This window comes from Cryptomeria japonica, chromosome 8 (genome assembly GCF_030272615.1).
Source record: "Cryptomeria japonica chromosome 8, Sugi_1.0, whole genome shotgun sequence".
Classification (NCBI taxonomy): domain Eukaryota; kingdom Viridiplantae; phylum Streptophyta; class Pinopsida; order Cupressales; family Cupressaceae; genus Cryptomeria; species Cryptomeria japonica.
Window position 1 is genome coordinate 474,206,090 of NC_081412.1, and position 144,179 is coordinate 474,350,268.

Genomic DNA, 144,179 nt, shown 5'->3' on the forward strand with positions numbered 1-144,179 from the left:
AGAGAGGAAGTTTGAGGAGATAGGGATGATTAGGATGGAGGAGGATAGGAATAGAGACCACCATAGATGCCACCTAGAGTGACAAGAGGTAGAGGAGAATAGGATAGAGTAATAGGTCTATAAGTACTAGTGTAAGCACAAGCAGAGGGGGAGTGATGGGTAGAGGGGTGGGCTGCTAGAAAAGATGTACCCTAGGATGATGATAAGGATATGCAAATAGTTTCCTTACAAGTTTATCTATAGCTGAGTGATGCATAGGTTTCCACTTTCTAGGGAGAGATAGCAACCCTTAGGTATTAGGTACATAATGTTACATGAGAAAGTGATGCAACCATACAAAGATACACCCATGTTGAGGACACAATACATCAGACAATGAGGTCTCAACATGGAGATGTGGTGGGTATCAAGGAGTTTTGGATTAGAGCTAGGTTATAGATTGCCTATTGGAGGTGATTATACAAGGCAATAGAGCTTGAGGGATAAAGAGCAAGTAGCTTCCATCAGACCTCTTTTGGGAGGTCTCGATGGTAGAGGACCAAGAGTGAGGGACTTATGTGGCCACAACAAGCACCATTAGGGATAGTTGGTTTGTTAGGAGGGAGAGAACCTCCACCAGTAGGGACAAGAGGGGTAGGACCATCAAGATCTCATAAATCTTTGAGACCAGTTGGTTTTCAGGGTTGGGGTTCATCATAGATCCTTTAAGTTTTTTTGTATAATCTTTTTATGATGATATGTAGACACTTATGGGTCATGATTTTGGGGTTCCTAGTAGCCATTTTTGAGATATATAGTATCATTATTCTTTGACACATTATTTGATTAAATAGAGATGACCCGATTCCTTGTGGTGACTTTATGCATGTGTTGTATTGTGTGATTCTCTTATATGATGTTCTTTATGATTCTTATATCACTATGATGTATGTGATGGATTATGTATTATGTACTATATGATGCAATTATGACCTATATGTGATGATTTTATGATGAGATGCATTTATGATATGATATGATGATTATGATTTCTATGATGTATGCATTGTCTTGTGATGTATAATGATCCTACAATACTTGTATACATGTTATGAATAGATGATAATGCATTTTATGGTATGAGCATAAGATAATTTACTACGTGTAATACTACATGAGATGATTATAGATGCAATACTAACATGTGGTGATGTAGGATGTATTCTAATGTAATGCATTCCCTAGAGATATTTCTTTGTTGTACCAGTGCACTCAGTTTATTGATTCAAGACAACCAAGTTGATAAAGGGAATGATGATATATTGGCCATAGAAGAAATCAAGTGATGATGCAAACAATGAGGAAAATGAGGGATAAATGAACTCTCATGTGAATTTTAAGTGTTTATATCATCATTGATCTTATTATGGAAAGAAGATGCGACTAATTGGATATGGGTTTGACCTAGATAATCCACATACCATTTTCATGGAGGGAAGACACTCATAGACACGGAATGCCCTTTTTCACACCAAACTCATTATGTCCTTGATGTGCGTAGACCACCATATCCTTAAATGATTCATAATGTTACTAGAGAAAAAACCATAAGCAATAATCAGGTGATCATGACCCATCTTGACCACTCTGGTCTATAGACATCATTGAGAATAATAGTAAGGATGTCACAAAATATTAACTCAAAAAAAATTAAGACCTAAACCATCAGTCAATAAAATGCACATGCCAGAGATATTTCTTGCCACAATTTTTAAATGTTTAATCTAGTAAGATTTTTTATAATATCCTGATAAAGGATGGGTGGTGATTAAGAAAACATGATCATCAATCATGCTATGGTCTTGGTCTCTTGAAAGATTAATTTTGTTAAAGCTCAACACTTCACAAGTCTACCTCATAATATTTCACTTCATCAAATGGATACTTTATATTGTGAAGAAGACAAGAAACTTTATTGCATATTATCAATGTAAGTGAAACTTTATTGTGAATTGCAAGTGTAAGAAGGAAGATACAAAAGTTGAAGTTCCGCATAAATGCAATACCAAATATCCAACTCCATCAAAAGGTAAAAATATGCACCTAGTTGGGGATAAGGACTTGATTATTATGGGTGAATCAAGAGTGACAAAGAGTTTATTATGAAAGGCAAAGACCTTGATGGAAAAATAGCGAGCGATGATGGGCATGAAAAAGGTTTTTATGAAGTGGGGAATGTGAGTGTGTGCAAAGTTAAAAGATAGATGTGAAATCTTGAAGGAGAGAGGAGCAAAGTCTCGACACATAGGAATGGTTGCCTAGTTTTCACCAGGATACTTTCCCAAGGGGCCACTGAAGTGGTTTTCACCATTGGATGAATTTATTTTTTATTTTTTTAAATTTTTAAATTTTTTGATGTCACACAAGATGCCTATTTGTCATGTTTTGACCAAGATGATGATATGTATAGATATAGACATAGACATATAAATAGGCATAGACATAGACAAAGATATATATATAGATATTAAGAGATTATATAGAGGACTAAGTGTATAACTTGGGAAGGTGAATGATATTGATAAGATCTAAAATTATTTCAACTTTGGGAGTAGATAAATGATATGCTCCATAGTCATATGGTACTATAACAATGTAGGTTCCTAGCTAGTTAGGTTCAAATTTGCCCATTTTCTCTCAATCATACTAATTTTGTTGGAAATTTTGCTAGAATAGTATGTTGTCATTGATGTTAATATATTGCTCTTTGTATTCCTACATTTCAATTGGTTTGCATGAGTTGGTTTAGCCTATGTGTTGCAAATTAGTTGATGCAAATTAATGAGTTTTGAGATACTTATCTCTAGTTGATTCAAAAAAAGTTTCAATGGTCCAGATGTTGATTTGAGAAGGTTATGAGGTCCGGTCTTAAGGATATTATTCAATTGTTTGTGTTATTCAGTATCCTGGTATGTTCTCTGTATTGCTCTATAATTGTAATATCTTTAGTTTTGGATGTATGAGATATATTCTAGACATAGATGTGTGTCCTCATTTTGATTATTTTATGATTTTGAAACTCACATGCAAATCTTTTAGGTTGACAGTCGGTTATGTTGGTATTCTTGAGCTTTGATAGAGAGATGGTGATAATTTTAGTAATTTGAGTTGTTGTGATTGTTGTGATGCAATTCAAATTTGGTGTGAATGTCTCTAGATCATCTTGTATGCATATTGATGGTCTGCATTGATTATTGTGTATGTTATTGAATATTTTCCTTATCTGGTGATGTTATTCATGTTATGCAACATTCATGATGTGGTAGCATGTTTTGGATGATCGAGGCATAATTCTTGGAGTTGTTTCATATTTCTAGTGGTTGTTTAGGTCTAGACTATGTCTTAGCTAACATCGTTTTGGTTTGCATGTATTGTTGTAGCGTGTGAGGTTTTTATTTTGTTATTTGTGTTGAGGGTTTAGCCAACCTTGAAATATAAGTTGATGAATTTTATAAATGAATGTAATAATCATTGTGAGGTATCATTCTATGTGTGAATACTATATCAATGATTCAATAGAAGGGAAGTTGTGCAAAGTTATGTGAAGAAGTGTGTTGTAGAGAAGATTTTACAATGAGCTTAACTAGAACTATCCCTAGGCCTATCAAGATACTATTTTCACAGTTCATCCGGATTGTTGTCTGAATGATTTTGTAAATCAGTGAGACTTCCTATAAAGTAGTGAGACTTCCCTAAGGGTTGTAGCCCTTCTAGGATTTTTTTTGTGCAATGAGCTCTAGGCAATGTGCCTGAATGAATGTGTATTCCCCATTGTAATATTTCAGTTACTCCTAAAAAGGTATTATCTCATTGTGGGTAGGTTACCACCATGGTTTTTCACTTAACCAGGTTTTCCACATCACAAATATTGTTGTTATGTGAGTTACTGATGTGGTGTTATTTCTTGTTTTAACTATTAACTAACAAATCTAATTTATGGTTTAAGTGGTAGTAAGTTTTTTGAGAAAACTAATTCACCCCCTCCCTCTTAGTTTTCTATATTGTTGCCAAAAAATGGTATTAGAGATAGATCCTCTAGAAGAAGCTTCACCACTTGAGGAGATGCAGGATGCCAACCTTTGCTTTCAATAAGGATAGTCCAAGATTTTATGGAACAAACCACACTCTTTGGAAACATCGAACATAATATCATTTGAGATACATTGGAGAAGAAAACTGTAAGATTACTAAGAATGTATATAATATTCATCAGAATTTTCCTATTACTCTAGATGAGATAAAGGAAAAAGAATTCAATATTAGGGCTAAGGAAGCACTACTGAGTGCCTTGACATATTCTGAAATGACTAATGTGATCGACTTAGAGACTACTCATAAAATATGGATAAAATAGGAGACCTTGCATGACAATGATAGTCATGTGAAGATTGCTAAGTTATAGAGCTTGAAAGGCGAATATGAGAACTTTAAGATGAGTGAAGATGAGAACATTACTTGTTTTATGCAACAAGTGAATGCTTGTGTGTGGAATCGGATGTGTTAGTGGAGTATTAGAAGAATCTAAGATTGTTGCTAAAGTGTTGAGATCCTTGTCTCCTTCTTATAAATATAAAGTTGTTACTATTGATGAGAACCGAACTGTGACAAATGTGACAAGAAACATGTTGATTGGTAAACTTGTTGCTTTTGAGCTGAGTGAGTTTGGAGACTCTCTTCCTAACAATGAATCTACATTCAAAGCTATTATTTCTAGGAAGAAGAGATATGATCCACAAGAAATCTCTATAAGAATATCCTGATATGTGAAAGAGATGAAAGAGATGGAAGATAAAGCAAGAGATCTTGATGAGCTTGAAGCATTTATTTCCAAAAGATTGCCTAAAGGTACCGATAAGTATGAAGGAAAGTTACCTCTTAAATTTTTTTCATGTAATAAGATAGGACATTTTGCATCAAGGTGTCTAGAGAGAGATAGAAATCCTAAGAAGCCATTTAAGCCATTTAAACCTAAATATCAGAAGAAGTATCATTATGTTGTTGATGAAGGTGTGACAAATGATGAGTTGAAGAAAAGAAATTCATGACATGAATTTATAGTCATTGCTATCAAGGAAGATGATCATGTAGCTACATATTCTACAAGCTGCATTAATGAGGAGAAAGCTTTCACTGCTAAAGTTGAGGAGAAAGATGAATTGGTAATTGATAGTGGTTGCTCTCATCATATGATAGATAATAATAGTAAATTTGTAAATTTGGAAAAGTATGATGGTGGTATAGTAAGATTTGGTAATAATTAAGCTTGTGTAGTCAGTGGTAGAGGTTCTATTTCTCTTGATGGTAAGCACAATACTGATGATGTGTTGTATGTCGAAGGTTTAAAGAATAATATTTTGACTGTTGGTTAGATGGTTGATAAGGGATCTAACTTCCAATTTAAGAATGGAAAATGTGAGACCTTGAGTAGCTTCAGAACTAAGATTGCATCTAGTACAAAGACTAAACGTAATATCTCACTTAAATGTTGGCAGTAAAAGATATTTGATTGCTTAGATTTATGAAAGTTTTTTATGACATAGAAGAATGTGTCATGTAAATTTTGATTGCATGGCTAAGATAAGTTCTACTCAAGCAGTGAGAGATCTACCAAAGTTAATAAATCCTTCTAATCTGGTATGTAAGTAATGTCAGTTAAGGGATACAAGACTTATAAGAGAAAAAAATATAACTCTAATGGGTTGTTGGATCTTGTGCATACTGATATGTCTGGTCCTTATATATTGAGAAGCTTGTAGGGTAACAACTATTTCATGTTTCTGATTGATGACTATTCAAGAATGACGTGGGTTACCTGCTTAAGGGAGAAGTCTAAAGCATTAGAGAAGCTCAATATTTTCAAATCCATGGCTGCAACTGAGACTAGACTAAAGTTGAAGTGTTCGAGATCTAACAGAGGTGGAGGATTCACTTCAAGTAAGTTTAATGCATATTGTGAAGAGCATAAAGTTAGGAGACAATTATCTGCTCCTAGGACACCACAATATAATGGTGTTGTAGAAAGAAAGAATAGAGAAGTTCAAGAAGATGCTAGAACCATGATGATTGAAGTAAATGTTCCCCATGTGTATTGGATAAAATTTGTTAGTACTATAGTATACACTCTTATCTGAGTAAATGTCAAAGGTGATAGTGGTAAGACCCCTTATCATTTATGGTTTAGTCATGCCCCTGCTGTTAGGTATTTCAAAAAATTTGGAAGTAGATGCTATATCAATAGAGACGAAGATCTTGGAAATTTTGATGCTAGATGTGATGAAGGAATTTTTCTTAGTTATTCTACTCGAAGTAAGGCCTACCGATGTTATAATAAAAAGATTGAGAAAGATAGTTTAAAGTACTAATGTGAAGGTTGATGAATGCAATGTAAGACAGATTAGATCTTGTGGATATGATTTTGATGATTAGGATGCCAGTTCAGAGAAAGGAAATTAAGTGAAGACCCAAAGTCAAGTTTAGATTGATTCAAAAAATTCAAAGAATGAAGAGAAAGGTGTAAATGCTTGTACTGAAGAAAGAGTTCAAGAGCTTGAAATTCAATAAAATCCTAAAACTCCCAGGTATGTGAGGTTGAATCATTCTATAAAATCGGATTATTAGTAACAAGAATAAAGGTGTGATGACTAGGAGAAGACTTGCTAAAGAAATTTCTTTGGTTTATTAGATTGAACCTAAGAAAAAACTGATTAAGGGAAAATAGGTTTTGAGTAAACCAGAAACCCCGTACACCAGGTTTTTAAAGGGACCCAAAACCCCCCATCTTTTGCCAGGATCTGGAACCTACAAAGAAACTTCTGCCCAAAGATAGGCAAATAAAATTAGTAAACTAAAACTAGAAAACTGGTTAGAACGAACCAAAAGCCAACACTAAACTTGTCAGCCTCATAGATTATAACAAAAGATGAAGTCGATAGACTCCCACATGCAAACATCAGGGATTTTTTGGGATCCCCTACCCATATTCAGAAAAAAAAAAAAAAAAAAAAGGCAATAAAAGAGTATCTTGGCCCTTAACCAAAAACAAACACAAGCTAGGTTGGGCCCTTCAAAATTGTCATCATCTAGCCAAAGATAAACAAGAGTGTTTTGAAAGGCTGCCCTAACCTTTGAATTGGGTTTTACAATGGCTCCCAAAACCATAAAAAACTGAACCATAGCGTTGGGGTTTTGAAAGGCACCCTGATGCAGGAGCACCTAAGGGTGAGCAAATACCCTTTTCAATTTTGGAAATTTTTGTATAAGGACTGGTTCTAGTCCATTAGGTTGTCTGTTTGGAGCTTGGAGTGCATTTTGACTTATTTTGCAAATTTCATGTATTAGCTATACTTATCCCGATAACCCAATGAGATGTCATCGGCTATCGACGGGAGTGTTTTCCACCTACCCCGATAGCTCGATGAAGTCTCCAACAGTTGGAGCGAGTCAAAGTGAAACCATCAGCTATTGGCGGAAGTGTTTTTCACCTACCTCGATGAGCCGATGAGGTCGTCAGCGGAGTGGAGCGAGCGGAGCGAGTCAAAGTAGAACCATTGGGTATCGAGATAACTAGTTTTTGTGCCACTCGATAACCCGATGGGAAAGCATATGGTTTGGAGCACACCATCGGCCATCAGTAGGAGGTGTTTTAGGCTATGCCAATAACCAGATGGGAAATCATTATGTTGGGAGCGTACCATTGGCCATCGGTAAGAGTGTTTTAATGCTACTCCTATGACCCGATGGAAACTAATGAGGAAATGTGCAATTGGTAAAATATCATCATACATCAGAGTAACTATTTTGAGGCTAACCCGATGACCCAATGGAAAGGGAAGTGAGTTTTAAACTGCCAATGGACGTCAGTGTAAGTGTTTCGGTGCTAACCCGATGACCCGATGAAGAAAGAAAAGTTAGTTATAGTCAAAACCCGAATTGTGTCGAGTTGAATCTTATCTGTTAGGGATGATTCAAGGCATATCTAGGAGGCTATAAAAGACCCAATGGGCATTCTATAAGGGTTGGTTGGATTGGGATTGTTAGATGTGTTAGTTCCACAAAAACAAACTTCTTTGTAGTAAAAATTGGAAGATCATTTTTTGGTTATTTTCTCAGAGTTTTGTTTTCTGTTGTAAACATGGCTTAAATCCTTAAGTAATAATGTAGATAAGGTAAATATTATTTTTCCTTGTTTTCTAAATTTCAAGTTACATTCGTGCCAAGCTTAGCTCTGTAAATAAAATCGGCTTTTGTGCTCTTGTTTTCTGTTTATATTTTATATTTGTGAACATGGATTTGTCTTGACTCTCCATCATGGGATCCGCATGACTTTTGGAGGTTGTTAGGAAGATCCAACCATGTAAAATAGAGTTCTATATGTAGCGGACCAGGGAATGGTGTCGACTATTTCTGTAGACTGGCCCTAGGAGAGCTTGATGATAGCTCAGCTAGGTATCAGTGACTGAGAGGAATCACTTGTAGGGTAGACTAGAGTCTAGGCTATTAGCCTCAGACCAGGGGAAGATAGGATCAAAGGGAGAGAAGATCCAAGCATGAGGAGGAAAACAACTTAGCAAAAGTTGTAGATATAATCCATGGTAGAGAAAACCTTGTAAGGTGTCTGGTGAGACCCAATGAATTAGTGAGTTGGTAGATTTATGTAAGTGAATTCACAAAGAGCAGAGTATCAAACCAAGGTAGTGAGGACCCAGAGTGGATTAGGGGAATAGAGAGAGGAGCATTCTCGGGTTAGGCTAGGAAGAAAGCCTTAGAGTGAGTCAAGATGACTCAAGCAACCTAGTGTCCTCCCTGTTAGATTGGTATCAAAGCAAGTTAAAGATTTGGGGTGAAGAGTGTAAGATTGATCTAGTATCAAAAGGAGGAGTAAAGATGGTGACCAATGTAAAATTGGCTAAGCAGGTCACTGACCAAGAAGATGAAAACTGATTGCTCAAGGATGGAGCAGTTGGAGCAAAAACTAGGTGTAATGGAAGTCATGAAAGTAGAAGTGAGTAGGAAGATAGAAGAGAAGGGTAAAATGGTGGAAATAGAGGATGAAGTCCCTGCCCTAGACCCTGTTATTGATCAAGAACCATTCTTGAAGGCTTTGAAGGCAATGAGTGGAAAGTCTTTGGAAGGAGTACCACTTTTAGTGGCAAGATGGAAGCAGAGTCAGTAATGGAATGGATAGAGGGTATGGAAAATCATTTTGAGTGTGAAGGTGTGACAGAGGCCCAAAAGGTTAAGGTGGCTAAGTCAAGAATGAGAGGTGCTTCCGTTACTTGGTGGAAGTTTATACAAAATGAGAGAGAAAGAGAAGGTAAGATCCCCATCTCTACTTGGAAAGGGATGGTAAGCAAAATCAGAGAGACTTATCTTCCTAAGGATTATGAAGTGCATTTTCATAGGAAAATACAAAACCTAAGGAAAAAGGAGCTAGATGTAAGTACCTAAACCAAAGAGTTCTAGAAGTTGTGTTTAAGGTCAAAAGTGACTGAGGATGAAAGAATTAGAGTAGCAAGATATCTTAATGGTCTGAGATGGAATATACAAGAGGAATAAAGTTTGTTGAGTCCAAATACCGTTCACAAATGTTATCAGTTGGCCCTAAAAGTATAAGACAATAATAAAAAGAAACATGAAGGTACTAATAGAGGCAGAGGTAGAGGTCGAGATTCAAAAGGTTATAGAGGAAGCTAAAGTGGCAGAGGAAGTGAAGTAAGATCACAAGGAGAGTCAAAATTGACTGAGCAGACTAATGAATCCAGTGGAAGAGGAAATTATGGTAGAGGAAGAGTTCATAACAACAACAACAGAGGTAGATCAGGAAGTTCTAGCGGAGGTTCATACTTCACAAACATGAAGTGTTACCACTACAGTAATTTTGGTCATCCTACCTATAGGTGTCTGGAGAAGGCAACCTCATCACATGTTGAGAAAAGAATTAATAATTTGCAAGAGGATTCTAGTAGTGTGAAGTCTCCTGAAGTAAACCTTGACATAGAGAATGGTGAGAATCTGATGGTTAGAAGGGTGCTAATCAGGGAACCGGTTAAGGAAGACCCTAAACAGAGGAGGTCTCTTTTCAAAGTAAAGTGCAAGATACTTGGTAAGGTCTGTAAAGTGATCATTAACTCAGGATCAATAGACAATATCATCTCCGAAGAAGCATTAAGTAAACTTGGGTTGAGTAGCATGCCACATAGTCATCCTTACAAGGTCACATGGTTGAATAAAGGACAACATGTGTTAGTAAATGAACAAGTATGGGTTGAATTTGCAATTGGGAAATATTCTGACATAATTTTATGTGATGTTCTACCCATGGTTGTGTTGGTATTTTGGTATGGTTTTTTCATTGATGTCAACACCTACTAATACACCTACTTTGAAGATCCAGCAACATTCACCAGCAAGCAGTAAACTGTGCAATAGTTACTGGTATATGGTTCACCGGCAGGATATATTGTTCACCGGTACCTGGAATGATATGGAAGACACTTGGTAATGTCAAAGACATCATGTCGACACTTTATTTTGAAGAAATAATCATTGGTATATTCATATTTGCATATTTACTTTTATTGGCAAATAGGTCTAGGTTATCTAGGGTTACACTAGTAGGTTTATCTTTTCCAGATCAGCATGGCATGCTATGGAGATGATTTATTATTGTTGTAAATGCATTAAGCTGACATGTTCAATTGGTTATTGCATCGGATATTGTATTGTATGTAAAATGTTTTATTGTAATATCTTGTAGAGTCGACCTACTAAAATTGGTCTTAGGGTATGGTATAAATGTAAGATCTTATTTGTAAGATCAAGTGTTGAATGCGAAAATAATTAAGTGAAGGTATATGTGAGATCAAGCAGGGATATACACGAAGACATCATTTGAAGGTGAAGTTATGTTTTTGTAGAAGCATATCAGCATTACACCGGTACTGAATCTAGCATATGAAGATGCTATTTTGTGCAGTACATTCTTATTGGATTTAACCATCCAACTATAGTCAGTGTGACTCCCATTTTGTGATTGAGCAGTGAGCTCTAGGCTGTTGGCCTTTCTTCATGTGTAGACCCCATTTATGTACACTTACTATCTGCAGTAGTATTATCTGATTGTGGGTAAGGTTTCCCATCATGGTTTTTCCCCTTACAAGGTTTCCACGTACAAATATTGGTGTCATGTGTTGTGGATGACTTTATGTTTATGTTTCATGCATTAATCCTTATCGGTATAGCAATTTACTGTTAAAACTATCTACCAGCATACTTAACTGGCTTACCGGTATTAAGCATTAAGTTGGTTGATAAGTTTTTGGTTTGAATTTATTTGACAACTGATTCACCCCCCCTCTCAGTTGTCTCTAGGACCTAACAGGCTGCCTATAATTTGTTGCTAGGTAGACCATGGCAATTTGACAGAAAACCTATCCATGACAGAGAAAAGAAATCTTATGCATTCAGAAAGGAAGAGGTGACATATCGGATTCAATATTTGGTAGAGGATGAAGGAACCAAGACTAGTGGTCCTAATGTGTTGTTGGCTGGAGGAAAATAATTTTTGAGAGATCTCAGGAAAGGAGATAGAGAACATTATGCTCTCTTAGTGAAACCTAGTCAAGAAAAGAAGACTGAAAATGAAAGTTTACCTAAAGAGATTCAACAGTTGTTAGAATAGTTCAAGGACATTATGAGTGATGGAACATCCACAATTTTACCTCCTCCTAGAATAGTGAGTCACCAGATAGACTTTATACCTGGAGCATCACTTGCTAAAAAGGTTGCATATAAGATCGATTGGATTGATCATTTAGTGTATCAAAGATGACGTGAAAGTCTATATAAGCGATTGTGTGTAGTTTCATGTGTGCTGTTGAAGGGTTTGTTCTCCAGAATACAATAGAATATTAGAACAGAGCAGTGTTGCAGAGTTGGGTAAGACATAGTATTTTATGATTAACCAGAACTATTTAAGGCATTTGTAGATGTTGTTTATCAGCTCAGACATTTCAATTATTATCTGTAATTCTTTTATAAGGCAGTAAGCCTTCTGCTATTGTAGCCCTTACTGTAACTTGAGCAGTGAGCTCTAGGAAATGTGCCTGAATGCATGTGCATTTTCCTTATGTAATATTTTTATACTTATAATAAAGTATATTAATATTGTGGGTTTGAATTCTGCCATAGTTTTTCGCTTAACTGGGTTTGCACCTAAAAAATCTTGGTGTTATGGTGTTGCTGATGTTTTCTTTGTGTTTCTGCACTTTACTTTTCTTCATTTCCATTAAGTGGTTGAAAGAATAGGTTAATAATGTTAAAAATTGCATAACACTGATTCACCCCCCTCCCTAACAGTGTTCCTTGATTCCATAAATTGGTATCACATCTTAGTTCCTCAAAGGAAGCTTAACAAATTGCGGTGGATCTAAGAAATTGAATCAAATGATTCTTGTAGTCTTAGATAGCAGCTATTTGTTTCTCTTGAAGAGCTTGATCATGAACAAGTTTCACTCTAGCAAGTGAAAGTAAAATTTAAGGATGCTAAGAAATTCATTGAATCATTGAAGGATAAATTGAACAAGTCAAGGGAGAAGAGAAAGGAGCTTGTTGATCAGCTTAAAAAGAAAGAAAGTCAAAGCATTGATGAAGATGCATTGAAGGAAAAGACTAAATAATGTGAGAGACTTGCTAGAGCTAATATAGTCCAGAACAATGAGATGGAATCCATTGTAATGAGATTGACAAAAGAGATTGAGGAACTTAGGAAGAAGAATGAGGAGAAGCTTTCTTAGTCCCTAAAAGACAAATTTGAAGAATGTTGCAAACTTGAGAGTGAGAATGGATAACTAAAGCTTGACCTGCAAGACTCTAGAAAAGAAGAGGATGATCTTAAAAGGAAAATCATTCTTATTAGATATGATCTTTATGTTACAAATGAGTATAGGGAGAAGTTTCAAGTTAGTTCAACCAAGCTTGATGAGATGCTTTCTAGTTAGAATAATCCTAATGACACACAAGGTCTTGGATTTGAGAAAGTTGAAAGCTCCAAATCAACACAATAGAAAAACAACTCAAGAAAGCCTCTGATAAGGCAACCTAATTCTCATACGTTCAATGTTAACTATCTTGTTTGCAATAAATTTGGTCATATGGCTAGTGAATACAGAAATAGGATGATCAATAATCAGTCCATCTTTTACCTATCAATGTTTCAAATGCAATATGTATGGTCATAAGGAAAATGTATCAAGAAGTATGATAAATAACTTACAAAATCGGAGAAATGTCAAATGTTATGCATGCAATATATTTCAACATGTTGCTAATCAATGCAGATCAAGAAGAAATAAGATTAATTTTAGACCTAAGCAAGAAAATGTTGTTTGTTATGCTTGCAACAAATCGGATCACATTGCTAAGTATTGTAGAAGCATAAATGTGAATAGGAGAGGTCCAGAAGACAAAAATAAGAATGTGAAAGTAGATGAGAAGGGAAAATTGAAAGTTGATGAGACTAGAGATTAGATGAAGAAGATTTGGGTGAAGAAGAGTGGCGATAATGCAGTAAATGGGTCCACACTTGATTCTGGTACTGGAACCATATCCGATAACTAAGGTAAGGCATCTAGCCTTAGGGGAGGTTTTCATGAAAAACTTACAAACCCCCTATTTGAGATATGTGCCTAATTCTAGTAGGTTGCAGAGATATGTGTAATGGTTAGAGACGGATTTCCAGAAGTCTTTTATCAGACTTGATGATCCAGAGATGATCTTTTGGGAGAACTATATGAATGTAGGGTATATGTAAGAATTAGGGAAAAGTGAATTTATTGCAATGAAAAGTTAGGTTTGCAGTGAATAAAATGTGACTTAATCACTTCATTTGTCACTTTGAATTTGAAGAAAGAGAAAAAAAGAGTGCAATAAAGGAGAATTTGTTGAGATTCCAAACAATATCTAGATTTGGTGTGCGATCTTGAATTTGGTTGAAAGGTATTTAATAGTGACACTCTTTTCAGTTGTAGTTTGAAATTTGAGTTTGATAAGATGGTTGCATCCAGTACTACAACTCCTCTAGTTGTTGAAATCACGAAGCATGAACAACCTAATTTCAAGAATCATCCATTCATTTCGACAGAAGATGATCCTAAGAGTGTGTTTTCATCGGTGCCCTATGGAGTACTCCATATTGAAGATAATGTATATATGCATTGTCCCATTGAAGAATTAGAAAGCTCACAAATGTTGAATCTATATAATAATAATCTATCAGATAAGAGTTTGGTGTTGAAACCAGAATTTCAAGAATTGGAAAATAACAGTTTTGTGTAGTTCATTAGGTTTTTGATGTTCTATGAACTAGAATGGATCTCGTTCATATTGAGCCGAGTACACAATAAATTCATGTGGTTAGAAAATCCCCACAAGATCAAAAAGAGTTATTAAAGTTGTGACAGGATTATGTGCAACTACATAACTGTGATCCCTAAAGGCTATGAAGAATGACATTGTGATTAATATAATAGGGTCAAAGTTTGATAAACATGCAATGAAAATCAACGACATCCTAGAGAATGATATTAGGTTTGCAGAAATGGTCATTGGATACAATATCTATTATTCTAGCAAAGAAAATTCTTTTTCCGGTACTGCTATTTACGTTGCATATGAAATGATGAGAGGGAATAAGAAATATGATCTTTGTGAGTTTCTTCAGAGTGAGCTTATTAAGAATATTAAGAAGATCAAAGGAAAATAAGAAACATCCTTTCAAGTTTAGAACATTGCTTCTATGTATGTTTTTCTACTTTATAAAAGAGGTTTCAGGTGTTGGTCCAGTGCAGTGGGCATTTGATAGACCTGTAGGAATTCAAATTTGGGAATACTTATACAATTTTGATGATTCCAAGGTTTGGAATAAGAATCTATGGGGATACTTCAAGAACCTCCAAGAGGAAATGCATGAAAGGGAGAGGATCCCTAATTCCATTGTAGAGAAATACCAAGATACTATCTATTCTATGGCTGACATCAATCAATATTTGATGGAAGTTGCAGTGCCCCGAATGCTATGGATTATTCCAATGGGTTATGAAGTAGATGAAAAAAAAATGGAACTATATGCACAACATATGTTGAGTAAACTGGTGGATCCCAATGAGGAAAGGTTTAAAACATATAAGGAGAAGAGTTTAAAACTTCATAAGTAGTTCAAGGAACGGGTGATTCAGAAGAAGGTTCCAAAAGAGGTTGAGGCTCTTGCAGAGAGCATGGGAATATTAAAGGAGGTTGTCCAGAAAACTAGAGAGGAGAACATTACCTCTAAGGAGCAGACTATGAAAAATGAATCAAAACTAGAAGTGTCTAAGCCTAAGTCAAAGAAATCCATAGGCATAGATCCCTCCTCTAGACCTCCAAAGCCAGCAAAAAAGCCAAAATATTCATTCAAACCATCTGTTGAAAGGAAGAGGAAGAGAGGACAAGCTAGAGTATTTATTCATGTTGATGATGAAGAGAATGAATCTGATGAGGTGGTGAAAGAGGTGAAGGCTAAAGCTGCTAAAGCCACCAAAGTTGTAGAAGAAAAACAATCTGGTGGAGCCAAGCATGGTAAGAAGTCCAAGTCATCTAAGTTTGATGCGATACTAAAACAAAGAAAATTTAGTATTGTTCCTCCTATAACATTAGATGAGATTGTTAATGAAGTTGTTAAGAATGGCAATCTAAAGCTATTAGAAGAATGGTAATATAATTTTTTTGATGAATCTGATAAAAGAACTTTAAAAGAATCTACTATAGAATACTTAAGTATATATAGTAAAGATCTGATTGAGCTAATGATAGTCATACCCAAGAGCTTGTATGACATTTTGGATGTTACGGGACAAAAAACAAATAAAGAAGATGAGAGACTAAAGAAATATGTATTGGTCAACTTATGTTCAATTATCACTAAGGAGGAGATAGATATATTACTCTAGTTAGAAAAGAATGTGTTTCAGAAGTAAGCACGAAGTAAATACAATCTTGTCAGGGAAAATTGATGAAGTTGGAAAGGAAACTAAGAATATTTAGAGAAAATTTTTGCTAGATAACAAGTATGAAGTCAATCAAGAGTCACATCTAGAAGAGAAAAATAAGCTAACTCAAGCTGAGTAGGAAATAGATGATACTTCTATCCCAGAAGTCCAGACAGTTGAGCATGCAGAGGTTAAATGCAAAAAGAAGATAGAACTGAAGATATAGTTGAAAAGGGTCATGCAGGTGCAGGAAAAGAAGATAATGGAAAGGGCAAGGTTGAGAATCCTCTAGTTGTTGCAGTTGACCCTTTGGTTCTTGAGAAAAATAAAGAAAAGAAAAAGGTGGAGGTTAAAGTTGAAGTCAACACTGAGGCAAAAGACACTGTAGAGATAGTAAAGGGAAAGAAAGTCATTGAAGATCTAGAATTTATTCAAGCTCTGATTAATATTGCTTCTTTGTCTCCAATTCAGAAGCTTCAACCTACATCATTTTCTCAAGCAAAGGCCAGTGAGGATCTTTTGAAATCTCATATAGAGGATAGTATGTTGCTAACCTTGGCAACTATTATTTTTCAAAAGTTGATGCCTAGTTTAAAAAGGATACTACAAACACTCCATCTAGGAAATTAAAGAGTTTGATTAATTATGTAAATACCCATTTTGATTCCTTTGAGAAGTTTGCTGAGGAGAAAGTTAAAAATGAATTCAATGTAAAGAGGCTTCGAAACTTGAAAAGAATAATTGCAAAGGACAAAGTCACTTTAGATGAATCCATGAAGAGCATGAAAGATGCATTGTTGATAGGTGGGAACCTATATAATTCATTCTTATCTCTGAAAAAGTTCACTGTAGACATTGAGAAGAAGTCTAAGGCACATGAGGATGAGATGGAACATATATCTCAGATAGTTGATCCCATGTCGGTATCATTCAGTAGTCATGAAATTTAGGTCATATCATTACTTGAGAAAATCAAAAGCCTGGGCCATGACCGGGAGAGGATAATTAGCTGATTTGGAGAAGTTAGGAGGCTCATTACTCTGAAGCTAGACATTATGCTAAGTGCTCTTAAGATTGCTCAAGATGCTTTGGCCAGAATTGATCTAGTAGATCTAAAGATAGCAGAAGCCCAAGCTTATACTTTTAGTCGATTCATAACATTATCAGAGAATCTACAGAAGCATTGCGATAGCCACTTGGACACATTGAATAATTCCTATGCAGACATCTTCAAATTTTTGTGAGCATGTAAGGAGTGTGTGTACATATGTATATAGAAAATTTTTGGTTTCCAAAACTCTACCTTTGCAATTAATGTCAAAGGCGGAGAGAAAAGGAGTGAAAAATATTGATCTTAGGGGGAGTCAAATGTTGATCTTAGGGGAGTTATTGATTTTTGGAGTCCAATAGTCATATTTTTGGTTGCAGTGTATATATTTTGGTTTTGGTCCAACACTTAGTCATTTTTCACTAAGTGTTGCCATCAATTCCAAAGGGGGAGATCGTTAGCAAGAGACACTATATTGATGATTAGATGTTATCATTGATGGCAAATTGAGTCAAATATTGAATCCATAGTTCATGATTCATTCATAGTGGAAGCTTGATTGAGGTCCAGTGAGGTCCGGTGAGAAGAACAGGTCATCTGATAGAGTGTACAATGTTGTGATTGGTGATTCAATTATATTCAGTATTTTATGTTGCAGACCCCAAAGATGCATTGTGGATGTGTAATATCCATTATTCCTATTTTATAGCCTCCCGTGTTGAGTTAATTAAAAGATCTAGTAGATAGTTTTTTGGTAGTATAATGTTCATCAGTAGTGATGTGTGAAGATTCATTGTGCGGATCATGTAGAGTGATTTAGCCGACTTGGGTAACACATTTCATTTGTGTGTTATGTGTTTTGGCATGACATGAAATAGGCATAAATTGTTGATGCAGATATATAAGACTGATTGGTATGATCATTTGTATCGATGATGGTGTGAAAGTGTGTATGAGTGATTGTGTGTAGTTTTATGTGTGGTAGAAGGATGTGTGCTCAGAAATACATTAGAATGTCAGAATAGGTAGTGTTGTAGAGTTGACTAAGATACAATATTTTGTGCTTAACCAGAACTATTTCAAGCATTTGTAGATATTGTTTATTAGTTCAGACATTCCAATTATTAACTGTAATTCTTTTGTAAGGCAGTGAGCCTTTCGGGGTTGTATCCCTTAATGTAATTTGAGCAGTGAGATCTAGATAGTGTGCCTGAATGCATGTGCATTCCCCTTATGTAATATTTTTATACTTCTAAATAGAGTATATTAATATTGTGGGTTTGAATCCCACCATGGTTTTTCCCTTAACTAGGTTTCCACATTAAAAATCTTGTTGTTATGGTGTTGTCGATCTTTGCTTTGTGTTTTTGCACTTTACTTTTCTTCATTTGCATTAACTGGTTGAAAGAATAGGATAATTAAGTTGAAAATTGTAGAAAACTGATTCACCCCTCCCTCTCATTGTTCCTTGATTCCAGCAATATCTATTTACGCTTGTGTAATATGTTCATTTTTTAATGTTAATTGTTTAGATGTTTATTTTCTAGATGGTTGGTTATTTTCTTAATGAAAAAATGTGATGTACATGTTGCATTAGTAGATCGCTTTTTGAAAAAAAATCTTTATTTGTTAGTTAGATTAGTTATTTTCTCTAGGATATTTTGGTGGGCCTTGCAGTTAATGTGCCACTTTATGGTGTAAATTAACCACTTTATGTTGTAAATGTGCCATGTTATGTTGCATACATGCTATTTCACTTTTTTGCCATCCAAATCAATTTTTTTAGGTCCATGTCAGTCTAGGTTTGACCAGAGGCTTGGGTTTGGAAGATTTTTTTTTCTTGATTTTTCGCCTCTGTATTGATGTGTTGGGAAGGAATTATGTGTGTTAATCTAGTTGCATGTGCTCATTTATTGATTTTTATTTCATGATGATGCTTTGTGAGCTATTGGTTAAAGGGAAGATTTGTGGGTGAGAAGTGATGCTATGGTTCAGTTTATGTGATGAAACCAATGCTTTTGATTCTATGATGTTCATGTTATCATGTATGTATTTTTGAATTTGGATTGGTGCATATAGGACCAATCCCATGCTTGATGACAATGGATTAGTGACTATGCTTATGATGTTGATTTAGGAATTAACCCCTCTGTTGATTGGGTTTTAATGGAAGTCCTATTTTAGTTTATGATATCTCTATTTCATGAGATGGTTTTGCAATAATTCTTTATGTATTGTTGTGGTCTTCTTGTTGCACTCTAGGTTTTAGGAGCATATTAGGGGGAGTGGCTCTCAAGTGGATGTCGAGGCTATCAAGTGGCTATGAGGGAATCTAATTGAGAGTTGGTTAATCAAGTGATAACATTAAATTAAATAGCTGGGTTAAGTTGAATACACATTAATAAGATAATTGTTGTTGCCCCAGTCATGAATCATGTGCTCTTATAGATAGATGATGAGATTTCATGGCCTGGAGTTCTCATTTACTTGGGATGAGATTGTGAAGACCTATATGGTAGATCAAACATCCATGCCTCCATGGAAGGATTGTTTGATTATGCACCTGCATTAAATGAGAACCTATGTCTAGAGTTTGGATAAGGTTAGACTATCAAGGAAACCTTTTTTATGGCATGTGATGACACTCTTTCCTATATGTATCCTAGGACCTCAACCTATATATTGCGCAAAAGCCTCTGGTGAATTTATGTTTTGTAGTTGACCCTATGTCTTGTGGTATTTCATTTCTTGTATATATCCATTCCTTGTGTAAATTTATGTTCCCTTGGATGTATAGGTGTCCACCTAGGTCAAGTGATGTGTGTGGAATCTTATGTCATTCTCTAGAGCATGAGGGGTAGACCTTTTTGTTTCCACATGGGCAGGTGGTTTGATACCTTCTTCCCTTGGGATTTCCTTTTTGTATGTTCATGTGCATGAGGGATGCTTCTTCTACTTCTTCTTAGTCCTTATGCTAATGACTCATGGAGTAGATGTGAACTATTCTGTATTATCATAAAAAATCTTTGTAATATAAAATTTGGATCTTGATCATGTAATGGGTGTATCATGATATACTATTTGTAGTGGATGATTCATATTTGTAATGTAAACCATGTAGGATATGTAATATGTAGTGTGATGATGATTTGTGTGATTCTTTTGATATTTTAAGGTTGTGTGGATTATCTTGTCTGTTAGGAATGTTAACATAGGATCATTTGATATTGGTGTATTAAAATGGACTTAGTAACTGTAATACCCTAAAAATGGTCATCTAAACCATGGGCCCCTAATCTCGATAACATCACCAAGGTCCTAACCCAAGGCAATTAAATTAATCTTGAGCACTAATTAATTAATTTCTTAATCATTAATGTCACATGGCAAATTAATCACTCTGAATTAATTAAATAAATATTTAATTAATTGATCATGCAAGTAAATCATTTTTAAACAATTATCTTATTTATTTATTAAATATCCTAGTATATTTAATTAAATAAATACATTTTCCATTAAATCATCAAAAAGGGAATTAATTGGGAAAAAAATAATTAAAATTTGAGAAAAAGAAATCAAATGGAGAGAATCTTGAAAAAGAATTTAAAATTGAAAAATCTCAGAAAAGAAATTAAAACAATTAAATCTCAAAATTGAATGAAATAAAGAATAAATCAGTTTTTTCTAATTTTATCTTAATTTTAGTTCAATTTCCTTTAAAACTGAGAAAAGCAGCCAATCACATCAATTCACCTGGATTGTGCTTCTTGTTGGAAAATCTTGACTGCTCATCATCATTCGATCTCAATCGTTGGTTTCTTTTTGAATTTTCTATAAATTTAGTCTCTCATCTCTCATTCAAAAATCCTAGAGAATATATTGTTATCATGTTGGTTTTTCTTTAGGTTCATTAAGATTTGTGCATTGTAAATATTTGCATATTAGTTATTGCATCTTTATTAAATCATCTAGCTTAATATTGCTTAAATCATGCTAGCTTAATCCTACATTCATTTAACTTAAATTAATGCTCATATAGATTAAATCCTTCATTTAGGTGTCGTCTAGTCACTGGTGTTGCATATGAAATCTGAGAGCAAGACTAAACTCGCATCTACTAGAAGGCAATAGGTCACTTTGTAATGGTTTATTGTTCATTATTGATTATTGATTTACTAACCATGCATCTAATGACTTAATTCAAGTGTTATGTATTCCAGAAACAGATTCGATCCACTTTTCACACACAAAGTATCTTGGAAACACTGGATATGTCATAGTTCATGATTATAATCCAAGTGTATTAATGGTTACTTTCTTATTTTATATGTAATATAAGGTATTAGCTTAAGTAGGGTAGTAACATGTATTTTTATTAACATTGCACATATCTATACTTTCATCATATCTAAGTAATGTCATTAAGATACCCTAGGGAATGAAGTTTAAAAGTTATAGATAATTTCCACTTGTGCAATTAAAATGGTGTGATCATTTTAGTTTAATGTATTGTTATTTCTTTCTTTTAAAAAAAATTAATCTCTAAGTTGTTTGGTTAGATAGCTACTTTGGTTAGTTTGTCTAGGGTTTTCTTGGCAGGTATTACAAGACCTTAGCATGCAATTGATCCTCATGAGAGAGAAATTGAGGCACAAATTTAAGTGTTGTATATACTTTTATGCATCTTCTATGATGCAATATTGATTAAAATAATATGAAGTAAGTTTGTTTGTTTGTTGATTGATAAGAAATAATGTCATCTAATAAAAAATTGCGTAATTTAATTAGAGAGCATTTTATGTAAATGTTTGATTTTAAACATCAAATAATTTTGTTAGATTTTGAACCTCACTAATAAGGTAGTTCAATAAAGGATGATCGTTAGTGTCAAGATGTTTTATATCCTCTATAATAATACGAGAGGATGGGAAAGATGTTTGAACAATGACTATAATCTTATATTCCTCTTCTACATCTATATCATGTGTTAAAAAAAGGTCTAATCAATTATGAGGCTTTAAATATTTGTTTCAATAAAAGACAACATTGATATTACTATGATACATAGAGAAGTCCATAGATCTAGATATAAGTGAGGTAAATCTTCAAAATGAAAAAATGAATATCATCTCAAACATGAAACTTCATGAAACTTCATAAAAGACTAATCAATTTACGTATAACCAGTAGTATGAGGCATAAGATAGAGGAGTAGAAACCTTATGTGAAGATGAAGAAAATACATCATGAGATAGATATATCACTAGTGATAGAAAAAACACCATCATCACAAGCTTTTAGATGGTTATATTCACTTCCTAGAAATCATCTTAATGCTTGCAACTCTCCTGCACTTATTAAAAAATGCATTCTTTCTTTGCGTCTTCTAATAACATCAAGCAAAATTTTGTACAAGATTTCTTCGTAGCTCACATGAAATAAGCTGTATTTCGAGGAACAACTACGGTCATGACATTAACTTCACAATCAATTCCAACTGTCAGAGGAGATATATAACAAATGCTCTGGAATGTGTGGGGCTTTCCGACAAGTGCGCCTCAAAAAGGATCTTCAGGGAATATGTGTAGTCCGAGCAAATAAATAATCAGTTCATTGTCTCCTTTCTGTAGTACATGGTCAAAGTATCCATCGCAACAAGCTACATAGAGCCATACGAAGGAAACGATATCTACCTTGGAAAGTCTCTGTATTCTGATTTAACATGGAGTATATAAGACATTTATTCATGAAGATCAACGTCCCACTTACCGTTTTAAATTACTAATATCTCGATTAAATCTCCAAAGAAGAAATAAATCTCTAGCACGTTTGGCGCGATTAATAATGCTATACAAAATGGTGTGCAAATCGAGCAATGCATATTGAGAATTCCAAAGAGCCGACAAATATTCCACTCTAATTGAGGAATAATTAAACTGGAATATTCCACTCTAATTGCACTTATAAATTGGCTTGGATGTCCTCTCCCTGCTTACCTACAAGCTTTTCTTCAGAACATTAAAGAAAATGGCAAAGAAATTGCTCTGCGTATTGTTAATAACTGCAATAGCATTGGCAGTGGGAATTATGTCAGGAATAGCAGAAGCACAGCCTCATTATAATGTGTGCGATTATAAAACATGCAGGAGTGATGGTGAATGTGGATCAGGCTTTCATTGCTGCGAAATTGGATCATGTGGTGCTGGAACCGGAATTTGCTGTAATTTCCGGTGATTTTAATCCGTCAGAGAGAATTCATTTTCTTATATATCGTCTATCATAATAATCCTACCAAAGGAAAAAACACTTAATTCTCCAGCGCACTTTTCACAAGGCAATATTTTATAAGGTTTACTTTTGTTTGGACGAATGCAAAGTGTATTAACCTTTAATTAGGTTTTAAATAATAGTGAAATTTACACATTTCTGCTAGCTTTTATTATATAATTTTGTGGTTATTTTGAAAATAGTGTTTTTCAATATATATAGATAAATTGTAATCTTTAATAAATGGGATGTCTTGTTTTATATTATTTATTTACTTTATTACATGTATTTTTTCTATTTATTTATTTCCCTTTCACATTCACTTATATAAATTTGTCTAATCTATTTATTCATTTCTCTTATGCTTACACTTGTTTGAGATGCTTGTTATTTAGTCTATTTTTTGTCTCATGATTTTTACACAATTATCAAGTCATCATTTTAATAATAGACTCATATTACCCAAATTCATAACTTTAATTAAAAATTTGATCAACTATTGCATTTAGGATTTCACATGAAGCTAACTAAATACAAAATTGAATGATATATGTTATGTCCTTGTATTGAAAGACATACAATCTACTTTTTAAAATAAATTAGGACATCTTGTATTCAAGCACATATTTCAAATAACATTGTCATTGCAACACTTTAATTGGTGCTTTAAAAGGAATCTATGACATCATGTTTGATGTAGAAGAATTTGCAGAAATAAATGTTATTGTTTATGATATTGATAGAATTTTATGAATTGATCTATATTATAGCACTTTGCAAACTAAGAAATTCAAGACTTCTTCCTCATAAATTTTAAATGCTTCATATTCAAAATTGCTTAAACATACATACATACATAAATACATACATACATGCATTGATGTATTTATTTAAATTTGAAAAAATGAAATATGTGACAATTTTATGCTTTATTGTATAAACATAAATAATCATATTTTCAAGTAAAATTATGGATGTTATATGACATGCATGCTTGGTGATGAGAATTATATAGTGTACCCACTTCAAAATGTCACATAAAAATACTTACTTACATATAAACCATTGAATGTTGTAAATGGACTAAATTTAATTATTATTTATCAAATAAAGAATTTGGTAACATTTTCTCTCTCTAGTTACTCACTAGAGAACAAATATCAAGTATATATATAACTTATATTACTTGTTTTTACCTATTTGTGTACTAATTGATTTTAAAAAATAGTTATCGCAATAAAAAGTTGGCATTCAACATACACTATACACTATATCTTAATAAAGTGATAAAAGAGAGAACTTTGTCAATGTACACTTATTATCTTACATTCTTAAGCTTAACTAATTATAAAAAATATTGCTAGTATAGGAGCTCAAAAGTGCTACAATTCTTATTTTTTAAGATCTCTAAAATTTAACTATACACATTTTGTATCAATTATTTAAATCTAATTCAAGATAATTTTCAAAATAGAAGTGAAGATATGTAATCCATTTTTTTAATTCATTTTCATTCACATCTAAAATAATACTTCCTTTCTAAGGATTAATAACTATTCGTGCCAAATGTATTGTTATGTTGGATGGGAGTTAGACCAAGAGTATTTGTAACTTTATGCGGAACGAATGCCTAAAGATTGAATATGATGATCTAAAGAGTGGAAGGTATATTATTGGGCTATTTCTTAAAATAGCTTTAAAGACGTGGTTTTAAAGGTTCTAATTGGACTAGGTACATACCTAGATTGAATTTAATTAATCTAGTATTGAGAAAAAGCATTTAAGGTGTTAACACCATGATTTTCTAGTTTGATTAACTCTTTTCATTAATCCAACTCTTGCATAGGATAACTCTCTCAGTTGCATCATATAATTTTCATAATCTGTTTGCTACAATTTTGGAGAGATTGTTCTTGGAATTTCTCATTATTAAATATTTGTTCTTTTAGTTGTACACTAACCAACACCTAGTCTTCTATAATCCTAGGACACATGAACTTGATACTCTAAGAGAGAGAAAATAGATTTTGATTTTATTTTTGGTTTGATATATTAGCTTTTTGAGATTTTTCTATTTTTTTCTTATTCATCTCGATTTAAGTTAAACATGTTTTCGATAAGAGGTTTCTAAACCCTATGAGATAATAGGCTTAAAATTATGCTTTCTACTTTTAGTTTTATTAGAGTGTAATTATATAATATTTGCAAGTATGTATCACTTTATTCTTTTATGAAAGTAAACATACCGAGTTAACTAATTTTTTTATTACATGACTAATAGAAATTTATTTATATATTTTTCAATGAATGCAATGAAATGAACCAAATTTACACATACATAAGAATTATGCTTATTGTAATTTTGTAAGATCTAGAATTATTATTTGAAATCAAGACGAGCCAATTTTGGAAATCTTATAAACAAATATAATGCTTTGAAATAGATAATTAAATAAAAAATAAAATAATATTCTATATGTAATTTATATAAATTAATTTTAATCCACTCTAATCTAGAAAGTAACGGTACAATCTAAATCTAAACAAGAAGCAACTACAAAAAAATTTAAGTTCTTAAAAAAATTGGTGATCACATTAGTACTTTAAAGAAAAAAATAAAACTAGGAAGACCATATGAATCGTTAATTTATCTTATTTGAATTTGTATTTTCTTGTTTCCAAAGAGGATCCATCTTTCATGTTGTCTTATCCTCTTTAGCTTCAGGGAACACCTCTTATAGATCATGATTGCAACAACTTCCATAAGAAGAGAGACAAATATTTCAACATGATGTGATAAATGATATAAACACACACAGACGCGTGTGTATAATTTAATGAGATTAATATTATTGTAACTTGAATCCATCGGTCTATTAAGTTCATAGTAGTCATACTACCTTGAATAAAAGTACTTTATATTTATATATATAGTTATCTATATAGGACATTCTTGTGGTGTAGTCTTTTTCTTTCGTGAAAATACTATCCAATGTGGAATCCCTATCTACATATGTAAATGTGTAAGTTGTGATGGTCTAAGAAATCACTAAGGACATTGACCAAGCCTTATATACTTTAATTTAGGATAAATTTTGGCACAAAAGCATTTATGTATATATGCACGTGAAGTGATCTTATATTTGAGATTTCTTTCAATTCTCTTTTTGTGCCTTAATTATGGTTATATTTGTTAGTTTTTTTTTTAAATGTTGAATTTAAAAAAATATATATTTGATAAATTTACTAAAAATTATATGCAAAAGAGAAATAATAAGAAGGTACAGTTAAATGAAGTTGATGCTTAATTTATGTAACATACATGGTGTGAAGTGTTCTTAGGCTCAATAGCCAACATTGTGACCAATGATAATAGGATAAAACTAACGAAATCTAACAAATGAAAAACAAAAGAAAAAAGATAATTAGCTTGTGCTTACTTTTACCCTCCCTCTACTACCTTATGCCTCTCTTTCTAAGGCTTCCCTACAAGGAAGAGGGACTGGTGAGAGGAAAGGAAATTAAGAAAAAGGTCAACATTAAATGACTTTTTTCCTATCCTCTTGTCTACTCTATTATTGGGGCCTAGTGGAATCTTATTCACACATTATCTTGACTAAAAATTTAACCATAGACAAGTACTTTTTCATTATTATTTTATGGTATATGTCTCGACAATTATGAGTCACTTTATAGGGCACATAGTGCAGCTTATTCTTGATTAAATAGGGCACTTTAATGTAGAGACAATAGTAAGATTATTTTATCTAATTTAATTACATTATTATTGAAATAATAAATGTGGGGGTGATTACTATTATTATTAATAACATCATTTGGGAGGAATTTTTAAATTTTTTAAATAGATGTCCATTTACATATCATATAAAATAAATTTGACATCTCACTATCATTTAAGTAAGGATGACTTGAAAATAATATTTAATACGTATGTATAAATATTTTTTAAATATAATTGTAATGAATAAATAGTTATGATATTTTGTTTCTTATTGATTAAAAACATTTAAAGTACATTTCCCTACATAAAGGTGTATATTTAGGAATTTCAGTAGATGTTAACTCAATTCAGTAGAGGACTTTATATTAAAAAATAAGAACAATAATGATATTTCATCCTAATTTTATTTTTTATAAGAACATTTAATAATAAAATGTCCTACATCATCTTTTCATAGCTACAGAAGGAAAAGAGCTAATAACCTACACTATGTTAATTTCTTAAATATTAGAATTTGGTGATACAAATTAGAGATTAGAGACATGCATCCTAATAGAATGTCCAACTAAACTAGGGGGGAGGACTTATTGATCTATTTATAGTGTTTTTTCCTTAAGAGAGATTAAATGGTTGGTGATGAAAGCTAATTGTATCAACAAAATCTTCAATTTATAAGATAAGGAACCTTAGTGTAGATACATGTCATAAAATAGGAATTTTTTGAGTCACATTTTCAAGATGTTTTAGTTGGATTAACATAAACATTTAGTATGGATCAGCTAGTTCTAATTAGATTGGAGTATAGAATTAGGAAATTTACAAAGGGAAAAGCTATAAAGCTTCTTGAAAAAACCATATGAATGTTGTGAAATATAGAAAAATCAACTAGCTGGTTGAGGCATAATTTTCTTTTATATAAGAGTGGAAAATATCAATCATAGGGAGATAATAGTCATTAAAGAGGAAAAGATGAATAGTTAGAGGGAATGATTCATGTCATTAAGACTCAAATTTTTTTTATGTCAAAAGATAAAATAAAATATAAATAACAAACATGCATTAATATATAACACAATTAATACCATAGAAAAATATGATTCATAATTTTAACCAATAAATATTATAAAAAAAATTGAAAATCAAACTAAACTCTTATATAAATAAGTCGTCTACATAGAAATAGTAGAAATAACATCTATTTGGGTGAACTCTTAAACCCACCCAAGGACCCCCTTCTCTTTTAGTCACAGTCCTAGTAGCTTAGTAGCGTGATTCCATGTTGTTATTACTTTTTATTTCAACTTTGATTTTCAATTATAATTTTCCTCTATTTATTTTAAAAAACCGTGTGTAATATTATTGATGTAACTAAATATTAAACACTATTCACCATTATTTAAGCTAAGAAGAAACAAGATCACATGTTATATATACTAACGCTTGCATCTAAATGAGATGCTATGGATATACCAATATTACTATATATAATTTATCTAATTTTAATATAGATTTTATTTTCCTTAATTAATATTATTAAATAATATTAATTAAAAATTTAAAACAACTAGTAAGACATGCTCCATCATAAACAAAAACAAGCCCTCACCAAATTAATATATTTTAATTAATCTAAATTATATTAATTGAGTAGATTTCCTCAAAATAAGATATGTGTATCACATCTTTGTCAAACCATATCATATATATATATATATATATAAAGCCACAAAACTCTATAAAAATTAGATATACACAGTAATACACATACATTTTCTCTATATATATAAAGCCAGAAACTCTATAAAAATTACATATACACATTAATAAATATACATTTTCTCATATCAATTTTTAGTCTCATATCAGTTTTTAGTGATTACATTTTCTCATATCAATTTTTAGTCTTATATCAGTTGCAAGATAGGAATCAGAAATATCCCGAATAATATTGTTTGCAGGGAATCGGGAATATTCCAAATAAGATATACAGACATATACACATTCGCTACTAACTTGAAACATTCATCATGTAGCTTCATTTACAATACCAGGAAGGCATTCAGTTATGGATGAATGAAAAAAGTCCCAGGCCTTGTTTGTGTTTGCCGATTTATAGAGCAAATTAATGGATTGAGTGAAGTGAACAAAATTAAATCATTTACTACATACTAGCTCTACATTTACTACATATCTAGCTCTACAATATAATTTCACAGTTGATGGATGTCCATATCCTTTCTCAAGGTCAGAACTGGAAACTACAGTCTCACCTGCGTGTAGTCATGAAATTTATTCACTGCTTCAAAACTTTTTTAATCAACCATGTTTACATCAAAATTAATAGGGAGTCCGATGAACTGGCAAATGAAACAGCAAATACCTAAACTCTGGATTTTTTTGCCCTTAGAGGGCCTATTCTGCGGCCTATTCTGGCGATCTAGGATCGCCTGCACTGACCGTAATAAACTCCTCATAGAAGATTCAAAATGGATCTCTGCCAAGACAAAAAATCAGTCAAAGGTATTGATCAAATCCAGGTAATTGCCCCACTCAGGCTCACCTAACCGATGAAGGCGTAAAGATTTGTTTTCTAGCAGGTGAGTATTGCTAGACTTTGCAATCTTTCATCTACAAATTTGTCAGACTCTTCTGTGTTTATTTTTCAAATAACATAGAATCCGTTGGATTCGTAAACTGCAAGAAATTCATGACAATATTTTTCTACATATATGTAAATGCCATTGACAGGTGCTCTCCCCTGAGATGTGTGAATGCATTTACAGGGCTCCTGAACGGTTGCACCAAAGACATACAATGTGAAGCATAGGAAAGGCACGTGGCTTACCATGCAAAATGTGGAGGCGCGTGGTTTGCTTGACAAAATGAGGAAGCATAGACGAGACATGCGAACTAAACAACAGAATGCCACAAAGATACATGTGTTCCAATTATTGAGTCATCATTTCACGCGTAAGGTTCAAGTTAGGAAACTTCTTACGAAAGTCAAATCCCACGAAAGTATTTTTCACAGCTCGGAAAACTTTTCCTGTCTCAAGCGTGAGACATTTCCAATAGGGAGTTCCTCCCTTAAAATAGCGTATCAGCTAATTAAGGAGTGCAGGAAACATACATAAACATAGGGAAGAGGAAATGGCGGAGGCAGACGAAAATGAAGCAGAACAGGGTAATGATAATTCAAAGAGAATAACACTTAGTGGGCTTAAAGGAGAGCGTGTTCTGAGCATTGTCATAAAGGATGAGAAAGTTCTGCTGTTGTACCTTTCCCAAAACGGAAAGGGAATCCGCGGATTCATCCATGGCAAGGCACAAGAGATTGCCAGCGAACCGAACGAAAAGGTTGTCTACTGGAAGGTCGTAATCCACGCCGCCTTGGAAGTTGAAAGTGAGGGATGGCAAGGTAACCTGACCAGATGTATTGTAACACAGATCCAAGTCCACGGAAGAGCCGTCTGTAGGGGTAAGATCAATGGCCGACTGAATTGCTTGCCTGACAGGATGTTAAGCATACTGGTCAAGATAGATAAGGCTGCTTCCCGAATTGATTGTCATGCCTCCGACGCCATTCGATGCCAGATCAAAAGTTCCAGGAGGAATATCTATGGCCTTTCCATTAAGGAAAATTCCTGTAACAGGAATATACCAGAAACCGGGATTGGCACTGTTCTTAATGAGTGGGATCGTCTTGGCTCCGCTGAATGAAGCAGCGTCACCGAAAATAAGAGGGCTGGTTTGTGAAGGAGAATCGGTAATGGGGAAGAGACAGTAAAAAATTTGTTGCCTACCTTGGAGCCCAACTTGGTGATGAGTGAGAGAGGACCTCTTCCCAGGCCCACCAAACCAATTTCATTGCCATTTTCTTTTATGTTCTCAACAGAAAAATGTTGTGTAGGTAATCAGGGAGAAGACATCCAATCCAATTTATAGAGTGGACTCGGAAGGCCTTCGCCGTTTGATTAAATCAGGGTAAGTCAAATGTGTACGACATATATATCTCAATTTCTACGCCGTATATGTCTCAATTTTGACGCCATCTGTATTACTTTATTGTTCCATCGGTTGGTTCCTTGTTAGGAGATTTAATCGAGATGAGAAGTTTGGCGGAACTTCCAAAAATAATCATCGCACTCCATAGGATAATCAGAATCAGTCTGCCTTACAGCTATACCAGACATGCCCACTGCCAATGCTATTATTAACACCACCCAAAACAATTTCTTTGCCATTTTCTGTTATGTTCTGAAGAAAATTGGTGTAGTTAATCAGCGAGACGACAACCAATTTATAAGTTTGACTACAGTGGAATCAGATGGCCTTCGCTTTCAGTTTGGATTGATTTATGGTCTGTCCAACCATGCCAAAGGTTCCTTTCCGCTTTCGGAGATTTATTGGAGACATTAGTAATTTAAAATAGTGGCTAGGACGTAAATTTCAATCAATAAATGTGTTATGTAGTATTTTTACACCACCTTATAATTTTGGGTGCAATGGCAGATTTTCTGCACTGATTCAACAATAACCTTTTTTCGTCCACTGCAATAAATTTCTTAGAAACGGTATTTGCATTTATGATTCAGTTCGCAGCAAAATTGTTCATTAATAATAATAAAATAGTATACTAATACACCTATATGATATTAATATTCGATAAGAGATGTAATGAGTCATGTCCTTGTCAAATAGAGATGAAGATTCGAGGAAGAGAAGGATAGAAGTAGAGGGAATGATAAAATTAGAAAGATAGAGATAAAGAGGTAGACAGATGGACACGAAGAGATAGATGAAGAGATAAAGATAGAGAGATAGAGAGAATGAGATAGATAAATATAAAGGAAGAGGGTGAGGTAGGTGAAAGAAAGATCACTATGTGAATTACAAACCATAGAAAAAGATGATGTTGTGAATCACAAAATAGGAAAGGGGATTCATCTAGTAAAGAATTAAAAAGTACATCAAATCTTAAACATTTTTGTAGGAATTAAAACTAAGGCCAAACCGTATGGGTCTAAGATGGGCCAAGTTCACCAAATTATGTGATGCAAACGATTGCAATACATAATAACTTAGAAAAATTCAATAAATGGTATCAATTAATATGCTTATTTTGAGGAACATGTCAAAATCGATACAGTTTTCAAATTTGCTCTAATTCAATCTCAAATACCACATGGTCACTCTCGACTAGCACAAACTCAATTTGTGATGTAGAATTAAATTGTGCTGCATAGAAATAATCTAACATAACATGGTTCAATAAACCTACTCATATTCGCCTTTCCAAAAGTTGAATATGCTAAGGTAGTGTCTAAAGACACCTTTAGGAATTTGCTAACTCAATAGAGGAATGTGTTCTCCTAGGTCAAACCCCTTTGGAAAGTTAGATCAATGGTTATTAAAAATATCAAAGACAACATTGGCTAGCATAGACATGGCCTATATCCAAATGTTGTGGATCTAATATTTTGTCTATTTAGAAATTAATTTCCACTCTAATTATTTTCACATTAATGTTGTGTGTGGATTAATTACAAATCAGATTTCTTTAAATACTATGATATAGATACATGTCAAGCTAACATGTATTAAGTTGGATCATAAAATGTAATAGAAAGAGGTAAGAATGTTTAAATTTTAATTTAATTGTTTTAATTTCAAATGCCAAAAATTATTGTCAACTAGTAGACTATCCTAAGATCTCAATCTCCAAACACTATTTCACAAGAGAAACGAAAGAAGCATCATGAAGAATACTATTTCACAAATATACAAAATGTACTGATAAGAGGTTGTAGAAACTTGGCTCTGATACAATGTTGGAGCATTGATACCACTCCAGGGTCACACACAACAAATTCACCTTCACAAGAGAGAGAGAAAATATATTTCACCAATACATGAATGTATTGAGATGATATGAAATGTACAACCACCTTGCTTATAAAGAAAATGGCTTGGATGCGAGCACCAAGGAGGTCTGAGAGTAGTTAGAGAGACAACCGCACTACTACAAGTTTAATAATGTTTGCCTACTATCTAGGAATATGATACGCCTAAGTAAACTTACGATTGCTAGTAAAATATATTTACTCCAACATGTAAGAATAGGTCTAAATTTATTTATTTCTTACATTGAGATGCAACAAAATATCATATATATGGATTAAATAAAATTGACATCTTAATATTATTTATTAAGAACAACACCTCCATCAATAGATTGGTAAGTCAAAAAGAAACTCCTATCACTATGTGGACACATGTGATCAAAATCACTAGAATCTAATAACCATTCATCTTGATGTTGTAAGATACTACAAATAGATAGAACTTCTCCAACCATACTTGAACCTCTCTCAATAGACTTTTCTTCCCTTTTGGATCCATCATTCTACTATTTCCTTTTCCCAACAATATTTCTTGAGATGCTCTAATTTATTGCAATACCAACATTTTCCTTTACCTTTTTTGCCTCTTGACTTGGATTTGGATGTGCCTTTCGAATTCTCCCCTTTGTCCGTGGATTCACCTCTAGCCACCATTGCTTCCAGTGTGCAGTTTTATGTATTAGACTTCCTTTGTACCTCTTCAGACAATAAAGCTCCCACAAATAGAATTAATTCCAAGCATGTCAGTTGTTATAAATCTAATAAAAGTGACTAAGTGATTCCAAGGTTTGGGAAAAGAACATAACATTGTGACTACCTTGTCTTCATCTTTGATTTTTACATCCATACTACCCAATTCAAAAATGAGAGTATTGAAAACATTTAAATGATTAGTTACTTTTTGTACCTTCATTCACAAACTATACATTTTCCTCTTCAAGTAGATTCAGTTTGTCAAGGATTTTCTCATGTAAAGAATCTCCATTATGCTCCATAAACTTGTTTTTATTTTCTCCCCAACATTATCAAAAAGAACCTCACCTGCCAAACACAACTAAATTGTGCTTAGAGTTCTCATATCTAGATCCTACCAATCCTCATCGAACATATCTATAGGTTTATTTGATTTTTCTAATAATGTCTTCTACAAGCTTTGTTGCACTAACAAATCACCTGTCGTGAGCTTCCATAAATCAAAGTTATTTTTGTCATTAAATTTCTCCATCTCAAACTTAGCATTCGAAACCTTTTCCATTTGATGCTGGAAAATTCAACAACAAATTCTAGCGGAGCCACTAAAAAAATTATTCTCTAATACAACTTGTTGTGTAAGTGGAAGAGAAAACTTAGATAATTAAATATTCGAGAATAAGTTAGATCCAAAAGAATATTGAAGAAAACAATGAAATAACAAAAAACCACATAAGACACAAATTTATGTGGCAAAAACTTGACAAAATACAAAGGAAACATCCAAAGGAAAAGATATCGGTATTCTTATTGCTTAAGAGAAAATAATAACAAAATTCACAGTTGTTATTTTATAGTTTGAATTTGCAAATATAACAACAATAATTACCTTCTTTTTCCCTCATAAGAAACATAGATATATATAGAAAATATTCTAAATGCAACCACTACCGATCATAGAAATAACCCACTCAACTCCTTAAAATAATGTAGGAACTTTCTCACAAACAAGAAGTGTTATTCTACACGTGAGAACAAATTAGACAATTCTGATTTCTATTATTTATATTTTAAAATTGTTGTCATAATCCAAAAAATATGTCAACAATTCTAATTAGACATCTACAGAAAATAAAGCCACTAAAATCTGCAAACACTTTGTTAGGCTAACCACAAATAAGGAGAAACTCAACTTCCAAACCATGAGTAGAAGAAATGGCCAACAAATGAATCGAGCGACTGCTTCCAATTTCAAATGTTGTCCACTTTTAATGCCTCCTTATGAAATGCGGGCTTCTCACTGATCCAATATTTTGAAGAGAGGCATGAAGTTAGGAGAGTGCTTATGAAATGGGGTAGGCTTCAAATAAAATTTCCTACAACAATGATCTCACCAAAATTTGTCAAAAATAGAAAGGCTTCATGATTCACAAGCCAATTAGCATAGAAGATGTCGATTGGAATGATTCCTTAGGAAATGAATATGTATCCTAGATCAAGTAGTGGGAAAAGTAGCCACATATTTTGTTGTGTCCTTAATAGATGTGAGCCAACCCACCAATATATCGCTAGTAGGTCCAGCCAATTCAATCATTGGAAAATGAAAATGTTACACATGAAACACGAAAGCAATAGATCCGATTCAAGGAGAGTGCCAATGAAAACAACAACCCTACCAATAAACAGATCTTCCATGCCAAGAACATGCAACTCCTATGAGAACTTATGCATTTGACTAACACAATAGATCTAGAAAAACCACTGTGAATATCGATAAGTTGCCACAAATGTGCAGGACCTCAAAACTTTTAAAATGGTGAAAACTCTCAAAAATTGGAAGGAGCTAGAGACTGCTAGTTATGATATCATGTAGGTGTTTCCACCCAATCCATAAGTCAATCTACAAAACATCCTCCACATCTAAGAGAGATTCAACACATGAGATTTTATTGAGTTAAGAGGTGAGTACAAATGTACAAGTAGCCTTTCTTAAATATGAAAGAGCAAGAGATGAGTGTACACAAAATTTGGACAAGTGTCTCAATCTCATAAAAGAGTAGGTAGAGTCAACAACTTCTCAACTACCCTATTAAATACTTGTTAACTAAGTTAAACTTAAGTATACCGTAAATAGTTAAAACTATTTACTCAAACATATAGCAGTGGAAGAAAAATATTAGACTTCAAGATAAAAGTAAACAACCAAATGATAAAATGATGAAAGGATAAATCCCAAAGTAGGGTTAAAAAAATTAGTGAGAAAATAATAAATATGTAAGGGGTAGAATGCATAAAATTAATAAGTGGATTCAAACATGTCACCGAGATGTGGTAAAGATATTTGAAACACAAAAAAGGATAAATAAGACCACACATTCCCATCAAGTGATGGAAATCATCAAGGAATCATAGATAAAGTGAAATATATAAATTTCAAAAGAAAATTAGGCAAGGTGAAATTAAGATATATCAAACAATAATTGTCATAAATATATTAGTATACCTACCTGGCCTTTCTTACTCCTTTAATTGTGGTTGATTTATGTTATATCGTTCTTTTCATAAAAGGAATCATCTAATTCATCATCATCATCTTATTTTTCCTTTCTTTTAATTTTATTAGTTCTTAATTATGTAGACCTTCTTATTTTCTATAGTTTCTCTACTATATAATGCATAATCTCATTATGGTGTGCTCTAACATCTTTATGTTCATTATTTCAATCCATATGATTAAACTCATCAAGTAACAAATTTTTGAACTCATGGGTTATTTTTATTTCCCATCTATAAATGAGATCCAAGATTTTATGCTTGAATGTGGTGTATCTACCTATGACATGGGCATGTATCGGATGATAAGAACACAATAATTATGTTCTATGTGTTATAACCTTGTATATGTTACAAGTGTGGTTGTCTTTGCACCAAAACATCGACCTGTTAATGCTCGGTACAATCACTAGACTTATAGAATCCATAGGAGGTGGTTAATCCATGTCACAAACCTGAGCGTTATGTTGCACAACACAAGGAGACCAAAGGCACACACCTTGCAACAATCCCCCCAACACAAGTTAGGGGTTTGAATCTCTGACCAAGCTCCGCTACCACTTATTACAAGTGTCCTTGTCATTGCACCAAAAGATCAACCTGTTAATGCCCGATACAACCACTAGACTTATAGAATCTACAAGAGGCGGTTAAGCCATGTCACAAACCCGAGCGTTGTGTTGCACAACACAAGGAGACCAAGGGCGCACACCTTGCAATAGTATATATATATATATATATTTATTTATTTATTTATTTATTTATTTATTTATTTATTTATTTATTTATTTAATTAGTGGTAAAATATTATTTAAAAAAAATTGTTCCAGTATCATGTGTGGAATCTCCTCCAATGTATTGAATTCTCTATATTTATAAAGTTGAAGATATGCATGATGGCCATCATTAGGTAGATCCTCCTTGTGCTAAAATCTGAAATGGATGAAGTGCTTAAAATGCATTCATATAAAAGATGAATACATTCAATTTAACATCTTGATGTGCATGCATATATTAGTACATAGTTAAAAAATGAATGATGGCGATAAAAGTACTATTAGTTTGTAAATATTGGAAGTAAACTACCCAAGAAAATATTTTAAATTTCAACATGATCTAAGGTAGAAATAATTTTAATTGTGAATTATTGAAGCCATAATATGTATTTTGTGATTGACAAGTATCTTTTTACTATATATTCTATGAGATAGAAACCATAAGTATAAATATTTTTAGAATTATTATAAAAATATATTATGAAATGATTAGACAAATCCTCAAATGAGGTGATCAAACCATGTGATAACAAAAAAAACTTTTTAAATTCTTAATCACATGAACCTTATGTGAACACCTTAGCATGCAATTGATCCTCATGAGACAAATTGAAGGATAAAATTTAAATGTTGTATATATTTTTCATGTATCCTTTGTAATGTAATATTCTTTAAAATAACATGAAGTAAGTTTATTTGTTGATGCATAAGAGATTATGTCATCCACTAAAGGATCATGTAATTTTTGTGAAGGTTATTTTATGTAAATGTTTGATTTCAATCATCCATGCTTTTTACTAGATAATGAACCTCCTTAATAAGGTAGTTCAATAATGGATAGGCATTATTTTGAAGATGTATTATATCCTCTATAATAATAGGAGATTATGAGGAAGATGTTTGGGTACAGGAGGAGATTTCTCACCTCTAAGATGATAAATCCTATAGAATAAATAAGTTTGCTGCTACCTCACTTATATTGGCGCCAAGGGTGAGCCGGTCGATACCAACAAAATAAAACTATGCTAGTAGTGGAACAATTAAACGATTAAAGTGCAAAAATGATGAAATATAGAAATCTGAACTAACAATTCAATACATAATGAAAAGTAGGTTGTACCACAGAACAAGGAAGGTCTTGGTTCTCAGACACTAGTGTAGTGCGCAAACGCCAACACAGTGCGCTATCATTTGTATGACTAGAGAATACATAGTTCAATGAAAGATGCACAACAACTCTTTGTATCTGCACAAAATGTATTTGTCACCTACACATACATAGACGAGGGAAAATGTTGGGGTTGTATAGGGGTTTGCCTCAATTAGACCCCTTCTTTGGTGTTTCCACCTCCATGGACAACTAGATAGATAAATAGGATAAACGATAATAGATAAACATGTAAATAAAAACTATAATCCACTTAATGGGAGAAAACCCCTATTGCAAGTAGATAAAATGATATGTATTTATAAGCTAAATTCACCTACATAATAGATAAACTTAGAGATATGCTAGATAAATTGCATGCAATGATAAAAGATACATAAATGATAATGAGAAGACAAGGAGTGTAGCCAAACCCCCCTTTTTGAGATATGAGCATGATGAAGCTCAAGATATGTTCTTGTTGCAAGATGATTGCAAGATTGTTGTAGATAGAAGTTGCTTAATAGTGCTTGTAGAGCCTTCAAGAGAGCATCAATGAGAGAGATCTGAGAGAGCCAAAGAGTAGATCCAATAAATCAAGAGACAATCAGAAGAAGTAGAAGAAGAAGTCAAAAAGAGGCACAAATAACCATTACAGCCAGAAGCAAGGCACAAAACACGTGCTGGAAGGCATTTGACCAGCTGCATGATGCAAGATTCTGCAGATCTATCAGGACATCTGCGTGGCGCATCACCATCTTCTCAAAGATAGTCCCAAATGAGGTTATAGGGCAAATGGGGGCACTTTTTCATCAGGGCCCATGTGTCAAAATAATTGGATTTTTATCGTAGAACTACCATTAATGCACTGGGTGCCATGCATAAGTTTCATAAATGCACTAGACCCAATTTAGGACACTACATTTTGCCCCCACTTTAGTTGAATGATCGAGTCAAGGGATCAGGCGCACTAAAGTAGTTTCAAAAAGATGAATTCTTTAATTCCATGCATTACAATAAATACAATAAATGCAATAAATACTTAGACCAAAAAGGATAGTGAAGAGGCTGCAAAGGTTGAGTCAGGGATCACAAATGATGACCCCAAGTCTTCACAAGAAACCACAATATTGAGCATGATGATTTCCATACTACAAAATTTGAAAATTTGTTATCACGAAAAATGGAGGAAACTACTTTGGCTAGAAGAATGCTTAAGAAGGGTTAGTATGGATAGAAAAGAAAAGAAAATCAGAAAAAGGTGAATATTCTCCCTCGTGTTTTGACCCCAGCAAGGTTGGGAAAACAAGAAGGAAAATGAGCCAAGATTGTCCCAAAATGGACGAGAAAAATTTCAGGCAAAAATTAGGTTATATACTAAAAAATAGGCCCCAAGAAGGGTCATTTCAGGATTCATGATGGGAATTTGAGCTGCTATTTGTATAGAGTTTGAGAAAAAATGCCATGCAGACGGGAGCATAGGACAAGTAGGATCGAGGAGGTTCGGACTGCAACAAAGCAGGGTGATGAGCTCGAGAAGGTAGGCCTTGAATCATACTCTTATGCTTGAGTTTGTGTATTTTTTTATCATTTATAATTTTTTATGCTATGTAGGTGTCCAAGGGATGCGTTCGGGTCCCGATGTCGCATGTCCATACAGATTATGCATTGTCATCCAGGAACCACACCTTTGTCCCGCTAAGATGTTAGTGTCCATTAGACGTGCTAGTGTCTCAAGGACATGCTATTGTACAAAGCAGAGAATTGATAAAGGCTAGTGAGAATGTCTTGTTTTTGTGCAAACTTTTCCTGAGATACGAGAGCATACATCAAGACATCTACTATAGACCCTATGGGATAAGGCAAAGGAGTTATCGAGTGCCAAAAGATGACCTTTCTAGAGACTGGGAGTGTGGTGGACCTTTTGCCTACCAAAGTTCCAATTTCATGTAATGATGTTGCGAGACCTTATGGAGAAATGGAATGTAGATACTATGTCCTTCCATCTTCCCATAGGGGAGATGACGGTGACATTGATTGACATCTATCTCATATTTTAACTACCCATCAAGGGGAAATGAGTATCTCCTACCATCATATCAGGAGAAGAGCTAGGGAGATAGTAGGATTGGGCCAACAGTCGTAGAGTTGACATGAGTGGGCATATCTATTTGCGAGCGTTAGAGTGTAACCTTTTCATTTGGATGTTAGAGTGTAACCTTCTTTATTCTTGTAATAAAATATGTATGATATCCTCATTGTTGCATACCTAATGTCCACATCCCTGATAGAATTAATTCTTAACACTCATCCATCTGAAATTGCTCTAATAAAATGATTCACTTCAACATTATTTACATATATAAACATCAATTCTTCTTTGGTCTCACATAACCCTATCACAACTTGCAACACTTCCTTCCAAATCAAGTATGGTTTATCAAGAAAAATATATCCATCATGCATTTTGCTAAGAACAATTTTGATAATTTATTCATTACCAAACATCATAAAACAATTCCAAGTATCCAAACCCTTGTACCCTAGGCTATTCAATTCACTTTTCAGCCTCTTAATCTATTAGCCAAATTATTCTTCTTAAAAGCCCTTATCTCCCCATAATCATATTCTTCTAGAACAATAGTAATCTACTAACAAACATATTCCTTATGAATAACACTATCATCAACTCTAGAACAAAGCTCCAATTGCATCTATATCCGACAAAATGAATGGTTTCAACTCATACTTAGGTCTAGGTTCATCATTGATGCTTTTCCATTTTGCCAAATCACTGCTTTGTAATCCTTTCTCACACACTTTCGCTTGAATTCACTTATTCATTTTCCTCCACTTTCCAAATCGCAAGTGCAGAAATGATTGTAATTGCCAAAATACATACTCACAAATTAGGTCTTCAAAACGTTGATACACTATTTGCTGAACCTTAAGGAGTTACATCCGGACCACAAGATATGCTCAAAACCTTCAAAAAATTACCACACATCTTCCATGCTAAGAGGAAACCTAAAATCCAACCAAAAGGGGTCAAAAGATGTTTTCTTTGAAACTCCCCTTCACACCTTGTTAGAGATTACTTTAGTGGCAAATATTCGCCAATGGCGATTTTTTCACGTCGGCGACCTGGGAAATGACAAATATTTTTTAATGACTCGGGGTGGCCATGTCGCCATAACATTATCAATTTCTGTCAAATTCACGGCCCGATCACCATATGTTTTATGTAATTAAATGTTTCTATGCAAGGATTTCGCTAATAGCAAAGTTTTAGACCAAGGAAAATCATTGTTGTTGACAGCATTGGCAATTGCAAGTGACCTAAAGGTGAGCGATCATATTTTTGAAGTGTTATAATATTATTCTGAATTTATCTATATTTGTTTTCACTGTTGAGTTCATTTTTATTTAGTGGTGACCCACTAGTGCCAAGTGGTCAGCTGGGACATTCAAACCTCAAACATCTAGATTGTAGGTCTTACGGTCAATGAAACATATATTATACTTTATAGTCTATTACTACTTCTTCAACAAATTGATCTTTTTGTGGTAGCCTTTATTTGATTGGAGATGTCAAACAGGAAGAAGGGTAGGAAACTTGAATGTGGGGAAGGCCATGAGAGGCCAACAAAAATAAGAGCGTTGTCTTCATACTTTAGCTTTTCAAAAGATTGTGGTGAAAATTAGGAAGGTACATCATCAGAAGTACAAGTACAAAATTCGCAACCTAGACCACATGTTGAAGATGGAGACGAACCTGATATCTAAGATTAGGATGATCTTGAAGAAGATTATTTGGTAGATGCCCAAGTTAGCCAGAATAATATAATCAACTTGGGTGATAATGCCATTAATGATAATGCATGGAAGGGGAAAAGAAAAGATAGATCAAAAGAGGATGAACCACAATCAAAAAAGGATCGGGAGTGGGATATGTCAGTGAGAAGTTTTCAAATTAATTGGGCATCAAAGTATTCATTCATTGAACTAGTGGAGAATCCAATTGAAGGCGAGCCTCCAATAGAATGCAAGTGTAATATTTGCACTTGGAAACACAAAAAGGAAATTAGGTTGCCTTTAAAATTTGACACCATAGAAAAGCATATGGGTAAAGTTTATGAAAAACAACTAATAGACGGAGTTGAAAAATCATGGATAAAATGGAAAGCATAAGAGGAATGTAAGCATGTGAGGAATGTCAAAGAGTACTAATTTCATGAGAAAATATAGACGAAGCCTACTGAAGTTAAAGGTTCTATTGAAGCTAGTTTTGGAAAAGCAATGCAAATAGAACAATTGGGAAAAGTTGTTCAGTTAAGCGTTGTTTTTTATATTTTGAGTAGAGGGAGTGCTATGACAGATTTCCCATCAATTAGTGGTTTATTACACTTTTTGAAAGTTCCTAACTATCCTAATAGACACTGGTCAGTAAACAGTGGATGGGAATGGGCAAGTTGTCTTGCTGAGGTTGAAAAAGAAGATGTAAAGGAAAAAATAAGAGAGTCAAACTTTATTGCATTTTCTTTAGACGAAGTTACAATAATAGACAATACTTCATGGGTATGCATGCGTGTTTATACTATAGAAAATCATACCCACCAACCACATCTACTATTTGTTGCTAAAATGAAGGAGAGTGCAACAACAAAAAATTTATTTCAACTAGTAAAGAGAAGTTTAATTGAATATGGAGGTATGGATGACATGATGGTTGCCAAAAAATTGGTTTGTGTTGGAGCAGATGGAGCTTCAATAATGCAAGGTCACAGGAACGGTCTTTGTACAAAGATTGAAACTTTATTTGCATTGTACATTACTGTAATTCATTGCATGGATCACATAATGAATTTATCTTTTGGAATTGTGAGCAAGTTTGCTTCGATAAAAAAAATTGAAATTTTAATCAGAGAGCTCTACTCACACTTTTGTCGAAGTCCCAAGTGATTTATGGAATTTCAACACTTTGCTGATGGAATAACTGATGGGAACAAGCTTCTCAAGGATAATGATACCAGATGGATCTCTTTGGATGGTCCAGCGCATCGAATTTTCTTAGAATATCCATCCTTGATTGGACTATTTCACATAACTCGTGATGAATTAGATCAACCAAAATTACCTGAACTTCTTCAAAGGTTAAGTAATCTAGAGACACTCTTAACTTTAGCAGCTCTTTTGCCCATGCTAGAGGAAATAAGGAATATTATGAAGGCTACCAAAAAAAGAGCTATGTATATTACAGAATATGCTACGCTATGTAAGATGACATGCATGACCCTCAACAATCTCTATCGAAATCAACCAACACTATCTGATGAAAAAAAATTTAAGTGGCGGACACTCACAAATTTGAACAATCCTGATAACTTTTTACAAACCAATGCAAACGGGGAGGTATGTGCCAATGTATAGGGAGTTGAGATACCAATGCACTTCTATGCCACGGTCGACCTCGAGGAACTAGGAAAGCACCCCAGGAAGCAACTAGCAAGAGTTACAAGGGAAGGTTTCGACAAGATTGTTGAGACTGTAACTAATTCTATGAAGAAAATTGCGTATGATCTTTCCTCACAAATTAGAAAAAGATTCCCTCCTAACAACCTACTCGAAGCCATGTCTAATGTGATTCCTCAATATTGGAGCCTCAACAATGCAGCTGATTTTCAATGTAAGCTACTGACTTTGATAAAACAATTTTGCATATCTAGAGAATTGAATGGAGTAACTATAAATAGAATATTAGATGAAACCCATCTTTGAGAGAAATCATCTCATTTTGCATACACTATGAGAGAACAATATGGCACAATGGAGAACCCCCGCGAAGAGGGATCAGTAATAAGGCTTTGTAAATATATAGCTGAGAACGCAGCATTGCGTGATTCAATGCCAGAATATTTGAAGCTTGCTAATTTATGTCTTACCATGATATTGGGTTTGGTGGAAGATGAGAGAGTTTTTAGTTATTTGGGGTTCCTAAAATCAAAACTAAGAAACAAACGAGACAAAAATTGGGAAAATTGCTTGAGGCTCTATACATCTAGGTATGATGTCCACACTTTTACTTACGATAGGGCATTGCAAATCTGGAGGTCCAAATGTGAAAGAAGAGGTTTGGGCAGCACTTCAAACCAAAGTGCCAGTGGGACTATTGACTCATGTACTGGACCTACTAGTAGCATTGAGATGTAGTTCAACAAAGGTATGCAAACTCAGAGTGAAGAAACCACAAACAAGAATCAAGAAAGCTCTGAATTTGATTAGGATGAATGGCAACTGTAAGAGATTGGTATTTATTAATCTTATTACGGTATCTCATCATTCATATTACAAAAGCATATTATTATGGTTGATAACTTGATGATGTTTTATGAGTCTGTTAACTTTTTGCAATTAGAATTTAATATTGATTTGTAATTGTAGTTTTCAACTTTCTATTTCCAGATTTAAAATAGCATAATAAAAGACTATAATGTGTTTATTGATATAGAGATGTTTATTTAGACATGTTTGAGAACTTAGATTTTCATTAATTCTTTCGAAATATAGCCATATGATACAATTCATTCAATAGTAATACACCAGTCTGTGTGATTCTCCATGCAAAAGTCAATACAAAGTTTCAGAACCCTTTGCAAATGACCTCGAATTCTCTTTTATAGAAACAAGTGAGCAGCAATAGCTTCAGGTCAAATTAAAACATGTGAAGACACAACATCAAAATCATAAAATCAGCACAGATTTACATGGCCATCACAAGTCGGATTAGCAATTTAACAATTGCTACATGTCTGATGTCTCATGTTCAAAAAATAGAGTTCAAAATTAAATATTAATTCGCACCATGACAAATTAAATATAGATAATAGTAGTGCCCAAAACCTAGTAATCAAAAGTAGAGAAATGCAAAAATATTAAAGCTTGGGAGAATTTGAGAATGCAAATTTGCAGGCTGAATTTTTGCATTATGCATCATAGATTCATAGGATGGATTAACAATTTAGCAATAGCGAGTGTTGGTTTTTTGTGATTCATAAAACTGAGTTATTTCAAGTGATGCCAAATTCCAAATAGAAAAAACATAAAACCTTGAAATTAAGAGTAAAAGAAGAAAATTGTGCAATACATACTATGATTCTTAAGATTTATGTCCCATTTTTTGCAGGGTGATCCACTCTTCGTCTGATGGAAGGTCAATATTCTGTAAACTATGGAAAGTCAACTGCAACTTCGTCAAGAATCCATATTTCGAAGAGTGACTTGACATCAATATTTCACCCAATACCGAATTCAGATTTGTAAATAGTTGGATGAATTCCAGATGCTTTGGGGAGTTGTGTCCTTAGGAAGTAAGTCTAAATCAAACTTCATTTTTATCTCCATGCTTTTGTTGTAAGCTTCTTTTCCAATGGATTTATTTGATGGGTAAATGGTATTAGGAAAACCAACTTTAATTAAATTAGTTTTCTTTTCTTGTAGCTTCAATATCTTTTTTCCACATTTATCCATAATTGTTGATATTTCCCTTAGAATCTGGCATTTTTGAATGATAGATGATGTCTTAACTATGGCATCAATGCGTCTCTTAATTCCCTTGGATGCCAAGTAGCTGTCACTAGTACTGTAGACTACTTGCATAATCTATTTTGCCATATCCTCTTTTGAATAAACATGTATGATCTTCTCAAAGTGCCCTTTGATTTTCATATAAATTACTCTCAGACTTTCATTCAGTTCAAACCATTCACACAACTTGTCACTCTACGTTATTTTCCACCAAATGTTTTCTTGTATATACTTCGTTGTATTTTTTATATTACCTTTCAATCTATCCTCCAAAGTTTTAATTTTATCATTTGCATTGCGCAGGTCTTCTTTCATTTGTGCACATTTTTTTCTTTCTTCCTCTACTTCCTCTTGCAAATGTTTTTCTTTTTCCTTCTCATGATCCAATAGATCCTATATTTTTCTTATTTCGGCAACAACAAACTCATAACTTTTGTATATGTTTTGAAAACTGGCTCTTTACTTGTCAATTTTTTTACTGCTTTTAGCCAATTTTTCTCTCAGGTCCTTCAATTTTGCATCCATCATCTCCTGCTCTGCATTTTCTACTGCAAAACCCAAATTTTTTATCCTTTTCTGTAAATCATTGCACTTGTTATCTATTGCTTTCCTCCTTGATTTTTCCTTTGCTAGGTCTACATGTAACTTTTCAAATTTGTTTCTCTAGTTTATTTTTTTCTCTCTCCACCTTTAGTAGTTAAGTGTAGACCACTTCGTTAGTCCTTTTTGACACACTAATTTTGTCCACATTATGTACTTTGGAAAAATCCATTTGGAGGGTGCTAACTTGAAATTTAGTGGGATCTATCTGATTGTGTGGTGGATTTTTATCTTTAGTTGGGGGCATAACAACCATGAACTCCATCATATCTTTGTGTGGGTCATATGTTGAAAAAACCCTGTTCATTGCAGGCTATTCATCTAAAACTTCAGTCAGGGAAACCCTTTGAAATTCTCTCTTTTTTCTTTATTTGCATTTTTTGTGTGTTCAAATTTTTCATAGTAATCACGAAATTGAAAATTTGGGCTTGTTTAAGCAATTAAATGTTTGAAAGGTGAAATAGGAATAACAAAGGCTCCAATTCCACTTATGCCTGTTGTTTTAACTAATGCATTACTAGGATTACCAGCAACCATTCCTGATCCTTTCGTACTAAAACTTTCATGTGTAGTTTACATAATCTTTTGAGGTGTGTGATATGAAGCTGCAAATGATTGATTTGTAGTGTCAGTGGCACTTGATATAGGATTATGAATAGTATGAATATCTACCACTAGTGGCCTCTTGCGAGAGATATTTTGTTGCAGACCTTGTCCAACACCAAGACAACTAGTAGCAGTAATAGTACCCATGCCAACCCCACCAATCATAGTGACACTTGAATGAACAATAATAGGAATACTATCTCCAGACTCCCCATTAGTGGTAGTGGAACTTGATTCACCACCAATAGGAATACCATGATGTGGTGGTGGTTGTGGATTTGAACCTGAAACAAATGTAGGTGGACCTTGAGGATAATGAGTAGTACCTTTCCATGATGAATCTGAAGAATCAAGTCCAATGAATTGTTTAATAGGAGCTTTTGATTTTAAATCTGACGAAAGTTGTACCTCAAGTGGATACCAAATGCCTTCTCCTCTGGCACCTAGACCACCACCTTCAAAACACATTTTTTCCACAATGTTTGCCCCTTTGCTATATTTTTCTTTCATAGACTCATTGACTCCACCTAATATTTTAGGGACTGTAGTAGTAGTTGGAGTGGACTCAACCTCATACTCATCATCATCTTCAATCATGTCATATGTTGTTGTCAAATGCTCCATATTCTGCAATTTGCTAAACTCTTCATCCTCGTCGATGGTCTCAAATTCTGCACTATTCTTTGGTTCACCGAGATTCTTCCTCATAGTCCAAAAATTATTTATTTTGGTTTGAGTCAAATAACTCTATTTACATTCTTGTAGAATTGATTTGGGAATAGATTTGTTAGATGGATTAGCAGATTTTTGGTAGAAATTGTAGGACCTCCTATTTTGGATGCCCTGACCCTCCTCTGTTGTCCTCTGTGTGTGCAATGCCATAATTTGTTATGAAATTTCTTCTGTTGAAATTTTATTGTCAGCGGAAATTTTCTCCATCTCTTTTTTTACCTCATCCCAGGAGTCCATGTTTCTAAGCTTTTCTAGCAATGGTTAACTTTCATGTTGACATAATGCTGAAGAGTTCCCATTTTTCTTAAGCCTTGCTTGAACTACATCGATTGGATCATACTGCCAGAGACCCTCATCACCAAAGCTAAAAAACTAACAAAAATTCATGTGCCACATTGAATGCTTTTCTCTCAAATGTGAACCCTCCACATGAAAAAGGCAAGGAAGGAAATATGCTCTTCTTTTACTGACCATGGAAGTGCCTATCTGTGCTCTCCAACTATCATACATATTCCAATGCAAATACCCTCTCTATCACATGTATTGGAAGTATGTATGGTTTTACTATTGATCCGTAAAACCTTAAGACAGTGAATTCTTCCATGAAGAACCAGTCAACCAATTCTATTTGACTTCTGAGTTGAATGTAATCTCTACAAGACACATGCAATCTAGGCATTGGAGTGCTTGTAATTTCATTATACATTGGTTCCAAAAAGAAGTCTACAAAATGGTTGTAGTTCTTTCTGTTATCATGCATCCTTATCTTTGGTGTCCATTCATATATTGGACACTCTATTATGTTCTGAGTCTTATCATCAATCTTATAGTTCACAATTTGAAGATTATTGGTCTCAAATATTGCACGATACTTGGATAGAAGGAGATAGCACAAGTAGGATGAGAATGTAAATGTCTTACAAGAACCTTTTTTGATCATTAGTAATTGTTTTTGCATGGATTGAACAATGTGCTCAATAAAATTATATCTTACTGGCTGACCTACACAATGGATATTATAAATAATTTCAAGAAGGTTTGCACCCACTTCCCTATCATTTTCCAATCCTAGGAAAAATGACAGCAAGAAAATAGTATCCCCAAACCATGGAACAAAAATGTTAGAATCATAAGGAGGCTTATGATTTTGATCCAACATAGTACAACGCTTTATTAGAGCTTTGATAAATGAATCTCTACGACTTGGATTGAGACTCTCATAATTCTCTACCAGCTTTCCTAGGTCAATTTGGACGTTTGAGTTTTGTGCTTCAAACCCTAGGTTCAACAAATGAGCAAATTCTCCCACGTTTATGGATAAAATTTCCTCTTTTGTATTTTTATTGACAATTGCTTTTTTATCTTCATCATAATTTTTGGCACAGAGCATGACAAAATCAGGGCAATAGAATACTTCAGGTAACACCATGCTTCCCAATCCAACATCCCACAATGCGATTTTATTTGTTCTTTGTTTTAACATTGAGTTGAAAACAGTAAATTTTGCGTTGGATGGATTTGCTGCCTTACTAGACAATGCATATCTAATATCTATGATACACTTTTCACCATGATAGAAGGGTCATAAATATCATGGTATTCATCAATGAAACCTGGTGTTTTAACCAGTTTGGTTAGGTACATTTTTTTTTCACTTGCCTTCCTGTTGAACTACTGCTTCTTGTTTTCCCCATCGTTGTTATTGTTAATAATTCAAAATAATGCTAGATACAAACCTGAAAATACTAACCCTCAAATTGGACCATGAGATTAATAAAAGTAAAAAAGGTGGGATGTAGGTGTTCTAGATTTTACCCTAAATTTCTTTCACTAGATTGGCGCAGACAGTCTCTGTTGCAACTTGCATTCCTCAATCTAGTAGTTGTTTCTAAATCTCCCTTGATTTACTGGTTTGTCCATGAAATGAAAGATGATTATGATTTATGAGTCAATTATTTTGAAAACTCTGAAAAGTACAAAAGTAATACCTAAAGGGAAAAATATCTAGAATCATGTTGTAATTTTATTAATTATTATTAATATCTATTCACCGACAAAGGACAAAACATTCATTACTTCAGTCTAAATTCTGAGGACATTAAATGTAAAAAGTTCAATTCCGGGTGAAGTTATCACAAATGTGTTCACTTCCCACATTCGAGCCGAAATCCACCCTAAGTCGTTGATCTGTGCTCATCCAACAGACGATGGTATCTGTTGTCAGTTGTCATGGGTCCCATGACTTTTCCCATTTTTTGGGCACATCACCACACTCGGGTCACTTTTTCAGCATGTTTTTTAAGTCTCTTTAATCCATCAACTTCATCCCAAAATAGATCTTTATAGACTTAATTATATTTGATTTAATGTAAAACGTTCAATTCTGGGCAAAGTTCTCACAAATTTGTTCATTTCCCACATTCAGGCCGAAATCCACCCTATGCCGTTGATCTTTTCTCATCCAATGGACGATCATACCTGTTGTTAGATGTCATGGGTCCCATGACTTTTACCATTTTTCAGGTACATCACCACACTCGAGTCACTTTTCAGGACTTTTTTTAAAGTCTGTTTAATCATTTTAAACTTCCGCCCAAAAAAGAGCTTTATAGACTTAGTTATATTTAATTAAATTTAAAACTTTCGATTCCAGGCGAAGTTCTCACAAATGTGTTCACTCCCCACATTCGGGCCGAAATCCACTATAGGTCGTTGATCTTTTCTCATCCAATGGATGATGGTACCTATTGTCAGATGTCATGGGTCCCATGAGTTTTGCCATTTTTCGGGCACGTCACCACACTCGAGTCACTTTTCGGGACTGTTTTTTAAGCTTGTTTAATCATTTTAAACTTCCACCCGAAAAAAGAGCTTTATAGACTTAATTATATTTAATTAAATTTAAAACGTTCAATTCCGAGCAAAGTTCTCACAAATGTGTTCACTTCCCACATTTGGGCCGAAATCCATCCTAGGTCATTGATCTTTGCTAATCCAACGAAGGATGGTACCTGTTGTCAGATGTCGTGGGTCCCATAATAAGAGACATTTAAAGATGTGCAATATTTTGAGATAACTATTAAATATAATTTTAATATTATTTGTAAAAATATGAAATTCAAAAATAGTATAGAACATGAAACTTAGTTTCTAGAATAAAAAATATAACTAAATAAAAATATATATTTTGATATACAATTTGAAAGGTAAAAGTTTAATATAAAAAATAAAACATTCAATATTAAATCTAAAATATTAATTTAAAGTTTAACAAAATTCTTTAAAAATATGTTTATGATATATAATTTTAAAAACTAGTTAAAAAATATATATAAAAGTTCAAAATAAATTTAGTGTAATATAAATTTTAATTTAATAAATAAATAAAGACTAAAAATATATATAAAAGTTCAACATAAATTTAGTTTAATATAAATTTTAATTTAATTTAGTTCAAATTAATTTAATAAACAAATAAAGACTATAAAAAAATTATATGATAGTATTTACAACAAAGTTTATAGTCTCTATGAAAAATCCACCCTAAGCTGTTGATCTAATTGAGTCTAATCGTGTTCTCTAATTGAGTCTAGAACCTTGAATTTTCTTCTAATGACCTTGGCCTTGAGTCTAATAATGTGGTGAATCTTATTAGTTATTGATAAACCTGCACCTCCTAAGGACCTATGCAATATGCATTACCTTTGATCCTAGTGAGACTATAGAAACACCTGATGGCCCACTATAAGTCTATATATCACCTGCAAAGATAAAAGACATACTCTCACGAGGGGTTCTCATTGATGATTTATCCAACATGTATGGTGAATGTAATAACTTAAGAATATCTTTATACTTTACAATTGCATGAAGTAACATATTGATATGATAAATTTGATTTAGTGGTTAAGATCTTTGATGGTTTCTCTTGTCCTACTATAGGTTCTATAATTAGTCTTCTGATTAAGGTTGGTACTAAGTGCTTAGATGTCATTTTTGCTATCATTCCTAAATCCTACATCAAATCAATTTTGTGTGAAGTTGGGACATCCTTACCCTCGGTTCTCTTCCATGAAATCGATCCCATCTACCCTTCATAAATGTCTCAATTTCTTCATTATGAAAAAATCTTAACTATAAATCATAGCATGTACCCAATACCAACACATGCATACACTAGTTCAAAACTTCAACAACAAGTAAGTTGGACTTTTAGTTTTAATTCACTTGTTTTTCACGAGATAAACATCTTTTTTTTTATATTTATAAAATTATAATCAACCATAATCAATGTACAAATAATAAATGGAATGAACTATTTTTTTTTATATATATATTAAATATAGATGAAGAAGCATTACATAAAAAAGATCACAGTATTAAATTTATTACCATTGTTTAACAAAATATTGAAATAACGTAGCTCATATTTAAAAAGAATTTTAAAAAATTTCATTAATAAAAATGAAATAGAAAGCATTTTTATATCCATAAGACTCTAAGAGGCAAACTGAAACAAACTAAAATTTTAAAAATTATCATTAATATTTATGCTTTTGAAATTTACAATTTCTACATGTCTGAGACTCTAAGACTTGAGTCCCTCAAAAACTTTAAAGCCAAAATGAGTGAGCCACTAAGCTAGTGAGGTTTCAAGGACATAGGCAAAAAAAAAACTACTAGGGGATCGGGGCTAGGGCATAGGTAGTGGATGGTTTACCCTAAGAATCTGGCCCTCCTTCCATGTAGAATTCTTCAAACAACATAAGTCGAGAGAGTTATTCAAGCCACATGTAGTTTGGAAAGTCATCTAGGAGGAACCATTTTCGGAGAAAGTTCCTGCCAATCCATGGCCATTTCTTGTGGCACATCAACTGCTTTGCATTCAGGTTCAGAAGAAACGATTTCCTAGCCACTGGAACTGTTTGGCTAGGGAGGATATGCTTGGATAATTCACTCACCCAAGAGATCCCCACCCCTACTTCTACAAGGACGACAAAAATAATGTCTTCTCCAAGAAAGTCTTCCTTAAACACCTTCCTCGACAGCATCAACATATCCACCTTGTCTCCTTCGAGGTCCAAAAGAGACGCCAAGAACTGGGATGTAATGTCCATGTTAACACAGTATCTATTTTTTGTTTCACAAAAAGTCTCTGCCTAGCACCATCCGTACAACCTCATTGGTGAATGACCCAACCTCCTTGTAGACTAATTGGAGGGTTGGGTCTCTAACGGAGCCTAGAAAGGCCCTCTGGTCCTCTGCAGAAATGCTTCTCAAGAGGATGGGAGTTTCCATCTTGAGAAATCAGATGACCAAATTAAACAACCTGAGCCTATAAACCTAAACCAGAGGCATAATTTAAATACTGTTAGCTCCAACGATTTGTCTACCAAATGGCAAAGGCTAATTGAAGATGAAAGAAGCAAAGATCATATATAAATAGTTGAAGCTCTTGATTGTAATAATTACTTCTCTAACCATATTAATTGCTTTAAATATTTAAAAAAAAATTGTATCTCTGCAAATCTTTCCCATAAATGCACTAGTGTGCAAAATTGGAAACAGCTATAAACTAGTACCAAGTTGGAAAGTACCACATTGGAATTTGTGGGGACAGAGTGGATTGTAGTTAGTGACTAGATATATATTAAATGACCAAAATTATCGACCATGAAATTTTATACGTGTGTATTGAATCTAATTCCATTATGGGCACGTTCTGGTGAGCTACGTTCTCTTCAAAAAACTGGGCCGAAATAAAACTTCAGCCATTGATCTATGATCATCGAACAGTTTAAAATCATTGTGTCAAAGAGGTCGCACTTATTGATACATTATGCAGAGTCTGGACTCTTTGTGATGTAGTGATGTGATGTGATGTTCCTTGCCTATTAATGGTAATGAATTCATGAAATCACCAATAAATTATATATTTTCCCATAAATAACAAAATATTCACCATAATAAATTAAATAATTTTCAAGTGGTGGATAAAAATCGCCAATACATTTAAATATTTTTTCCTTCGGAGTAAAATTTTTCGTCCATACATTTATATATTTGTTCCTTTTAACAAAAACTATTCGCCTCCTACAATATATATTTTCCCCATAGAATAAGGTATTATTCGCCTGAAATTTATGGAATTTTCGTACCCTAGAAAAAAATTGCCAATACAAAATAATTTTTTCCCTATTTGAAAAAAAAATCACCATGAATATGAAAATTTCCCCCCAAAAATAAGGTCTGATTTGCCAGGATTTTACACAGTTGCCCGGGGGGTGGTTTCTTAAAGTTATCCCTGTACCTTGTTGTATGAGTCAAGTATCAAAAGAGGGAACTGCATCCAAAACCAAAAGGGGTCAAAAGTTGTTTTCTTTAAAGCTCCCCCTCACACCTTATTGTATGAGTCAACTATCGAAAGAGGGAACTGCATTCAGAACAAATGTTGAACAAACTTCAACACTTCCTTCAATCTTCTCTTCTAATTTCTTTACCCACAATGTCTTTCCTTTTCCTTTAAATTCTACCACTTTCTCTAGACTGCCATTCCTTTCTTTACTACTTTTACAAAAAAATTTAATATCAACAATATTATAATTATAGCATACTGGACTGGATTCTGCATCGTACTCTCATTCACATTTATTCTAGAATTCCTATTCATCCTACATTCAATAGGTTTGTGCCCATATCCATTGCAAACATAGTAACATCCATTGAAAGATCTGACACTTATATTCATATTCATTATGCTTCTACATTCACTAGCCTTGTGCCCAAACTTATTGCAATAATGATAATTTTCATTGAAAGAATAATTCCTTATTTGATTTCTACATCCACTTGCTTTGTTTCCTACTTGATTACATGAAAAAAAAATTATTTTCAAAGATAAATTTTGTTGGAAGAAACATGAGGAGGTCTCTAGTCAATCACAAAATTCTAAAAATTCTGATTAGGCATGAAAATCTCCTTATCCTCAGTATAATTCTTCACTCCTTTGTCTTTCCCTCATTGATCTTCTAGCATTTCACTAAACTCTGCATTATTCTAAAACTGCAAGATAGATTCTCATATCTCTTTTTCAATTTTTAGACTTAAGCCATTACTAATTGGATCTTTAGCATCTTTGAGTTCATTTTTCTAATTTGTCACTTCCTCTTCTAATTTGGAACATTCTTTAGTATTCTCATCAAGCTCCATTTCATATATATCAATAGCCTTCTCTCATTTGTTCATTCATCTCTTTAAGAAGGTAAGATTCTTAACTATCTTCTTATTTTTGTCTCCACACTCATGTTGGCCATTTGGTGGAATTTATTATGTGTTTTATTGATGTCAACACTAGTTGTTTGGATACTTTACTGACACCCTTCTAGTTCCGGTAGGTTAAGTGGTTTCTGGTTAACTTGGATCCGACATGATCTGGCAGGCTCCGGTATAATCTGGTGATGGAATTGGCTTGTTCATGATACTTAAACTCATATTTGGTCAGTTGGTTTTGGTCTAGTGATTGGATGCTATCCTGCTTGCTTAGAAGATTGGTTTCTGGTTCCGGTGAGGGTTTCACCAGAAGAGATTTTAGTGGAGATCTTAGATGAATTACATAAGTGGTGTTGGTGCAGCTTCTGATGGAGTTTCGGGATGTTGTTAGTGATCATGTCTGAGACTTGGTGGATGGAGATCATTGCTAAGCATGTGGACCTATACTTGATCCCGGTTGATCTAGGTTATAGATTGGCTTTAATGTAATGTGTGGATAGGACCTATTGATGTATTTTTGAGATGTCTTATGTGTTGATACTACTTGTTTGGTCTAAAGCTGACATGGTTTGTAATTATGTAATCAGTTTATTATCTGGTGGCTGACCTGATTATTTATGGTCGCGGGTTTGTATATATAGGTGTAAGATCTTAGTATAGAACATCATGGTTAATGTAAAAGGTCATGGTCAAGGAATGTATTATGCAAATAAATGTAATATCATCCAAGCAGAAGAGGTGCTCGATCATTGGAGATCGAATTGGGTTTATGTAAAAGGATTTAGTCCTCCGGTATTTAGCTTAACCAAAACTATACTCTAGCATACGAGATGCTATCTTTTGGAGTTCAACACTTCTCTAGATTGCAGTCTGGATTTATTTGTAGTCAGTAAGGCTCCTTTTGTGATGAGTAGTGTGCTCTAGGCTGTTGGGCTTCTTACAAGTCCAGGCCCCTTCATTGTAATTCGCATACTTTTTGTAGAAGTATTATCTAACTGTGTGTAGGCTTCCCACCGTGTTTTTTCCCTTTGCTGGGTTTTCCACATATAAATTTTGGTGTTGTGTGGATGGATTTTATTATGTGATTATTGTTTATGCTTAATTCGATTAACTACTATTTCAGTATTATTGTTCTAGCTTCCAGTATTAAAGTTTTAATTGCTAAATGTTGCTGTAATCTATGACAACTTATTCACCCCCCCTCTTAGTTGTCTACCGGTTATCTGAACTGTCTAACAATTGGTATCCGATCTTTGGTGCTCTTTGCAAAAAGATTAACTGCTTGAGGAAGATCCTATGGCGACTACCTATTCAAGTTCATCCATTTCTTTTGGAGCTATCTTTCGAAGGGATTTTCTAAGGCTTGATGGAAAAAATTACACAGTATGGAAGATTTGGATGGAGACTCATCTGAGATGTCTTGGTAAGGAGGTTTGGGAGACCATAGAGAATGGTGTCACGCCCTATAATCCAGGATTTGAAAATCCTCCTTCAGCTAACCTGGACAAGGAGCTTGAGAATGATTGTAGAGCAAGAGAATCCCTCTTATGTCCACTTTCTGATTAGCAAATAATGGGATTAACAAACAAATCATCTGGAAAGGCTATATGGGATAACTTGGAGACTCTTAATGAAGGTGACCCTACAGTGAAGATTGCTAAACTTGATGGTTACTGGGTGAGATATGAAAACCTGAAGATGGAAGAAGATGAAAGGATTACTGCATTCATGGAAAGGGTAAATGAGATTTTTATGTGAATTCAATGTTGTGGTGGAATTCTGAGCGAAGATAAAATTATTTCTAAAGTCCTGAGAGCCCTACCACTGGCTTACAAAATGAAGGCTACTACTATTAATGAATTGAGAAAAATGGCTTATACATCTATCAATAGAGATACCTTGGTTGGGAAACTATTTTCTTTTGAGCTTGAGGAATTTGGACCTTCTGGAGCTATGAAGACTGAACCTGATTTTCATGCATTCACATCTACAACCGATAAGCAAGACTAGAAATCTTAATATACAAAAGAAGTGGAAGATATGAAGAGAGAAGATGATGAGTTTGAGCAACTTGAAGCACTATTTACTAGAAGAGTACCGAAAGGACCAATAGGAAGTAAGTATGAAGGAAAAGCACCTTCTAAATGTTTTACATATAATAAGATTGGTCATTTTGAATCTAGATATCCTGAAAGGAATTCGAGATATGAAGAAAGAGTTAAAAGATCATTTAAGCCTAACCTTGGATATCGAAACAAGTATAAATATAAGAAAAATAGAAATAAACATGCTACATAGTGGATGAGTAAGGCATTATTGATTCAGATGATAAACTGGCCGAAGACTCTGCTAGTGGATCTAGCAATGGGAAGGAATGGGTGTTTTTGGCTATCAAGGAAGATGATCTGGCATTGAAAGAGAATGTACTTGAGGAGAAAGTACTTGCTGCTAAAATTGAAGACAAGGATGAATGGGTAATTGATAGTGGTTGTTCACATCATATGACTGGAGATAAAGGGAAGTTTCCATCTTTGCAAGAATTTGTTGGTGGACTAGTTAGATTTGGAGATGACAAGGAATGTATGATTAAAGGAAAAAGAACTATATCATTGGATTGTAAGAACAATACTGACAATATTTATAATGCTGAAGGTTTGAAGCATAATCTTTTGAGTGTAGGAAAGTTGGTAGATAAGGGATTTCAACTACAGTTCAAGGATGGAAAATGCAAAATCATTAACAGATCTGGCTTGGAGATTGCAACTGGTACACAAACAAAAGGTAATATATTTCATTTGAACTCCGTTGAGAAGACATGTTTGATTACACAGATTGATGAGAGTTGGCTATGGCATAAAAGGCTATGTCATGTGAATTTTGATTGCATTGTGAAGATCAATTCAACTAAGGTAGTTAGGGATATACCTAAGATTATGAAACCCTATAATCCGGTATGTAAAGAATGTCAAATGGGTAAACAAGTCAGAACCTCTTTTAGGAGTATACAAGATAAATCAAATGATGTTCTTGTTCTTATTCATACTGATTTGTGTGGCCTTGCTAGAGTTAAAAGTTTTCATGGTGATAGATATTTCATGCTAATCATTGATGATTATTCTAGAGTGATGTGGGTTACTTTTTTGAGAGAAAAATCGGAAGCATTTGAAAAGTTTAAAATCTTTAAGGTTAAAGTGAATACTGAGATAGGATTGACGATTAAATATTTGAGATCAGATCATGGTGAAGAATTCACATCCGGTGAGTTTAATAACTTTTGTGACAAGCATGCTATAACAAGACAATTTTCTTCTCCCTAGACTCCTCATCAGAATGGAGTTGTGGAAAGGAAGAACAAAACTATCTTGGATGCTAGTAGAACAATGATGATGAAAGCTAATCTACCTCATCTACTGGAGAGAAGCAGTGAGTACAACAATTTATACATTCAACAAAGTACATATCAAAGGAGAAACCGGAAAGACACCTTATGAGTTATGGTTTGACAATACACCTACAATTAAGTATTTCTGAATTTTTGGTAGTAAATGTTATATCAAGAGAGATGATATTATTGGGAAATTTGATCATAGATGTGATGAAGGGATATTTCTTGGTTATTATAATGAAATAAAAGCATATAGATGTTATAACAAGAGATTGCAAACAATTGTGGAGAGTGCTAATGCTAAAGTAAATGAGTTGAACAAAAGTCAAAATAGAGTTTATGAGAAGGAACCTATAGTGGAAATGATTATATCTGAACCTATAGCACCTTTACCGGAATGGAGAGTTGAACTAGTTACTCCAACAACATTAGAGAATTCTACAATAACTAATGAACAAGGAAGAGGAACAGAGAGTCATAAGACTCCTAGGTATGTGAGATCGAATCATTCTGAAGATCAAATCATTGGGGATAAGAGCAATGGATTGACAACAAGAAGAAGACTAAGAACTAATGAGGTATGTTTAATTTCACAAGTTGGACCAATATGAGTAATTGAGGCATGTAAAGATTAACATTGTTTGAAAGCTATGGAAGAAGAATTAGATCAAATTGAGAAAAATAACACATGGACTTTGGTTCCCCGGCCTAAAAATAAAAATGTTATGGGAACTAAATGGGTTTTTAGGAATAAATTGAATGAGTATGGTCAAGTTATAAGGAATAAGGCTAAATTGGTTTGTAAAGGATATTCTCAGAAGGAAGGAATTGATTATGGAGAGACTTTTGCACCTGTAGCTAGGATTGAAGCTATAGGATTGTAGTCTGGATTTATATGTAGTAAGTGAGACTCCTTTTTTGATGAGAAATGTGCTCTAGGATGTTGGCCTTCCTACAAGTGTAGGCCCCTTCATTGTAATTCACATACTTACTATATAAGTATTATCTGACTGTGGGTAGGCTTCCCACCATGGTTTTTCCCTTTATTGGGTTTTCCACGTATAAATTTTGGTGTTGTGTGGATGACTTTTATTATGTGATTATCATTTATTCTTAATTGGATTAACTGCTATTCCGATATTATTGTTTTGGGTTTTGGTATTAAATTTTTAATTGCTGAATGTTCCTATAATTTGTGACAACTGATTCACCCCCCCATCTCAGTTGTCTACTGGTTATCTAAATTGCCTAACAACTCATCCCAATCAGCCAATGCAGATCTTAGTTCTCCTTCCATATCAGAAGCTCCTTCAACATCATGCTAATCACCTTGATGTAAAGCATCCATATCACTTAGTTCTTCTTCAAACATAGTGTTCAAGACTCTAGATCTACCTCAAGCAGTTAAGCTTACTCAAAAAGAACCTTGCTTGGATACCAATTGTTCAACACACACTTGATGCTGAGAGGGAGTGGTGAATCAACATTAAACTAAATTTTGGACCTCAATCAAACAATTGAAAACTTTATTCTAGACATACATATTATGAAGTATTAAGCAAAGTCATCATAAACACTAACAAAAGAAACCCGATATTTTATATGTGAAAAAACTAAACTAGGAAAAACTACGGTGAGCACTTGCTCACATAAATGATTAATTATATTAAATTATTTATAAAAATAATATCTCAATGCTCCAAACTTCCAGACCAAGGCTAATTGCTAGTGGGGCAAGATACAAAAGTGTTATTCCAAACCTGAAGCTAACTTCAATAGTGTAAGACACCAATTTACAACTATCAAGAAAATAACTATATGTACAAGAACATCACAATATGCTTATTATAGTCATTGTTATAGCACAATCTCTGACCTTACTAAAATATCCAGACCACCGGATCTTCTAGATCATTGCATCTACATCCACTGTCACTTTCACACTACAATATCACCTGACACTACTCACATCATCATCCTTACATCAAGTCTCACATACTCGTGTTGCCAAATTCCACACATATATCTCACATATTCATCATCATTAAACTTACTTGCATCTGTCTCATATGTTCTTTTCAATGAACATTAGTATATAATTCAGGAAGCTAATACTACTTAGGAGTAATTATAACAATAAATAATTTTGGAGTAATTCTAGCAGCATAACAACATATTATAAAGTAGACAAAGTTTCTCACAAAAAAAACCAAGGCACCGACATATATATAGAGCTCATGTATAAAAGGAAAGCACCCATAGTTTCTAAATCCATCCCCTCCATCTCGGTAGTCAATTGGTGTTTACAAAAACAACTTTCCATGTCCTTAGCATGTTGCAAATAAAAAACTTCCATACACCTAATACGTGTCCTTCCATAATAGCAACTTTCCATATGCACTATGTCCACTTACATAGAAACTACAAAATCCATAATTAGGCATCCACCATGCATATAGATGCTTGCTAAAAAATAACTCAATAACAAATATAAACTACCAAACATTAATCTATCTAGCAAAAATTTAGTAACTTGATTCCTTACCTTGTAGTATGGCTCCATTAAACACCATTGGATCTTTGAATGAGTACGTCAATATCTTTCTAACATTAATTCAATTTCCACTACTAGAAATATGAGGAAGTTTTATTTCCAAAGTGATCAACAAAAAATCTAGAGTCAAATTGTAGAATAATATAGGAAATATATTGCACATTACCCTCTAAAAGGGCTTGATAAATGGCCATCGCTTCATCAAAGTTATTATAAGCAACACCAAGACTACCAAAAACTTAAAACTTAACTTTTCCTTTATGGTCATGACAAACACCTCCCATCCAAGTATTTATAGGTTTGTCTTTTGAAGATTCATCTATATTGATTTGAACAAAGCTTAGAGGAGGACAAAACCATTTAGTAATTTAAAATCATGAAAACTATTGAAAGAAGAATAAGGTGGAGAAGCCACTACAATACCAAGCCTCATAAAAATTTCAAATTCCCACTAGAAACTTGTTTTTGTCTAGCAAGTTAGGAATATGAAAGAATATTATTCATTAATTTGAGGATGAATAATGCATTTCAAATATGGTCCTTCAATATTTTTAACCAAAACGCTTCTTGTAGAGAATTATCTCCTAAATACATATTGTCATTGAATGGTTCAATATGAAATAAAATATCATATGTGTAAGTCATGTGTTTGAGGCAACACAATCTAAGATCTATACCTGTTCAATTGATATAGTGATGAGAACTCTCTAAAGAGATATTTTACTTTATTTTATTTTTAAATTATGATTTGGATTTCCTCTATGACTACTTTTGTGAATATTATGTTTGTTTATTTTTCAATGCAATTCAAATCTCTAGATCTTTTCGAAATACAATTCAAATATATATCTTCTAGTTTCCCATACTTATTATGTTTTGATATTGATTTTTTTAATGGTTTGGAAATAATTCTTAGTGATTAGATGAATTGTAATTGTTTTGAGTTTCATTTTTTTTCCTATAAATAATTTATTTTATACTAGATTAACATAAATTTTGAGTCATGTTATTTAGCATCGAAGTTTAAAATTATTTTATCTTCGAGCTAAATGAAAATAGATCATAAAAAGTATCGTCTTCTAAATTCTTAACTTTCATTAATATTCATTTGGACTCTGAAATATTATAACTTATTTTTATAACCTACGTAGAGAAACCAAAGATGTTAGAAAGACCCGCAGTTGTAAGGTGTGCGCTCGTTGTCAATCGATCGAGCAAAGTTGTCAATATTTGTGTAGTTTCCCTCATCCAAATACAAAGTCTCCTCTTTCATTTCACATGCAAGTTGCAACATTGACATGTTCTCAGTTAGAGTTTGAATAGGAATCAATAATAAATCGAGATCTGTTTTAGATATTTATCAACTGTCTCCAGTTTGTTGTCAATCGTATCCCGTTTGCTGTCAAAATATGTAGCTATTTTATAGAAACACCGTTATTCTTCCACAGCTATAAATTTGTAACTCGTCAAAGCTTGAATTAACTCAAACATATTGCTGTTATATTTTAAGTAGCACCATCATAGAATACATTGCGTTTGAATATCTGTAATTCACGAGATGGCCAAGAGCAAGAGCATATATGTCTGCCTGGTGTTGTTATTGTTGCTCACAGCGACGTTTGCTTCTGCTTCTGCTGCTGGTATTATACGTTTCTCTTCTTTTATATCAATATTTTGTAGTTTTATAGATGGATTTTGTTTGTTGATACTTTTTCTCTCCCTGCTGCTGCTATTTTGTAGCTTTATAGATGGATTTTGTTTGTTGGTACCGATAAAAATATATTGTTCGTCCTCGATAATTTCAGCAAAAGTTCTGAAATACTTTATTATTTGTAACAGGAATAGAAGGGTCTGAGGGAGACAACAAAGCTGTGTGCAGAAAATGGAGCGCAAGGTATATGGGGATATGCATCAATTCTGATCAATGCAACGAGGTTTGCATTGATGGGGAACACGCTCTTTTTGGAAAATGCAAATGGAGGAAACATGGACCCGCATGTTTCTGCTACTTTCACTGTTAGAACAGAACCAATTCTGTTTCTTAATCTCACCAACTTGTGTTGTGTCTTCCTTCTATGATACGAGAATAAAACTCCTCCGCTTATAAGCAGGAATATAAATTTAGGTCAAAAATATTGTAACGTTTTTATCGTGATTCAAGCAAATTTTAATATACATATATATTTGTTGTGCACAACATTTTAAAGCAATTTGCCGTTTCTATTAATAAATTTATTAACAATTATTTTTATATAAATAAATAAATTCAGGTATCATAATTGACATGGAACTATGAGAATTCACGACCAAATCGGCATCGGGTTTCCATTCATACGCTCTAAGAGTTTATTTTTGAGTGAGCAGTCATTTAGGGTATTTAAAGATTCCATCCTAACTGAATTATCACCATTTTACCCAATATAAAAATGCGTTCTTGGAATTTGAGCATTCATCTATCTATCTGTAACTATCTGCTTGCTTGACCAAAGAGTTTCATTTATGTCCAGGTCGTTGATAGTTTCATTTATGTCATACTCATAAATGTGCAAGGCCGGAAGAGTCAAATCCACGTGAATCAACATCCCAAACAGGAATGTTTATAACCTGATTATGATGTGCTAAATTAATATGATTAACCTCAGGGTTTTGAAATCATCAAGTAACGAGGTTTTGAACTCATGACAAATTCTTATATATGAGTTCCAAAAGTTTATACTTGAATGTGATGCATCTATATATCAAGTGTTCATGTATGATATATACATATATATATAATAGAAGTTAATGAGATTATTTTGCAAAATTTGTTCCAATATCATTTGTGGAATCTCTTCTAATATATTAAATTCTCTATATTTTTAAAGTAGAAGATGTGCATAATAATCATTAGGTAGATCCACCTTATGCTAAAATCTCAAATGGATGAAGTGCTTGAAATGCATTCACATAGAAGAGGATTGTTCAATTCAACATGTTGATGTGCATACATATATATTGCATAGTTAAAAATGAATGATGAGGATAGTAGTACTATTAGTTTGTAAAGCTTGAAAGTAAACTACCCAAAAAAATATTTCAATGTTCATCATCATCTATGGTAGAAATGATTTTAATTTTGAATTCTTCAAATTATAAGAAGTATTTTGTGATTCATAGATATCTTTTTAAACTATATTTTATGAGATGAAATTCAGACATATTTAGTTTTAGAATTATTATGAAAATATGTTGCCAAATGACTGACAGATCCACTATGTATATGAACCTTATGTGAACACCTTAGCAAGCAATTGATTGTCATGAGACAAACTGAGGCATAAAATTTAAATATTGTGTATATTTTCATGTATCCTGTGTAATGTTATATTGTTTAAAATAATATGAAATAAGTTTGTTTGTTGATGCATTAGAGATAATATCATGCAGTAAAGGTTTTTGTAATTTTCTTAGAGGGTATTTTATGTAAATGTTTGATTTCAATCATCCATGCATTTTATTGGAGGTATACGTTCAATTTACGTATAACTAATAGAACATGGGGCATAAGATAGACGTAGAAACCTTGTGTGAAGGTGAAGAAAATGAATCATGAGATAGATACATCATTACTGATAAAGAAACACCATCATCACAAACTTTTAATGACATTCATTTCCTAGAAATGATTTTAATGTTTGCATCTCTCTCCCATTTGTCAGAAAACAAACTTTTACTTTATTTGAAGTCATTTCTCTGCACTATTTCTAATTTTTGCACAACATTTCTTTGTAGCTCACATGAAATGGGTTGCACTTCGAGGAACAACTACGATCTTGATATAACCTTCATAATCAATTACAACTCACAAAGGAGATCAAAATGGACATTCAGGGAAAGGTACATAGCCTTGACGTTTATCCTAAATAATAAGTGTGGTCTGAACAAATAAATAATCACTTCAATGCTTCCTTTCTATAATTTACAGGTGAGTATGTGCTCAAAAGATCCATTGCAGCAAGTTACATAGAGCAATACGGAGCAAACAATGTCTGCCTTGGAAAGTCTATGTACTCTGATTTAATTTTGAATATAAAAGACATTTATTCATGAAAATCAACGTCCAGCCAACCATTTTAAATTACTAATATCTCGACTAAGTCTCCAATGAAAGAAATAAATCTTTAGCACGGTTGGCGGGATCAATAATGCTATACAGAATGGTGTGGAAATTGAGCAATGCATATTGAGAATTCCAAACAGCCGGCATATATTCCACAATAAATAATGAGCAATAATTAAAGTGGAATATTCCACTCTAATTTCACTTATAAATTGGATGTCCTCCCCCTGCTTATCTACAAGGTTTTTCTTTGGAACATCTAAGAAAAGGCAAAGAAATTGCTTTGCGTAGTGTTAATAATTGCAATAGCATTGGCAATGGGCATGTCAGGTGTAGTAGAAGCACATCCTCCTTATAATGTGTGTGATTATAAAACATGCAGAAGTGATGGTGATTGTTACTCAGGCTTTACTTGCTGCGAAATGGGAACATGTGGTGCTGGAATCGGTATCTGCTGTAATTTCCGTTCCATCAGAGAGAATATTTGTTTTCTCTCATCTCTTTATATCATAATAATCCTACCAGGGGCCAAAATACTTCATCCTCCAGCGGACTTTTCACAAATCAATAATTTATTAAACTTTATAGTTGTGGATGTTATGTGACATGCTTGCTTGCTGATGAGAATTATATGGTGTATCCACTTCAAAATTAATTATATATAAACCAATGAATCTTGTAGGTAGAGTAAAATTAAATGAATATTAATCAATCAATGAATAAGGTAACATTTTCTCTCATAGCTTAATAAAGATGATTTGGCTTTTCATTGTGCTTGGGAGTCTTTTAGCTTTAGCTTGTAGTTTATTTTTCTAAAAAGGTAATTCATTCAGTAAATATTTACATATATATAAGATTTACAAATCTTATTTTATAGGGAACAACCTTCCTATTTAGTTGCGATTCTTACTTGCATAACAATACACAACTCAAACCATAGTATATATTTTCTTAATATAACAATAATATTACTATTACTAACATTTATATGATAATAATTATTCACATAATAATTATTTAACCACATACATGGTGCACTAACTTAAATTTCCTAATATTCCCTCCCTTAGTGAAAATATGGTAGAATAACATTACACACTCTGCAGTATGCTCACCCCCGTGACATGTCCATTCTCATGGCTCACAATCTTTATTCAAAATGAAAGGCACCTCCCGCCAACCATTCATGGTTTTCACATAGGCTTACCACAAACCTAGACATGAATAGAAATCCACTCATTTGTTTACCTCATGTGGTTTTCTGGATCCTCCCACAAACCCTTTCAAGATCCATGAACTAACTTGCTTTGGTGCTTTTGTTCACCACTATGCTTGCACATCAAGGAAGTTACACATCACAAATTTGAAAAAATGATACTGGAAGATCCATGTGTAGATAATTAATAGCTCATGAACCCATTAAATTACATCTCTAATTTCTTTCTAGGGATAAACTTGGGTTTTTCACTTTTATTGAAAGAATTCATTCAATTTGGAACCTCTACAAAAATAAATATTTTATTAATCTATTTACCACTATTCATTCAAACAAAGTATGCTATGCTTAGGAATACTCACTAGATCTGGAAGTTAGAGACACAATGAAGGATGCTAGACTAATATTAAAAGTAGATCTATAAGTTGTTATTTATCTTGATAAGGTGATTTGTGATCCTAAGATAATGATCCACGCGTCTTTCTAAAGAAGCATTTTTTATCACATGGATTGTTTAAGCTTGATGACATTAAGGAATACCTAATTCCTTGAAACCTTTAAGAAACAACCATGTAGAAAACTTATTAAACTGGTTTATATGAAAACATTTTTATATATTTAACAAAACTAATATCTAGCAAAAGAAACATTGATAGTATTCTCAATTTACAATGTGGCTCATTTAAGGCTGTGCGGGTCTTTGTGGGCAATAAACTATTGAATTTTTTAATGCACAAGACAACTGGAGGGGGGTGAATCATTTTTATAAATAAATCTTAAATCTATTCTGATAAATTAAATCTACAACAATTTAACTTTAACACTTATTCCACATAAAGAAAATGAGCTTAAAAATAGAGCACACCATACACAATGAAACACTAGATTTTACATGGAAAACTCTGTTAGGGGAAAAACCATGAATAATATTATTCTCCATATATGAACATGTGTTAGGGTGAAATTGGTTAAGGTGATTTCGACAATGAAAGGCTCACTACCAGAGGCTCACTACCAAAGGGCTTACTCCTTGAAAGAAAGAGATGCTCACTGCTAGAATGAAGAATAATATTTAAGTGAAAGAATCTACCACTAATGTACTTCTAAAACCTTAAGATCTATAGATACCTTCAACTTACTACTTCCAATATCTAACACATGAAAGTTCACTTTTCTTAACACTTTTCACCAACTCACACAACACTCATCAAACAATCAAGAAGATAGATCATCTTTCGTACACCTTCATCGTATTTCAATTTCTTTCACAACACCCATCTACATATACACCTCTATATATATCATCCTCACATATGCTAAATATCCCAAGGTTAGCTAAGCATCTTAACCAAACACAATTCAAATTAGGTTGGCACTAAATATTCTTGCGATGGAAAATAATGTAAAGTGGACCACACCATATCTTAACTAAGACTAAAATAAGCATCAAACACATTATACAATGATCCATAAACATCAAAGAAATAATATGAAGTGTAAACACCTAAGGTCAACCAAACCTAAAGTAAACACCATCAAAATTTGAAACCATGCTTCTGAAACCCAAGAAAACATGCCAACTAAATAGAATGAAGCTAAGGAAATTATCAACTTAACTCCAAAACCGCAACACCAGAAACCATAATGCAGAGAAATGTGAAGAATGCATTTAATATGGAAACACTATCAAACATTGTCATGAATACAGGTAAACACAACTTCCTTAGCATAATAATCTAGAGCACCAAATCTAGAACATAACATCTCTAAACATTGGTAAACAACATATCCAAATTGTATGAGTGGATGTACAATATAGAAGATATACAGAGAAAATCTCTTAGCACAACTGCATAGAGAACTCAACATCAATTATAACAACCAGTCACTAATGGAAACCAAAGTATGTTGACATCAGTGACAACACATTAATAGCTCATTCTAGTCAACTTTTCAACAATCTCCCCCTTTGTCATTTGTGGCAACAAATCAACGACAACAATAACAACTCTCATACCAAAAAATTCAAAAGCCAAATACCGATCCACTACAAATTCTCTGTTAGGATAACCAATGAACAACTGAGAGGTGGAGGGTGAATCAGTTGTTAATATATTATGTCAATAAAACTACTTAATAACCCTTAACCAAATCACATAAACAATGAATATCAGAATAGCAGAAACAAACACTAGTAAGCAATAAAACTTAAGAATAAAACAAAGAATTAACACAATGAAACCATACCACATAACACCATTAGTTGTATGTGGAAAACCTAGAAGGGAAAAACCACTATGGGAAGCCAACCCACAGTCAGATGATACTTCTGTAGAAAGTATGTGATACAATAGGGGGCCTGCACATGCATGAAGGTACATTGCCTAGAGTGTACTGCTCATTACAAAAGAGTCTTACTAAATACAAAGAGGTTATAACCACCTCAAGATAAATGGACAACAATCTAGAATAATGAACTGCCAGAGATAGCATCTACCATGCCTGATTATAGTCCCAGTTAAGCTCAATACCAAAGGCCTTTGACCTCTTCCTTAAACCCAATTCGATCCCCTATGATCGACCAAATCTCCTTCACATATGATATTTCATTTCATGACCATGACACACTTATTTCATTCCCATACCATACCCTTTAATGATCTACAATGAGAGCTTACATCAATTTATACAAGCCCTAAGACCTAAACCAATTAGGTCGGCCACCTAAAAGATATTACAATAAGATCATTACATACATCCATATTACAATGATATTCCATGTTGGCTTTAGACGAAAAAAACAATAACCAATCCATAAATCATCCCGGTAATGTGTAGAAAACACATTAACATGATACCAGTCCATAACCTAGATAGGCAGCAGACCTAATCTGGGTCCACCATGCCAAAGCAATGTCTTCAAACAGTTAGGCACGATCAAAGATCACCTTCTGCATCTTGAATTCTGTCTAGAAGCCGCACCAACACCACTTAGCATTCTGTCAATGTTTCTTAGTGAAATCTCTGTCGGTTAAACCTTAAACCCATGTCAGTAAGGGTTTACAAGAGTGTATGATAACATCTGATTACCAAGTCAATACCAACAGACCAAAACATGCTCTAGAAGCATGTAACACATAAAACCAAACATACTCCATTGATCCAAACATGTCGGAACTATCCAACAAATAGTCCCTTATGTCGGTAACACTAGATCTTCTACTGGTAACCAAAACCTATTTGTCACTAACCAACCATAACAGATAGTGTTGACATCAATGACAAAACATCAATGCAAGACATAATCAATTCATCCATATTGCCAACAATCTCCCCCTTTGGTATTGATGGCAACACTAGATGTGAAAAACATCTAAGTAACAAGAAATGTCAAACAAGTCTCCCCCTATGGAAGACAACCAACAATCTCCTGAATATCAATAACTCTCCCCCTAAGAATAATATCTCTATAAAGTTTTGAATTTATTTTTTACATCATTATCTCTCCCCCTTTGACATCAATACCATAAATCTAACAAAATTATCAAAGCAATAATATAAGCCTCTGTATCTCAAAGATGACTACTCTCCCTGAGTAGTATCACCACACATCAGTGTCAGAATGAATAATATCTCTGATAATGCATGTAGAACTGATGCCAAACCACATCAATCAAGTCTCTACCAGAGGGGCAAAAACCCCTAACCTATCTCTCAAATACTCAAATTATTCTTTAGACAATGGTTTAGTGAATATATCTGCAATCTGATCTTTATTGTTCACATAAACCAATTTGACTTCTTTTTCTTCTACCTTGTCCTTCAAAAAGTTATATTTTATTGATATGTGCTTAGTGTTAGAGTGAAATACCAGATTCTTAGACATGTCAATAGCTAAAGAGTTATCACAATAGATAACTACCAGTTCACTATAATTTACCTTGATATCCTTCAACATTTGTTTCATCCACAAGACTTGAGTGCAATTAGTTTTTGCTACAATATATTCAGCTTCTGTAGTAGATAAAGAAATGCATAACTATTTTTTGCTGATTCATGAAACCAATTTCTTTCCAAGAAAGAAAGCTCCATCAAAATTGTTCTTCCTGTCATCAATATCACCTTCCCAATCTAAATTTGTATATGCACGTAAAGTGAAGTCATCATCTCTAGAATACCATAAGCCACATTTTGTTGTTCCTTGCAAATACAAAAATATCCTCTTTATAGCATATTTAACATCCATTTGATAGACCTTATAGTTCTTATAAGTTTCATCCAAAATGGTTATGTTCTTTCTTTCCACTACTCCATTCTACTGAGCATTCCTAGGTGCAAATAATTGTCTCCTAATTCCTTTTGTCTCACAATAACTGTTAAATTCATGAGAAGTGAACTCACTACCTTGATCTGATCTCAGACATTTAATTTTTAATCCAATTTTTGTTTCTACCTTTTCTTTAAAGATCTTGAATTTCTCAAAGGCTTCAAACTTCTCCCTAAGAAAAGTAACCCACATCATCCTAGAATAGTCATCAATTATCAGCATGAAATACCTATCACCTTGAAAGCTTCTATTCCTTGTTGGACCACATAGGTCAGTATGAATCAAATCAATCACATCATTAGATTTATCATGTATGCTCTTAAAAGAAGTTCTAACTTGCTTTCCCAATTAACATTCCTTACATATTGGATAATGAGGCTTCATAATCTTAGGTATATCTCTAATTGCCTTAGTTGAACTGATCTTAACAATACAATCAAAATTAACATGACACAACCTCTTATGCCATAACCAACTCTCATCAATATGAGCAATCAAGCATGTCTTATTACCAGTATTGAAGTGAAATATATTACCTCTAGTCTGAGTACCAGTTGCAATCTCCAAACTAGTTTTGTTAATGATTTTACATTTTCTATTTTTAAACTGAAGTTGGAAACCCTTTCCACCAATTGACCAACACATAAAAGATTATGCTTTAAACCTTCTACATAATAGACATTATCAGTATTATGCTTGTCATCTAGAGAAATAATACCTCTACCTTTGATCATACATGCTTTGTCATCTCCAAATTTGACTTGACCACCATTGTATTCTTGCAGGGACAATTTTTTTTTTATCTCTAGTCATATGATGTGAGCATCCACTATCAATCACCAATTCATCCTTGTCCTCAACTTTTTCTGCCACGGCCTTTTCTTCATTCATGATAGCCGGTTCCGGTTCATCTTCCTTTAAATCATAGAACACCCATTCCTTTCCATTGTTAGATCCACTAGCAGAGTCTGCTATCAGTTAATCCTCAGAGTCATCACTTACTCCTTCCTCATCCACTATGTAGCATTGTTTATTTTTCTTGAATCTATATCTGTTCCAATTAGGCTTAAATGATTTCTTAACTCTCTCTTCAAATCTTGCATTCCTTTCAGGATATATAGATGCAAAATGACCAATCTTATTACATGCAAAACATTTAAAAGGTGTTTTTCTTCATACTTACTTCCTGTTGGTCCTTTAGGTACTCTTCTAGAAAATAGCGCTTCAAGTTGTTTGAATTCTACATCCTCTTTCCTCATATCTTCCAATTATTTTGCATATAAGGCTTTCCAATCACTTTTTCCAGTAGATGATGATGCATGAAAAGAAGGTTCAGACTTTGTAGCTCCAGAAGGTCCAAATTCCTTAAGCTCAAAAGAAGGTAATTTCCCAATCAGAATGTCTATGTTAACTAAAGTGTTTGTCATTGTTCTTAGCTCATTAATTGCAGTTGCCTTCATCTTGTAAGCCGATGGAAGGGCTCTCAAGACTTTGGAAACTATTTCATCTAAACTCAGAGATCCTCCACAACATTGAATTCCCATAACAATCTCATTTACTCTTTGCATAAATACATCAATTCTTTCATTATCTTCCATCTTCAAGTTGTCATAGCTTACCCGATAACCATCAAGTTTAGCAATTTTGATAGTAGGATCACCTTCATTCAAAGTTTGCAATTTATCCCACATAACCTTTTCCAATGATTTATCAGTCAATCCCATGATTTGTTGATCAGTAAGTGCACACAAGAGGGCTTCTCTAGCTGTGCAATCATTTTAAATATTCTTTTCCAAGCTTGCAGGAGCATGATTGCCAGATGTCAGATCATAAGGTGTATATCCTTTCTTAGTGATCTCCCAAATATCCTTGCCAAGACATCTAAGATGAGTCTCCATTCAAATTTTCCATATCCCATAATTTGTTCCATCAAGCTTAGGGATTTCTCTTCTGAAAATAGTTGCCATATGATCTACCTCAAGTGGTTAAGCTTCTGCAAAAGAGGACAAAATCTCAGATACCAATTGTTAGGATAACCAGTGAACAACTGAGAGGGGGAGGGGGGGTGAATCAATTGTTAAAAAATTATGTCAATCAAACCACTTAATAACCTTTAACCAGATCACATAAACATTGAATACCAGAATAGCAGAAATAGATACTGGTAAGCAATAAATCTTAAGAATAAAATAGAGAATTAACACAATGCAACCATACCACATAACACCATGATTTGTACGTGGAAAACCCAGAAGGGAAAAACCACGGCGGGAATCCTACCCATAGTCAGATAATACTTACGCAGAAAGTATGTGATACAATAGGGGCCTGCTCATTACAAAAGAGTCTCACTGACTACAGAGAGGTTATAACCACCTCAAGATAAATGGACAACAATCCAGAATAATGAACTGTCAATGATAGCATCTACCATGCCTGATTATAGTCCCAGTTAAGCTCAATACCGGAGGCGTTTCACCTCTTCTTTAAGCCCAATTCGATCACCTATGATCAACCAAATCTCCTTCGCATATAATATTGCATTTCACGACCACAACATGCTTATTTCATTCCCATACCATACCCTTTCATGATCTACAATGAGATCTTACATCAATTTATACAATCCCTAAGACCTAAACCAATTAGGTCGGCCACATAAAAGATATTACAATAAGATCATTACATACATCCATATTACAATTATACGCCATGTCGGCGTTAGACCAAAACAACAATAACCAATCCATAAACCATCTCGGTAACATGTAGAGATCACGTTAACATGATACCGGTCCATAACCTAGATAGGAAGTAGACCTAATCTAGGTCCACCATGCCAAAGCAATATCTTCAAACAATTGAGGCACGATCAAAGATCACCTTCTGCATCTTGAATTCTGTCTAGAAGCTGCACCAACACCACTTAGCATTCTGTCAATGTTTCTCAGTGAAATCTCTGCTGGTTAAACCTTAAACCCATGTCCGTAAGGGTTTACAAGAGTGTATGATAGCATCCGATTACTAAGTCAATACCAACTGACCAAAACATGCTCCAAAAGCATGTAACACATAAAACCAGACATACTCCATTGATCCAAACATGCTGAAAGTGTCCAACAGATAGTCCCTTCTGTTGGTAACACTAGTTCTTCTACTGGTAACCAAAACCTGTCTGCCGCTAACCAACCATAACAGATAGTGTTGACATCAATGAAAAAACATAAATGAAACATATAATCAATTCATCCATATTGCCAACATTCTCTCCCCCTTTTCCAGACATCTCATCTTCTTATTTTCTCCCCCTTTGCCAAACATCTCATCTTCTCATTTTCTCCCCTTTTCCCATCAAGGATAAAGGCTTAGATACATAAGTTGTTAGCTAATTATGTTCAACTTCTCAAAAAATTATAGCTGCATTTAGCTCCCCATAAGAGGTATGCCCAAATCATTAGTCCAAAATAGAAATATTCATGAAGTTCACTAGACTAATGCAGCTTTATATGCATTTATTTCAGGAAAGGAGGGGAAATAACTCCCAATTTCTCTTGAAGATATTCAAAAGTATCTTTAGAAAGCTCTATAGTATAGATGTGAGCACTCTATTCCTTTGTAGACACATAATCAAGCTTCACTTCATTCTCCAAAAAATTCTCCCTCAATAAGTAATATCAAAGTGAAATGTGTTTTGTTCTTTGTTGTCCTCGATTTCAGTGCATCTAAAATCATGAGGCAACCCTATGAAACTGATCCATTTTTTACCTCACGTCCTCTGAGAAAGGTTGATTGACATTGTCAGTTAGCCTCTTTTTACTTTTCATCATTTGTTTTTATCATTTTTAAGTTTTTTAGATTTCGCAGTTTTTCCTGCACGTCGGACGTTAAAGTCCGATGTGCAGTGTTTTGTAAGTTATTCCTATAGATTGGACTTTAAAGTCCGACCTGCAAGCAAGTCTTTTCCTACATGTCAGACTTAAAAGTCCGGCCTGTAGGGAAGTTCCCCTTCCAGATCGGACTTTAAAGTTTGATGTGCAGTTTTGCATGAAGAAAGATACATGTCGGACTTTAAAGTCCGACTTGCAAATAGTCTTTTCTTGCATGTGGGACTTTAAATTCTGACATAAGTGATGCACTTTACATTGATACTATCATTAATTGTTTTGTTTAGGGGTTACTTATTGGTTTTTCGGTTTGTTTAATCTCATTTTTATGCTAATGAAGTTTCTTCTCGCATGCTCTTCAGCTATCCTCCCATGATTTTGCTCCTGATCATGTCACCGACTTCTCCTTCCCGCCGATCGACATTGTTGAGGTAGGGTTTATTGTTTTCTCTGGTTTTTCTTCTATTTCTACATGTTCCTTTTTGTTTCAGTTCTCCATTTTTTTTTTCTTCTTCTAGGTTCATTGTAGAAATTAGGGCACATCGGATATTAAAATCCAATGCCCTAATTTCTTCCTCACTTTCATTCTACACCTGCATGTCGAGTTTCAAATCCCGACATGCGAGGTGTTTATTTTTTCCCCTCTCCTACATATCAAACTTTAAAGTCTGATATGCAGGAGACGTTCTTCCTTGCTAACATGTCAGGTTTTAAAACCCGATGTGTGGTGGTTTTGTTCCTCCTACATATCAGACTTTAAAGTCTGATATATAGGTCAGTTTTATCCTATCAACATGTTGGGTTTTAAAACCCGACATGTCGACCATTGCTCTCCCCCCTGCACACTAGACTTTAAAGTCCGGTTTGCATACTATTTGTACATGTTATCATTGCATATCGGACTTTAAAGTCCGATATGCAATGAAGACATTTTACCCCTGCACATTGGACTTTAAAGTCTGATGTGCAAATTTTGATTCCTTATGGACAGGTTGGACTTTTTTCCCCAACTTGCCCGTTTTTGACAATATTTTTCCCAAGCTCATTTTAACTCCGAATTATTGGTCCAGTTGATAAAATTTGGTTTTCTGATGATGATGATTGTCAAAAAAGATAATCCATAGTGTCGGATGCAGTACTTTGCAAATATCAAAGCCCTCTCAAGACGAACTAGAGTCTTCCTCAAATCAGTTAGAATCCTCACCAAACAAACCATCAACAAAAAAGATGAAGTACAAGTATGATAAACACTTGAATATGTATCCAGAAAGCTCAATTGACTCCAATATCAAGGAGATAAAAGATATAGAAATTGGCTCTCCAGTTGAGGAAGTAGCTGACATTACTCAGGAAAGTGCTCAAGAATATTTTGAGAAAAATGAGGCAAAGTGTAAGAAAATGATTAATACAATTTTTCTCTCTACTGCTAGAAATTCCACCACTTCAAGATGGCCAAAGTATTTCCATAGAAGTAACTTCAATGAGGAATATAATGATATGGTTACCATGTTGGCACAGGTAAAAGGCTTGAAAGATTCTCACTATTTTTAAAGATGGATGTGTTACTATATGAATATAATCAAGAAAGGAGCTACCAAGATAGATTGGGGTGAGAAGATCAGTGATGTACTCTATGCAAAATAGAAAGAGGTCAAAATAGCATTGAAATTCTACATGACCTCATACCTTGTATATGCAGCCACCTACATGAAATTCTACATGATCTCATACCTTGTAAATTCTGCCGGAGGTTAGTGCCTGTTTGGAATTATTATGATCAACTCACAATCAATAATCAAGGAATTCATTTTAGAAGAATCAATTATGTATTCTTTGTTGTATGGAAATGTATGTTTGATAAGGACTTACAAAAGAAGAGATTTTTCAGAGGCAGCATACAATAAGGTTTCTCATTTTGGATGTGTCTTTCTCTAGTTTCCCACAATCACTTACATCTGCATAGGATGTTTCACAGGAGAACCCTTTATTTTACCCAGATATCCATCTAATAAAATTATACTCATGGAGTTATGTCGGCAATTGATTTATGTACATGAGAAGCAGTCACAGGCTCATAAGACTGGCTTAAAGTTTCCAGAATCTATTGGTTGATATTCAGTTATGACCAATCCCAAGGCCAAGAACATCGAAGAAGAAATGCAATGGAATACTATGAGGAGATTCAAAGGCCAAGATAATTTTGTTTTTCGTGGAATGAAGAATAAACCTCAAAAGAAATTACACTCATGTATTCAAGTTTGAAGATGCATGGGTTGGTTGTTAGGATGAAGAGTATGTGAGAAAAATGGATTTTAGTTGCCTTACATTGGAGCAAATTGAAAATATGGATTTGGCCAAAATCCTGATGACCATGGAGGATATTGATAACATAATAGACCCAGTCTATTGTGAACGAAAGACTGTTGATTCCCCACTACCACCTGTTCAATGGTCGAAAAAGGAGAGTAAATCCATTACTCAAAGAATTGCTCCTATTTTGGCAAATACTAATGCATGGTTATTAAAGAAGAAGATCAGAATGAAACAACTTCCTGCCAGTTCTGGTGATGATGACAATAGTGATGGTCTAGTTGGTAAAACAATTACAGCTGAAATGAGGACCAAAAGGAAAGCAGTTCTGCAAACACCACCATCAATCCCTTCGACACAATCTAAGGGAAAAGGACCTAAAATCAAATTCACAATCAAAGGGTCTAAGAAAGGTGATTCTTCTTCGGAAGTACAAGAGACACCAACAAAGGACCTAGAGAAGCAATCTATCGAAGAAACTGAGAAAGAAAAAGAGCCAGAAGAAGGGGAAATTCCTCGTCAAGAGGAAATATAGGTTGAAGAACCATCTCATCAAGGAGAGAGAAATACTCCTACCGCTTCATAGGTATCAACTCATATAGAGGTTATTATTCATTCTATTGAATCTGACTCCAATCAAGAAGATGAGGAATATAATGTTGAAGAGTTGAATATGGAAATACCACAATCCGAGGGTGCTCAACAGTATTTTACATTGTCTAATTTCTCTATTTTGGATGATATTCCTTCATCCACTATTGAATCCTCAATTTTGGATTTTACTAAAACTATAGAGAAAGCATTTGTATAACAACAGATGGTGCCTTTACCTTCCATGACAATCATAGTTGAAGTTCCACTATGTGTGAGTAGTGTGATTACCATTAGTGTACCATCCACTCTTTCATCCATAGTTTTTTCAAAGGAGGCATCAATAGCAACTACCATTGCTACATCAACTAGCATATCACTAGACATTATAACCTTGGTGCCAATGATTACATCTACAACTACTGCAACTTCAAGTCAAAATGCTCCTCAAATATCGGTTGATACTCAGCAGGAGGCCACAACTCCATTCACTAACATAGAATTACCACCATGGATGGATGTAGTAGTACCCAAAAGAAAGAAACAGGTAATTTCACCAGATGAATTTGATTTTGAACAATTGGCTCCCCCAAATCCAAAGGTACTTAAAAGCCAAAGACTGTTTCTCAGGTATTAGTTGATCCGACTACCAAAAGGAAATATTCTGAGGTTATGGCGCCCTCTTCAGACAAGAATAAGGATAATATACAACCTGGGGATTATACTGTGCAGACTGTAAAGCTTGGAGTGGAGACACATGAAAGTGTCAAGTTAGATTCCTAAACTTCTTTTAATTATTTGATTTGAAGATTTGATAAAGAAAGAGATGAAAAGAATGAATTAAAGTAGAAATGTGACCCGTTAACCAGTGTGCTTCTCAAAGTCACACAGTCTTCCAAGGAAATTGAGCCAATTGTTTCCTCAATGGATACTGAGGCTCTCAAGAAGGTGGAACAGGTCGGCATCAAAGGTCGAGTAGTGGATGAGTGGATTGCTTGATTGAAATCGAAAGGTTCTCATCTTCTAGATTCAATGATTAAGTTGTTGGCTGACTTTGAAGTTATCCAAAGTCAAATCCAAAGTGTTAAAACTTATTTATCTCAAGAAGTAGAAGATAATGAAAGAAGTGCAACCCTTTTGAATAAATGGAGGATTTCAGAATTGACGTCCTCGTGGAGAATAAGGTAATTCCAACCAAAGAGAAATATATCCAAATTCTGTCATTATTATCACACAAGAAAGAAACAATAAGGTCAATGATTATGGAGCTGGATCGAGAAAAGAAGGAAGGTGATGATGAAATCGATCTTATTTCAGCCAAAATAGTTGATATTCCTTGTTACTTGTATGATGATAATCAAAACCTTGTGACCAGTGACGCCATCATACAAGAATTTCTTTCCTTAATGGATCACTATATAGAAAAGGATTTCTCATTGAATGTATTTGATAAATTGCTAGAAATACAAGTCAGTTTTCAAGTCCTTGCATCGATGTTGAAAGATGGGAAAAATAAATACATAAAGGCTGAAGATGCAATTTTCCATGTTCGCATCATCAGCGACTCTACCCCAATGTTGGACAAAGCCGAGGTGGAAGCTATTCTAGTCAAGTTCAAGGAATTTCAGAAATCTAATGAGGAGGAGAAAGATGTGTTGGCCATTTGGTGGAATTGATTATGTGTTGTATTAATTTTTTTTCATTGAAGTCAACACTAGTTGTTTGGATGCTTTACCGGCACCCTTCTACTCTCGATAGGTTGAGTAGTTTTTGGTTAACTTGGATCCAACATGATCCGGTTGACTCTAGTGTAATCTAGTGATGGAACTAGCTTGTTCATAATACTTATACTCATATTTTATCAATTGGTTTTGGTCTGGTGATTGGATGCTATCCTACTTACTTAAGAGATTGGTTTCTGGTTCCGGCGAGGGTTTCACCAGCAGAGCTTTTGGTAGAGATGTTTGATGCATTGCATAATTTGTGTTGGTGTAGCTTCTGGTGGAGTTTCAGGATGTTGTTGGTGATCATATTCAAGTCTTTGCATTTGGAAATCATTGTTGAAGCGTGTGGACCTATACTTAGTCCCCGTTGATCTAGGTTATGGACCGACATTGATGTAACATGTGAATAGGACCTATTGTTGTATTTCTAGGATGTCTTATGTGTTGGATATTATTTGTTTTGGTCTAAGACCGACATGGTTTGTAATTATGTAATTAGTTTATTGTCTAGTGGTCAAGCTGACTGTTTATGGTCGAGGAATTGTATAAATAAGATGTAAGATCTCATTGTAGATCATCATGGTTATTGTAAGAGGTCATGGTCAAGGAATGTAATGTGCGAATAATGTAATATTATTCAGGTAGAGGAGTCGGTCGATCATTGGAGATCGAATTGGGTTTTTATAAGAGGATTTAGTCCTTCGGTATTGAGCTTAATTGGAACTGCACTCAGGCATAGGAGATGCTATCTTTTGCAGTTTAACACTTTTCCGGATTGTAGTCTAGACTTCTATGTAGTTTGTGAGACTCCTTTTGTGATGAGCAGTGTGCTTTAGGTTGTTGGCCTTCCTACAAGTGTAGGCCCCTTCATTGTAAATTCACATACGTACTGCAGAAGTATTATCTGACTGTGGGTAGGCTTCCCACCATGATTTTTCCCTTTACCGGGTTTTCCACGTAAAAAATTTGGTGTTGTGTGGATGGCATTTATTCTGTGTTTATTGTTTATGCTTAATTGGATAAACTGCTATCTTGATATTATTTTTTTGGGTTTCGGTATTAACGTTTAAATTACTAATGCTTCCAGTAATCTGCGACAACTGATTCACTCCCACCTCTCAATTGTCTTTCGGTTATCTAAACTGTCTAACAATTGGTATCAGAGCTTTGGTCCTCTTTGCAGAAAGCTTAACCACTTGAGCTAGATCCTATAGTGACTAACAGTTCAAGTTCATCCAATTATTCTGGAGCTATCTTTCAAAGGGATATACTGAGGCTTGAAGGAACAAATTATACAATATGGAAGATTCAAATGGAGACTCATCTAAGATTTCTTGGCAAGGAGATTTGGGAGATCACACAGAATGGTGTCACACCCTTTAATCCGGGATCTAGCAATCCTCCTCCGGCAAACCTAGACAAGGAGCTTGAGAATGATTGTAGAGAAAGAGAATCCCTCTTGTGTGCACTTTCTGATCAACAAATAATAGGACTAACAGACAAATCATATGAAAAGGCTATATGGGATATGTTGTAGACTCTTAATGAAGGTGAACCTACAATAAAGATTGCTAAACTTGATGGTTACCGAGTGAGATATGAATACCTGAAGATGGAAGAAGATGAAAGGATTAATACATTCATGGAAAGGGTAAATGACATTTTTATGGGAATTCAATGTTATGGTGGAACTTTGAGCAAAACTGATCTTTTTTCTAAAGTCCTAAGAGCCCTACCATCGACTTACAAAATAAAGGCTACTAGTATTAATGAGTTTAGAACTATGGCTAATATGTCTGTCAACAAAGATACTTTGGTTGGGAAACTATGTGCTTTTGAGCTTGAGGAATTTGGACCTTTTGGAGCTGTGAAGACTGAACCTACTTTTCATGCATCTACATCTACAAGCAAGAAGCAAGACTGGAGAGATTTATATGCAAAATAATTAGAAGATATGAAGATAGAAGATGATGATTTTGAGCAACTTGAAGCACTATTTGCTAGAAGAGTACCGAAAGGACCGGTAGGAAGTAAGTATGAAGGAAAATCACCTTTTAAATGTTTTGCATGTAATAAGATTGGTCATTTTGCATCTAGATGTTCTGAAAGAAATTCAAGATTTGAAGAAATAATTAAAAGATCATTTAAACCTAACCCTAGATATTAGAAAAAGTATAAATTCAAGAAAAACAAACACAAATCAGGCTACATAGTAGATGAGGAAGACATTACTGATTCAGATGATGAACTGACAGAAGAATCTGCTAGTGGAATCAACAATGGGAAAGAATGGGTATTCTTGGCTATCAAGGAAGATGATCCGACACTAGAAGAGAATGTACCCGAGGAGAAGGCACTTGCTGCTAAAATTAAGGATAAGGATAAATGGGTAACTGACAGTGGTTGTTCACATGATATGACTAGAGATAAAGGTAAGTTTCTATATTTGCAAGAATTTGATGGTGGACTAGTTAGATTTGGAGATGACAAGGCATGTATGATCAAAGGAAAAGGAACTATATCATTCGATGGAAAGAACAATACAGACAATGTTTATTATGTTGAAGGTTTGAAGCATAATCTTTTGAGTGTAGGACAATTGGTAGATAAGGGATTTCAATTATAGTTCAAGGATGGAAAATGAAAAATCATTAATAGATCTGGCTTGGAGATTGCAACCGGTACATAGACAAAAGGTAACATATTTTTTTTGAACTCCAGTGAGAAGACATGTTTGATTACATAGATTGATGAGAGTTGGCTATGGCATAAAAGGCCGTGTCATGTGAATTTTGATTGCATTGTGAAGATCAGTTCAACTAAGGTTGTTAGAGATATACCTAAGATTATGAAGCCCTATAATCTGGTATGTAAAGAATGTCAAATGGGTAAACAAGTCAAAACCTCTTTTAGGAGTATACAAGATAATGTCAAATGGGTAAACAAGTTAGAACCTCTTTTAGCAGTATACAAGATAAATCAAATGATGTTCTTGATCTTATTCATACTGATTTGTGTGGCCCTACTAGATTTAAAAAATTTCATGGTGATAGATATTTCATGCTAATCATTGATGATTATTCTAGAATGATGTGGGTTACTAAAAGAAAAATCTTAAGCATTTGAAAAGTTTAAAATATTTAAGGCTAAAGTGGAAACTAAGACAGGATTGAAGATTAAATGTTTGAGATCAGATCATGGTGGAGAATTCACATCCATTGAGTATAAATTTTGTGACAATGGTATAAGAAGACAAGTTTCTAATACCCGGACACCTCGGCAGAATGGAGTTGTGGAAAGGAAAAATAGAACTATCTTGGATGTTTCTAGAACAATGATGATGGAAGCAAGTTTACCTCATATCTACTTGAGAGAAGTTGTGAGTACAACGGTTTACACATTCAACATAGTACATATCAAAGGAGAACCTAGTAAGACACCTTATGAATTATGGTTTGGCAATACACCTACAGTTAAGTATTTTAGAAATTTTGGTAGTAAATGTTATATCAGAAGAGATAATACTATTGGGAAATTTGATCCTAGAAGTGATGAAGGCATATTTCTTGATTATTCTAATGAAAGAAAAGCATATAGATGTAATAACAAAAGATTGCAGAGAATAATGAAGAGTGATAATTTTAAAGTAGATGAGTTGAGCAAAAGTCAAATCAAAATTTATGAGAAGGAATCGGAAGAGGAAATGATTATATCTGAACCTGTAGCACCTTTACTAGAATAGAGAGTTGAACCAGTTACTCCGGCAACATCAGAGAATTCTATAGTAACTGAAGAACAAGGAAGAGGAACAGAGAGTCAAAAGACTCCTAGGAGATTGAATCATTCTAAAGATCAAATCATTAGGGATAAGAGCAATGAAGTGATGACAAGAAGAAGACTGGCAACTAATGAGGTGTGTTTAATTTCACAAGTTGAACCGGTATCAGTAATTGAGGCATGTAAAGATGAATTTTGGTTAAAAGCTATGGAAGAACAATTAGATCAGATTGAGAAAAATAGCACATGGACTTTGGTTCCGCACCCTAAAAATAAAAATGTTATAGGAACTAAATTGGTTTGTAGGAATAAATTGAATAAGGATGGTCAAGTTATAAGGATTAAGGCTAGATTGGTTTGTAAAGGATATTATCAGAAGGAATGAATCGATTATGGAGAAACTTTTGCACCAGTAGCTAGGATTGAAGCTGTAAGATTATTTCTTGCCTATGCTGCTTATAAAAACTACAAAGTTTATCAGATGGATGTTAAATGTGCATTCTTTAATGGGGATCTTGATGAGGAATTTTATATTGAGCAACTTGATGGTTTTTCACTATCAGATGATACTGATATGGTTTGCAGGTTAAGGAAAGCTTTATATGGATTGAAACAAGTACCTAGAGCTTGGTATGCAAGGTTGGATAAATATCTTTTGAAGCTTGGTTTTAATAAGGGCGATGCTGACAATAATTTATATTATAAAATCACTAATGATGATATACTGACTGTTGAAGTATTTATTGATGACATTATTTTTGGAGATGAAGATAAATTATGCATAGAATTTTTTAAGAACATGGAGAAAGAATTTGAGATGTCTATGATTGGTGAGATGAAATTTTTCTTAGGTTTGCCGATTACTCAGACTGACAAAGGTATTTTTATCTGTCAAACTAAATATGCTAAGGAATTGTTGAAGAAATTTGGTATGGGAGATTTTAAACCGGTAAGTACACCTATGGTTACAAGTGAGAAATTGACAAGGAAAGATGTTTCTACACCGATAAATCCTACAAGATACAAATCTATGGTTGGAGGTCTACTTTATTTGACTCGGACTAGGGATGTCATAATGAATGTTGTTTGTATTGTTTCAAGATTTCAGAGTGATCCTAGAGAAAATCATGAGATGGCGGTGAAAAGGATTTTTAGATAGTTGCAAGGTACATCAGAATATGGTTTGTAGTATCCTAAGAATAATAACTTTACATTATGTGCATATACAGATGTTGATTGGGTTGGAGATGTTGATGACTGGAAAAGTACTTCCAGTGGAGCTTTCTTTCTTGGAAATAAGTTGGCTTCATGGATCAACAAGAAATAGTCATGTACTTCTTTATCTATTACTGAAGCTGAGTATGTTGTTGTTGCTACTAATTGTACACAAGTTTTATGGATGAAGCAAATGTTGAAGGATATAAAGGTGGATTGTGATGTACCGGTAGTTATTCACTGTGATAACTCTGCTGCTATTGATATATCAAAGAATCCGATATTTCATTCTAAGACAAAGCACATATCTATCAAGTATAAAAATTTTAAGGAGAAGGTGGAAGAAAATAAAGTTAAACTGGTTTATGTGAACACTAAAGAATAGATTGCAGATATTTTCACTACACCTTTATCCAAGGAATCATTTGAGTACCTGAAACACATATTGGGGGTTTCTGCCCCTCCGGTAGAGACTTGATTGATGCGGTTTGGCATCAGTCCAACATGCATTATCAAAGATAATATTCATTCTGGCACTGATGTGGAATGCTGCTTCTCAGGGGGAGTAGTCAGCTTTGAGATTCAGAGGCTTATTTTTTTGCTTTGATATTTTTATCATATTTTTCGCATTGATGTCAAAGGGAGAGAGATACTGATATGAAAAAGAAATTCAGAACATTACAGAAATTATTCAAAGGGGGAGATTTATTAATATTCAGAGCTATATGCAAGAGATTCTTGGTTGTCTTCCATAGGGGGAGAGTTGTTTGGCATTCCTTGGTACTTAGATGTTTTTCACATCTAGTATTGTCATCAATGCCAAAGGGGGAGATTATTGGCCATTTGGTGGAATTGATTGCGTGTTGCATTAATGTTTTGTCATTGATGTCAACACTAGATTTTTGGATACTTTACTGATACCCTTCTGGTCTCAGTAGGTTGAGTAATTTTTGGTTAGCTTGGATCCTACATGATCCAATTGACTCTGGTATAATCTGGGGATGAAATTGGCTTGTTCATAATGCTTATACTCATATTTGATCAGTTGGTTTTGGTCTGGTGATTGGATGCTATCCTACTTACTTGGGAGATTGGTTTCTGGTTCTAGTGAGGGTTTCACCAGCAGAGCTTTTGGTGGAGATCTTTGATGCATTGCATAATTGATGTTGGTGTAGTTTTTGATGGAGTTTCAAGATGTTGTTGGTCATCATATTCGAGTCTTGGTGTTTGGAGATTGTTGTTGAAGCATGTGGAACTATACTTAGTCCCGATTGATCTAGGTTATGGAGTGACATTGATATAACGTGTGGATAGGACCTATTGTTGTATTTCTGGGATATCTTATGTGTTGGATATTATTTGTTTTGGTCTAAGGCCAACATGGTTTGTAATTATGTAATTAGTTTATTGTCTGGTGGCCGACCTGATTTTTTATGGTCGAGGGTTTGTATAAATAAGATGTAAGATAACATTGTAAATCATCATGGTTATTGTAAGAGGTCATGGTCAGGGAATGTAATGTGTGAATAATATAATATCATTCAGGAAGAGAAGTTGGTCGATCAATGGAGATCGAATTGGGTTTGTGTAAGAGGATTTAGTCCTCCGATATTGAGCTTAATTGGAATTGTACTCAGGCATAGGAGATCCTATCTTTTGCAATTCAACAATTCTCTGGATTGTAGTCTGGACTTGTATGTAGTCAGTGAGACTCGTTTTGTGATGAGCAATGTGCTCTAGGCTATTGGCCTTCCTACAAGTGGAGGCCCCTTCATTGTAAATTCACATACTTACTACAAAAGTATTATCTAACTGTGGGTAGGCTTCCCATCGTGGTTTTCCCTTTACCAGGTTTTCCACATACCAATCTTGGTGTTGTGTGGATTGTATTTATTTTTTGTTTATTGTTTATAATAAATTGGATAAATTGCTATTCCGGTATTTTTGTTTTGGGTTTCGGTATTAAAGTTTAAATTGCTAATTCTTCCGATAATCTGTGACAACTGATACACCCCCCCCCCCCCCCCCCCGTCTTAGTTTTCTTCCGGTTATCTGAACTATCTAACAAGATGAATAAAGTGTCCCCTTTTTGACACTTTATTTTTATGTAGTTGCATTGTTAGATGCTGCAAGTTTTCTCGTAGCTGCATATTTTCTTTCTGCTATAGTTATAGTCAAGTGGGACTGTGCAGTTGAATTAGTCAATTGTGCCCACATTTTTCTCCATTCTTTTCCTATATAAAGAGGACCCTCATTTTTACACATTTATCTTTAATATGCTTAGCAAAACTCTGCCAAATTTTTATCTCAATTAAGACTTTGTGCTTTTGATGTAAAAAAGTGGATTCAAGGAAATAAAGATAGCAACCCGCTAGTTTCCAAACTTTGTGTTGGACTGAAGATTGTGATTGTGATTGGAATCATTCTTACGTTTAGTTCTCATAATCGTTCTTTGTGATCTTGAATCTTTTGGTGAAAATGTTAAAGTTTATGAAAGAGCTTTCTAATTGTGGAAATAGACTTTGTGTTGTTTAAATATTTGAGAAATTTTTTGACGTTAAGTGATTAGTATTAGGCTTTGTATTGTTGTTGTTACTTGTAGTTTAAGGAATTGGGAATTTATACTTGAAGACTTTGAGTTGCAAGTTAAATTTCTTATCGTTTGTAATCTTTATCTTAGTAAGATTTACATTCAAGAAAGATTTTGTTCTTCTTGATTGTAAGATTTTGGTGTAATTTGTTGGATTAATTTATTCATTTATTTAAGTATCATAAGTGATACAAAACTATAAAAAGTGGAGGAAAAATACATAAACTCTAAAAAAAAAGAGTTATATGCTTAAAACTTACACACAGATTTTAGTTTCTTGTTAATTAGAGAAGAAATTTCAAAGGGAACCTCCCCTTAATGAGAGGAGAGATTAATTTATTGACATAGTTGTGTGTGAATTATATATTTTGTCATTGGTATGCTAGTGACAAAATATTCACCCAACATTCTTGAATGCAGTACTAGATTTTTGGAAATATTTATTATACTAGTATTCTTAGAAAAGATAGAAATAGGTTCATGAAACAATATTCCAATGTCTTTCAAAGTTTGTTTCATCCATAATACCTAAGTACAACAAGTAGTAGCAACAATATTTAGCTTCAGCAGTACACAAGGATACTAAATCATGTTTCTTACTTGACCAAGAAACCAACAGTTCCAAAGAAAAATGCACCCCCACTTGTACTTTTCCTGTCGTCCACACAATCAGCCCAATTTGCATTGCTATAGGAAATAAGTTAAATTAGATCCTCTAGGATACCATAGACCATAGTGTTTTATTCTTTTTAAGTATTTAAAAATTCTTTTCACAACAACATGTGTCTCTCTGGAATCTTACTGAAATCTAGCCACAAGACAAACAACATGCATGATATTCAATCTAGTAGCAATCAAGTACAATAATCCACCAATCATTCATCTGTATATGCTTTGATCAGTCTTCAGAGATTCAACATCTTTTCTCAACTTACAACCAATACCTATAGAAGTACATACAGGTTTAGTGTTTTTCATTCCAAAATTCTTCAATATATTTAGATTATGAAATAAATATACCATCATCCTTCTGAATAACTTGTAACCAGGGAATATATTGAAATTAGGAAGGGATGAAGATGAGAGGGAGCGGGAGAGGGAAAACAGGTGGAAGAGGGCGGGCAAGGTTTTTGACAATAGACGATTCAGATGAAGGAGACATAGATGGGGATGAGGCTGGCATTGGTATGAGTATCCATTCTATGAACAATGCTTCTATTAGTCTCGTTGCTATTACTCCCTGCATGGACAGGTTTGGGGCCAGCTCTATTTTGTCCCTCTCTGTTATTGCGCCGCTCTTTCCCCTGCGACTGGCCTTTTTTGTGGAAGATGTGTTTGACGTATGTTGTTCTAGGAAATGTATGGTGTTTGCGGAGGGGTGTTTAGGTGGGGTGTAGTCCATCTTTGGGATCCTGCTGGGTTTTCTATCGCGGTTCTTCTTGATGGATCTAATTGTGCTTCTGAAGGGTGCATCCATTTTGTGCTATTTTTTCATCCTAGGTCATGGCCTCTGGTGGGTATGTTGGATGATGGTGATATTCAAGGATTGTAGCTCTTTTCTTGCTCAAAGGTCTATATGGTGTTTGTTTGCTTTTCTGGCTTCTCTATTTGTTTTCTTTCTCACGGGTCATTTGCAGAAATGTGTATTGAGGTGGAGTTGTATCTAGATTTTCTTCCTATATCTAGATGTAGCGAGAAATTTAAGATGGCTGCTCTTTGTTGTCAATCTTTTTGGTCATTTTTGGTTCTGGGGTCCATGTTAAAACCCAACGTTTTGGGTTTGGAGAGCCTGCCAAAACCCCATGGGGTGGATTTAATTGGATTTGAGATTTTAATGTTAAACCTAGTTTTCTTGTTCCAGATGAAGGTTAAGTGAGCCTTATTAAAACCCTTATTTATTTTGTTATTGAGATTTTCTGTTCTCTACTTAGATCTTGGTTATCTTGTATCCCTTTTTGATGAAGTTTTTTCTATTCTGAACTCTACTAGCTCCATGGCACAGTCGTTTTTGCTCATTTATATGCATCTTGGTGTTTCTCTAGTTTTCCTATTGAGGTGGTCTTGTCTTCTATGGAGGGGGAGATGGATGTGGCTGCAGGAGACCTATTTCCTATTGAGGTGGATCTGAATATTGCTATATTTGCCTAGAGGCTTCATACCATCATTGTTGGTTATGCTGAAGGTTTTGGGTACCTTGTTAAAACCATGTCTAGTTGTGGGAGCCTCTTAAAACCCACTCTCAAGGTTAAGGGACCTTGGAAAAACCCTTTGTATTTTTCTTCTATCATGGACAAGCTGGATGCTGACATTTTTCAAGGGCCTAATTTGGCCAGTTTGTGTTTTTGGTTAGGTTTAGGTCTTGCTGTTGGTGAACTAGATACTTTATTACATGTTAAGGGAGCCTGGGAAAACCCTGATATTTGGCTGGGGGTGCCAAATAAACCCTCATTTTTTGTTTCTCAGATCTATAACATGGTTTAGTTCTGCTATTGTTGCCACCCTGGTATGTATTGTCTTTCTTTTGTGTATGGCTACCAGTTGTTTCATTTTGTCTGCTCTTTGTCTTGCAGCATCTTTTGCCAGTACACTTGTATTGTTTTATCCTTCTTGTACGACTGTGGCTTTGCTATTGTTTAGCTTTGCTGTATATGTTTGTAGCCACCCTTTGTTGGTGTTGAATCCATGAAAAATCTAAGGGTTTCACATCCCTTCAAAAACTATTGTACAGGGTTTCTGGTCCCCTCAAAACCTATTTATCCTAATCAAAAACTTGTAACCGAACAAATAAATTCATCTCCTCAATAATAGACATTTCAAACTCTTCTTGCATCTCATCAAAAAAATTCTTACACATACTATAATTTCCTCCAAATATTATATCATCCACATAAACAACTACAATCAAGATGTCATTTCTTACAACCTTAAAATAGAGATTACTATCAATAGTACCACTAATACATTTGGGGTCATATTCCGATGGAGGTTTCCGAAGGACAAGGAGCATTGTGTGAAAATTTGACTTTTTTTTTTTTAAATGCCCGTGTTTGTCGGAATTCCGACGACCTTGGGCATTTTATTAAAAAAAAAAAACACAATGCATTTTCATTTTGAAAGCAAATCTTGCCTCCCTGCCCCCCCCCGTCGGAGCGATCTCTGCACAAGCAAGGTAAGAACTCTTTGTTTTTCAATTTCTTTCTTAACTAATTTTTTCGTAATTTCATTTTCTTTCTTTCCCAGTGTATTGCTGTGTCTGCTTTTTTCGCAATTTCATTTTCTTTCTTTCCCAGTGTATTGCTATGTCTGGTCCCACCCAACATTACCTGTCCTCACCCCCGGATGGCCGATTGAGGAGTAATGTGCTTGGGATGGATTGATCCACACTGACTAGTATAGTTGACAGTAGGGAGGGCTTCTGTTCTCACTCACGGGGTTTCCAGCTACATCCGAAGGGGCTTCTGTTCTCACTCACAGGGTTTCAATGAGAAAGAAAGTAGTTAACCCCGATGGAGCACCCTCGATTCGAGTCCAATAAAATCCCCTCCCCTAATTAACGAGGCCAAAGCCTACCTTCATTTCGCATGGGAAGAGGAGGATGCTAACAGTAGTATAATGAATGGTCCTTGCCCTCCCGATAGAGTAGGATAAGCAATAGCCAGGAGTTGTCTTGTCCTTGTGATAACTCTCATAAAAAAACCCCTTCGATTATGCTTTGATGCTTGGACTTCTATGAAGAATAGGTTGTTGAATTCTTGGTGTATGGGTGTTTGGGCTGTGGATGTTGAGGCTAAATATTGGGCTCGTTTGATGGTGGAGTGGATTTGGTATTGGAATTGGTTGTTGTGGGGATTGTGTGTGGTGTTTGAGTTGGGTCTAGACCTCAGAGTTAGGGTGAGGGTTGAGGAGGGAGGAGAGGATGTGTATGCGAGGGGAATGAGGGAGATTAGTAGTATGAGGTTTAGGGTAGAGATTTGTTGAAATTGGAGAGCTTGAATAGATTTTAGATTGATCATGCTTAGATTTGTTGAAATTGGAGAGCTTGAATAGATTTTCTCTATTTCAAGTTTATGGATCCAAAGATATTTAAATGAATAATGTATGCATGGACAAACATTTCTCTTATATGAGACATGATTGTATATGACAAATTATTTAGGGTGTGTGATTAAAAGTAGTTTACATTTGTTAACACTCTCCCATAAACTTTATTTTATTACACAACTTAACTAAATGAAGAATGCCATCTATGAAAAATAGTTTTATTAGACTCCCATGTATAAATGGAGAACATTTAAGAAAAAAAAACCTTCTCCAAAGTATACAAACGTAATCTTGTTTTAACACCCTTGATTATGTGTTTTCATATCTTTCCTTTCAGAACATTGTCTTTCAAAATGACCAAAATAATTATAATACTAATAGCCTTTCTTTTTCTTTGCTCATCAATTATTCATAAAAATATGTCTTTCATAGTTTCATCAATAAAGGACATGATATTTGACAAGAGAAAAGTACTTTTCATCCAATGATGGATTTCTTCAAAGTTGTCACCACCAATCAACTTTGTAGCGATAACAATCAATATACTATTCACCATTTGGAATGATTAGTGTAATAAAAAATCATAGATTTAACAATAATCTTTATGATCAATGCTACAAGTTTTTAGATTTAACAATGATCCCTACAACCAACACAATTATTTTTTAGATTTACCACCAATCTATGCGATCGAGCTACAATTTTTTTGGATCTAGCAACATTCTTTACAGTCAATGCTACAACTTTTTATATTTATCAATGATCTCTTTGATTAATATTATCTATTTCACATATATAATTACTTCAACTACAAATTTCATGCCTCCATATGTATATAATTCAAATGGCCCTTATAATGGTAAAAATATTATTAATTAAATTTTATAATTTTTAGTAGGATATCTACCCTTGCATGCTTTTGATGCTATAATAGACTTCACTTGTACAAAGAAAGAAGAAAATACAATAGAATGAATGGAGACAAGGATGACTAATATGGCCAAATAGTAAAACTAAAAGGTGTAGACAACATGTTGTTTTCTCTAAATAATATATATTGCAATTAATTTTTTAATTAAACCTTCATAGCTTCTCAAGGTTGATCCTAGGCCAATCATGAATGATTAATATTGCAAGCTTCCTCATATTACAAAATCTAGATAGTCTTTTGAAATTATAACAACTTTATAGAATTATCAAATATGATCATACTAAATTTAGGCTTCCTATTCAAGTTAAAAGGGGGCATTACCTAACTAGTTTGATGATTAGGTCCTATTTATGCCTTATCACTTAAGTTTACTTAGGTTTCACATGGGATACTTATCACTTTACATGTGATCTTATCTTATCACTTTGTTTCTCATATCATAATAATAGTACACTTGTCATAATCTTATGATATCTTACTCCTCATCTTGGCCTATATAACCAAGGGGTTTCCTTTTTAATCTCATTTTTATTTGCATTCATTGATAAAAGATAGCTTATTCTTGTCTGTAAGTGTAGTCATCTAAGGATAGGAAAAATTCACCATTTGCGTAAGAAAGATGGATAAGATAAATGATTTATGTGAAATAGATTCACCTAAGAGAAAGTAGATTCACATAAGGATAGGTGGATTTTCCTAAAGATGAAGAGATAAGACTTAACAAAAAGAGGACTTAGGATGATGACAAGGAGAATTCATTTAAGGATATGGCATATCCACCTAAGGGATAGTGTATTCTCCCTAGAATATGGAAAAATTATTGATTGGTGGAATGACATACTAGATCAAGGAATGATACAAGGGTAGATTCACCTAAATATAGGGTAAATTCAGCTAAAAGGGTACCCATGAGATTGTGGTACTGAGTACCTATCTATGGATGGTGTATTTGGATACAAGTATGATGAAACCATGCTTGTGTATGATGAAACAAAGTCCAGATCTCTATTATAGGTCCAACATAATCTCTATTATTTGAGACACCATTTTATTAGCATATCCAATTAGGGTAATTTACAGGTTTAATTATGGATCATGTTGTCTATTTCCATGCACTATTGAACTTATTTGGATGTCTTGTGATTATTTTAATTTTGAAGTTATAAATAAATTATGTTTGTACCTTTGAAAGGGTAACTCCAATTGATGTTTGGGCAGTTTATTTGAAAACTTATGGTGATTATTGCCCTATGTTATGTAATGGAGTTAGTTTTACACTAAGTAATTAACTAGAAAAATGAATTTGTAATGTTGTACAAGTATGATCAAACCATGCTTGTGTGTTTACATGTTTGTGCATCCTATTGAGAACCAACCTCGCTATTGAGGAACTCAATAAATGTGAGGTTAAGTAGAAGAATGGAAAACTCAAGAAGCTATGGTGACATATTGTGGCACTAGTAGGGATTATCTCTATTGACCACACCTTTCAAAGATAGTATCCCCTAGTTCTCCTCATAGAATGGACCATTGGATGGCTCATAGTTGCTAGAGTATTCAGGTATTTACTTGATTAATTAAACATTATTTGTTTAATTATTTAAGTTCCCTTTATCTCTTTTGCACTTAAGCTAACTTTAGGTGCATATAATTAATTGTTTCAATTAATTATTATGTGCAAACCTAGGTTTTCCCTTTTAGGGTTTCTTGACCTATTAAAGGTTGAGTTCTTTCTTTTCATTGTATGAAGAAGGATTATTATTGACAATACATTTTGAAGATTATTGAGCTCTCATCTTTTGGAGCATATTTTTCCTATGTATTCTTTCCTTCTGTGATTTGCTTCATTGCTTCTCCTTATAACAGGTTTTTCAGCTTGCAGAGACTATTTGGGCTCCTGTGGTGTTGTATTTTCTCAACTCCTATAATAGTGGTATCCTATCCTACATTTATCTTGATGGCATTGCTGATAGTTGGTATGTGGTTCTTGGTACGGGTTTCCTCTTACCCTATTATCTTATTTATATCTTTGTTCCAACATGTGGAGATTGATTTTTGTCATGCTATGATGATTTTCATGTTTGCATGTGTTTTAACATTATGCAAATAGATATGATGTCACACCATACTTATGTTTTGATATAGTGTAGGTGATGGTAGCGATTTGGGTTCAAAGCCACAATTCCACACACACACACACAAATATTTGAAGATGCATTTTATATTATTCCTTCTTAGTGGCGATTAGTGTTGGAAGATTTGCACACATGTAGAGAGGAACTCATGTTAGATACAATAGGTTGTGTTTTATAACATATGAATGTGCCTCATGATGTATACATATAGCTTTGGTGTGTGACATGCATGCACATTTTTCCATAAGACACATTGCTATGTTGCATGTGCCCTATGCATGTCTTCTTTGTGAGGCACGTTGCTATGTGCAATGTGGCCCTAGGTGTGTCTTCTCTATGAGGTGTATTTCCATGATATGTTAGGATTTGTAGTGTGCAGGCCACAAATGCATGCATGAGGGACTATTATTATAGTCATGTTTTTTGGGCATGTAGCCTAGGCATGTCTTCTCCATTAGGTACATGGCCATGCCATGTGGGAGTTTTTGTGTTCATGCCACAAATGCACACATGAGGGACTATTATTGGAGTCATGATGAATCTTCACTCTATTTAGCCACAATTTCTAGTCGTATAGTTATGTAATGTGCACTTTTAAGGATTGTGAAGTTTCTTTCAATTATTGATGATCTCTCATCTTTGTTGCATGGGCCAACAATTTTATTTTATCTTGTTTGAATTAGTTTAATCACTATTGTGAGTTTTCTGTATTGTGTAGTTATTGTGGCTATGTTTGATTTGCTATTGGAATTGAACACATTGATTTGACTTATTATTGGTACTATTTTTTCTTTCTTTCAATATTTATGATCTTTGGTAGTTTAGTGAAACTCTTGCTATTTTTAAATGTTGCCTTATTTGTTGTGATGCAATTCCTCACCAAGATCGACGTAGATAACCTTGGATGAGTGTATATAAGGAATCAAACATTGGGAAAATTTGAGGATAGGGGTAAGTGTTTGTTGTATGGGTAGCTACGATCCACTTGTACATTCTTAGTGATTATTGATAGCTATGTCTTGGAGGCTAATCCCATTAAACAAACAAGGGGGAAGTCATACATAATCATATGGATCCTCCCTAGTTGTGTGTGGATTCAAGACCATCATTTCATATGGTTATTGGTTACTTTGTGAGACCATGGCATCCTCTTAGACAAATGTGTGAGCCTTGTATTGTTATCCCTGCAATGTGGATGAATAAGTGTATGTTAAAATAAATGCTTTTCTTAGAACACTCAAAAATGTCTCTCAGAAATTCTGTAACAGGCAAACTTTTAGTAAGAATTTACAAACACAATGCTCAGAAATTCACACAATCAGCTACATTAAATACGTTCTCTATTAAGTTCAATGTTTTAAGATGAAAAAGAAGAGTTAAATGGTGTTGGTTCGATTTGCAATTTTTGTGAAGCTTTTGCACTGAAGTTTCCATAGCCTGATTTTTTTGCCTGTGAAGAAAGACCATGTCAGATAATATCAGCGAAGAACAAAATAAGGAGACAATTGCTAAATTATGGTCTAACTTGAAAAGAAAAGGTGATGGGAAATGTTATTGTCCCTGCAAAATTTGTAAGGGCTTAAAGACTAGAAGACTTCTAATCAAAACAACTAAGAAACATTGTAGGCAGCATGGTCACATTGAAGGGGGACATGATTATCATCCACTGGTAAGTTGTTCATTATATCGTTTTAACAATTTATATACATAAGAAATCACTTGATAATGAGATCACGATCACGATTTATTTATGTATATCAATTTTATATAGGTGGAGCACCCCGAAGCACATGGTATGGATCAACAAAACCCTGAGAATATGGTTTTCAAAGTGGAGGAACATGGAGGTGTGAATATCGAAGTTGAAGATAATGATCCCATGGAAGATGACGATCATGCACCAGAAAACACAATTGAAGATGATGGTACAAATACATTGATCCATGACACATTTACTACTGGCAGAGCTGATCATGATGATCATGATGACCTTGATATTCATGATTTACCTCTTCTTGAGAAGGCATATGAGCCCCTTTACAAAGGCTCACAAACAACTCTTCTCTCTGCTATATTGTTGTTGGTGAACTTGAAGGTTATGAATGGTTTATCCAACATAACAATCTCACGTATGTTAAGGTGTGTCATACATGTCATTACAGTTAATAAATGGTGAATCATGTAGCATTAATATTCTTTATATTAACACCTCAAACTTTTTTTTTTGTTGTAGATTGATAGGTGAGTTTTTCTTACCACCATCAAATATTCTACCTCGCTCATACCGAGAATTATCTGACATTATGAAAGATATTGGAATGGAGTATCAAACAATAGATGCTTGTCCCAATGATCATATTATATATCATAAACAACATGAATTTGGAACAAAATGCACTGAATGTCATATCAGTAGATATCGAATAGATCAAATAACAAAAAAGGTGTCTTGCAAGGTTCTTCGTTATATTCCCATTATTCCACGTATGCAACGATTATTTAGGTGCACTAGCTTGGCACAATTTATGGATTACCATGCACGCAATAGAAGTCGAGATGACATTATTCGAATGCCTGCAGATGGTTCAACATTTATGGACATAGAGGAAAAGTGGCCACACTTTAAAGAAGAACCTCGTAATCTCAGGCTTTCATTAGCAGTGGATGGTGTCAATCCATTTGGAGAGTTGAGATCTATTTACTTGATGTGGCCTATTTTTTATATCAACAATAATATTCCTCCATGGATGTCAATAAAGAGGGAGCACATAATGTTGGCAATGATTGTTCCAAGTATTTTATCATTTAATAGTCATCTACATTTAATTATAAATATTGCAATAAAATGGTCATAATAATTATGTAATGTTTTTGTTCATTCCACTAGGCAAGTACCAAGTTAAAGATATGAATGTATATATTGAGCCTCTTATCGATGAGTTGCTGGAGTTATGGAATGGTGTGACCATGTATGACTCCTCACTTATGGAAGCTAGAATATAATAGAATTAATCATCAAGGTAATGTCATTCCATCTAATGGTTTATGTTTGGAATTTGAATTTTTCTATCATGTTTTGTTTACTGATGATGTAATTGATGATACTGAAGGTCGTCAAGGCATGGATGGCCACTTTCCAAAGGGACTAAAAAGTTATCCCAGACAATTCAGTAGGTTGCCTTACTATGAGTAGCTACAAATTATGCATTTGTTTGATACAATGCATATTGGAAAGAATATAACAGAGACATTATGGAAAATATTGGATGGAAGGCGTGACAAAGAAAAAATTGTCAAAATTTGTAGTGACATTGTGGAATCCAATCATGCAATGAAAAATGTCATTCAATCAAATAGCAATGGAGATCAGATTAATATAAGTGCCCTTCCTTGGTTATTAACAGAGTAGCAAAGCAATTCTATAAAAGAAGTCATACGAAAAATTTGATTTCCCATAGGATTTGCTTCAAACATAAACAATCTCATATCAAAGAAGAGTGAATTTGGGCCAGGGATGAAAACGCATGATTGGCATACCTTCATTAAGGTAATTTGCATTCTTGTGTATTTACTATATATTTGTATACTGTGCATGTACTTTTCATTGTATTATGTTAGAAAACAATGAAAAGATCATTTTATAATTGTTACAGTACGCTCTACCTCTATCTCTCCCAGACCACTTTGACAATAATATCAAGCAAGTCATATATGATCCTGGAAAATACATGAGGTAAGTAGTGATGTTTGTTCAATTTGTTGTATAGATATTATATTTGCCATTTGTTTTACTTGCTATGCAATATATTGTACATTATTTTGTAAAGTCTCATTTATATATTTTTGCGTCTTCAATCTCTTTTAGGTGGTTGTCATCTAAAGAAATCCACAAGGAAGATATAAAATATTGGAAGAGAAAAATCCCTCATCTAATGTGTGAAATGCAAAAGTGTCTACCTTCAACTTTTTTCAATGCACAAGAACACTACCTCATACACCAAGTTGAGGAGATCGAATTGTGTGGACCTGTGCACACTAGGTCAATGTGGATGGTTGAGAGGCACATTAAATTTTTGAAGGCTTTGGTTCGACAAAGAGCACATCCTAAGGGTTCTATGGTGGAGGGATATATGGTATACCAAACTATGGTGTACATTACTGAATATCTTCCTAAGTTTGTAGCAAAAATCCACGTAGATCGCATTTGGGATCCCAACCCCATTAATAAATTTGAACAGGAGCACTTGATGGGGAAAGGTAGATTGAAGAAAGTGAGAGGTAATTATAAGATGTTACTGTAGTAAATTAATTCTTCATCTTCTAAATAAATCAGTTGTAAGTGGTCTATTAATTATTTGTACAGTTGGTCGGGAGTGGGATGCGCTACATTTGTATATTGCAAACAATCTTGATTGGATGACAGTGTGGATTGAACGATGTCAACATTCTAGTTGCACATTAACATGGGATGGTGTCGCTTCATTGGTTAAAGAAGCTCATCGTAATGGAGATTCCATTGTTACACAAAGGGAAATTGATTTAGCATATGGTTTAAGAGATCAACAAGTACGTATAATTTTATTAATCACCCGTATGTTTATCAACTCATGATGCAATAATTTTAATATGTTAGACATATTGCATGTCAAACACCACAAGGCTATGTGCTGCAATGGTCATAAATTTTGCATCAAACAGTTGGATGACACGAAGAAAACTTATGATTCTGGGATAACTCCAGTCTTTGAGGTGACCAATATTTCATCTAGAAATGACATACATCCTCAAGAGTCTCAAAATCGATACTATGGCATTTTGGATGATATACTTGAGTGTGACTTTAATTCCTTCAAATTAGTTATGTTCGTCATCAAATGGTATAGGCTATGACTGAATAAAAATGATCCTGATAGAACTGTTATCGAACATGATAATGGATTTACAATGGTTAATACAAGGTCATTTGAACGAGTTGGGGATGAGCCCTATGTTCTTCCAAGTCAATGTGAGTAGGTATTTTACTCGGAGGTTCCACATAAACCGGGTTGGTCATTTGTTGTTAGACATGATCCAAGAGGAAGGCTGATAATGTATAATGTGATGGAAGAAGATGATATAGATGATGATCATGATCAACAGTTAGTCGATGATGTTCCTGACGGAAATGTACACGAAGAAGAAGCTGATGATGATGATGATGCTGTTGATGATGACGATGGTGATGGTGATGGTGATGGTGACGGTGATGTTGATGACGATGACGATGACGAACACAATGACGACGATGATGACGACGATGATGACGACGACGATGATGATGATGATGATGATGATGATGATGATGATGATGATGATGATGATGATGATGATGATGATGATGATGATGATGATGATGATGATGGTCATGATGATGAGTTGGATGAAGAATAAGATCAATGACATGAATCAAACGTATGAGATGCGATTATTATATTATCTATTTAATATTGATATCTTGATAGAAATTGATTTGACTTATATGGTTACATAAATAATTCATATGTTTTGAATTCTAATGCCATTACTTAATTAATTCATGATGCACCTCTAGCTATGTGATAGATGGTGATTTAAAATACATATGTGATGGATTACATGCTTATGATGATACATGTGAAATTTTTGAACTTTGTGTTTATTTATGGAATGTGGACTACTTATTAGCTATGTGATGGATGGTGATTTATGATACGTATGTGATGGATTACATTTTTATGATGATACATATGTGATTCTTATGATGCTCAATTACATATATGATGATACATATGTGATGCTTATGATGCTTATGATACTGCAGTATTTATTGTTTATCAAATTACAAATGTAATGCTTATGATGCTCAATTGTTGGTGTAGGAACCTGAATCCCTTTGGCGAGGATCCTACATAGTCTCATGGATCGACAGGTATAAGTCAATACACCTTATAGAAATAATATATTTTTAAAAAATTACAAGAAAAAAAAACTTCCCCAGTTTTTCAAACCTCAACATTAGTAGCAAATCTAATACAGTTATCAACACTTGAGGCCCCAGTTGGACTTACTCAAATTTTAATCTCAACATCAACTTTATGGCCGACTTCTTCATCAATATTACCCTCATTTGCAAAATATCTCTCTCATTACCAACTAACTCTCTCATTTGATGGTGCACAGGTATCACCAAATAGGTATTTGTCAGATGTGTCTTCCTCGAGTGAGGAAAATGCAGGAATAGAAGAGGAAAGTGAGACATGTAGTAGATCTCAAATAGGGAGATCAACTAGAGGTCAAAAGATTAGAAGAAAATTCAATAAATGCATGCAATTTTTTCTTGCTCAAGGGGGGTCATGTTCTTATGATGATGAGACCAAAGGCGACATTGAGGTGCCCTTGAGGTACAAACATCTACTGAAACAATGTGTACCCAAGGAACTTCCTCCAATAAACACTGATTTTTGTGTTAATGAGAGGATATATCGCATAGCACTTTTGTCGTTACATGGTTTGGGCCTATTTTCCATGGACATCATAAAGGTCTCTTACAACAAAGTTGCTGAATTGATGGAGTTTGTTGGACCTTGTTACAATTATAATGATTGGATGTAGATTGTTCAATATAAAAAAAGTATGCATAGGTATGCACTGTCAGCCAATTATATACAACAAAAAGATAATGATCAAAGTAAATGAGTGGCTATATACATTGATGGAAGGCCAAAAGCAATAGGGAATATTGCAGGTTTTATATATTGTACACGATCTGGGTCAACTAATAAGCAACCCAATTGCATATTTGAGGCACGTGAGGGAAATTGTGTGTTTGTATGTGCGATAAAATCAATAAGTGTAGGGGAAGAGTTGCTAATCGGTTACAATTTGACTCGTATAGATACAAACAAAGTTACTATCATGGGGGTGGTATGTACTATATATATACCATTTAAGCCAACTTCCAATTAATGAATCCAATAAACCATTGTATTATTAAGTTTTTTTGCTAAGTCTATTGGTTTCATTTCACTAACGTTTTTATATTTTTTCTTTGTCACAGGGCCACATGGATCCACCACATAGCACAGATAGGGGTGTATGTCCTGACACTTCTACGGAGCAGGTAAACCTCATTGTAATTGTACAAATTAGATAGAAGCAAACTGTTACATTATGATCTTTTCTTGATTGTTTTGAAGTAATTTTGATAGTGTTAATTATATTCTTGTCATAGATGGATGTTTGGGATAAGGGAAAGGAATCTGTAGTACCTCAGCACCTCCATAGGGATGTGGGGCACTCGATAGTGTTATGCGCTGATGACATCACACTTAGCGCAAACCCTATACAATTCGTACAAAAGAATATTAGAAAAATTGGCCAAGAGATTGTTGATTTGGCAACCATAAGCCCTCAAATTGATGAGATAACAGAGAGGGTGCAACTATTGTTGTGGATAGTGGAAAACTTGCAAGTAAGCAGTAATGAAAGCTTTAATCATAACAAAAGTTCAATAATGGTTTATATTTTTTTTCTCTTTTATGTCATTAACTAAAATATGTATGTGTTGTTTTTATAGAAATTTATAAGGCCTCATCATCCTGGTGGTGATGATTAGGGTATTGCGGGTAGTTCAGGTGATGACCATGTTCTATATATTAAAACCACTCCTTTGGACTTGTGAACTTGCTTTTTTAATGTTTTACATATTTAATGTATTACTCTTTAGGTGCTGACATGGGTCCGAGGTCGACCCCAACTATATTGCCAACTGCAATGTCGGCAACATGTAGCATGCAGACATCATCTGTTGCATCGGCTTGTGTTGACCCGCCCACTGGTGGTAGATCCCTCTTTTTCTCTCTCTTTCATTATGTGTTTATTACCCTTGAAGTGTTCTTTCTTGGAGGCATTTCATAGTGGATTCATTTACTGTGGCAGGAGATGCACATGAGGATGCACCAGAGGCGAGTACTGGTGATAACATACCATCATTTCCTAGATCTTCCCGTATTGCTAGTACGGGAACGTTGCAGGCCACATTGGTGGTGAGCGACGAAGAATTGATTCTCTTGAAGATACAGAAGGTTCCAGGTACTTTAAAATTATTATTATATATAGTCTAATTGTAATTTACTTACTGATCACTCATTTTGGAGTAATGATCCCATGTTTTTTTTCTAGGAAATGATATTTTTTATAAAAATCTTAATGACATTACATTGCAGATATTTGGGCCCACCATATGTAAAAGGTGGAACATCATACGTGAACTAACCCTTATCCAATATTTTGATTTCATATCATTGCTAGAATAGTTTTCCTTTTATCCATTTCTTGAACTATATCAAAGGTAGCTTCAATTTCTTTCTAAATCTAACAGGTTTGTTTTTGCTTTAAAGGTGGAATGACCAAGAAAAAAAGTTAAAAGATGAACTCACAAACGATATGGTAGGGTTGTTTGGAAATGACACATTCGACAAGACTAAGCTCCTGGAAAAATATGGCACATATATAAAGTATGTGAGGGACCAATACAAGACACATTTAGAGAAGAATGTAAAGTATGAGCGTCCCCCCATGATTCCAGAGAGGGAGTGGAAGGACCTGATTTTGGATGCAAAGGAGAGAATTGAAAGGAAAAAAGGAAATACACCACCAGACGCCAGAAGAAGGTATGTGATACTATTAAGAATGTGAATATGTACTAATTATTCATTATATTTATATAATCTAACATATTTCAAACTTTTCATAGATTGAGTGACACGTCAAAGGAAACCAAGGCAAGACAAGAAAAGCATGGACAACACAAACTCGGCTCTGGTGGTTATATGAAACTTGCCGCACGAATTGTAAGAATCAGTAAATTAAGTATCACATCAAAATATTTATAAATTGTAAACAATTTTTTTTTAATCAAACAATACAAGAAAAATTCACAATACTAAGCAAAAATGCAGGGCTCTGAATTCAAAAGAGCACGCATAGAAGATGACAAGAGAATTGGCTACCAGCAAGGCTATATAGCCGTGGCTGAACGGCTATGAGAATTGAGTGGGCAAACATGAGATTCTGATGCATCTGTCACAATGGTAATTAAGCTAAATGAAAATTATTTAAAATTGAATACTTAACCAATAATCTATTTGATGTTAAGTTTCAACATAAAGTGACTATATTTTTTTTAAATAAGCAAGCAATGATAACACTGCATGTGACATTGGAATGCAGCATGATAATCGTGGAACAGAACTTGTACATGAAGGTCTAGATGTGCATCCTAGTAGTGGAGGTATTCATTTGCTATTCAAACTTTTTTATGTAATTATTAATACAATTAAACATCTTAAATTGAAAATTAGTGTAGTAATTAATGTAACCTTTATTGTTAATATTTTAGACCATGTAGTCAGTGGTGACCAAGTGGAGCATGATCCGGGTAGACAACATCAGGAATGTGATGTTCCCCAATCAGGTAAAGAGGACCACTATTATTCCTTTAAACAAATTTAATTGCAATTGGTGTATTGATTAATGTAACATTTCATATTTCAACTCCAGAGGATCTAGAGGGTGTTTAGCATGTCGAGGTTGAGGCTAGACAAAATGGTGTGGAAGATGATGTGGCCCCATCAGGTAAAGAGTGTAACGGTTGTGTTCTTTAAATTAATGAAATACTTGTAACAATAATAAAAAAATGTTTTGAATTTAACCAAATTCTTTGTTATTGCAGACGACCCCCCTTTGGTTCAGCATCCTCATCCTTTGTATAGGACTAGGCATACATCAAGAGCATGAGAAGAGGGCAGAACATCCGAAGATGGGGGAAATGATGAAGAAACCGATGTTCCACTTAGTCTTTTCATAGCTTCAAAGAAAAAACAAAGAAAGAAACGATTGTAATCTACCTTATTTGATAATGACTAATTTTTATGTGTTAATGAATGTAATTATGTGCTAATGAATGTTCATGAATGATATGTGTTGATGATTATTGATGAATGTTGTGTTTTAATGAAAGTTAATGAATTTTATGTGTTAATGAACGTTATGTGATAATGAATGAATGTTATATTTTAATAATGGATGAAAGAATGAATGAATGTTAGATGTTAACGGGGAATTTAGAGTGATGTTAAGGGGGGGGGGGAGGGGCCAAATGATCTTCCACCTTCACATGGTTGGCCCTGTTAAGTAGAGAATATTAAACTATTCTCAAAACAAAGCAAAGCTCAATAAGATAACACACTTTTCAATATTTCATTATGTTGCACAGTTAATCTTATTGAATAATGTACGTATATTGAATCTTAATTGCAGGGTCCAATAGAGCCAACACAAACAACACCATGGTGCGACTGCAAAAGTTGTGAACATGCCTCATCATGAATAAAGCTGAATTAGCACATTCTCTATAAAATCTCAAATGCTCTATATTTTGGAAGTTTTGAAATTTTTATGGTCATATCGGTCCCCTGCCTAAAATCTTTTTTCCTTGATTCGTTTGTGATACACATTGAGATATTTTTGTTTTCCTTTTATTTATGCATGTCTTAACCATTCTACACATGCTTCCCATTCTTATTTAGATTGTTGTATTTTTACATATGTTTGAATCTGTAGTTCCACGTACATGTTTTCTATGTTCTTTGTAACTATATGAAAAGGTGTAAAATGTGGGTATAGTCCAAAATCTTGATTACCAATAAGCTATTGTTGTTTAATAGTTCTAGTGTTTGTATTAATTGAAACAGTTTAACCCTTTTAACATGTTTCATAGCAAACCTACACTTTGTATGCAATCTTATTGTTACAGTTCAATTACTGAGGTGCTGTGATTTTCAAAAGTATTCCGACGAAAACAAAATTGGTTTTCATTTATGTATTATATTAAAATTTTAGAGTTTCCTCATGAACATTTAAACTTAGAAGGATTTCAAAATTCAATACAAGAGTACTGGACATAATTTATGGAGATAGAACCAAATCTCTCTCCCATGACTTCAGATTGTTTCCATGCTCTCTAGGCTAGTAGCTTTCAAACACAAAACATAGGTCTTATAAATTCTATCCCAACATTAATTAGTTCCTTTCTCTTCTTTTTCATCCTTTTGGAAAGAGAATTGGAAATTGTTAGGAGCGAACATCTTCCTAGGTGATTTGTTAAAATACAATGGGGAACTCAATCAAATTTTAATTCACTTCATTTTAAGTTATTATCACAATTCATTCAATTATACTTACAGAAGGATTATATTTCCAAGGTAAAATATTAGTATCTTTCTTGGGTGATATTAGATAGCAGGGTCTCTTGGCTTAGACAAAATCACCCTCTCATTGTATTCAAAGTAGATGCATAGAAAAGATAGATGCATCAATCGTTAAATCATAAACAAACACAAGCTCAAAAATTGTGTTACCAAGTATGCTTGGAACCTAGCCTATAACTAACTAGTTCATACTAGATATTGTTTGGGTATGGTATTCAATTCTATTAGAATCTACAAAATAAATATTAACCTAGAAATTAATGTAAGTGATAACATTTTTAAAATTGTTAAATATAATTGATAATAAAATCAAAATAGCATAACATAGTTGATTTCATAACATATTTGAAAGGTGAGAGTCCACAAACAGATGTGAAATGTTTAAGTACCGGCCTCCCAATGAAGTGGATCTCATAGACACGAAGAATCCTATATAGAGAATCATTGAGAGCCCTTGAAGAAGAAAATTTGAACTTCAATGAAGCAATACATGATGGAGGAATATCTTGCAAGAGGAAATCAAAGTCATTATGGTGTCATCTAGATCTGAAATGTGGTCTACTTTTCAAAAAAGTAAAGATGCTTGATATGAATGTGTCCTAGTGGGGTGAATCTAGAAGACATATAATCCTATTGCAAAGAATCATGGAAAGTTCTAGAAGAAGCAACTTTTAATTCTGAAGTAGCAACGTGTATAAGAGATGTTCTCATTTGTAGATGGAGTATCAAGAGGAGGATCACTAGTCCATGGACCATGTCATTGTTGTTAAATACCTATTCTTTTGTTCATAGTCACTTGGTGTAGGAATGAATTCAATGAGATAGGGTAGGAGATCCTACATAATGTAATTTTTCACTATCCCTTGTTTCGAGTACAAATGGTTCACTGAATTTATCTTGACAATAGAATGTCAGAATTTAATACCATAATCCATGATGAAAAAATGCTTTTGTATAGGCCTCTCAAAGATTAAGTACATCAAATTGAGACTTTATAAATTGAGTGTATGTATTAGCAATCTCCCAAATTGTTCAATGGTCTCCAAACCTTGTGAATTTTTTATTTTTATTTTAACTCAAATATGTATGGTATAGGCATATCATTGGTTGTGTGATTTTTTTTTTCCTTAAATGCTTCTACGACCAAAAGAGACAAGTTTTAGATGAAAATGGGTTCTTATGGGCCTTTTTGACACAATGGTAGGTTCTTTAGACCTGAAAATGCCCCAACAAGTAGTCGATTGCCTTAAGTTACAAACAAATCCTTGTTTATGAGCATGCTTCTTGATCTCCAATTTTGGTGGAATGAAAGATAATATTGATTTTCTCAAGCCTTTTGGATGCTTTGGAACCACCAAAAAAAAACTACTTTGATCATTGAAATGTTGTAGTGACTTGGATTAAAAAAGAAAACTAAGTCTAAACTTTAGAAGTTAGTTTTTTCTTGTCAAATTGTTTTCAATTTTCAAATCATCCAAGGATGCAAGAGGAGTATATTTTGTTATGACAAGATAAAAAAAAAAACTTAGAATCTTTTGAAACCATTGAAACATGGGGACCCCTTCCCCCCTCCAAAATCCCTATTTTTTCAGGATACAATACTTAGGGGAAACATCCCCTTACCGCACCACTTAGGGATGTCCTAGGGACTCCAAGGAGTCTCTTGACCATCTTGAGGTTGCCTATGAGTCTCCCATGGCCCCCAATTAGAAACTACAATTCTAAACAAAAATGGTGAAATTATTGTGAAATTGTCATCCGTATTAAAGGTTTGGCAATGCCCCCTAACCTTGATGGGGGCTCTGCCCCAAACCCCCCACAAGGGGAACTACCCATTGACCCCAAACCTCTACCCACCATTCTTATTGTTAATGCAATCGTTTCCATTTTTTTTATGTTGACTAGTTTAAACACTTAGTATGCCAAAGTTTCATCTGCAATTCTTATACTTATTCTTAGTTTGTTCCCAAAGTTCCAAAACTCTACCACCATTGTTAATGTTCAAATTTCAATGGGCAGACATGTATGCAACATGTGGAAGTAGAGACAGGGTACGTGAACTGTTTGACAAAATTCCTCCAAGAAATGTGTCTCATGGACTGTGATGGTCGTTGGATATGCAAAATTTGGACTTGTTGAAAATTTTTACAACCTTTGCCAGCATCCTCCCCACCTGTGCCAAAATGGGAACCTTTAAAACAGGGAATGGACATTCATTTAAGCATAAAGGAATATAGCTGAGATCACTGGGATCCACATCTTTTCTTGTGTTTTCATCTATTACATAAAGCCACTGGTTCTACGATTTTATTTATGTCTTTTACATTCAATTTTTCTCAGCTTTCTTCAATTTACAGAAAAAAAAGAAAAAGAATAGGTTAGATGGAGGAAAATATAAATCCATGATTTGGGTTAAATCTAGGTTATTGTTATATAAACAAAACAATGTATCTTTCTGTGGAAAAGTTAAAAGTTAAATCATCTGCACATTTTGACTATTCATGTGGGTGGATTGCCCATGTTAAGCACCGTACTCATCTACTTTAATGGTGTTCTTAAAGATACTTTGTCCCCATGTTCCAGCTTTCAGCTCTGATCTTTTCGTCTATGTTGCTTGGTTTTTTAATTTTTTTGTGAGTGCTTTGTAAAATTTATTTCTATGGTTTGAAGATTTCACAACATTATTATCTTTGCGAATCTTCCAACTCGAGCTTGAAAACTCTGTTCTAGCTGGAAAATCTCTTGGTATTTTATTTTGTTTTAAGATAGAAAATTGAATTTGTAACTAACAAATATTACGGTTTCAATGTTCACAAGTTATCTTTACTATTAAGTTAAGAATTCCCTCAAACTCTAGGATTTTATCAACATTTGAGGTAACACAATCGCTGCACTTTTTTAAACTTTGATGTTTTGTTTCTTAATTTCTGAGGTTAAATTCTGTATTTAAAGCACTATTGTGCAACATGATTGCACAAGATTGATGCTCATAAAAGTTTACATTGTACAGACTTCAGGCAAGTTACTGGAAATGTTTATATATTCATAACATGTCATGGAAATAAACTTCATAGTGCTGAGGTTGACTCACTTATTCTTTCTTATCAATAAGTTGATTATCTATTCTTTCTTATAATAAGTTTTATCTTACCAAAGCTATCATGCATTAATAGATAAGATATCAAGGATAATTACATCTACATCAAGGAAAGTAGTTCAATCAGCATCAGTACTCATAAGAGCAGATCAACTCCTAATATATATATCAGCAATCAGGCAAACAGATCAGATATGAAATTATTGTTTACTACAGGCAATAGTAATCTTACTCCATTTGTGGTATGTAGCATAATAGTACTCTTATGGTTAATTATTCTCATATAGACATAGATAATAATATGCAATGCAATATTATACTTGATACATAACCTCCCCTACATTGGATATGAGAAATAATATTGAATATCTGATTCTTAAATTGCTGCAATCAATCATGAGGGGGTTAATAGGGGAATACAAGGAGGGTAAATTGTGATGAGGTCCTCTTCTAAATACACTACCCCATGGTGGATGACTGATGTGTCTGCCACATGTGGGCCAAGGGTGGCAAAGGTGTATCCTACCCTTGGGCTGAGAAGGGAGGGATGCTCAGGACACCCTATTGTGGTTTCCCCATCAACCTCTACCATTGTGATTAAAGGGGTCTCAACCATAGAAGGGTGGATAAGGTAGCATGGATAGGGAGGGCAGGTACAAGTTTACCCACTAAGCACACCACCTCATATGGATGGTGGACTGCCACATGGGGCCAAGAGGGATGGTATATCCACTCTTGGGCTTAGCATGTGGACAGCTTCGGGTGCCCTATCATGTTTCTCATCCAAGCCCTATTATGGTTTAACTCCAATTATGCATTATAGATATTGTGTAGTTCACATAAAATTGAAATAGTTATGAATATATGCTATCTAAACCTAGTTGAAATGGTTTCTCTATGAATTATACTTTCAATACTTGTCTAACATGATTGCAAGTTTTATCTTGATGAAAACGTTTTATTGATAAAAATCTAAACGAGGTGAAGCACACAAGCTAGAGGAATATGTGGACTGAAGAAACAAACATGTGGATAAATCAAAACATGGCGGAATCCTTGCTGTAGCTTTTGTTCTTTGTAAGCATTCAGAAAAAATATTGAATTTGTGATCTATAATTTACGTGTTTCTCAATTTGGTTGACATCTTCAAAATAGACTCAAAAACTTATTTTTAGTACTATGTGTTATTATACTTACCTTTTAATGTTCTTTAAATAAAGAATGGTTGTAGACAACAATGTTCCTTGCAAATAGAAGAAGCTCGGTTTTTCTTTTGTGACTTTGTCTGTTATGTCTGATTGTCAACAAAATACAGAGACATACTGAAGACGATTATGGTTCATGGTTGTTTTTTTAGTTGAAACCATTATTATGAATTTTATGAATTTTTTTTTTAACATTGACATGGTCAAAGCCTTAACTATGCATACTGTTCTCTTCTGATTATTATCTTACCCCACCTTTTCCATTTTAATTCATTTTAGTTTGATTCAATCTTTTAGTCAAGTTTAATGATAGTTTCTATTATGCCTTTTTTATAACAAAGATTAGATGTAGACATTTGCTTGTCCTTCTATGTTAGTGTGTTCTTACGAGGTCAATTCTTTCTTATCTCAAGAAACCTCATTGACCTACAAATTCTTATACTACGCTACTTACTACCATTGATATCTTAACAAAAGTACACAAACATGTAAGGTAAAACTCTCTCCAGAGAAGCCTAAGAAACAGTGTAACTAAAATGCCTTGACCTCTTGCCAAGCATTCGATAGGTAAAAGTCTTAAATCCTGTCCAAATCATAGGATAGACATTCAAATCCTAAGATCATTAATTCCCCTAATAAATGGATCCATGGTAGAAGCCTATAGAAAATGTGTTCCACAACAGAAAGGCAGATTCAAATTCAATTTTGACATTGCTCCAAAGGACAACCCAGGTATTGCAGGAAGTGGAGGACTCATTATGGATAGTGAATGTAAAGCCCTTCACATTATTAAGCTTTAGCCCTCCACTTTGGCATTAGGGGACTAGAGATAGAAGAACGCTCACTCCTTGTGATCAAAGGAATGCAAAAGAAGGGAGTGACCAGCAAGAGGTTATATAATATTAGAACAGTATCAGTGCTAAGCACAGACATAACTTTTGCACATTTTTATGAATAGGCAAAGTTGGCAAACAAACCAGAGGAACTCCTCGTCTCCAGAGGAACCCTTCAAAGCAATCAAATAATTTACTAATGTCATTACAGAACTATCTGAAAGCAAACACTGGATTTCACTTATAAGATGAATAATTTCAATAATTTGAGCGAACAGTCGTCTGACATCCCATGTTTAAACCTTTCCCGCTAGCATGCAAATATGTAAACTAAGCTCTAAGGACCAGGAAAATAAACAACTATAAGCAATCTGATCTGTACAATAGAAAACTAGGATCATATAGAACCTATGTTTTTGTTGTAATTAATCAGCCCTGACCAAATAAAAGAATGTGATAACATAGAACCTATTGTTTTATGCTCAGAAACGACAATGGAATTCAACTTGCAATACTGTTATTTCCAGAGTTTACAAAAATTCTTCCCGACTTGTTTAGATTCTGATGTTCATGAAATATGCAGGGTTGGGTGTTATTAACAGTACAAGTACATTTTTCTTCACTAAAGCCTCCGGCATGTGACATGGGAAGTGCATACAAAGCTAGTATTTGCAAGCAGGTGGAAGGTGGACAAACTATAATACTCTACACTGGTATGTATGTCATGGCTCTTGGTGTTGGAGGCATTAAGGGCTCTTTGCCTATTCATGGGGTAGAACAATTCGATGAGAATGATGGAAAAGAGAGAAAGCTGATATCAAATTTCTTCAACTGGTTTTTGTACAGCATAAGCATTGCACTTGTATTAGCTTTCTTTCTATCATATACACTATATGCAAAATTAACTCGTTGTCTCAGATCAAATAATAGTTTGTTTGCATGATGACATTTCATAATGTACAATAATGGATTTATGCTTTCATCAGGCTTTAATTATTAGCCACTTTTCTACAAAACCTTCTTTCTGCAATCATTGACATATTTTTAATGTTTATTGTAAAATTTACATAGTGTGGCAAAGTTTTATTTACAGTTGTTATACTTATTCTATACACATCCTTTTATAATTAATTTTTTAAGTTGTATATATATTTGCATCCCACCCCGCCCCCTTCGTCATCCCCCTATTGTCCCCAAACTTAAGCCCTTGGTATGTTAAGATATGAAAGCTCACAATAGTTTCATTTGATATGTTAATCAAGGAAAAACCTACAACATATAGCTTCCAAGATTCCAAATCCATGAGGATCATGAAGAGGTAGAAAACCAAAAAAATAAATTGCTTATCCAAGTTTCCAAATTTGTGACAAGGAAAAAGTAGAATCTCAATCAAAAAAGGAGAATGTGCAACTCATTATCTTATTCTACCTAAGTAAAAATATTACGTAATTAAGCTTTTTAATAGTGGAATATCACACTTAGGATAAAACATATCCAAGGTAAATAAAATATTACATTGATAGGCTTCATTGGTTGCTCTAAAAGTGGTGTCTTATGAATTATGTTCTTGGGTACTAAAGTTTCCAAATTTTGGGCACTCTTGATAGCTTCTTGTAGAGATTGTGATTTGAAGGCTTTAACCAAACCTTTCAATGGTTTCTGTTGATGTGTTTTTAATGCACTATGCAACACAAAATAAAATACTAAGTATTCTATCCTCTCTTGAACAAAATCCTCCCAAGTGATAAACTACGTGATCAAATGGGATGACTCCAAGATTCCAATAGTCAGGTCTTGACTTTATATTGCAGATAGACTCAATGATTGTGATGTGATATCTGTTGGAATCACAAGGGGGACTTACGTTGCTTGGGTCAAGACCTATCCATTCTCATGTTTCATGATTGATTTACACTCCATGATTTAGGTCATCCTTGAGAAACATCTCAACTTAGCCAAATTTTGTTTTTTGTACCCTAATTCTTTAATTTTGACCCCTTACTAGCATTGCCTTAGGTTTTATTGGAATTCTTTCTTCTCTAGCATGGGCACATTTCTAGGGTTCATTCGCACAAATTGCTCTTGATGAGCAAGCTAGTATCATGACCATGACTTAAACAAAATTTTAACTTAGTCAAATTATCTCCTCCAAACTTCTATGAGCTCATCACCTTCATTCTTCATCATTTGGATGTCTTTTGTCATTGGAAGGTAATTCTTGACCACCATACCTCAATCTTGACCTATGCTACCATAAAACCCTAGAACCTAGTCATGTTTACAATTGAGATCTTGGTGACTTGATCACTTAATACAGCTGAATCATGCAGGTCTCATCTAACTCTGACTCCAACACTTAATCAAATCAACCCTAGCAGCCAAGTACTTTGGGAAATATCTTGCAACTTGACAAAATGGGTAATGAATGGAGGAATGGAAGGTGAGACCTATAGAGGTGAGAGAGAGAGAGAGGGTGAGAGGAAGAGATAATTACCTGGAGAGGGTAGAGAAAGAGAAGTAGAGAGGGAGAGAAGAAGAGAGGGATGGAGAAAGAGACCTAGAGAGGGGAGAGAGAAGAGAGATAGTAGAGAGGGATAGAGAAGAGAGATAGAAGAGAGATACCAATGTCAATCTTCTTCTATAAATTTTTTTTTTCTAAAAAATCGGCCTACCATCGGAATTCCGACACCAAACGGTAAAATTTCGACAGAGGAGTGTCGTCGGATGCACAACATCCTCGTCGGAACTCTCTTGGAGGCCGTCGTTGGTGTCGGAATTCCGACAGTAGGCTTAGATTGCGATGGTATTCTTTCGGGGTATGAGCATCCATGGCGGTTGTCGAAAAGGTTGGAGGTGATGTCGGAATTGCGACGACCACAAGGAAAGTCGAAACTTTCGACACAATGTTTTCGATGGCTTTTTTTTTCGGTAGTGTGACGAAATTTCGTCGGAATTACGACTATTTTCCATCAAAATTTTGACCCAAATGTACTAGTGTACCTTTTTGAAATCCTTTCTTTAGCAAATACCTATCAAGACTTGCATACCAAGCTCTAGAATTTGTAGACCATATCTAGAGTATCTAATAGATTGAATCCTTTCGGTTGTTTTATATCTACTTCCTCTTTTAGTTCCCCATTCAGGAATGCAGACTTCACATCCATCTAATACACCTTGAAATCCTTGTGTGCTGCAAAAGATAGAAACATTTTGATAGCTTCCATTCTCACTACAGGATAATAAGTTTCCTCAAAATCTATATCTTCTACCTATGAATAGCCTTTACATACAAGTCTTGCCTTATTTCTAACTGTGTGACCATCTTCATCCAAATTGTTTTGAAATACCCATTTAGTTCCTATCACATTTTTGTTAGCTAATCTTGGGACAAGTTCCCAAGTCTGATTCTTCTCAATCTATTTGAATTCTTCTTCCATTGTTTTCATCCAATGCTAATCACAACAAGCATATTTTATTGTTTTTAGCTTTATTTCTAAAATTAAGCATAACTTCACTTGTTCTTCTACAAATTTACACTTTGTGATAACACCTCTATTATTTTCTCCAATAATTTGTTTCTTTGAGTGATTCTTCTCCATGTACCTTAGAATCTTAGGAGTAGTTTTTGAAGCATCTTCCTTATCATCCTATACTTTTATTTCTTAAGGATTTTCATATTTTGATTTATTGGTACACTCATTAAATTCATATCCTATCTCTATAATTTTATTCTTCAAAGTGTTTTCATCAACCTTCACATTTGTGCTTTCAACAATTCTTCTCAGTCTTTTGTTATTGTTGGATAATGTTGGTTATTGTTGCTACTAGGATATGTTGTTGTCATTGATGTAAACATATTCTTGTGTATTGCTATGGTGATTGTAGATTGGGAAGATCTTATCATCTGGTTTGTAGTGTTGGTTTGTTGATCACTATTTTGTAGATTTCAGTATATCCTTTGGTATCTTCCGGTGTGATCAGATCTTATGCTGAGTTTTTTGGATATTGCTTGGGATGGTCTTGTGTATCTTCATGTTAGATGGATCATGATTTGGTGCTCTGCAAGCTATCTTTCTTCGTGATAGTTGTTGATTTGTTGTGTTCTTGAGCTTTCAAACGTTCACCGATGAAGATTTGATAAGTGATGTTGGTGTAGTTATTCTTGGTGATTCTAACATGCTTGTTGGTGTTTCTTAGTTGTGTCCTATTTATTTTGGTGATTTGCATTGATTGTTGTGTGAACTTTTGGTGGTTTCTATCAATTGGTGATGATTTTCATGTTATGCAGTTTTCCTGGTGGTGTAGAGTGTTGCAATTGATCTTGGTGTGATTTCTAGTGGAGATGGGTATTTCTGAATTTGTTTTAGGACCATGCTATGCTATTTAAATCACTATATTGGTCTGGTGGTCGCTCTTTGTATTGTGTGATATGTAATTTTATAATTGAAGGTTGAGGGTTTAGCTAACCTTGTTATCATGGTTGATGATCTGTATATATAGGTGACATATTCATGTAATTTATGTGTCGATTTTATGTCTACATTATCAAAGAGTTGTTTATGTGTGAACAAGTGATTTATCCTTGGGTGTTGAGTTTGAGGTGAGATTGGTGTTGCAGGGCATACATATGTGCTTATCCAAAATTGTAATTAGACTTTTGGAGATGTTATTCTTTCAGTTCATTTCTTCTAGATTATAGTCTAAATCTTATTGTCAGTTAGTGAGACTTCCCTGAGGGTTGTAGCCTTTCGAGCCATTATATTTGAGTAGTGAGCTCTAGGCAGTGTGCCTGAATGCAGGTGCATTCCCCATTGTAATATTTTCACATACTACCGCAGAGTATCATCTTACTCTGGGTAGGTTCCCACCATGGTTTATCCCTTAACTAGGTTTTCCATGTCCAAACCCTGGTGTTGTGTGTTGTGCTTTCAATTTTCTTATTTTTCTTATTACTACAGTTTATCAGATCTATGTTTTCTGATTAAGTTTACTTATTCTGGTGAAGACTTATTCACCCCCCCCCCCCTCTCAATCTTCCTTCTTGGATGCTGCTAAAAATTGGTATCAGAGCTAGATCTTCTAATAGAAGCTTAACTACTTGAGGAGATCCGATATGGTAGCTCAAGGTGTAATATTTAAGAAGGAAAGTCTAAGGTTTGATGGAAGTAACTATGCCATATGTAAGGACTGGATGGAACTGTACTTGAAATGTCTTGGTGAAGATTATTGAAAGATTACAAATAATGCCTATAATGTTCCTCCGAATTGACTGTCTACTCTTGATGAGATCAAGGAAGATGAACATAATATCAGAGTGAAGGAAGCATTGCTTAGTGCCCTGACTGATTCTAAAATGACAAATGTAATGGGACTTCAGACCACAAATGAGGTTTGGGTAAAGCTTGAGATTATGTATGAAGGGGATAAATAGGTGAAGGTTGCTAACTTGTAGAGTTTGAAAGGAAAATATGAGATTTTAAAGATGGGAGATGATGAGAACATACACTCTTTTATGGCTAAGGTGAATGATCTTGTCCTAGGTATCAAATGTATCAGTGGAACCACTGAGGAAGATGAAATTGTTGCTAAGTTGCTGAGATCTTTTCCTCCTTCCTATAATCATAAGGTTGCTACTATTGATGAGATCTGGAGTGTGACTACAATGACAAGAGATATGCTGGTTGGAAAGTTTGTTGCATTTGAGCTAAGGAAATTTGGAGTCACATGGAAAATATGAGACAACATTTAGAGCATCTACATCTATATCTGATAAGTAGAAATATGATCTTGATGAATACAGAATATCTAGATATGAAAGAGAGAGAGAAGAGAGATGGAAGAGAAAGAAAGAGAGTTGGATGAACTTGACATACTGATTGCCCGAAGATTTCCTAAAGGTGTCGGTATGTATGATGGAAAGTTTCCTTTCAAATGTTTCTCTTGTAATAAGATAGGATATTTATCTTCTATATGTTTGGAGAGAATGGCCAAGTATGAAAGACAAGATAAGTTTGATAAGCATGATAGGAATGATAGATATGGCAAGCATGAGAAGTATGATAAGCCTTACAAGCCTAAGTGGAAGTATAGAAATCAGAAGAACTATTACTATGTTGTTCATGAGGGTATTATAGATGAAGAATATGAAGGAGATGAAGTTGTATTCCTTTCTAGCAAGGAAGATGGACTTGTACCTGTTGATTCCACTAGTTGTACTATTGAGGAGAAATCCCTAGTTGCTAAAGTTGAATAGAAATATGAATGGGTATTTGACAGTGGTTTTTCACATTATATGACGGGTAATAAAAGCAAATAATTGAGTATGGAAAGGTATGATGGTGGAATAATTATATTTGGAGATGGCAAAGCTTATGTGATCTGTGGGAGAGGTTCTATTTCCTTTTATGGTAAGCATAACATTGATGATGTCTTGAATGTTGAAGGTTTGAGATATAATATTTTGAGTGGTGGATAGATGGTTGACAAATTTTATGATCTACAATTCAAGGATGGAAAATGCAAGATCTTAAATGCCTTTGGTATAGAGATTACATCTGGAACTAAGACTGAAGGTAACATTTTTCATTTGAATGCTATTGAGAAAATTTGTTTGATTGTTAGATTGATGAGAGTTGGTTGTGGCATAGGAGAGTGTGTCATGTAAATTTTGTTTCAATGACTAAGATCTATTCTACACATGTTAGAGATCCGTCTAAGATTGTTAAGCATGCTAATCCTGTATGTAAGAAATGTCAGTTGGGTAAGGAAACAAGAATTTCTTTCAAAAGAAAACAATATACATTAGAAGGGGTGCTAGATCTTGTACATATTGACCTATGTGGACCTAAAAATATTACAAGTGTGCAGGGTGATAGATATTTTATGCTACTAATTTATGATTATTCTAGGATGATGTGGGTTGTCATTTTGAAGGAGAAATCAAAAGCGTTTGATAAATTCAAGATATTTAAAGCAAAGGTGGGGATTGAGTCTGGATTAAAGGTGAAGTGTCTGAGATCTAATAGAGGTGGATAATTTTGTTCCGGTGAGTTCAATTCATTCTGTGAGAAGCATGGGATTAGAAGACAATTATCTACTCCTAGAACTCCTCAGCAAAATGGAGTTGTTGAGAGGAAGAACAGAACACTTTTGGATGTTGCAAGGACTATGCTGATTGAAGGAAATGTTTCAAAGATCTACTAGAGAGAATATATTAGTAATTTTGTTTATACATTCAATAGAGTTCACATCAAAGGAGATAATGGTAAGACCCCTTATGAGCTATGCTTTGGTCATGTTCCTACTGTAAGATATTTCAGAGTATTTGGTAGCAAATATTATATAAAAAGAGATGGGCATATAGGAAATTTTGATGTTAGAAATGATGAAGGAATCTTCTTGGGATATTCAACAATGAGAAAATCCTACTGGTGCTACAATAAGAGACTAAGGAAGATAGTGGAGAGTGCAAATGTGAAGATGGATGAGAACGTTGGAAAAGAGATTAGAACATGTGGTTATGATGATGGACAACATATTGTTTTAACTCCTATTCAGACTAAAGATCCTAAGGAGAATGATCTGGTAGAGACAGTCAACCTGGATGTTGTTGCTGCTGGTGAAGAAGTGCAACAACCTGATAATCAGAACAATCAGAAGAATCTGAGTTATGTTAGACTAAATCATTCTAAAAATAAGATAATTGGTGATAACAACAAAGGTTTAATGACTAGAAGAACGTTAGCTGTTGAAGAAGTATGTTTGAGTTCTAAAGTTGAACCTAACTAATTGCTAAAGAAGTTTGGATTAGATGACTCCAAACCGGTTGGAACTCCTATGGTGACTGTTGTAAATTATCTAAGAATGATGAATCTCCGAAAGCTAATCAAAGTTTGTACAAATCTATGGCTAGTGGACTATTTTATCTTACTCTGACTAGGATGGACATTATGCATGTATGGTTGCTAGATATCAAGATAATCTAAAAGTGAGTCATGTCACTGTTGTGAAGAGGATATTCAGATACTTGAAGAGAATTGTGGATTATGGTTTATGGTATCCGAGGAATGATGATTTCATGTTATGTGCCTACACTGATGCTGATTGTGTTGATGATGTTGATGATCGAAAGAGAACTATCGATGGAGCATTATTTTTGGGTAAGAAGTTTCTTTTATGGGATAGCAAGAAATGAGATTCAGTGTCCTTATCGACTGCTGAAGCTGAGTACATTGTTGCTACTAATAATTGCACTCAGGTAGTTTGGATGAAGCAAATGCTAAAGGATATCAGACTTATTTATGATGAGCCTACTGTCATATACTATGATAATTCCAGTGCTATCAACATGTCAAAGAATCTGGTGCAACATTCAAAGACTAAGCATGTGTCAATCAAATACCATTGCTTGAGAGAGCAAGTTAGTGAAGAGAAGGTGAAGATGGAGTATGTATCTTCAAAGGAACAAATAGCTGATATTTTCACTAAGCCTTTGCTTGCAGATACATTTGTTTATTTGAGAGACAAGTTAGGGGTATCCACCACTCCTAATGAGAACTATATGCATTGAGTTGCATCAATCTAGTGGACTTCATAATCTTATCCTTTTTTTTCTGGATTCGTGTGTTAGTGTTGCTCCTCTGGTGGAGTAGTCTGTGTTTCGGGGAGAGAGGTTCATGTTTTTGTTTTGGAGAGAGTAAGTTTGGTTTCCTGTTTTGAGATCTTTGGCATTGCTGTCAAAGGGGGAGAGCGATCATGTAAAAAAATTTTTCTATATCCTTCTTAGGGGGAGTTTGCAAGAGATATCTTCTTTTCTTTATATTGATTTTTTTTCACATCCATATGTTGTCATCAATGCCAAAGGGGGAGATTGTTGGATATTGTGGGTTATTGTTGCTACTAAGATATGTTTTTGTCATTGATGTTAACATATTCTTGTGTATTTCTTTGCTAATTGCAAATTGGGAAGATCTTATCATCTGGTTTGAAGTGTGGGTTTGGTGATCATTGTTTTACAAAGTTTAGTATATCCTCCGGTATATTCTGGTGTGATCAGATCTTGTGCTAATTTTTTGGAATATTGCTTGGGATGGTCTTGTGTATCTTCATTTCAGATGAATCATGATTCGGTTCTCCGCAAGTTATCTTCCTTCATGATAGTTGTTGATTGGTTTTGTTCTTGAGCTTTCAGACGTTGACCGATGAAGATTTCATAAGTGGTGTTCGTGCAATTGTTCCTGATGATTCTAACATGCTTATTGTTGTTTCTTAGTCATGCCCTATGTTTTTTGGTGATCTGCATTGATCGTTGTGCAATCTTTTGGTGGTTTTTATCAACCGGTAATGATTTTCATGTTATGTGATTTTCTTGGTGGTGTAGTGTGTTGCAGTTGATCTTGGCATGATTTCCGGTGGAGATGGGAATTTGGGAATTTGTTTGAGGACCATGTTATGCTATATAAATCATTATATTGGTCCAGTGGTCAATCTTTGTATTGTGTGATATAATTTCATAATTGAGGGTTGAGGGCTTAGCTGACCTTGTTATCAGGATGATTTGTATATATAGGTGATATATTCATGTAATTTAGGTGTCAATGTTATGTCTACATTATCAGAGAGAGGTTTATGTGCGACCAAGTGATTTATCATTCGATGTTGAGTTTGAGGTGAGATTGGTGTTGTAGGGCAAACATATGTACTTAACCAGAACTGTAACCAGGCATTTGGAGATTATATTCTTTCAATTCATTTATTTTGGATTGTAGTTCGAATCTTATTGTAAGTCAGTGAGACTTCCCTGAGGGTTTTAGCCTTCTAGGGAATTATATTTGAGCAGTGAACTCTAGGGAGTGTGCTTGAATGCATGTGCATTCCCCATTATAATATTTCACATACTACGATAGATTATCATCTTACTGTGGGTAGGTTCCCACCATGGTTTTTCCTTTAATTAGGTTTTCCATGTCAAAATCCTGGTGTTGTGTGTTGTTCTTTCAATTTTCTTATCTATCTAATTACTGTAGTTTATCATATTTCTATTTTGTGATTAATTTTTTTATTCCAATGAAGGCTGATTCATCCCCCCCTCTCAGTCTTCCTTCTCGATTGCTGCTAACAGTTATAACATTTGTAAGTTTTTCTTTTAGTACAGTAGCCAAGGAATATACCTTCATCAAATCTTCTGTCAAAATTTCCCAAATTTTGGTCATCTCTTCTGATATAGCATTTACTTTCAAATACACTGAAATATTTCATAGACAGTGTCCTTCCATGCCAAGTTTCATAAGATGTCTTCCCATGATTTCTTCTAATCTACACTCTATTAAGTGTGTATACTAATGTATGTATTGTTTCCTTCTATTATATTTCTAGTAGAGTTGATTCATTCATCATTGTTCTAGCAACCTCTTGAATTGTTTTGTTCATCTATTAAACTACACCATTCTATTGTGGCATCCTAGGAGTAGACAAGTGTCTTCTTATCCCATGATTCTCACAAAAGGTATTGAATTCATCAAAAGAAAAATCTCCTCCTCTGTCAGACCTCAAGAGTTTGATATTTTTATCTATCTCATTTTCAACCATGACCTTGAATTTCTTAAACTTTTATAGGGCTTCAAATTTTTCTCTTGAGAAACTAACCCAAGTGATTCTAGAGTAATCATCAATTAAGAGAATGAAGTACCTATCACCTTGTCAACTTCTCATTCTGGTTGGACCACAAAGATCAGTATGCACTAATTCCAACAGTCTTATAGAAGCGTGTTCCTTAACTTTGAAATACCTACTTGTTTATTATATAACTTGACATTCTTTCCAAATAGCATGAGCACGATTTGTAATCTTTGACAAATCCCTCATAGCTTAAATTAAACTAATCCTTACCAGATTATCAAAATTAATATGATTCATCCTTTGATGCCATAACCAACTCTCATTAATCTATGCCATCAAGCAGTATCCACCAACAATCCTCAACTAATATACATTTCCATCTATCCTCTTTCCTACTACAATCACAGTTTTGGACCTTTTTTAGATCTTGTACCCATCATCGTGAAAAACAATATTCTATCCATTTCAACATATTTTACCAACACTCAAATGGTTATGATTCAATCCTTTAACATAGAAAATATTTTTTGTATTATGTATACCATCAAAACTAGTTGAACAAATTTCAACTATCCTAGCTGTCTGATCATCTCCAATTCTAACAACTCCTCCATCAAATTTTTCAAGCTTTACAAACTTACTATTGTCTCTAATCATATGATTTGAATATCCACTATCAATAATCCACTCATCTTTATCTCTTCTAGCATGAAAATAAGATACAACAGTACCTTTTATTTTAGTAGCATCTTCCAAAGCTTTTTCCTTCACAATTTTGCCAAGGTTAGAAAACCAAGATTCTTCCTTTACTACCAAGAAAAAATATTCACTTTCTTCTTCATAATAATATTCATCAGGAGAATTATTTGCATCTTATTTAACATAATAATCTTTCTTATTGAAATTTCCTTTGAGTTCCTTATTCTTTCAAGATTTGGAATTCTGACAGGACATCTAGAAGTATAATGACCTATCTTTCCACAAATAAAACATTTAAAGGGAAATTTACCTTTGTACTTTTTGGTTCCTTTCTTCATACTTCTCACAAATTTTTCCTCAATCTCATCAAATTTATCTTCATTATATTCCTCATCTTTTGCTTATTTAGTAGCCTTGAATGCAGTTTAGTTGTTCTTGCGCTAGTAGTACCAAATTCTCTCATCTTAAAAACAAGTAGAGATCCATACAAGTATTCTCTAGTATACAGATTCTGATTCTGTGATTCTTCTATTGCTAAAACCTTAGAGCTATAGGGTTTAGTAAGAGTTCCAAGTACCTTTTTCACAATTTTAGCTTCTAGTAAGTTACCTCCAAGACTATTGATCTCATTTAAAACATCATCTATCTTCTGCAGGTGGCTAGTTATATTGGCTTCTTCATCCATCCACAAGCTTTCATATTTAGTTTTAGCATTCTTTAACTCAGCTTGTTTAACAATATCATCTTCATGATAAGTCTTCTAATTTATCGTAAACTTCATAAGCAGATTCCAAATATTCAACTTGTGTTAATCCAATCTTAGAAAGAGCACTAAAGATGGAAAACCTTTCCTTTTCATTGTCTTCAAATTCCTTGAGCTCATCTGAAGTGTTCAACCCAGTCTGTAGTTTAGAGTACTTTTGTGTAATAGATTTCCATACTTCGTAACCAAGAGAAATCGAGTAAACTTGCATCTTCACTTTATAAAATTTATAGTCAAATCCATCAAACATAAGGATTGTAAGTTTCCATGCCATCAAGATCTCATCAAGTGGTTAAGCTCTTCTCCAAGGATCCAAAGCTTTGATTCCAATTTTTTAATGTTCTAACACACAAGACAACTGAGGGGGGGAGTAATCAATTATATAAATAAATCTTAAAGATCTATTCCCTTAAATCAAATCTGCAACAATTTAACCTTAACACTTAATCCACAAAAGGATATGAGTAAGAAAACATAGCACACCATACACAATGAAACACTGGATTTTACGCGGAAAACCCTATTAAGGGAAAAATCATAGAGAAATATATTCTCAATATATGAACACTTGTTAGGGTGACACTAGTTAAGGTGATTTTTAAAAGGAAATACTTATTTCCAGAGGCTCACTACCGAAGGGCTCACTACCTGAAGGAAAGAGAGTTAAAACTTTGGGAACCAATAAAACTTACTTAAAAGGATAAAATAACCTCATTCTGATATTGAAAGAGAATTTTTTAAGACACAACAACTAAACCATCTTATCATATCAATTCTAAGTGAATTGAAAGAGAATTTTAGTGAGGTTAGATGTAGTAATCAATGGTGTATCATTTTGTGAATGTGACAAGGAGAATTGAAGAGAAATGTCATGCATATTAAGTGAAATGGATTTCTAAGAATATAAGTTGTATTTCATGATTGAAAAGTGGTTAAATAGTAATTCTCATTGATGATCAATATGCTTATGCATTTATACCTTGATTGTGTAGTATCTCGTACATCTCATCTTGTGATATAATTCAGTATACTTGTGAAATATTATGTGAAGTAAATCAATATGTGGAAGTTTTTGTGGGCATCATTAAAAAACATGTGTAGTGACATGTGAAGTAAACCAGTAAATATGATGTCTCCCAAGTAGGCAACCTTGTCCACTTAACTTGGGTAAGCGTGAGATGGACTTCATGAGTGATCCATCAAGGAGAACACTTCTTGAGAACTTTATATATGAATGTGATGGTTGATGCATGTTCATGTTAGTATATGTGATGTATCCCAAGCTAGTGACCTTGTTCATGTGGCTTGGATAAGGGTAAGATGGACATTAAGAGCAATTCACCAAATAGAACTCTTCATGAACAGTTTTGAGTATGTTCTAAATGTCAATATGATGGTGGAATTTTTTATGGTATTCATCATGTTAGTGGTTGTGTTTCATGATGTTATTGTGTTGGTAGTGCTCTAAGATGATGTCCCATCTGCTAGGTTAAAAGCACACCATGTAACTAGGGATTGAGAGGTAGGACTACAATTGAATTCTTATGAAAATTTATTGGTTATAATAATTTGAAGGCCATTGTCCATGAGTAATCCTCCCCATGAAGAGCCACACTTGTTGAATCAATGAAATTGCTTGGGTGATGTACTATGGTGATGTATCATCCGCCATGTGATACACACTATACAAATCTAGGGGTTCAGAGGTAAGGCCTACATTTAAGTCTTATGGGCATTGAGTCATGTAAGACTTCAACATATAGTGTCCATTGTGTCTCTCTTGAGGGGTTGAGAGATAGGACCTAAATTGAAGTCTTATGAATATTGGGTCATGTAAGACTTCAATGTATGTTGTCCATGAGTACTCCCCCTCTTAGAGAGCCACATTTGTTGGCTAATAGTGGAAACTTAATCCTTGATGTGTTTAGCCATGGGTTGAGGATGGATCCTAGTATGGTAGTGATACTTGGATAATAAGGTGATGGAGAACAATTGTATTGGATTTTCAAATGCATGGCATTATGAATTCACTATTGATCCTATCTCAGGTTGTGTGGGGCCATTGTTTCTTATATTTTATGTTGTAGTGACCACCATCATATGACATTCTATTATTATTTTGTGGCTCGAGAACCACCATTTTGATTTTTTGGATTGAGATCCACCATTATATATTCATGAGCTCTATGTGGTTTGAGACCATCATTTCCCCTCCTCCCCCTTAGGTTACTTGATTGAAGTCACAAAGTGATCATGTTATGGAAAAAAAAATTATGCTATTTTGAAGTCATATTTTGATTCTTTTATGATTTTTAATTGATTGATGTAGCCAATATATTTGAAATTCTTTGAGTTATTTATTAAATGTATTTTGGAATTGTCCTCTCTACCTCAAGGACTAGTTATTGTGACATTTCATTTACAATTTCTTTGAATTTTTGTTTGATGACCATCATTAAAAATTTATTTTCATTTTTGTATTTCATTAATTAATGCCATTTAAGTTTAAAAATTTCTTTTTTGGAGGATTTATCAAATGTTTCTTGCTACTGGCATGTGTATAGTGACATAAAATATGTAAATTGTTTTTGTTCAAAATAAATTGGTTTTAAATGGACCTGAAACTAAGAGTTTTACAAAAACTGGCCATCAGCCAACCAAACAGAAACCAACAACAAAAAATGGGAAAACCCCAGACCGAGCTCAAAAGCAAAAAGATACAACGGGCAACAAAATAAAGTACCGACAAACACTCAATTAAGAGAGTGTACCAACTCCTTGTTCTTCTAGATGGTAACCTTTTTGATTTCCTCCAACTGCTCTATAATGAACCTGGAGGTACCCTTATTGTTGCTTCTACTTCTGGTCCTAGAACTAGGGCTCATAGTTGTTGAAATGTGGCGACTGATCAGCAAAGTACTATACACTCAGCATGTATCCTTGATGAAAACTGACATTGTAATTAAACCCTAAAAAGGCCGACTTTCTTTTTGCCCTAAAAATGCATGTTATAAGCGGTTGGGATGCTTAAGGCTTTGTAATGTTGATGTACTATTTTTGCTGGATAATAAGAAGGATTGGACAACTGTGTATGGTGGACATAACCCATTTTGGGTGAACCACGTTAAATCTCTGTGTTATCTGTGTCCTATTTTATTTCTTTATCTTTTCTATTTAAATCTGCATATAATTGTTAGTTCATATTTACTTCGGATCTTCTTGAAACCCTAACAATTGTATCAGAGCGAGGTTTTCTGTAAATTGGTAGGACTTTCATATTTGAGTGGGAGCAATGGAGAATTCAAAATTCAAGGTCAAAAAGTTTAACAGCCAGAATTATTAGTTATGGAAAATGCAGATGGAGGATTACCTGTATCAAAAGGATTTGTGGTGGCCATTAGAAGGAAAAGAAAAGAAAGCGATCACAATGTCAGATGAAGAATGGGACATTTTAGATAGAAAGGCACTGGGATCCATTCGATTGTGCCTTGCACCATTTGTAGCTTTCAATATAACAGAAGCAAAAATGGCTATAGATTTGATGGCGACATTGGCTAAGCTGTATGAGAAACCCTCAGCTTCGAATAAGGTATTTCTTATGAAGCGTTTGTTTAATTTGAAAATGAGTGAGGGAGGATCTGTAGTGGAGCACTTAAATAAATTTATATAATTACCAGTCAATTATCTTCGATAAAAATTACCTTTGCAGAAGAGGTTAGGGCTCTCTTGATTTTATGTTCTTTGCCAGAAAGCTGGAATAGCTTGGTTATGGTTGTAAGTAACTTTGTCTTTGGTAAAAATACTTTGGTATTTGAAGATATTGTTGGTGTTATCCTAAGCGAGGAAATGCGAAGGAAAAGCACAGGTGAGACTCCAACATCATCGAGTAGTGTTTTGAATGTGGAGAATAGAGGAAGATCAAAGGAAAGAGGAAAAGACCCTTGGAATGAGAAGTCACGAGGGAAGTCAAAGAAAGGATGCTCTCAATCTAGAGGAAAGAAAGATTGCTGGTACTATGGAAAGCCTGGTCATCTAAAGAAAGACTGTTGGTCTCAGAAAAACAAAGAAGGAGACAAAAATGAAAATGACAGTAAGGAAGCTAATATTGCAAGTAATACTTTACAAGATGCTTTAATCTTATGTTTGGATAATGTTAATGATTCCTGGGTAATAGATTTTGGGGCTTCATTTCATGCTACACCCCATAGAAAATATTTTCTAGATTATGTTCAAGGTGATTTTGGACAGATATATTTGGGTGATGATGAGCCCTGTCAAATTGTTGGAAAAGGAAAGATAAAGATCAAGTTGCAGAATGGAAATGACTGGTTTCTGCAGGAGGTAAGACATGTTCCTAACTTAAGAAGAAATTTAATTTCTACAGGGAAACTAGGTAGTGAAGGTTCCATAGTTACCTTCTTAGACAGTATCTGGAAGGTCAGTAAAGGATCATTAGTAGTAGCTAAAGGTGTGAAGGTAGGCACATTATATCTGTGTACTGGTAACACTTACTCTACCTTAGCTGCTACAGATAAAGTTACTGCAGGGACAACAACAATAGATGTTGCAAGAACAGATTCAATAATGTGGCACCATAGGCTTGGGCAAATCAGTGAGAAAGGGATGAAAATCCTTCACTCCAAAAATCTATTGCCAGGACTAAAGAAGATTGATTTAGAGTTCTGTGAAAACTATGTTTATGGCTGGTTTATGCAAGAGGTAAGACATGTTCCTAACTTAGGAAGAAATTTAATTTCTACAGGGCAACTAGGTAGTAAAGGTTCCATAGTTACCTTCTCAGACAGTTTCTGGAAATGACTGGTTTCTGCAGGAAGTAAGACATGTTCCTAACTTAAGAGAAAATGACTGGTTTTTGCAGGAGGTAAGACATGTTCCTAACTTAAGAAGAAATTTAATTTCTACAGGGCAACTAGGTAGTGAAGGTTCCATAGTTACCTTCTCAGACAGTATCTGGAAGGTCAGTAAAGGATCATTAGTAGTAGCTAAAGGTGCAAAGGTAGGCACATTATATCTATGTACTGGTAACACTTACTCTACCTTAGCTGCTACAGATAAAGTTACTGCAGGGACAACAACAATAGATGTTGCAAGAACAGATTCAATAATGTGGCACCATAGGCTTGGGCAAATGAGTGAGAAAGGGATGAAAATCCTTCACTCCAAAAATCTATTGCCAGGACTAAAGAAGATTGATTTAGAGTTATGTGAAAACTGTGTTTATGGCAAACAAAAAAGAGTCAGATTTCTCAAGGTTGGGAAAGAGAAGAAGAGTGAGAAGTTAGAGCTTGTGCATTCAGATGTATGGGGACTGGCTTAGGTTTGGTGGCTCTTGTTATTATGTTATTTTTATTAATGACTCAACCAGAAAAACATGGGTATATTTCCTAAAGCAAAAATCAGATGTTTTTGAAACTTTTAAGAAATGGAAAGCTTTGGTTGAGAATGAGACAGGAAAAAGGTTGAAGTGTCTCAGATCGAATAATGGAGGTGAGTATTACAGCAAGGCATTTGAAGATTACTGCTCCTTAAATGGGATTAGAAAGCAGAAGACAGTTCCAAGAACTCCACAGAAAATGGTGCATCAGAGAGAATGAATAGGACTATCATGGAATGCGTGAGGACCATGAGATTGAATGCTGGATTACCCTTACATTTTTTCTCAGATGTTGTACATACTACTATCTATTTGATAAATAAAGGACCTTCAACCCCTTTGGATGGTGGTATTCCAGAGGAGGCATGGACTAGTAAAAAGGTAAATTATTCTTTTCTGAAAACCTTTGGTTGTGAAGCTTTTGTCCATGTTGATAAAGAAAATAGAACCAAGCTTGATGCTAAATCTTAGAAATGTACCTTCATTGGATATGGGATAGATGAATATGGCTATCGGTTATGGGATTTTTAAAATAAGAAAATAACTAGAAGTAGAGATGTTATATTCAATGAGAAAGTTATGTATAAAGAACAGATGCAGGAAAAGAAGCATGAACAGGACAAGCAAGAATATGTGGTGTTGGATGAGATTCCTGAAAATGAAATGCCACAGGTGCCTGATGTTCAACAACAACAGAATGTCCCACAAACTCCTACAAGGGTTAGAAGTTCTACGAGGTCAAGTAGACCCCTTGAAAGATTTTCTCCTTCTTTGTATTCTATATTATTAACTGATTCTGGTGAACCAGAAGAATATGAAGAAGCAATGCAGTTGGATGCCAAACAACAGTGGGAGCTAGGCATGAAAGAGGAGATGGACTCCTTGATGAAAAATAAGACTGGGACCTAGTCCCTTTACCTGTAGAAAAAAGAGCCTTGCCTAACAAATGGGTTTATCGGCTAAAGGAGGAGGAAGGAGGTCAGAAAAGATATAAGGCAAGACTTGTGGTAAAAGGTTTTGCACAGAAAAAGGGTATAGATTATGATGAAATATTTTCTCTAGTTGTAAAAATGACTTCAATTAGAACTGTACTTAGTCTTCTGGCAGTAGATGATTTACACCTTGAACAATTAGATGTGAAAACAACTTTTCTCCATCGAGATTTGGAGGAGGAAATTTACATGTTGCAACCATAGGGATATGAGGTCAAAGGTAAGGAGAACTTGGTGTGTAGGTTGAAGAAAAGTTTGTATGGCCTAAAGCAAGCACCCTGACAATGGTATTTAAAATTTGATAGTTTCATGGCTGAACACGGTTATCATAGATGTCATTCTGATCTTTGTGTATATTTTAAGAGATTTGATAATGGCAGTTATATTATCCTGTTGCTTTATGTTGATGACATGCTTGTTGCTGGGTCTAACATGCAACAGATAAATGATCTTAAACAGAAATTAGCCAGGTCATTTTCTATGAAGGATTTGCGTGCAGCTAAGCAAATTCTCGGTATGAGGATTACATGGGACAAGAAAAATAGAACCTTGAATTTGTCCCAAAGTGAGTATATAAAGAAGGTGTTGAAAAGATTTAACATGTAGGATGCAAAAGCAGTTAGTACACCTTTGGCTAGGCATTTTAAATTGACTAAGGAGATGTGCCCAAAGGCACAAGAAGAGGTTAATAAAATGTCTAACATCCCATATTAATCAGCTATTGGCAGTCTGATGTATGCAATGGTATGCACAAGGCCAGATATTACACATGCAGTGGGAGTTGTGAGCAGGTTTATGAGTAATCCGGGTATGGAACATTGAAATGCTGTGAAATGGATTCTTCGGTATTTGAAAGGAACTACTACGAAGGCATTATGTTTCAAAGGATCTAATGCTACTCAGAGTGGATTTGTTGACTCTGATCTGGCAGGTGATATTGATTCACAGAGGAGCACTACAAGGTATGTTTTTACTATAGGGGGAACTGCAGTCAGTTGGATTTCTAGGCTGCAAAAGGTTGTTGCACTTTCAACCACTGAAGTTGAGTATGTTACTGCTTCAGAATCCAGCAAGGAGATGATTTGGCTACAATGTTTTCTGGAGGAATTGGGTAAAACAGAGGAGGATCGCCCATTGTATACTAATAGCTAGAGTGCCATTCATCTTGCGAAAAACAATACTTTTCATTCAAGGAAAAAGCACATTCAGCTTAGGTACCACTTCATTCGGATTGTTTTGGAGGAGGGTCAATTACGGCTTGAGAAGATTCACACAAGTGAGAATCCTATCGATATGTTCACGAAGGCAGTTCCATAGGAGAAGCTGATTTCTTCATCAGTTTCTGTTGGTCTTCTTGATTGATAATTATGGAATGTATATCAGTCGAGTCCCAGTGTTTTTTATCCAGCGGATGTTGCATGTACAATGGTGTTGTGTAGTATCAGTCTCCAAGTGGGAGATTGTTCGGTGTGGAGCCTGATCAGTCTCCAAATGGGAGATTGTTGAAATGTGGCGACCAATCAGCAAAGTAGTGGAGATTGATGAAAACAGACATTGTAATTAAACCCTAAAAAGGCCGACTTCCTTAATCCCCTCTTTGAGGGTATCAATCTCCTTCATTACCCACTTCCAGTAGTTCTCCTGGCTTCTAGTCACTTCCATCACCAGATTCATCAGAGTACTTTCCTTTTGTAAGCCACTATCCACATCTTTAGAAATAGTCGCCTACTTCTCCTTTAGGACATGAAGAGGAATGTCCAATTTGATTTCCTAGTCCAAGGTCTTGGGACCATAGTCTTTAGCAACCAACTTCTTCTTTTTGGAATAAGGCTCAGTTTGAGAAACCATCTTGTTTCTCGATTTATATTTACTTGTAGCCCATCTGAGGGGTTCTTGCTGCTATGGGTTCCAGAAGTGACCAACATCTCACCCTCTTCAACCAGCTTATAATCAGGGTCAATAAGAGGTTTGGCGCTCCCACTATCCTCCATCTCCATATCCATATCAAAGACATCTTGAACATCAGTATTAGTGATTTGGCCTTTCTTAGAGAGAGAGGGAACAACTTCATGGGCTTTGGCATACTCCATAATAAGGACAATAAGCCCTTCATGGAGGACTGGATTATTGGGATTCTCAGCATGTTTTTCTAAACTATTCTCCAAAGAAGAAACCAGATAGAATATAATCGAAATAACTTTGCCATGCCTAAAGTTATTTAAGATGGTAAAATGATAAGAAATTATACTAACATATTTGCCATCAAGTATAATGTACCTCATAATGAATTCAGTCATATCCGCCTAGGGAGCCATTAGCTCCTTTCTGTTGTAGCCACCATCTGCCATTTTATTAACTCTTAAACACTCCTTATCTTTAGAAAAATATTTGCGATGTCTTCCCCCCCCTATTTTTCTGTCTCTATAAAACCTTATGTCATTCATAGCCAAAATCATAACTATAGCCACCAAGGTTTCATCCACCTGAAATTCAGCACCAATATCCCTCAAAACCCCTTTCTTCCACCCGTTGACAAACATTTTCATGAGTAGAGGAGAAGGGCCATGGAGTCTTTCCAAGAAGGGAACCATCCCCCCATCTATAATTTCCCTCCACACCTCCTTATTTTTCTTCCCTTTATCAAAAGTAGACTGTTCTTGCCTATTCTTATCCCCACCCATAATGGTCTGGGTCGCTAAACAAAAGTAGGAAATGGGCCACACAAGATAAGTCTCCAGACAGAAGCAGGACAGGGGCCACACAAGAAGACATAAAATCTAGGTACAAGGGAAGTTTCTAGACCTTCGAATAGGGAAATCGAAAGGAAACCATTTCCCCAAAAACTTAATCAAATCATGATTGTTCTTCATTAATTACCACAAGTAGATGGTATCATCATATGCTAGGTCACACAATTTTTTTGGGAAAGAGTCCCGATTGCTCCACTATTTTTCCGCCATGTAGCCCACCGCTATATTGGCCAATAAATCCACCACATTATTGCCTTCCCAAAATACGTGTGAGATTTTGAATTCATCCAATTATTTAATCATATCACAACAATCTTTGATCAAGTTGGCAATAGTCCAGCTAGGATCCGTATGCCATTCAAATAGTTGATAATGTCAAGAGAGTCAGATTCCAGCTAGACCTTTCTAAATCCTTCCTTTTTAGCCATGTGTATCCCTAAATGGGCAGCATTGGGCTCCGCAAAATGGTTGGACTGGGTGCCCACAGGAAGCACCACTACAGAAACTAGAAGATCCATATGATTTCTAACCACTCCCCCACACCCAGCCGACCTAGGATTCCCTTTAGCTACCCCGTCTACATTGATTTTGATCCATCCCATAGGGGGGGATGCCATAGAACATTAGGTCTGCACTATTTATTTTTGTGCATAGGAATGGAGATATTCTAGCCAATTTGCCACCATTTGATAGTACCCCACTCATCCTAGAGAGTAGGGAGGGGATGGTCATTCCTTCTACTAGGGCAAGAGTGAAGAAAATCTCCTTGATAGAATTTCTAATTCTAATAGCCACAAGAAGCGTAGGAGATTCCAAATCTCTAAAAACTCTATTGTTTCTTTCTTTTCAAATACCGCAAGCAATAAGAGGAAGAGACATATTCTAGAGGACTCTCAAAGCCTAATTGTTGAAGGGACACTTCGATTCAAACCACATCCTTTTAATAGAATCAGAGAAGACCCAATTAGTGTTCTACATATCAAGGAAGAAACTCCAGATATCCATGACAAAAGAGAAATGCAACAAATAGATGACCAACATTTTCTACCGCTTCTTTGCATAGGAAGCATCTGTTAATAGTAGGAAGACCTCTTTTGCAAAGTTTGTCAAGGGTAGAAATATTACTCTACATGAAAACCAAAAAAAAGATGTTAATTTTTGGAGTTAAAAGCTTATTCCAGACACCAGCCCAGAAGGGGTAGGGAGAGAAACTTCTAGAGATGAACTTGTAGGCATCAACAACCTTGAATTTCCTTGAAGAGGAGAAATTCCAAAACACTTCATCCTCCACCTGAGAGTGAGGGATATGAATACAGTTTAACCAAGGTTGCAAAGGTATCAAAGCATCATCCATAGATTTGAGATCTAACCAGACTCCATCTCTAATATAATCAGCCACCCAGGAGCCAATTTTCTAAGACATAATTCTTTGAAAGGAGGAGCCCAAACAGAATCTAAAAGGGGGGCATCACCAATCCACCAGTCTTCCCAAAATCTGATTTTAGTTCCTCTCCCTAACACCCATCTACAACCATGCAAGATAATATTGGTGGAACCAAATAAATTTCCCCATAAATCAGAGACTGAGTTGGGGAGGTCATAAGATTCCATCATGTTTTGGATACCCTAGATGTGGTATTTATGTTTGAAAATGTTAATCCATTCATTATTCTCTTTAAGACATCTCCATAATTACTTGGTCGTCAAGGCTTTATTAAAATCTCTTAGATTTCTAATGTCCATCCCCCCCATGGACTTGGGAAGGGAAACTTGTTTCCAAGACACAAGATACAACCTATTCTTAATTTCAATCCATGTCCATAGATATTTTTTTTGAATTCTTTCCAGTCTATTAGCAATTTTGATGGGAATTTTGAATTAACTCATAGCATACACCGGGAGGCTTTGAAGTGTAGCTTTGAGCAGCTGGAGCTTACCAGCCTGGCTTAACAAAGCATCTTTCCACCCAACCAGCTTATTCTTGAATCTATCGATAAGATTTTCCCAAAAGGAATTTGGGGTTGGACCATGGCAGAGGGGAAGACCTAAATAAGAGTCGGGCAGAACCCCAACTTTACAACCCAAAATCATGGCAATCTTCATTTTCCTGTGATCTGAGGTGTTCAAGAAAAAAATGGAACTTTTAGCCAGGCTAATTTTTTGTCCATTACCTTTCTCATAAGTATCTAGAGTCTTTTTTAAATTCTTAGCTTCTTTAACCGAACTTTCCCCCATCAAAAAAGTATCATCCATGAATTGTTGGTGAGAATAAATAGAGGCTTGAGAAGGAGGTTGTAAGCCCAAAAGATTACCTTTAATAACTTCCCTTTAGATAATATTAGTGAGAGCTTCACTCATCAGAATGAAAAGGAAAGGAGATAAAGGATCCCCCTATCTAATGCCCCTCGACACAGAGAAGAAGCCAAAGGCAGCACCATTGATCAAGACTGAAAATTTGGGAGTGGACACACATTGGTCAATAATCTGGATTAAGTTATCTCCAAATCCAAATGCCCTAAGGATTCTGAGAAGAAAATTCCAATTGACTCTATCAAAATCTTTCAACAGATCCAATTTTTTTTAAAAACTAGGTTTTTTTATTAATAGATAAGGAGTGAATGTTCTCATGCACCACAATTATGGAATCCAAAATTTGCCTCCCAGGAACAAACCCATTTTGGTGTTTTGAAATGAAAGAGGGGAGGTATTTCTTAAGCCTGAGCACCAAGATCTTGGTGAAAATTTTATCGATAGAGTTGCATAGACTAATAGGTCTAAAATCCTGAAAAAGAACATGCATCGGGTTTCTTCGGAATGAACACAAAGAAGGTGGCATTTAGCTCCTTTAGAAGAGAGCGGGACCCAAAAAACTCTTGCGTTGTGATGACCACATCAGAGCCTAAGATCTGCCAAAACTTTTGAAAGAAGAACAAAGAGAAACCATCAGGGCTAGGGACTTTGTTACCTTCAAAAAATAAGACCGCATTGCAAACTTCATCCTGAGTGGGGATTCTGGTTAGCTCCATGTTCATATCCTGAGAGACAATGTTGGTAACTTCCTGCAAGATCTCATCTTGGGCCAAAGCATTAGGAGGGTCATCAATCGATAAGAGATTAGTGAAGTAACTGATGGCTTCCTGGCAAATCTCTTCATGCTTATTAATCCATCACTGACCAACCTAAAATTTATTGATTCTATTAGCAGCCCTATGCTTGAGGGTTGTCATATGAAAAAACAGTATTTTTGTCACCACTTTTAAGCTAGAAGGTTCTAGATCTCTTCTTCAAGAATTCATCCTCTTTGGAAATAATATCATGTAGTTTAGTTAAAATCTCAATTTCTTTGTTCGAGATGTCATTATCAAACCCCAAATCTTGGATATGCTTCTGAACCTCCTCAAGATCTTCCTTGAGCTTATCTCTAATTTTGAAAATATTACCAAAGAGGACTTATTCCAATGTTGAATATTGGACTTGACATTGGATAACTTCTTGGCAATACAAAACATGGTTGTACCCTGGATATCAATATTCCACTACTCCAGAATTTTATCATGGATGTCAGGGGCCATCAACCACATTTTCTCAAATCTAAAGGGGTGCACCTTTCTTCCAAACAATGAAATCACCAAAAGACAAATAGGGAAGTGATCAGATCATAATCGGGTCAAGGCATTGAGTTTACAAGAAGCATTTTATATCCAATCGGGAGAGACAAGGCCCCAATCCAACTTAACCTGTATGAGGTCCTCCCCACTGTGTCTGTTAGACCAAGTGAATTTAGCCCTAATAAGATCCAGGTCCAACAGGCTCAAAGAATTAATCATATCAGCTAAGTCTTGTCTATTGTCAATAGAAATAGGCATGCCTCCAGATTTCTCCAAGTTTGAGAGAGGGGTGTTTAAATAATCCAGAAGAATCCATTTCTCATTAGGGAAAAGCGATCTAGCATGACAAATGGAAAACTAGAGAACTTTCCTAGCAGTTCTCCCATTAGGAGCATAGATGTTGGAAATAATCTAAGAGGATCCATCTTTAAGATTATAGAATCTAGTAGCAATGTGATTAGGAGAAGAGAGAACCACCTTACCACATAATAGTCTCGAATTCCAAAGAGTGGCAATACCACCAGAAGCACCATCCGCATGAACACAGTGAACACCACAATCTCCAAAAATCACCAATTTAATCTATTCCACTTTACAACCAGGCATTTTAGTCTCTTGAAGGAGGAAAATATCCGGCTTATGATCCCTAGCCAAGTTGGATAGCAAATCATGCTTATGGGGATGATTCAATCCCTTTATAATCCACAAAATAATTTTTATTTAGTAAGAGAGGGGGATCCCATCTCTGTTTTTGGTAATGCTCTCTGGGCTCCATCCACAATGGAATCCCGACTCTTCCTATCTCTACTAACTGCATTGGGTGGCCTCCCCACCCCCTAAGAATCTGACCCACAATCTACTTTTTATCTATTTCTAGTTGAAACCCCCCTAAAGGTCGAAGTAGATTGGCGAATAGGGATATTCCTTCTTCTATTTTGGGATTTGACCTCAATAAAAGGATGGGAGTTCTCTTGGGATGATTCTAGTGTGAGAGAAACCTGGGGTTTCGCCTTGACAAATTTACCCATTTGAATGACCAGTTGAATGGGAATATCAAGGATAGTCCCATTAGTATTTAAAGTATTCCCTTCTTCATAGGGAGCATTCACAACAGGGGATTCCCAAACATTCTCCTCCAAGAGCAGAGGGTTAGGAGTAGAGACCACAAGTACATTTGAAGTAAAACCTCCTCCAGACATGACCCCATCTTTTGCAATTGGGGGAGGGATAGAGGGATCAATAGATCCATTTGAATCATTACACAATCCTTCTAGAGGAGGATCTTAGAGGGCAGGGCATTCGTCTTCTCTAAGAGTGGCTAGTCATTCCTCTTTATCCATTCCTTCTTTGTCTTAGATGGACACTACCTAGCCCAATGACCCATTTTTTTATGGTGGAAACACACAAAAGGGATGGATTCATACTCCACTTTCTACACCCATCTGTCCAACTTAGAGAAAAGATCAATCTCGAATGGCAGGTTGGTAGATTGTTTGAAAATGACACACAATATGGCATAAACAAGGCATCTTTTAGCTATAGTCATTGGGTAAACTGAAATTAGCTCTGCAAAACATGCTGTAATTCCTGCAAAAAACTCTTCTCCCTAGAACTCCATGGGTAAACCTGGCAATATGACCCAGAATGGGGCTTCATTACATTCCCAATCTTTGGGATTAAATCCTGGTTCCCACTTTTTTAGGGCCAGCGAGGATTTGTCCAGCATCCAGGGACAACCCACCAAAATAGATTGAAGATCTTCCTCACAAGTGAGTGAAAAAGAGAAGAAACCACCAGCCATAGCAACAACATCAATTTGACCCTTACCCTTCCATTTTCTATACACCTAGGCTCTAACAGCCTCAATGTTGGGATGTTGTCCTACAAACTTACCCACCAAGACTAAGTTCATTTAAGCCATATTCTAATCCACCATACAGTCTAGGATAGAGATGGAGCAAGCACCAGACTCTAGGTCAACTTTATGCGAAACTAGCGAAATGGCCTTACCCTTAAGCTTATACCCAAATAATGAAGCCCATTTCTTATTGCACTTCGTAGATAGAATCTTAAAAAAGATCTCCGCAGTATTGGGGACCTCAACACCACCGGATTTTTTGGAGAAGATAGATTTACCATTGGTTGTATTCTGCAGGGTACCACCATCCCATGTATCATTTGAAGCCCCATCCGTGGGATCAGGATCCGATTCAGCAATGGGATGAGTCATGGGGAAACCCATGGACCCCCATCACCTGGGAAACCTAGACAAGGGACATTCAAATTCAAACCTAAAGAACTGAAACTCCCACTCCTGCTCCTGTTCCACTGTTGGGACGAGTTGCTTATTTTTTGAATATCTCATTGATTATATGATTGTCACAATCTTTTGTGAAATATGTAAATTGTTATACTCGTGTGGGGCCCATGATAAGTTCTATGGGGGAGTAGATGGATAAGGAATTATTATATATGGGTAAATGAGACTAGTATGGGATGGTTACAAACCATTTCCCCTAGATCTATGTGATGATTGTATTAACAGGATTACTCAGGGAGGACCTGATCACAATTATTTATGTGATCATATTCTCAAAGGATAATTTTGGGTACTAAACATCCTCATTCCTTTGTGTGCATCTTGTGATGTGAGTCAAGTGAGTCCTTTTTCTGATCATCTGTGTTTTGGTAATGTTGTTGACTTTTCAAATGAGAAATCAAGTATTATAGAATGACAATTACAAAGGAAATGAAATATCTACTTAAATATGATGGCTACATGATGTCCTCATGATATAAAGTAATGCATTTCTTCTTATTAATGATCTAGCTTATATTATGACATTATTGATAGATAACAATATTTGAGTAATGAGTTGTTAGTGATAACATTGTGATTGTGATTGAAACCATTTTGTTGTATCTTGTTCTTCTTTTCTATGTAAGAAATTGCTATCCATATTAAAGTCTTGATTACTTCAATTCTACGTGTTGCATGTATGATAACCCAAGAAGAATGTGATGTTACTCTAACTTTTAGGAAATGCCTTGGGGATGTTTATTTAGTAATGTCATTTCTAGTAGACAACACTACAATACTTATAGCACATATGAAAGAATATTTTTGACTCCACCACTTTAATTTTCCTAGCTAAAGGGGTGGTTGCATATCTCAAGTTCCTAACTTCCAGGAGGAAGTTTAGTCTTAGGGGGGAGGATGTGACGCCCACCTATAGATAGACATAGATGATTTATATTTGATGCTACATTGAGTTGGGTTGCTTTCAAGTCAGATTATTTAGGTAATTATTTTATGAAGAAAATTTGACTATGTGAATGTATAAAAGAGTTTGGTCATGCTTATATACAATTTTATTTTATGCTTAAAAATAAATTTGAAAAATACAAAGATCATGTAGTTGATATACGGTAATTTTTTGAATCAAGGAGCACTGAGAGGGGGGTAAATTAGTGTTCTACCAATAAATAAATTTCAAACTTATTCTCAAAACACTAGAAGAAATTGCAAGAAAGTAAAATGAAAGAACACAAGATAATCAACCACAAAATCATCAGACCAAGATTTTTATGTGGAAACCCAGAAAGGGAAAAATCATGGTGAGATTGGAACCCACAATATTCATATATTGTGATCAAGAATACACAAATATTACATAAGGGGAATGCACGTGCATTCAGGTGCACTACCTAGAAACAAAGGTTCAATTACAATATGGAAGTCACACTAACTTACAGATCATTTACAATGATAACTATAATTATTTAACTCAAAAATAGCATTGAACAATGCTTGGATGAGTTTCGGTTAAGTGCAAAAAATTTTACTATAACTGCTTTGCAACTGTGCCCTGGTCTACTTCTCAGTCGGCTACCAGATCAAGAATGTGCATGTCAAACTATGCCAAAAAAGTTTGTTGATCACTACTCGCTTATATCACACCTCAAAAAGATCTTCTACATCAGTCATATATATCCACAATCACAAAATGAAACATTCATCAAGTCGGCCATCCATATTATGCAATGGAATGTGTAACCAAGTGTCGGCTTAGACCAGGTCTCTAAAATATATGTGGATCAACCAAATGATGTCAAAATGATTTTTACAAGTTGGCCCTATCAGCCCAACCAGCCCATGCACGAATCTATCCACCAAAATCACCGTAAAGATTCCGGACTAAAAGTGTTCTGCTTTCCTGAAGTACCGGTGACAAATTACCGAAACACTCACTCTACCAATTACAAAAATCCATAACTACAGGATAGGATTTCCATTAAGAGTTTCCATCAATGACAACCTTAATCCATTATCCATGCATTGGTATCCACCGGATGAGTGTCAATTGCCAACAGTAATAACCTATAATGACCAAATATTTAAAATGATAATGTATGGTGATTTTATATCATGAATGAAGTTAATTGAAAGGCTTGGTGTTATATGATGACTCTAACTTCATGCTACTTTGGCAATGATGCTATGTTGTACTGAGAATTTTGACTAAGTGTGATTAGACCTTAGACTTGAAAGAAGTGATTTGTGGAAACAAAACTTGTGGTGTTGAGGTAAGTACTTTTCTTACCTTGCCTTGTTTTGTTATTTGATAGAAGGAAAAGAGGGAAGGGATTGAACATCATTTGTATTTAATCACCCTAGGATTATTACTCAAGTAATAAGAATTTGTAAGATTAATTTCACATAGATTTATCAATTAGTTAAATTGATTTTGGTTGATTTATATTGAATTATATATTCTCCTACACAAAGGGTGTATCCACCTTAACGTGTGACAACATTAGTATTATAACAAAAAAGACTACTATATTGAACAACTATCCCTTCTTATTAGATATGCTTATGTCAAAAGGAAATGATAAACTTAAACCCTATCTAATGTAATAATTTAGGCATATTTTAGAGACCCTAAATCATTATTTTATAAATGAATGAGTTGTCATAAATAATCATATGTTAATCTAGAATGATAAGGTGAAATCGAATAACATGAGAGAACCTTGAGTATAATCCCTTAATGGATATTTCATGTCACAAATTAGATTATTATATTATCTAGTGGAATCAAGGAATAATTATTCTACTTTATACATGTATATCCATGACAATGGGGTATTATCTTAGGCAAGTTATTTATGCTTATTGCTTCATTACATAATCTTAAAAAAGTGGTGATCTCAACATAATGTTACTTTAAACTATAGCATTAGCAAATAGACCGATTATGGCCTTTAGTGAGTAAATTAGGTGGGTGAGACCTAGTTTGTGAGTCTTTGCCTAGAGTGCATGAGAAAATGTTTAAATTATGCACATATTTCTTCCTTAAATTGTAAAATATTTTAATAACGACCATCTTCATCCTTGCTTATGCTTTAATGATCCATTAGTAAAGGTTCTTTTTTGAAGGAATAATGTATAGAATAAGTCTCCATCTCAAGGTTATTAGGATTTAAAATCCATTAATCATTTTATGTATAAAATGATTAATTTATAATAATAGAAACTTTTCAATAAAAAAATTTGAAATATGTCCAAGGGGTTGAGCTTAGTTGGTTAAAGCATTGAGTTCTCAATGTGGAGACCCATGTTCAACTCCCATGAGGGACACCTTTGTGTAGAATTCTAAGTTGTGACTCTTGGTCTTCCATTGTTGTTTAAAAGTGGATTTCTAAGTTGTGACCCTTGGTCTTCCTAGTTTGGTGCTCGAAAGGTACGGATTCAATATTAGTACCTCATCCACGCATGTGAACAACTCAACAAAACACTCTAAGAAATGTTGTCTCATAGTGGCCTTGATTGCAGCCGGTTGAAAGGTAAAAGGTGAACTGTTTGACAAGACATCTCCCAGAGATATTTGTTTCCTACGCAAAATGTGGAGGCATCATCCACGCATGTGAACAACTCAACAAAACACCCTAAGATATGTTGTATCAACAAATCCATTGCCTGCGTATCCTGTGATGTAGCACTATATTTGTGGGACAGTCTAGTATTTTTCAACTTCATTTTGTTTGAATCTGGCAATCATGGTAGCCCATGAGACCATAGTCAGAGAGAGTTTTGTTTAAGCATTCTTTAAGGTCAGATTTGATGTATTTTTTTATTACATAATCTATTTATTCTCTCTGTCTCTCAGTATTTACTTATAACTAAAATGCTATGATAAATTATGATAAGTACCTATTTATTGTTTGGAATCTGTATAAGTAATGGGTATGGAGAAAATAAAAATTCCATTAAAAACTTCAGTTAAGTTTCGATCAAACCTACAAGCTCAAAAACTAACAACACAAACCTAATATTCTCTATTCATCTCACGATCTTTAGAAAAATTAGTAAAGAAAAAAATTAGGTGGGCTTTTCACAATAGAGTTTGTTGTCTTATAATTTTTTTTTTCTGCTTCTCCTACTTTAGTCCCTGCAAAACCAGGAAGATTTTCTTGATCTATAAAAGAGATCTTGGATGTATAACTTAACAAAAACAAGAGTATAGAGGGAATACGAAAGAACAATGTTTGCCCTTTACAAAAAGAACTGAGACACCTGTAAATTTTCTTCCGTATGGCAGATTCCTTCATTAAAAAGAGAATTTGTTGAGTTGAAATTGGGTTACTATAACAATTTATAAATATCTTCATTAAAAAGAGAATTTGTTGAGTTGAAATTGGGTTACTATAACAATTTATAAATATACTCCTCACTTTACTGTTCTGAATAGCAGATTTCAATTATTGTTTCCACTACCCTTTCGATGCCTCACTTTTACTACCCTACGAACGCCGGTCGTTACATTCTAATTTCTCATGTGTCAGTTAAGACGTCAAATTTATTTGCCAGGTATCTGTTTACACAAATTTTTCAATTCATACACTCATTGTAGATGCCTCTCTAAATAGAAAGAGTAAGAAATTATGTGCTAAGCATTTGTATTTTGTCTTTGATCTAAGCAAAGGCCGTCCTCAAAACATTCTGTATATATATACTTAAATGTTTGAATAAAGAAAAGGTCCTCAAAACATGGTTGTATGGTAACATATCAAATGTATTTTGAATACCATCATTCTCCTAGTTGATAGGTAAAAATTAGGGAATTGTGGATAGTGTGGGAAAAATATTGTTTGAATAGAAAAGATTTGTGGATGAAGGAATAATTCAAATTTAAGATTTTAAGCATGTTGAAAAATGTATTTTATAATAGGGTATAAAATAGGTATAGACATAAAGGGAATTATTAATATAAGGGTTTTTATTTATATTGATGTTTTCAAATCTGTATATATTATTCTTAGTTACATCATATTTTTTAAACTATTTTTTTCTTTCTGTCTTTTCACTTTTTAATATTTAGAACAACAATATTTTAGTTATTATTATATTAAAATTATTTAGTTTAGTTAGTTTAGGGTTATTTTCATGTAATTTAATATTTTTATGATTTATAAGTGGAATAGAAATAGATATTATTATAATATATCCTATTATTTCTAATACAACCTCATTTATGAAAATACAATACATTAAATTACTATTTCTAAGACAAGACATAATTTTTATCTACAAAATACATAATTTTAAGTTACAACTATAAATCAAATCAGATTACATTACTATTTCTATTTCTAAATTATATAACAACAATTCTTGTTTTTACCATTAACATTATAAGATAATAATAGTCCAAAAATATTATAATCTTAGATACTTATCTTATTATCTTCTATTACAATATTAAAAATCACTATGTAACACATGCAAATTTCACCATTACCATATAAAATTGTCTCTAAAACATCCAAATGCCCTAGATAGTCAAGCGTTTGACAGTTTTAGGGTTCATATATCAGGCTAAAACTTTAACACAATAAAACATATTATTGTCTCCAAACATCCAAATAAAACATAATAAGCATGTAGCTACTAGATATGAGAGAATGAAAGGTCTCTTGTGGGATTAAAATCAAGTGTAAGAACAGCAATATCCGACTCCCTCACCACATTGTCCGATTCCGCAGCAACATTCACCCACATATACACCATCAATTTCACACTCATCATCGCTGCCGCAAGTTCTAACACTGCACACAATAGGAACCTCCGCTTCTACTATTCCTGACATAATTCCCACTGCCAATGCTATTGCTATTATTAACGCAACGCAAAACAATTTCTTTGGCATTTCTTTTTCTGTTCTCATGAGTGGAATGAGAGATCATCGAATCCAATTTATAGAGTGGAATCGCAAGGCCTTCGCCGTCTGTTTGTTTGGATTGCCTAAATCCATCGATTTCTACGCCATTCTGTGTAATATCGATGAGACCAATTTATTTCTACGCCATTCTCTATAAAATTATTTATCGGGTAAACCCTGCCTAAGCCGCCTCTTATATTCTTCCAGATTTCATCTAATTTAAAACAGTGGGCAATACGGTATTTATGAATATTCGGCACTCTTATAATTTTAATACTCCTCCTTCGCCTTTGGACTGCTCACTATGCAATGCTCAATTTCTGCGCATTATTGATCTGTGCCAAAAATTCCTTTCCTCTTCGAGATATTAACAAGATTTTATGAATAAATGTATTATATATATTTGCTACTAATATAATTTTATTTCTTTATGGTTTTGGCAATGATCCTCTGAATTAACATCTCATCACCCATTTCTATTTGAATGTTTTTACGTGTGAAAATTTTATATAAACTATAGAAAAGTTGTGTGGAAGCTCCGCTGGTCCGCAAGATGTTTTGGGCATATCTAAAAGAATAGATTCAACATTCTCCAAGTATATGAAAACCTAAAACATTAAAAACAAATTTCACAGACGAAAAAAACATACTAAGCTACACTACACATTTCTAAATAATAGTATTTTTAATCTATATTATTTCTATATTTAAATTTTGCATATATTTATCTTTTATTTAAAGAAAGGGTTAGGAATGGCACTAATTAATTATAATTATTAGTGTTCGTCAAGACTTTATTGAGCAATAAATTTAATAAATTATATATGTTTTGTGTTTCTAATCAATTGAATTTAGTTCATTTCAAATGAAACCTATTTATGTTTCTTATTTAGTCCAATATTACTGTACACATTTTATGCAATGTACAATATGTACTGATTCTTCTT

The 144,179-nt window shown here is 34.3% G+C and overlaps 1 protein-coding gene across 1 annotated transcript; it reads left to right on the forward strand.

The window, feature by feature from the left end:
- The first annotated feature begins 62,400 nt into the window (after positions 1 to 62,400).
- Positions 62,401 to 63,117, forward strand: LOC131079552 (antimicrobial peptide D2-like). The gene is made up of 2 exons (XM_058017532.2): positions 62,401 to 62,560; positions 62,760 to 63,117. The coding sequence occupies exons 1-2, from the start codon at positions 62,479 to 62,481 to the stop codon at positions 62,939 to 62,941; spliced, it is 264 nt and encodes an 87-aa protein (XP_057873515.1). The 5' UTR covers positions 62,401 to 62,478; the 3' UTR covers positions 62,942 to 63,117.
- Positions 63,118 to 144,179: the final 81,062 nt, after the last annotated feature.

Excerpts from the sequence above, each read along its gene's own strand:
- LOC131079552 (XM_058017532.2), top strand. The coding sequence starts at position 62,479 with ATGGCCAAGAGCAAGAGCATATATGTCTGCCTGGTGTTGTTATTGTTG. Across the intron at positions 62,561-62,759 it reads TGCTTCTGCTTCTGCTGCTG|GAATAGAAGGGTCTGAGGGA; the intron begins GTATTATACGTT and ends TATTTGTAACAG.